This window comes from Corvus moneduloides, chromosome 6 (genome assembly GCF_009650955.1).
Source record: "Corvus moneduloides isolate bCorMon1 chromosome 6, bCorMon1.pri, whole genome shotgun sequence".
Lineage (NCBI taxonomy): Eukaryota > Metazoa > Chordata > Aves > Passeriformes > Corvidae > Corvus > Corvus moneduloides.
In genome coordinates, this window is record NC_045481.1 from 47776474 (window position 1) to 47898369 (window position 121896).

The 121896-nt window shown below is 48.7% G+C and overlaps 3 protein-coding genes across 5 annotated transcripts; 2 read left to right on the forward strand and 1 right to left on the reverse strand.

Annotated features, from left to right (window-relative positions):
* Positions 1 to 38336: 38336 nt before the first annotated feature.
* On the reverse strand, positions 38337 to 40022 carry ASCL2 (achaete-scute family bHLH transcription factor 2). Its single transcript, XM_032113218.1, has 2 exons — positions 39258 to 40022; positions 38337 to 39158 (listed from the first exon to the last, which is right to left on the reverse strand). Exon 1 carries the CDS (start codon positions 39791 to 39793, stop codon positions 39269 to 39271), a length of 525 nt encoding a protein of 174 aa, XP_031969109.1. The 5' UTR covers positions 39794 to 40022; the 3' UTR covers positions 38337 to 39158; positions 39258 to 39268.
* A 276-nt stretch (positions 40023 to 40298) lies between these two features.
* On the forward strand, positions 40299 to 85267 carry TSPAN32 (tetraspanin 32). Of its 3 annotated transcripts, XR_004240941.1 has the most exons (12): positions 40299 to 40401; positions 41959 to 42312; positions 47228 to 47515; positions 49550 to 49664; positions 50943 to 51040; positions 57691 to 57765; positions 70397 to 70498; positions 71988 to 72080; positions 74186 to 74269; positions 76438 to 76621; positions 79755 to 81227; positions 85041 to 85267. XR_004240941.1 is itself a non-coding variant. In XM_032113087.1 (10 exons), the coding sequence occupies exons 3-10, from the start codon at positions 47450 to 47452 to the stop codon at positions 76531 to 76533; spliced, it is 729 nt and encodes a 242-aa protein (XP_031968978.1). In that variant the 5' UTR covers positions 40299 to 40401; positions 41959 to 42312; positions 47228 to 47449; the 3' UTR covers positions 76534 to 77409. The 3 variants fall into 3 exon arrangements, 2 of the variants coding, with proteins under 2 accessions (XP_031968978.1, XP_031968979.1); XM_032113087.1 differs by lacking the exons at positions 79755 to 81227; positions 85041 to 85267 and having other exon boundaries at positions 76438 to 77409; XM_032113088.1 differs by lacking the exons at positions 79755 to 81227; positions 85041 to 85267 and having other exon boundaries at positions 41959 to 42308; positions 76438 to 77409.
* A 1888-nt stretch (positions 85268 to 87155) lies between these two features.
* CD81 (CD81 molecule) lies at positions 87156 to 120426 on the forward strand. The gene is made up of 8 exons (XM_032111043.1): positions 87156 to 87292; positions 97547 to 97661; positions 109562 to 109659; positions 112422 to 112496; positions 115117 to 115224; positions 115802 to 115897; positions 116229 to 116318; positions 117008 to 120426. The coding sequence occupies exons 1-8, from the start codon at positions 87227 to 87229 to the stop codon at positions 117068 to 117070; spliced, it is 711 nt and encodes a 236-aa protein (XP_031966934.1). The 5' UTR covers positions 87156 to 87226; the 3' UTR covers positions 117071 to 120426.
* Positions 120427 to 121896: the final 1470 nt, after the last annotated feature.

Genomic DNA, 121896 nt, shown 5'->3' on the forward strand with positions numbered 1-121896 from the left:
AGATGCATGTGCATCTTGCAGAGCTGGAGGCTGGGATCTGCCATGGGACAAATTCCTGTCCCGTGAGGGAAAACATCATTAATCTAACTATCAACCTTGCAAACTCATCCTGGATCTCACAGGAGTTTTTACAGGCAATTGCTTGTAGCAGGTATCCCGCAGCACCCGCACAGCACCTTTCTGATCACCTCCTGCTGCTGTTTATACCTGAGCAATGTGCTTGTCCTCACCATCTGTCCCTGCCTACAGTAATGTGAGCCCACTGCTCAATCCATGTGGCAGACTGAATCCCAAAGGTGTTGTCTTTGCAAGGGAGCATTAAATGTCACTGCTACCACAGCCAGTGAAGGGGACTTTGACAGCCAGGTGCAGCAAGACCTCTCGTTTCAGAGGTGTCCCTTGGGCAGAGACCACTCTGCAGAGGAAACCCACAGCTGAATGAAGGGCAGGGTGAGAGCAGGGGGAAGGTGAGGAAGGTACAAATCCCACCAAAACCCTCCCAGGCACTGCAGCAGCTCCCCTAAAGTCCCTGAGAGCCCTCTTTCTGCAGCATATAAATGGTGACCGTGGGCATCGCTGATGTTGGAAGCTCTGCTTTCCACCAGCTTCAGATGTGCTTTTCCTGCTTCTATTCAGGCAGAAGGGTCCCTGTGGATATACAAAGCAGGGGGTTTGGGGGTCCTCTGATGCCCTGCCAGCCACTAACTTGCACAAATATGAGGGCAGCAGGGCCACCTCCTTACCTACTTTCCATCTGTAAAGCGGCAATTCTTCCTCCATTTAAAAATATCTCTTTGGTGGGTTTTCCCTGGCACTTGCAAAGTTGCCAGGGAAGCTGAGTGCCACTTCTGGAGATTGCTCAAGCAGATGCTGCGTGTAAAAGTGTCTTCTGGGTTAAAAGAGCATCCTGCTTCCTTCCCTCCAGGCTTGTTGGGAAGGGCTCAGGCTTCCAGGTGATCTGGCAGACTTTTGGGCTTCAAGAATTTCTGCTGGTAATGTGCAAGCTTGCACCAGAGCAAACCCAACCAGAGGAGCACAGGGATACCAGGGGCTGGGTACCTCTTCTCAGGGCTCCTGGTAAGTACTGCCTGCCAAAAAGAAAATTGCATTACTGAACCCATATTAGCTTTATCTTCCACACCATCTTTTCAGCCCTTTGGCCCCCTTCAGAGAGCTGCTGTGAACAGCAAATAGTTAAGAATATTTAGTTTTTACTTCCCTTGGACCTAGATATGAGCTGAACCAGTCACAAGGGGGTTTCCTTGAGGACTGCCACTTTTTTCTTCTCCAAACGCTCTCCCTGCTCCTTCACAGGGATCTTACTGCAAATTAACTGCGACTGTAGCACCAGCTCCAGCAGCCGCTGCAAGGAAGGCAAAAGGGGGGATGGATTCATCCTCCAGAAAAGAGAAAAACATCTCTGTATGTCTTTCAGGCTGTAAATGGTTAAGCATTGGGAGAGCTAGGAAGCAGCTCAAAGACTCGCCTAGAGAGCAGCACAGGCACAAAATATGATTAAAAGAGCAAAATGACAGCTTGTCACTGGAGGGCTTCACAAGCTAGAAGAAATAATTTTAAAAAAAATTAGTATGTGGATCCATGAGGAAGTTCCCACAACGGCTGGGAGTGAAACCTTGACCCTCTGGCAGATGGGGGGGGGGTGGTTCCTGACTGTTTTCATCTGCATTCCGCTGCCTCCCCCTGTTTTTCTCCCTCCTGCTGGATGCAGTGACTGCAGCGGGTGCCCTCCAAAACACCGCGGGGGACAGAGAGCTTGTCTGTGCTGAGAAATGACACTTGGAGACAGAAGGAGAAGGGGAAATGTCTGCATGTCACTCTCACAGGGTCTGGGGAGCCATCAGCCATGGGGGAGCACAGGCAGTGGGGGGAGCTCAAGCGACGTGGAGCCTTCTCTGTGTTTGCTCTTTCCACTGCAGTGGTCGAAGAGCAGCTGGGATGCTCAGCCACTGCATCCCTCACACGAGGATGGCCGAGGGACACGCACATACAGCACCTCCCTCTGTGCCACACCATCTCTTAGTCAGGAAAGAGCATTGAAGGGGACTTCATGGATTTGTGCTGGGACTGGGAGGGAGCCCAGGTCAATAGTCAACCTCTGGAGCTCCTGTTAGGAGTCCTGAGGGGTTTCCCACTCAGCTGCCCTTGCCCTGAACACCAAACAGCCCTGGGACCAGGCACACCAGTTACTTCCCTGATGCTGTTCACCTTTGCACTGTAAGTGGATGGACAAATCTTGTTCTCTTGTAAAATTGTATATTGAGTCCCGTGGGAGGGCTCCTAGCAGTTTTAAGGAAACCAAGGACAGTGTGGATGCTGCTGGAGTATAACAAATATTTCGCGTTCGTACTTAGTGGTAACTCCTGTCCCAAAATCTGCTTTTTCTCCTTCTCCCTCGCAGGCAGCACAGGCATTTCCCGAGCCCCAGGACCTGTGCTAACACCAGCTGGCTGCTTGGACACCACTATTCCTGGCATGACCCTTAGAGGGTGTTTTGGACCCCAAAGAGATCCTTCCCACTACAGCAACTTTAAGGTACATTGCCCAACCTGCAGTTCAGTTAATAGCTCACAAGCAGCTTTTCCAAGTCCTCCAAGGCTTTTCTCATCTTTTGGCAAGAGTTTGCTTCTTTTGCAGATTGCTCTGGGGCTGCTGGGGTAGGCACAGTGATGGACCCTGCACAGAAGTGCTTTGACACCCAACTTCTGCTCACTGACCCCACCAGGGCAGCTCTGCACCATGATGGTGGGTGCTGCAGCCTAATTTTGGGGCTTCAGCACTCATGGTAAGGAGGCAAGGGCACAACACTGGGGCTCCCCAGGCCGTGGGGCAGCCAAAAAGGAGTTTTTTCTTTTCACCCTCCATAAACTGCTGGTTGTGCAGGGAACTCAGGGCCATGGCAGGGAAGAGATCTTATGCCCAGGGACAAGGGCTTTCCTCCCTGCCTCCCAGGGCAAGTTTTCCCCTTGATCCTGTTAAAATCCTGCATCTCACAGTCCTACAGGTCACCCACAGCATTCCCATGCCAACATGCCAGTTAGAGTAATAAACCCAAGACCCATTTATGTCTTTTTTCTTCCAGCCTCAATTCCACCATGGTGGTGGGAATGGGACAGAGACCTCACCAGCAACATCTCCACAGGCTCTGGGTTTGAGGCTACTGATCTTTGATTATGGCTGGGCTGTTTCAGATTGGTGTTTAGGCAGGGGAGTGCAGTATTCCCCTTCAGCTGGTTGGCAGCTGGATGCTCAGGAGTTCTCCAGCCAGTGCATAGATCCTGGCCCTGGGCTGCTCTGATCAGGGTGAGATACAGCCTTGCCTGGGGCAATGTGTTTTTTCGAGCCTCTGCCTGCCAAGGTACAGGCTTCACGGAGCTCCTTGAGGAGAGACGTGGGAGGGGAGAGTGAGTTTGGTTTTCTTCTGAGCCAGCTCCAATTTTGGAAAAGTTGTGTCTGCCTTTCAAGCCTGAAAGCATCCCCTCCCCTTCTCCAGGGGCCTCGAGTGCCCCTGCATTAACCTCTCCCATGTGAGGTAGCCCCCTAGGTTTTGAAACTTTAATGTCGTAACCTGTTTGTCCTGTTTACAGCACAGGGCTGGGGAGCTGACAGACCCTGAGCAAGCTGCACCTCCAGCTACCCTGCATCCTCATGGCTCAGCAGGTGAGAAAGAGGGGGGAAATAACTCCTAGAGCCTCTACATTTTTCCGTCTCATGTTGGGTTTTTCCTCCTTCAAAAATAGCACCAAGATGGCATTTGGATACAGGTCTCAGCTCTGAGAGGGCTCAGTGGTGTGCTTAGCAGTGTGCTCATCTGAGGGCTTTGCCCCCAGACCTCAGGCCATGTGTGAAAGCTGCTCACAGTGACCCCTGAGATGAAAAGGCTCCTTCCCTGTCTCCAGAATAAGGCTGGCATCTGTCATCCTGACCCACGTCAGCAGCCTGTGCACACAAAGGGTTGCAAGTGCTCTGGCGTAGCTGCAGCCCAGCTGCTCGGCACCAGCCCACCTGGCTGGGCACAGGCACAGGCCAGCAGCCAGGGCTGGATATCAAAAGTGCCCTTCTTGCTTCATCATTTGTCTTTGCACGCCCCTGCCACCGCTCACCCTCAGGCAGACCCCAGTGAAGACCTTACGGCAGACGGCCATCGATGGCAACACAGCAGGTGCATGCACATTGTTTCTTTGCTGGAAGGATGCTGAGCATTGCTGCTCATCCGAACATACCCTGGAAACACTCACTGTGTTCATAAACCCTGTATTTACACCTCAATGCAGTCGTGGCATGTCTAATGAGGGAGGTGGGCTATGATTCTCTTGGCATCCATAAGATAAACATTCAAAAGAGAGAGAAATCACATTTTTCATGTCAGCAGTGCCATGTCCAGAACATGTCTTTTCTGGGATTTCTGTTACTCAGGATCTCCGAGATGTCTGATGCAACTTGTCACTTGACAAAAGGATGGGGCTTCAAAACTTTCTTGATAGAACAGAATTTTCATCTTGACATAGTCAAGATTACTTTCAAATACTTCAGGTCCTACATATTTGTAATACATTTGCAGAAATAGGGGATTTATGTTTTGTTCTGTTCTTTAATGGCAAAGATAGTGGCTGTGTATTGGTTTGTGCCTGAATGTGATTAAGCCTGTGCCAGGCTCCAAGATTAATGCAGTCGGGAATGGGCCAGCACTGAAGCTGGATGGTGTCCGGACTCCCAGGCTGCAGGATTTGGTAAGGCCACAGGTGAGATCAGGTGTAATTCTCTGCCTGTTTGCTGGTCAAGACTGGACCCGAACCTGGTATGAGTAAGATGTCTGAGCAGTTGGCCAGAAAATACTTTAAAACCCACTTGAAGTGGCAGTGGGCAGTTACCCATTACCACACCTTGTTTTCTGCAGCGAGTCCCTATGACTCCCTTTGGAAACGTGCTTTTAGCCCAAGAACAGATATGAAAGTCCTTTGGCACAGATGCAGGCACGTAGAGACGTGAAGCCCTCGGACCTGGCACCTCCTGGGGAGGCAGCTTGTATGGCTTGGTGGCTCACCACGTGCTCCAAATGGTGCCAAGTGCCTTCGCCTTTTGGAAGTGACAAACAGAAAGCTGAGCACCGTGGCCACCCAAAAGGAAACATCTGCAATCAGTGAATCATAAAGCAAGCCGGTCATGTTTTATCCCTTTTCTTTTTTCTTTTTTTTATGACAAAAATAAAGTGATAAGTTCACTTTGAAACTCGCTCTTGACTTTAGTGCCTAGGAACTTAAAACAAACTGGTTTATGCCCTCCCCCCCCTCTGATATCTCTGCTTGCAGGTGGCAGAGGCAGGCTCAGCCTGATAAGATTACTGATAGGGGGGCAATTCGGCACAGAGCAAATGTGCTCATTAAGCAGGAATCTTAAGAAGCTGGGGATATTTACCTAATGCCCTCCTCCTCTTCCCCATTGTCTCAGTGGCCAGGCAGTGGCTGGTGGTACAAGAGAGGGAGCAGAGGGGCTGGGGGCAGAGCCAGGCTGCTCAGGCATGGCCAGAACTCAAGCAGGCACAAAGGGTAGCAGGATTCAACCGGTCCCTTGCCATCGAGATTGCAGCCCAGGTTGGATGTGGGTCCCTAAAGGTACTTAGGGCTGTCCAGTGAGCCTAAGGTGAGCAGCTACACCAGACTGGCTTTGGCACAGCACGTCTGAGGACACCACTGCAGAACAGCTCCAGACTTAGTGTCACTGTTGCTTGTGCAGTGCAATAACTTGTCCTGGTTTAGCACATGATAAACGTCTTAGTCATGGGCAGCAAAGATAGGGAACAGGACTGCAACAAGCACAGCTCTGTTCCACCTTTATTTGAAGACCAATTGTTAAGCAACCCATTTTTGTTGGCCTTTTTAGTGGTTTAGTGGTTACACCAGACATGTTTCACTCTTGCCTTTTTCTTTTCAGGAGAGGATAAAACTGTCATGGTGACATGAAATAAGTTCCTCAAACGGATTTCTCTCTGTTTTCTGGGTTTTTTTGGCCAAGCATTTCCATATGCCTGAATTCAGAACTTCCTTCATCCTTATTTATTGTTAATTAAAATAAAAGCAACAGCTGTTTGCCATGGTGGAAATAAGAGGGGGAAGCACAAAATTATGCCCATCATGGATGGGTCCTATCCCTCCTTGCTCTGCTCCTTCCCTCACTGATGGAGCAGGTGAGACAGCCAGGGACACCAGGGCTCAGAGGCTGCTCCACCTTCTTCAGTTTGAAGTTTTACATGTCATTGGTGACATATAGCCCTAAAGAGCATAAATGTGGAATGCTTCAGCCAAGGTCAAAGGATCACAGGGAGAACAGCACCATGTTAGAAAGGGCACAGATCTGGGAAACTCAGAGTCCCTCATGTCTACATGAGTATTTGCTACTCAGCAGCAGTAACACCACCAAGAAAGAAATATCTGGAAACTCAAAGTGGGATTGCTATAGTTTGTTATATTTATAACTTGGCTTGATTACACTTCTAAGCTTGACTCTAAATTTCCTTTGGGAACTTACCAAGAGGTAAGGATACATCCCAATCTCCATGGCCTCATCCCTCTCCATGCAGTGTGTCCTCTCTCTGGTACAGCCTTCTCTCACCACATCTCATCCATCAGCTCTAGGGCAATTACATAGGGCAAAAGATAACATGCAAACACCTAATTAGTATTCAAAGTGCCCCAAATATCAGCTCATATAAGCACTATATAACAAAGCACAGAGACCACAGATCACAGCCCATTGCCCAGCCCTGTGGCTTGCCCAGGGAAGCGATACCAGATGTAAACACGAAAGGTGCATGATCTTTTTTGCATGTTAACCATGCAGCCTGGGTAATCACGGACATAGGAACACTGCCTTGGTTTCACTGAGCCTCCTGATTTGCTCCTGTGGCCCATACTGGGACATGTTTCACCTCTGTCTCCTCCAGGCTTATCCTTATAGTGGTTCAGGTACTTCTTCACCTGCACAATCAGAACTACCAATGTTTTCCCCATCACTGATCCCTCACTGAAATGCACTGCTTGGTGCTTTGCAAAACCCACCTCCAGTAGCAAGACATGGCCTGAGTGGACAGGAGGGGTATTTCACAAAATCTCTTACCAAGAAAAGAGCAGCACCTCTTTATATGCCATGCTGAGGACTGCACAGCTGAGTTGCAAGGCAAAAAGGAAAGGTGTCATGTAACACGATAAAGCACAGCCCTGCAAAGCTATGGAGCAAACACGGAGGGATGTATGGAAACAGAGAGTGCGAGTGAAGGATGGGAAAAGGGGTTGGTGTGGCCAAGAGAGACGAAGGACAGGATTGAGGTGGGCAGGGAAGCACAGGGCATAGGAAGTTCAGGGAGGGATGAATGGGGCTGACTCCTTCCCGTGTTAGAACCTTGATTTCTGCGTTCACACACCCGGGCTGCTGAGGGAAGTGGTGTATCTCCCGCAGCAGCACAGATGTGGCAAAGAGCCCTGCAGAAATAAACCCTTTTTGCTTAAAAGAGCACAGTGCGCTGGCCATAAACAGGGTATCAGTCTGGCCCTTCTAGAAAACAAACAAAAAACCACCCCAAGTGAAACTCACTGACATTCCAGAAATAACAAATCTGCATCCCTCAGTGTCTAAATCACACAGGCGGGAGCTCAAGCTGGAACACGCTGGCTGGTTTCTGCCCCATGCCGCGTTTTAGCCAACTCTCCAAAGCAAACTGAAAGCCTCGGCTCCTCCTCCCGGGGAGCTGAACAGCCAGCAATAAAGAAAGACACCCTAAATTACTGCAAGCAGAAGAAGTCTTGCTCAAGGCTGTGCGGTGCCTCAGCGGGGATCCATGTAAAGCAGCCGGCGTGAGAGGACGTGACATGACCTGCCGCAGGAATTGTACTGAAACTCGGAGCATGTCAGAGCAGGAGAGCATCAGGGCAATGGCTGATGAAGATTAGCCTAGATAGCGAGGAGGAATGGTATGTCAAAGAAGGAGGGGGGAAGCGATATGGCTACAGGGAAGGGAAGGCAGGGTGGAGCCAGCGATTCGGGCTGGTGCCCTGCCAAGGTACATATATGTTAATTGAGCAATCCTGTTCCTCCGCTTCCCTGGCAGGCAACAAAAGGCATGCACACCTCTGTGGAAAGGGTGCATGAGGAATGCTCCACCGGCAGCATGGAGCTGGTCCCCAGCAAAGCCCTCACCAGACAGGTGCCCCCTGCCCTAGGATGGGCCAGGGTTCACTGCAAGTGCTGCCAAACCATCAGGGAGCTACCTGGAATAAAATGTAAAATAAAATAAAATAAAATAAAATAACAAAAAAAGGCTGGCAAGCCAATGGCAGCTGTATATGAGAAGGATTCTCAACCAGTTATGGCAAAAGAGAGGTGGAGGGGCCCACAGGGGTTTTGGGGTTGCTGAGGATGAGGAAGCTGGCCAAAGGAAGCTGCAGCAAGGAGAAGCTGGCTGCTGCCTCAGCAAGGGCCACTGCTTCACCCAGATGCCTTTACACCCACGAGGGCAGAGCTGTGTGGCCACTGTCCCCATCACCACTGTGCAGTAGAACCCTGCCATCCTCTTCCCTGGTGGCCTTCAGCCCTGGGGCTGCTGCCTCTGCTTATTAGCAGTCTGCACCAAGCAATGGGTATAACTGGGATTCCACGGCACAGAGGGGAGCTCAGGAACCTGCCCTCTCTAAAGAGCTGTGGTCTGCTGCACCAGAGGAATATTGGCAGATATTGAGGAATATTGCCACTCCATTGCAGCTTAGCTCACCAGGCTGCAGTGCTCCTCTTGTGTAGCCTTCCCTGTGGGTTTGCTGCTGACATGTAGGAGTAGAGCAAAGAGGAAAGGAAAGGAAAGGAAAGGAAAGGAAAGGAAAGGAAAGGAAAGGAAAGGAAAGGAAAGGAAAGGAAAGGAAAGGAAAGGAAAGGAAAGGAAAGGAAAGGAAAGGAAAGGAAAGGAAAGGAAAGGAAAGGAAAGGAAAGGAAAGGAAAGGAAAGGAAAGGAAAGGAAAGGAAAGGAAAGGAAAGGAAAGGAAAGGAAAGGAAAGGAAAGGAAAAAGGAAAGGAAAAGAAAGGAAAAAGGAAAGGAAGAAGAACTTTACTGTGTGGGTGACTGCACAGTGGAACAGATTACCCACAGAATTTGTGGAGTCTCCCACACTGGAGATTTTTGAGAACTGTCTGGACACAATCCTGTGCCATGTGCTCTGGGATGGACCAGCTTGAACAGGGAGATTGGATCAGATGACGCCCTGTCATCCCTTCCACTCTGACCTGTCCTGCGATTCTGTGAAAGCCTAGGCAAGGACAGAGACTCCTGATCTAAAGTTAGTGATTTATCAAGACCAGCAGCAGCCACTGCAATCACTGATGTTCTCCCCCTACAAATCACCTCAACAGCCACCCAGACTAATAAGCCAGCACAAAAAAGGTAGTGAAGAAACCCTTTCTTGCCTTCATAACTTCTGTGTCCTTCCACATACTCAAATCTTTCTTTGAAGGTCTTTTTTCCTAGTTGTCATGGTTTGAGCAGGTCTTTGCATGGCCACTAAAGGTACTGAGTGCCTGGCAGGAGGGTTTCAAAGCAGCCCAGCACCTCTCTATCACCAAGCTGCAGTGCTGGTGCCCTTTGGTACCCAGGCTGTTCTCCCAGAAGGACGACCATGAATGTCCCCAGAGATGGTTGAGGTCTAGGGCTGTCCTTGAGAGCTGTCATGACACATGAGCCTTGTTGTTGGGTCTCCTTTACATGTGCACTGGCTTTTGTTGCTGTTGGTATTATTAGTTTTGTTTTCTTGTAGCAAATGCTGATGGCACGATTCGGATGGCAGGAAACTCTCCCTCCTCCGAGCCAGTGAAGAAAAGGGTATTAATTTTCTGTGTTGCCTGCCTGCAGCTCACACATCACAGATGATCCTTTCTGATGGAAACCCAGGGCTGGGGGCCATGGAGCAACCTGGGGCAAGACCTTCTGTCGAGAAGCAGTGCTGCCTGCAGGAGGAGTGGGGCTGGGGCCAGCCAGTGGGTTGGTTAGCACAGGATTAATCCCTGGGGCCACTGCTGCTCCATCAGGGAAACATGCTGCGAAGCACAAATTAATCCCAAGTAGAAGGGGTTCGGGTGGCAGCTCCCTTTCCTTGCTCCCAGGGATTTCTGCTGGTGTCTGCAAGCTGTAAACAGCTCTTAAGAGCACTTACCAAATAGGAAGCACTTGTACCTCTCCACACAAGTGTATATTCCAGACAGGAGGTGCACAGGGCTCTGGTAGCCTTGCTGGATTTCCGTGCTGCTGGGAAGCAGTGGGACAGCTTTCAAGGAGAGACGCTGCATCAGGCTCAGTTCCAGCTCTGTTGTTTGCTCTTGCCTAAGGGGGGCTAAAATACAAATAGGGCCCTCAGAAATAAGGCATCTGTAGGTTTACACTCCTCCATTCCTAGAAACAGCACCAATCTTTGCTGCTGCCTGGCACGTGGAAGGTGAAATGCATAACAAATGGCAGCTATCTGAGAGCTATCTGAGACAAAGGCTATCCTGAGCTAGAAGGCCTCTGACTGCAGTGAGAGTGATGGGTCTCTAGCCCTATCTCTCCAGCCAGACAATACACGAACAACCAGTATGTGACATTGCTGGGTATCAAGCACAGGCTGCACAGGGCCACTGGCACCTTCTCAGCTAGTCCAGGTCCACCCAGAGCAATGTCAGTCATGACTCACATGCAGGACTCCTGTTGTCCTTTCATCAAAGCACTGAGATCTGTGACATCCAGGCAATCCAAAAGACACCTTTTGCACATCCATTGCAATTTGTGGGGCTGTCAGCAGGTCATCCATAGGTTACAACAGACAGGTGATGTCACGGGTTTCAGGGAACACTACCTTGTCCTTCTCTGAAACAGCCACCATTAGACATCGCTGACATCCAGCATTTGCATGGATTTGGTTATGTGGCAGAGTAGACTGGAGCCTTTCTGTTAAGAAGCCAGCAGCAGAACCTCTCATTTGCCTCTCCTCTCATTCACTTCCTGCCTGTGTGCAAACTAAATTTGAGTGATGGTGCAGCAAAAGATGCCCTTGGCAAAGCATAGTCAGGGAAATCACAGGTTTACCATTTCTTCACAGCAGTGTGCTGTGTTCAGGCTCCTTGGTGGGGTGTGCAAGGCAGCAGGCAGGCCAGGTTCACAGGATCTCTGCCCAGCCACCAGCATTTCTACACCCTCCTGACCCAAAAGCAAAAGGGTAGTGATGACTTGCCAAGAAATAATTGCATGAATTTTCATGAGCCCAGTTTTCTTTCCACTCTCGCCTATGTCCACTGTTTGACCCTTGGGGAAAAGGCATAAATGAAGATCCCTCAGACAGTTCTGTCACACTGATGGATCTATTTTGCCATTTGAATGCACAAGGGAATTGATGCTTTCACATTAATGGGGTGAAATATGCTCTGTTCCTTGAAGTCTGAGGCAAGAGCAGAGCCTCTGAGCTTTCTCCTTTCAATAGCTACAAAATGCCAAAAGAAAGTGGAACTGACCCTCGATGCAAATTATGTGGTACTGCTAAAACAGGAACACTTCCACCAGGAAGGTTTTAGCTCTAAGCAGCACAGAAGCTTGTTTGCTGTGAGGAAAGAATGAATATGAGAAATCAGGTGTAGTGCTTAGCACTCTGCTGTGACACCAGCTCTGCTCTCACTGAACCTCTGATTTCACACACACACGTCTTTTCTCACTCTTTTGTGTTCAGCTGAGATGAGCAGCAACAAATGGTCATAAACCAGCAAGATAGGAAGGGAGAAGGAGGGAGGACATACACACTCCTGGTGGTGAAACAGTGTTAGCATGAAAGAAGGTGCAAAAGGCACTGCTGTAAGCCTGATAAGAGGGAGCTCACATGCTGGGACCTGTTTAGGCTTAGAGAGTTGTTTGTAGCATCCGTGTCATTATTAGCCCTACACATCCCATAAACAGAGGAACAGCCTGGAGCAGAATGCTAGCAGGTCACAGTTGCAGGGTGGCAGGGAATGCCAGCAGGACAAATGACAATCATCCTCATCCAGGGACCAAACACATGCATCATGCATACAGCAAGTGCAGAGGAGACACAGACACAGTGAGTGAGCCACCGGATTCCTCAGTAAAGTAAAATTCAGCAAAACTACACAAAGCTGGACTTCGAAGGATAGCTGTAAGTGGCACCAGACTTGGGCAGCTGAAACATGTACTGTTCAAGAAACACGGGTAGAGTGTGCACAGGGCCCAGTGTTTGCTGCACAGCTCTCCTTAGGGATGTGCATGTTTTGGACCCACATTTGAGGCACCTGCTTCTGAAGACATAGCCCCAGGGCTTTATTTTATAGCTACCTTCAGTGATAAACAGTACATCTAGCCAGTCAAAGAATGCAGTTACACACGTGGCCAGCTGCAAGCAGAGCAATAGCTCATGAAATCTTTCATACTTTGCAAACAGAGACCAACCTTATCACCTCTGTTGGTATATAAAAAAAAAAGCCAAGGCAAGGCAAGGTGGATTGAAGTTCCATAGGCTGTGCAGAAATCAGTGGTGTGCAGTGGCACCCTGGCTGCAGCCTTTGGGTACTCCAGTGACCTGTGCACAAAAGAGGTCTCAGGAGTCACCCAGAGGACTGGATTTTTCCCTGGGCACCTGTTGTGGTTTAAGCTCAGCTGGGATATGAGCACTACAGAGCTGCTTGCTTACTCCCCCACCCAGTGGGATGAGAGAAAGAGAACTGGAAGGGTAAAGTGAGAAAACTCATGGGTTAGAATAAGAACAGTTTAACAATTGAGCCAAAATATAACAATAATAATACTAAATTGTAATAAAAGGAAAATAATAATAATAGTGAGAAACAAGTCAAGCATTGATGGGTGCCTAAAGACACAAACAAGTCGGTATCTAAATTTGCAGACTCTAATCCAGAGGGCTTCTAAAAAGCTCAGTAGGTGCTTAGGTGCTTCATGGGCCTGAATCATCTACAAACCCCAGCCCTCAGCCAGCATTGCTAACACATTCTTGGCCAATATAACATGTCTGAAGAAACAGTTTCATGCCTGTTACACAAAGTAAAATGTTACAGCACCAGTGTAGCTCCTTTGAAGAGATCATTTAAGGACACAAGTAGCCTGGGAAGCAGAAAACATACCTGCTATTGCAGGAAAGATTACTGCAGAAGAAAAAAAAATGACAGATTATTGTTACCAGTCCTCTGCTGTGACAATGACCTGCAGTTGGGGGTGAAAATTTTTCTTTTCCTGGGTCACGTTTGCGAAGATCTCAAATCAGAGAAACAAAACCTCAGCCCATGGTGAGCTTCCTCCTGTTTCCTTGATTTGCTTTATTCACACAAGCTTTCACAATCAAAACTTTCAGCTTCTGCTCAGCAATGCTCTGAAGAGGTGGGCAGGGAGAGCTGTGTGCTCTGCTTTCAAGTGTTTCTTGTGACAAAGCTTTATCCACTTTGGCAGTGGGGTGAAAATCATGCTTTTTCTGGTCTTGGTGTAGTTTAAACTGAATAATAATTTTGCAGAGCAGCTATGAGGATAAATTTGTAAATGCAGTGAACAGAGGTGTTTTGAATTAGTAGATTATGGTATGCATGCTGTCAGTAGGGCTTTCCTCTCTGTTTCCAAAGAAAGCCTTCCAAATAGGTCAAGGTCTGGACATTTTGGGGATTCAGCCTTTGTCCCTTCTTGCAGAGGTCGGCACCAGGCTTGCACCAAGGCTCATTTGTCAGCAAATGACAAATATCTTTGCTGACAATTGGTGGGACCGTGGTGGTGCAGCATCACTCCAGCAGGACAAGGCCTGAAGGAAGGAAGACCACTGGGATGGCAGGACAGGGTTTAGCCTTCCCACTCCGAAGTGGAGTCCATTATGTGGCTCAGTCCATTATGTGATAAGTGGCACATCCCCAAGGGACAGCTTCCACTACCACGTGCCAACATTGCAACCCATCCACAGAAGGAAACTCAGGGGAGCGCTGAGGGACACGGGCACACCAAAGGCCACATCCCCCTTGCCTGGGCCAGAGAGGATGAATGGCTGGGAGGGCCGGTGGTCGAGCAGGCCAGTCAAATAGGTTAAAACCACACATGCTCTCTCCAGTCTGACTCTTGTTTCCTGGAAGAAGTTTTATTGCCACTGAAATGCTTCATGCTCTGTGAAGCCCTTGCCAGCTGGAATCATCTCTTTGCACCTGTCTTTTTGTTTACACAAATCCCTTCTCTAATAGAGCTAATCACTCTGCTTTGATAAATCTGCCAGGCCCCCGATATGAGCTGCCCCCATGCTAAACAAACAGACCATTGTCTCGGCAGGGCCAGCCAGCCTGTTAATGGTTAAACTGGGAGAGGGCAGGATGGGGGAAAAGAGGCATTGGCCACAGGCAGCCTCTTTCTTTTTCCTCCCCCCAAACCTGCAGGTTTCCCCGTCCTTTGTGGGGGCTTGAAACTCTGCATGGGTTCCTGATGTCAGCTGGGGACACCGAGCATGGTTTTACTGCTTGGGGATGTGCAATTCACTGGGAGCATCCAGAGCCAGGATCTAAGGTAGGATGGACATCCCCAAAAGAGGAGTGATGGGGCAGAAAGGCACTTTAAGGATGTACCAAGGAGGACATTAGGCAGGACAGAAAAAAGTTAAGTCAGTCTGAAGCCATAACAGGGAGGTTTAAGAGTGTCCCAAGTAAGGATGGTTGACTATCAAGAGGAGAAAACTGGAGACAGAAAAATGAAAGCTTGGGCATCAAATAACAAAACCTAGTTACAGCAAGGAACACGAGGTTTTTGACTTCACTGGTGCTTTCCTCCAACAGATCTCCTCCAGCTTTGGAAACATGATCAATGCCAAAACCTTGGGGTAGTACAGCACCAACAGAACACCACATTGTTCCCAGTGCTCTGCTGCACCGACATAACCCTCATTTAAAGTGGGTGATGCTACAAAAAACACAATTTTGCTGCAGATTTCTCTCCCTTGAGGAAGCACTGTAAGAACTGCTCCCCATCCCAGAGCCTTGGCTGGTCATTTTCCAGCTTGTGTTGCTGAACTGGACAGTCACCTCCTGTGACACTGCTATCCAGACTCTTCTGCATGCATAAGGTGAGCAAATGCAGAAGTTTTGACATGCTGTTTCATGGTAATTGAGCAATGCCAGCAAAATTTGGTCATGCCATCTAGCTCCAAGGCAGAGCAACAAACAAACATTAGCCATCGACCCTTTGCTGATATTAGCTGCATCTGTAGGAAGATCTTTGTATGCAACAGCCAGGAAAGCTCTTTAGCAAGTTGTAATCAGCCTTGCGGTGTTCAGATGAAACCAGTATACCCTTTACACCAGCTAACAAATCCATCAGCACAGGCGGATGATTTCTGGATTGCTTTGCTTGGGCCTGCTCTGTGCCTCAGGCAAGAGTTATTTGTTTAAGCAGGGAGACAGGAGGTGCCCCGGAGGCAGCTCTGGCAGCCTCAGTTACACTCCAAGCACCAAACAAGGATTCAGCCTTGTGTCCCATCTGCATTTGCATTGCGTCCAGCCCACCCACATCCCCAGCACCATCGAATAACCCTGTGTGTCTCGATGTCCTTCACGGCTGCAAGGGAAGAAGCAGATCCCAGGTTATTGTTTGGAGATGCTGCGTGTAAGGGGTACCCTTAGGATCTCAACCTAAAATGTGTGTTCTAGTGTGTCAATGCTTTAGGTCCTTGGAGCGGTGCTCACGAGAGGCAGAGAGCTCTTCAGCCAAGGCTGGCACAGGTTGCAGGCTGGAAAGGGATAGAGGGAAATGGCACCAGAGCTGCCACAGCATCATCCTCCCCTGAACCCCTGCAAGCACTGATGCTGCTTGCCGGAGGTGCCACACACTTGAGACCGGGAGATTAACTGCCGGCCGGGAGGGGTGAGGCGGCTTACCGGGAGATTGCCAAACGGTAGGATTAGGGACTTGTTCGTGCACGGTCTAATCCTTCTCCACTGCTTGTGTGGGTGCAGGAGCCTTCCAGCTCCTCTATACCCGCCCCCAGAACAGGACAAAACTTGCGCCGGAGGAACTCGGCGATGCAGGGGAGCTGCAAGGTCAGAGCCCGGCAGCGCCCGGCAAGGGATTACACACGGTACAGGGAGAGAAAACAATAGCAGGAACCAAGGGTGACATAAGACACTAAGAGGTTTAAACCACCAAGAGCTTTAGCAAGCATTCGGATCCTCGGGCATCACCCAGGAATGAAGCGGTAGAGGAAGGCAGAGCAGCTGCGGGGCAGGCACCCGACAGGTTTGGGTGCAAGAGCTGAATTGCTGCAGCACCCACCCCTGCCAGGCATCACCCACCACCAGGCATCACCCACCACCAGGCAGCACCCACCGCCTCCCCAGCCGCTGGGCACGGGCACACAACGAGCACACGCGCGGCAAGACCAGGGGTTTTTTCCCCCTTCTTCCCCAAACAATTAATGTCAATGCGGAGAGGCAGGTGCTCCTGGCGCCCTGCCCTTCGTTCTGTTTACAGAACACTCCTTGAAGATTATTTGTGTTGAAATCTCTCAGCTTTTCTCTCTCTGTGTCTTTTTCCCCCCCCCTCCCCCCACCTTGTTAGCATTCTTCCAGCCAGTTTTCGTGCCCCGCGGGCCCTGGGCGAGCAGCCCGGCTGCGCCCGAGTGGCGGCGGAAGCCCCGCCAGGGCCGCCCCTCGCTCTGCCCCGGGCCAGGGGGAGCGGAGCGGGGCTCCCCCGGCAGCGTCCTCCCGCTTCTTTGTGCCCGCGGGGAGCGGAGCGAAGGGGGCCATTGTCCAAGGGCTGCTGCTGACCCCGCCATTTCCATCTGAAAAGCCGCTTTCAAGGGAAAGGGGCAGCTCTCGTCCCCTCGCCTCGCCCCGAACCCCCCCCTTCCACCTTTCTCCTCTCCCTCGCGGTGTGCTCAGGCTGCCTGTCCCTCCTCGCCCTTCCTCCTTCCTCCTCTCCTCTTCTTCCTGCTCCCCCTCACCCTGTGCCCAGCGTCCTGATTCTCTCCCCCTTCTCCTTCAGCCCGGGGAGCGCCCGTGCAGGTTGTCCCGGGTGAAAGAGAGGGGAAAGAGGTGGGAACAATTGTGGCAGCTTCAGCCAAAGGCCTCGGTGGGTTGCAAGATGCTCGTCTCTCCTTGGAGCATGAAAAATCCCAGCTGTGGCTCTGCACAGCCTTTTGTTACCCATCTCAGCCATAGAAATCCTTCAGCCATGTTTATAAAGAGATAGCATGGGGTCAATGGAATAAGCACGGCCTCTTTTCTTCCAGCCCTCTTGAAAGCATGCCTTTTTAATGGTAAAATGCATGAAAAATTAGATAGCTGGCTGTATCACCTTCCTGAGGGATAGGTGTAGCAAACCCAGGGATTTATAAACAAAGACTCACACAAGTTCCTGCATTAAACGTCTTCATTGCCTTTCAAATCCACTCACTTGGGTGCACATTTGTACTCATCACTCCCACCAGGCTCCAGGCAGATGGAGGTGATGCTTCAGCAGCACCCCATGCTCCCATCCACCCTTGGCTGGTCCTCCCTCTAAACCCCACTCAGGGAGCGCAGCCACTGTCATGGACCTGTGGCATTTTGGAGTGAGTCACCCCGGTGAGACAGACAGGCTACAGAGAGCTTTATGGTCATCTTCTCACCATTTCAAAACAGAAAGCAGCTGGAACAGGTTTGAGGCAGCCTTTCAAGGTTGCAGAAGATTGAGACAAAAGTACACTCATTTTTTAATTTTTTTTTTTTTTGAAAGGAAAACTGACACACAAATCTGTCATAAAAATTCCCACTGATTTCATCCCCATCAAAAATTTTGCTCCACATGCTGGGGATTGGTCTGCTCAGCAGCAGCCTGGGATCCTCCCTGCAGTGCAGAGGGGTGCTTCCAGCAGCTCCCCATCTGAAGGAGTCCATCACTAAACGCTGAGTGAGCATCCCTAACATTCACTCAGAGGAAGAAGGTGACCTTGAATGGCACCTGCATCCACTCAGCACCTCCTTTGGGCTCCCAAGCAGCAGTGGTCAGGTTGAACTCTTCTTCTACCCAGTCACTGAATTTTGGTAAACAGTGATGAATGCTCTGGGTAAACTGTTGCAGCAGTATAGCTTGGCCAAATACTTCTCTGCCTGTAAAATAAGCAAACAACCAACCGTTTAAGTTGATTGGTGGCAGGAGAAAATGGCATATTGCAGAATAAACTCCCGAGGCATCAAGAAACCATGTGGAGAAACTGTCCAGCACAAAATGAGACATGCAAGCTTTTACGCTTTGCAGTGTACAGCCAACACATGAGTGGGACAGCTGAGTGTGGCAGGAGAGAAGAGATTTAATACAGACTGGTGTAATATTTCCAGCTGGTTCCTTAGTAAGAGAGATGTTTAAATCTTCATCTTGAAATGACAGGCCAAATGACTTTCTGTCACTTCGTTATCATCATGTTGTTTTCTCTGCTGCTGCTGCTGCTGCTGCTGCTGCTGGTCCTCACACAGCAGTCAGCATTTCTGCTGACATAAATAGGTCTAACTGTGTTGATTTTGATAGTTCTTTTGTCCCATTCATCCTACTGGACTGGGATCAACATCTCTGGCAGATTTATCATGGCATAGATACTCCAAACAGCCAGGCAGTGAGGGCAAATGCCCAGTGAGCCCCAAATGCCCCATGGCAGCTGCCAAGCAGCCAATGCAGCCAGTAAAGAGCTGCCCAGGAAACTGCAAAGGGCTCCTCTGCTTGGCTGAGGCTCTCAGCCGGGCTTGCAGGCAGTGAAGGAGCTCCAAAGCAACCATCAGGTTCCTGGAGCTGCAGTTCTTCCCTGCCAACACCAACAGCACCTGAATGTGCAATTTCACAGATCTGATAATTTTAGCTTTTATTTTTAGCTTTAAGTTTCATTTCTTACCCATCGGAGAGCACTCCAGGCTCTGCCTTTGTGGGGGATGGCTGCACAGCTCAGATGCTCCTAGTCACCCCCTCCAGAGAGCCCAATGCCCCCAAAGGTCCCCGTGGCAGGGCCAAGTCCCCAGCAGCAGCATGCTACTTGTCAGGTCGTGTTGCTCACACAAAGCACCCAGAGCTTGTCCCCACTGCCACCACATTTCCCCTGGCAGGAAGAGCATCACTCCAACACACTGTGCAGAGGCACAGCATCCCTCCCTGTGCCAGAGCCAGTGTTGTCCACACACACACAGAGGAAAATGAGACCCGGCCTCCTCCATACCCTGTGTGAGAGTGCAACAGCGCAACAGCGACAGGGACCATGTCCACAACATGGGATCTGCCATCCTGCATCTTCTTCAGGCATCTCCATGCCAGTGTCAGGATGGGGCAAGAGAGGTGCCCATTACAAGGCTCTCCATGATGAGGCAAGCAACTGAAGTGTTCCAAAAGCGGCTTCCTTTTGAAACCGGAATAAAAGCCAGCGAGCAGTTTCAGCTAATCCTTTCCTCATCATGTATGTTGTTTGTGTACACGGCTGGTTGGCTCTCCATTTGTGCACAGGGCAATGTTAAACCCCTCCAAAAAAGAAGAAAGCAGGTCAGAAAACCAATCCCCCAAGGAGCATTGGAAATCAGTGAATGGGTTTTAGCTGTGCATTTTGTTACCCAAGAAAGGCAGCTTTGCAAAAGGACTTTCTAACTCATCGTCTGGGCCCAAGACTTCCTTGTAAAAGGCTGTTGGGCTTGTTGCAACATATTCCAGGTGTGTAAGTGATGCCCTGCCTTGTGCCTTTCACAGTGCAGAGCCTGGGGCCTTGAAGTGAGCAGGGAGGAGAAGGGAGGGAGAGGTGCGTGTGTTCAAATTAAATGAAGCAGAAAGAGAAAGCTGGAACCCACAGCGCCTGGGGCACCACTAACTGAACAGGTTGAACCTGATAGCAGTGCAAAGGAGGCAGCAGGAGGGATCCTCAAGCTCCTGGCTGGTAGTGTAGAGCCAGAGCCAGCCGTGGTTCAGGAAGCCATGCTTGGAAAGCTCAGGTGGTGGGAGAGGGGGGACAAGGTGATGAGGCAGCTTATTTAGGGCTGGAGGAGGGAGAGTTCAAAAGAAAAAAGTAAATCTTCATAAGCACAACAAAGGGAGGCAAATGAAAGAGAGGACAGGCATACTCTTACTCTGCTCGTTACTGGGGTCCCCAGCTTCAGATCTCAGTGGGTGCCCCTCTCTGGGATCAGCTCTGTCTCACAGGGGCACATGGGGATGCAGAGATGAGCAATGAATGAGCACAGAGATGCTCAGCAGCCCTGTGCCAGGGAACCTGGGGGCTCCTGACTGGCCTCCTCCTCTAGAGATACCAGATAACATTACATGCAGCATCCATTCCATCCTCAGCAGTGCACCAGTTGCAGGGATGTTGTCCAAAAGCCAGAGCACAGGGACACCAGCATGTATTCTCCTTCCTAATTGCAGAAGAAACAAAAAGTGTCAAAACCCAGGAGAATTCCCATTTTCAGGCTTTTTTTTCAAGATAGCCTCACTAGACAGCTGCCCAAGGCTTGCCAGCTCAAGCTGCAGGGTGGTAACCTTTTCCTTTAAAGAGTCAGGTGAAGCGGGTGGAGAGACCCTGTGGAACAGAGAGGTCCTGGGGCAGGAGGGCTTGCCCTGGGAGAGAGGGGGAAGGTGGCAAGCGTCCAGGCAGCCCCCCAGGGAGGGCAAAGGCAGCAGGGCTTGCAGGTGCCTGCACAGCCCCAGTGCTGTGGCCATCGCTCTCTGTTTCCCCCCCGCTGTCCTGAGCACACCACAAAGACTGCGGTCTGCCTTTCAAGTAGTGGCAGCCCATTGGGAAGCTGTGAGACATGTGACGAGGTGGTCAGAAAGGCAGGAGCTTTAGTTCTCCATCACTGCTCAAGGGTCCCAGACATGGACTTGCCTTCCTCTGCAGCAGTGATGGATGGCAGCTGGAAGAAACAGCCCTTCTTTAATCAGTGATGCCCAGGAAGTTAGAGAGCAGCAGGAGCTTTGGCCTCTGCCACTTCCCAAGCTCTGGGATTGCTATTCAACCCCCAGAGACTGCAGGAGCCATCACCTGCTGTCACTGCCCAGGGCTACAAGCCACAGGCTGTGGGGCTCCCCTTGCTGCCTCCTACCCTGCAAGGGACCCACATCACCACTTGCTCACCTGTGAGTACTCCCTGGCACTCGGTCCTGTGTGGGAACCAGGGGTGATGGGGTGCTGCAGAGGACCATCCTCACACTGCTGTGATGCCCTCACAACCATTCTCACTTTCTACTCCTGTCTTGGCCCTGTTTGGAAAGAGAAAAGGATCCCTTGGTAGGAGAGAACTGTCTCCTGGACTGTGCAAAGATTTCAGGGCCTAGAAGATCATGCTTGCTTCTTTCTTTCTTTCTTTCTTTCTTTCTCTTCTTCTTTCTTTCTTTTTCTCTTTCTTTCTTTCTTTCTTTTTCTCTTTCTTTCTTTCTTTCTTTTTCTCTTTCTTTCTTTCTTTTTCCCTTCCTCCCTTCCTCCCTTCCTTCCTTCCTTCCTTCCTTCCTTCCTTCCTTCCTTCCTTCCTTCCTTCCTTCCTTCCTTCCTTCCTTCCTTCCTTCCTTCCTTCCTTCCTTCCTTCCTTCCTTCCTTCCTTCCTTCCTTCCTTCCTTCCTTCCTTCCTTCCTTCCTTCCTTCCTTCCTTCCTTCCTTCCTTCCTTCCTTCCTTCCTTCCTTCCTTCCTTCCTTCCTTCCTTCCTTCCTTCCTTCCTTCCTTCCTTCCTTCCTTCCTTCCTTCCTTCCTTCCTTCCTTCCTTCCTTCCTTCCTTCCTTCCTTCCTTCCTTCCTTCCTTCCTTCCTTCCTTCCTTCCTTCCTTCCTTCCTTCCTTCCTTCCTTCCTTCCTTCCTTCCTTCCTTCCTTCCTTCCTTCCTTCCTTCCTTCCTTCCTTCCTTCCTTCCTTCCTTCCTTCCTTCCTTCCTTCCTTCCTTCCTTCCTTCCCTCCGTTTGTTCTCTCTTTCTTTCATTCTTTCCTTCTTTCTTTCTTTCATTCTTCTTCCTGTCTGTGAACACTGCAACACAGAACAATGAAAAATAGCCTGAATGGAGAAAACATTGCATTGAGGAGACCTCTGTTACTGACTGCAACAAAAACAGTGATGTGGCAACCCAGTGTCCTTTCTGGACCTGGTTCCCAGCCACTTTGTGAGCTCTGCAGGTCTCCCCACTGGTGACCACGTGGCAGAAGTGGTCCAGCATGGTCCTCAGGACACACTTCTGATCCCGGCTGCTTAAAACAGTGCAGCTCAGTGCCCCTCAAGGAGAAAAGCACAGTTTTGTTGGGATGAAAAGCTAGCTTAAGCTCCTGCTGTTTTTGTGGGTAAGGTTTCAGGGCCTGGCCTCTGCCCACCTGGATGCTTGCTCTCTGGACAGTAGTGACTCCAGGCTGCTAATTCAGACCTGTAGGCATCCCTGCAATATAAACTGCAAATAGTCATAATAATAATTAATAAACATGCCGAAACAAAAACATTCTCTGTTTAATTAACATCAGTCTTCAGCAGCTTTATCTTGGGGTGAGTGGCTACTTTGTTGGCACCCTGCCCTCACACCATGCCTTGCCCTCTCTGGCTGGGGCAGGCAAGTCTTCACTGCGCAATTGGGAAAGTGTCTTTTTTGCTCAAGCTCCTACCAAATAACTCTGAACCAGCATCTTGCAGAGTGCCTCTCGCCTGAAAGTAAGGCTACAGCCAAAGAAATAGCAGCCAGAGAAGCCCGGTAGCTATTTTTACCTTGCTGTGAAGAGTCTTGAGTACATCCAGGGACAAACATTACAGCCAAAGGAAAACAAGGAGTGGAAAAGTTCTGAGTGATCAGGCTCATAAAATAGTACATGGCTTGAAGTAAGGAGCTGGCAGCCCCCTGGGACAAGGGACAATGTGCCCTGAAGGAGCCCAGCAGGATCAGGAGCAGGGCTGCAGAGCCTCTTCAGAATAAACCAGGCACTGGCTGCCGACATCCAAAAAACTTCAGGTGCAGCTGGGGAGCCACAAGCAATAGATGCTGAGTACCCACCTGTGTCCCCTAGGTGACAGCCAGGTTTCAGAAGGGTGCTGAGCAGCACTTGGGTAAAGTCTCTGGAGCAGGAGCTCTGTGACTCAGCCACCCCATGCATGTGTATTCCCAGCCAGGGACATGGCACTGGCCACACTGACCGCCAAGCTGAGGCAGCTGGAAGCCAGCAATGAGCTCCAGCCTTGCTCATGGCTCCCTCCCACCCCACTTATCGTGCTCAGCCCTTGATCTCTCCCAGGCAGATGGGGAGGAAAGGCATCCTCACGGGCTCCCATGGCCCTGGTGGGAGCAGGGTGGGCATTCGCCTGTCCCATACTCCAGTGTCTGTTGCTTTGAAGAAGTGCGTCTGTAATCTTTACAAGGCCTTGGAGACAGGAGCATTCTGGGTGCATGTTAAACCACACAGGCCATCTGCTGCCCTATCTCTCTGCTTTACCCCAAATCCCTCCCCAATGAACCCAATCCAAGCTGCAGCCATTGCTGTCTCAGTGAAGATTTATAGGGGTGTACCTGCCAACAGCGAGCCAGGTAAATTCAAGGTCCTAGGCTCCTTCCTAAGGCAATTGGGAAGGAGGTAAAGGAGGGGAGAACAGTGGACGGATGCCTGTGCTGGGAGCCTGGACAGCATCTGCAGCCAAAAGGATGGCAGGACAAACAGACGAGCAAGGCTGGCACTTGAGTGTCTCCTGCATGGCTTCAATCTGCCGCCATCTGCTTTGTGCCTCCAAGAAATCCCCTGCTCTGCTGCAGGGATTCTGGGGAAGAGTGGACCAGAGAGGCCATCAGAGCTGGTACCTGGATCGGTGTGAGTGTGTACTTTCAGGGCTCTTGTTGCTGCCGGTTCTGAAATGGATGTAAAACACACACAGCCTACATCATGGAGGGCAAAATGGGGAGTAAAAGTGAAAACTGAGGGCTCTCGACATCTGAGCTGCCTGGCCTCACTGGGCTCTTGGTCCAAGCTGGACACTGGTGGCTGCAGGGTCATGTTCCAGCAGAACTCAACCTGGGCAGCACAAAGGGTTTGGGCTTGCCAAAACGTGGCCAGGACAGGGGTGCTGTGGCAGCCTGGTGTGGGCAGGCTCCACCGTGGGCCAGCCATGCCCTCTCCCTCCGTTGAGATGCAGGAGATAAAGCTGCTCCCACCTATGCACACCAGGGATGAAGAACTACAAGCAGGCTCTTGCAGGATCAGGCTTCCTGATGGGGATCTGCTGCCCTCCTGGCTTTTTAATGAGCACTCCGTGTAGTCAGCCCTGTAAAACTCAGGGTGGGGAGCTGTTACTGATTAACGTCCGTTGTATCCAGGGAGAGTGGAGCAGGGGATCTGCTGGCAAAATCAGCATCAAATGAGTGGCAGCACAGCATAGTATGGCAGATGTACACACCCCACACGTGTGTGTACCCACACACGTCCTCTGGCTGGCTGGTGTGAGGTGCCATCACCAACCTGCCTGTGCCCCGATGTCCTTTGGTCTCTGCAGGTTCTCAAAGTTCTCTGCAGCCGCCTACAAAGCAAGAACGATAGCAGAGGTGCAAAAGTCCTTTCTGGTGATTAATACATCATGTGTACAAAGAAGGTCTGTGGTAAACGGAGGCTGGAGCCGGGATTAATTGCATACCTTGAAGTGGAGAGATTTATGTAAGGAAACAGACTTGGCAGGCTGCCCTGCTCTGGGCTGTGTTTACCTGCCTGTGCCTCCACACCTGTTGTGCTGCAGCAGCAAAACATTATTTAATAACATTTGAAGGGAGATCTTAATAGTCATGTGCCCTCTCTGCGTTGCCCCACCTCCCCGAGTGCTGTGGTGAAGCTCAGCCTTGCTTTGTCAGGCTCCTGGGCAGCCAGTCCGTCCACTCCCCACCAGAGCTGTCCTGCAAGGGGCAGCCCTGTGGCACCCTTCAAGCACCCACAATCTGGGGTGAGGAGAGATGGGATGGCTGGAGAAACAGCATGAAACAGGCTAATGCTGGAGGTCAGCCCCTGAACTGATGCAACCCAAGTAGCTTGCCCCCAATCCATGACCAAAGCAGGGTTTCTTCCTCCTCAGCTTGAAAACACTGGCTGGACACACAAACATTTGCATGCACGCAGGACTGCAAGTACATAAATGCACGAACAACAGAGTTCAAAATGCTCATTATGTCCATTCAAATAAGAGACAAATATTGGGTAAAACCCTGTTCAGAAATGCCTGATTATGAGGCTGTTACTTCAAAGAGATTTGGCTATTAATTGAAGTTCGTTTGTTAATTTGCATCCTTATCTGCAAGGGACAAGAGTAAAAAGGGCCCCATGGGCCTCTAAATGGGAGCACGTGCAGCTTTATTTCTTACCAACAAAGCCTCTTGGTGATTATAAGCAAATGAGGGAGCACTAAGGACTTTTGGAAGAGCGAAAGCAGAAATGTATCCCACCTGCTAGAGAATGACCTCACTCACCAGAGCTTCCCTCCTGGACTGGTCTCTAGCTGTCTCTACTGAAAGTGTTTCACCTCCTCCCCTGCTGTCACAGCCGGTGTGTGACCCATGGGATACTCACCCCGAGCTGACAGCATTGCCTGCCTGAGAAATGCCAATCCCAGCAATGAGCCGCCACCATGAGCAAACCCTCTCACCCAGAGGTGTAGACTTTGGCCTTGAACACCTCCAAATCAAAACCACCCAGCATCAACACGCACCGTGGCAGCACGTTAAGTGCAGGTGTAGTTCAGACAGTGTCATCGGCTTTTCCTCCTCAGCCTGCTGCAGTGTGCCAAACCTCAGCACGAGGTGCACCCTGCTGCACTGGGGCGAGCCACACTGGTGTTTGCAAGGATGTCAGTCTGGTCCAGCCAAACAAGCCCAAATGTAAGCACTCGGCACAGGCAGAAATGGGAGCATCTTCCCTTTTCACCCTCCTCCAGTGGCAGGGATGAACAATTTGAATCCCAGTTGAAGCTATTAAAATGCATTACAAGAAACCAAGAAATCATTGCCCTCACTTCTTGAAAGCAAGAACTATATTCCATCCCCTGCGGGTACAGCACCAGCAAAGCCAGGGTTTGCTACACAGACAGGAGAGAAAACAGGGGCAGGTCAAGTGAAACTCTGTCCCCTGTGGGTAACTGCCCCATGGTTTTACACTTCCTCTTCTCCCAGAAGGCAGGCGAACCAACTCCTTTTGGCATTGGCACCGCTGTTGTCATTAACCCTGACTGTCCCAATTCTGGTTCTCCTCTGCGTTATTGAAGGAAAACTCCGGGGTTTGGGTTTCTTTTTACCCCTGCAAACAAAGTTCAAAGAGGAGATTGAGACCTCTCAATTTCAATATGAAAAGAGCAGGGGACCTGTTCGCCAGGGCCCACCCGGTACATACTCATCCCGCCTCATTTCACCCGATAATCTCAGCGGGGGGCTCTGGAGCGGGATGGCCGGGGACAGGGGGACAAGGTTCTCCAAGGTTAATCGCAAACTGCTGCCGCATTCATCGCAGCCGTGCCTGATTGATGGGCACCATTAATCACTGCCCAGAGAGGCTGGAGGTAAGGCAGAAAGGGGGGGGAAAGAGGAGGGGGTGGGGTGGTGGAGCTGTGGGGACAGGGACACTGTGCCAGGACAGGAGCAGTGACACCAGACCAACACGGGTTGGGAGACATAGAATGGCCACATCTGTTCACCTACAGAAAGTACACATGGTAGGGCTTCTTTCCAGGAACAGAAGTGTATCTGCCCCCTCACTCGCCATGTCATACATACGTGCCCTCCTGCAGAGCAAAGGGCAGGAGCGGAGGCAGAGAGATCTCTCCAGCCTTTCAAAGTGCCTGTGGCTTTCAGTGGGGGGTCAGGATTGGGGATTCTGGCAAGGAGGAGGGCTCAGGGCAAGGTAGGGGTGGGCTTGTCTTGCAGCCATAAGGCAATTAATAGATTTTCCGTCTTCTTTATGGACTGAAATGCCTCTGGCATTTTTATAGGAACAATGAAGGCAGTAAAAGCCATCCAAGTGAGGTCAGATGAGGAGCTTGTGTGGGCGAGTGACTCCCTTTGGAGACAAGATACTGGCATATGCATTTTCTATCATTCCTGACAATTTAATATACTCTTGCTTTCATACTGACCCAAGATGTTGCTCACATTTCTAGGCAGGCTGAGGCTCTGTCTGTAGCAATGAAATTTGCAGCAGTGTTACCTACCTGGCTGCAAATGATAGCTGGGACTGGCAGCAGGGCTTGACACTGCAGTGGGACCTGTTGCCTTACAGAAGCTTCTTGTGCTTTCCACTGCAGACATATGAGCCTGGCTTGGGCAGCTGTGCCAGGAGGCTTGCGATGATTTGCTTATCCCACTGCAATTGCTTCTGACATGGAATAACTATCAAACAACTCATGTTACTAAACAAGGTGACATTTCTATGTTATCTTCTTCATCCCACCTTCTGCTGCCTCTTGCTTTGAACACAGGAGTCAGTGCCTTGAGAACATGTGCACACACCAGTCCTTCTCCTAAACCTCTTGTCCAAAGCAACAAGAAGGGAAGTGTGGTTTCTAACAGGAATATCCTGCAAGTATACTTTATTAATTTTTTCCCTTTAAACAGCTGGTGTGACATTTTCAATTTTGCTCTTGCAATGTCAAAGGCAGTGTAACATTTGAAACTCTTATGACTGCTAGGACACAAGAAATATATCACCCAGATTTTGTTGGAAGCATTTACTGTCATTTCAAGACGAAGGGTTGATGCCCAGTGCATAAACCCAGTATGGGCTTTTTTTCAGTCTGTCTTTCATGCTGTAGATCAGGTGTGGTGACCACCAGCAGGGAACTGGGATGTCTTTCTGATACTGCCTCAGAGGATACAGATGTGATGCAAACACCACTGGAAGCTACAGCAACCTGGATTTCAGTGAACTTTGGGGCGAACAGGTGTTATTTCAGAGATGACTTCTGGGATGGGAGGAAGTGCTTCAGCCTCCATGAGCACCCAGGTATATAGGGCAAGAGGCAACTCCTCTACCCATGACCACCTAAAGTTCCGACTGACGCATCTCCTCACCACAGACCCACCTATGGATGTAGGGAGGGCCAGGCATCAGCCAGGGGCGGCTAATCTCATGTCAAACAGTCATCCTACAGCCAGCAGAATGAATTGCTCTCAGAAAATGCCTCTGTCTTCGTGGGCTGCTAAAGTAGATGAGTAGTCAAATGACTAACTTAAAGTAGACACCACACTCCTAGATGGCCGAAGGGGAGATATTTGAGCTGGATTTTTATCCTTTCCCATTATATCCAAGAGTGACTCTTTCACCCGAGGCTGTTGACTTTCAAACAAACTTTCTTCAATATGCACCAACAAATAAGAAGAAATCGTCAGAAAATGTGGTTTTATTCGATTGTACATTATTCTCTCCATAACTAAGGCTGTCACGCTTGTGGACAGGGTCGTTTTTTTAAGTATGGCCACCTCTGATCCTCCAGCAGAGCTCTGCAAATCCAGGATTATGCTGAATTAATTTACTCTCTGACAGCTATCTCCTCCCAGCAACACATCTTCCTTTCTCTGCTGCTGGCCATGACTGCATTTAGTTCTTTCACAAAGAGCACCTCTCAGCATAAGAGTTTCCCCCCAGAGAGTTTATCACTGACAACTACACTACTTTAAATATTTGGTTTAATCTGAATTACGTTCCCTGTGTTGACCAGCATTCCAAGAGATGTAAATCCCAGTTAAAGAAAGAGCCATCATTTCTCAGTTGCAGCGATTCTGGGCACTTTCAGTAGGGTCCACAGCTCTTGGGGATCTACCGAAAAATTCAGCTCCCATCAGGAACCTGTGCTTAGGTAGCCTGTGTGAATACACATCCTTTGTCATCTCCACCCAACTTTTACTTCGGGATCTTACTGCTGCCTAATGAAACCTGCCTGTTGATCTGCATAAACAGGGATGAGGGTGTGCTGGGCATCTCGGAGTGGGCGGCTTCTTTGTGTGAAGGGAGGCATGGTCCTTGGGTCTGGAAACATCTTTAAGTTGTTTTGCCATCCTTGGTGCATGTTTCAACGGCAACATTATTGTAAAACAGCTTTGTGTTCACTTTGTGTACAGAAAAGATAAAATCAGCATTTATATGCAAACATGAACCAACAAGGAATTTCAAAATCCTGCCATTTCACTCCTCTGAGAAGAAGAGCCAGAGTTATTGTGTAACCAGAAACATCTGAAAGCTGGGGATTTTCTGGGTCTAAATTCAATTTAGATTATAAGGGACTAATTTAGGATCTGACTGTATCACCTTGGGCAGCCAAAATAGGATCTGAAACACATGGAGACTAGGGCTTTAGGATGGAGAGTTCTCCATTTCGGACAACCTGGGGCACTGCGTGGATCTGAGCTCTCCCTTTACAAATAAAGCTGGTGAAGTAACACAAGCCAGATTCTCAGTCAGGGTGAGCCACCTGAGCCCACTCTGATATCCCTGCCTGCCCCGGGGAATAGGGGGTGTTCATGTGTCCATCTGAGTTCCTCCAGTGTGCACAGCTGGAGCAGAACTCGGCACAGGCACATCTGCCTGAGTGTCAAGGCCTGAAAGGATCAGACATGCAGAATAAAGGCTTTTACTGGGATTTTATAGCTGGAGCACTGTATCGAGCCTCAGTGCATTTATGATTGCTCAGGAAGATGTGCCGGGCTGGGGGCACTGGAAAATACGGCATTCATAGCAGAGAGCTGCTCATGGTTTTCTAAAAGAAAATGTCCACTGTAAAAACTTCAGGGCACAGGTGCTTTCCTTCTCCTGGAGGTCTTGATTCCTGTTATATATCCCTGCCTCGCTGGGGCTAGTGGGGCTGCAAAAGGAAGCACCTGCCCCAGGGCCAGCACTCCCCCTCCCAGCTTCTACCCACCCCTCGCCTCGGGGTTTATGTACCCGGGGGCGCAGGGATAAATGGGGATAAGAAGGTGGAAAAGGTCATCTGGGTGGTGGCCACAAAGGGGGACATTGTGCCTCCAGGGAGGGGGTGGAAACGCCCGAGGAGCCGGAGCCACGGGGGCACTTTGATGCAGTCTGGATGAAAGCGGGGAGGGGAGGGAAGAGAGGAGGGGGGGCAAAACAGGGGGAGGGGACGACACCAAAACCCAAAAGGCAACAAAACTCTCCCAGCTGGGACACAAGTCAGGATGGTCCCTTTATTTAGATGGATAGAGCCAAGCACAATGTGTGGCAGCCGGGGGCCAGCCTGCCCCTGTTTCTCACCAGCCCTTTCAAGCCCTTCCTCCCTGCTCCTCCCCTCCCTCCTCAGCCTCTCACTTTCTTCCATATTTTCCATTTTCTTTTTTTCCTTTGCTCCCCGTGCTCCACTTCCCACTTGCAGCTTTCTCCCACGGTGAAAGCACTGAGAAAGAAAGTGGGGTAATGTCTGATGCAAAGTCAATTTTAAGTAAAGATGGGGAGGGGCAGACCAAAGGCACTGGAGAAAAATGGGCATGGGGAGGACCCTGTGAGGAGAACCCCTCCCGACACATAAACCATGACGTCTGTGTCTCAGCAGGTCCCCGAGCTGTATGCTGCAAATCCTACAGCAGGGCTGAATCTCGGGCAGAGAGCACTCAGGTTGTTAATGCCACACAGATCCTGCCCTCTGAGATGTTTTAGGGGCATATTTTGAAAATAAAGGCTGGAGGAGTTTGGGGACAAGCTGTCACACACATCTGCACCTCTGTTTTTTCCAACCTGCTGTTTTCCAGCTGACCACCTGACTTTTTCTCATGCACACTTTCTATTACTTCGTTAAGGAAGAAACAGAGCCCAGAATTTTTCTGGTAGCTCAAATGTCATCACTGTACTTTAATATATCTATAGTTCAGAGGTACCTCAAAATTTCCAGTAAAATGAAATTTTAACCTAAGTTGGCCCAGAGTGAAGTCTTTTCTTCAGCAAACTGTCTGCTGTACATGTTAACCACTAAGAGCTTTGGCAATCTCAATAAAATTCATTCAACATTTTGGAATGAAAAATCATTGCATTCAACAACCCCCAGAATGGATCATTTTCTAATGCAAATGCTCCACTTCTAGACTCCTTCTTATTCACTGCATCTACTTTTTTACTAAAAAAAACCAAACCAAACCTATATGGAAAAAAAAAAATCTCAATTCACACAATAAATTATCAGGGGAAAGAAACCAGAAAAAATTTCTCCTCTTAATTTATTTTCAATAAATGACTTCTTCAGTGCTGGCAAAGTAATGTCTTCTGTAATGCTCAGCTCAGAACTTACTGGAAATATGTTACTTGCTTAGCAAGCATTGCTTCAAGGGAATTATTTTAACTCCACAACAGAACTTTCAACTCACTTCTCTTATTATAATAGAACATGACAAATCTAAATGGGCACAAATAAATTAACACAGGAACTTCACTTTAGACTTAACTCCTCTGGTTGATAACAATTTGCTAGAGAAGGGCTGTACAGCTGTTCAGATTGCTGCAGTGGCTGAAGGCAGCAGCTGCAAATCCTGGATATTCTATCCAGTACCAGGATGCAATAATGCAGTGGTGCACCACGTGGTGAGAATGCCACTTTACGGAGTCAGGGCTGACAGTGGGGAGAAGCTGGGATGGGAAGGCAGCAGCACAATGTGGGTGGCTGTTCAGTTTACTCGCAAAGAATGGTCCCAAATCATGTCCCCTCAAACACAGCAGAAGAAAACATCTTGCAGGCAGCCTGTGGGGCCTCCTGCCCCAGTCTGTGTCCCCAGGAGCCCTCTTCCTCTGTGCCCTCTCCAGCTTTCTGCTCCTTTCCCTGCATGATTTCTGCAGTGTGAACACTAAATGCAGCCTGTGTCCAATATCCCACCAAGGAACATGACACTGCGCTTGCTTTCTCCAGCAGGTTTTACTGCACAGAGTGGGTTGGTTATGACTTCTGCTAGGCCTGAAAGAGTGCCCAGAGGTCCCTTTAACAAGTTCTGTGTTTCTCTTCAACAGCAAGACTTGCCTGCCGGCAACCATTAGCTCTCCTCAGCATCATAAACAGTCAAATTCAGCTTACACCACGTCTGAACTTGGCTTAAGCACTAGTTTTTCTGCCAGTACATCACTGTTTTCAACTCCAGTCAGCATTGTTTTGAAGTTATTACTGTCTGGTGGCTGGGGTTTTTTTGGTGGTGTATGCATCCTAAATGAGCTTTGTGGTCTCCCCACTTCAAAAGCTTCTCTGCTCCCAGCTCCCTTTACTGACTGTCCTCTAGCAAGACCAAAGACCAAAGGGTATAAACTACCTCCGCAGCACTCCAGGTCCATGCAGTATGCAGGGATGCAGCCTGTGGGACAGTCCTGGGGCCTGCTGGAGAGAGGGTTTGGGGGAATCAGGCGAGGAGACGGTGCAGAGCTGTGCCAGGGTGCACCCAGACCTGGTCCCCATCCTTGCCTCTGTTCAAATCAGGCCCAAATACAGCGTGCACTGCAAACTTCAAGCTGCTTGAAGCGCATTCACCCTCTCCATTGCCCAGCTTGCTCAGGTGTCTCCTGGGCGAGGAGAAGGAGACACAGAAGCACCCTTGGCACTGAATCAGGTGCAGGTGTTTCACTGAGGGGACCAGTTGCTTCCACTGTCACCAGCTGGCTTCCCTTTGATAAAAACAAGCCCATGGTGAAAGCAGGCTGGGGCCAGGAAAACCGGAGTTAGCAGCCTGTGCAGAGGGCTTTGTAGGTACTCTGCTGGCAAGGGGATGATGGTATTTACTAATACTTCTAAGCTAGGCTTTTATTTACCCAGTGGGTTTCACCTGCTTTTTCTGTGGCTGGTTCTGCTAAAGTGACTGTGGCTCCTTTGTGGAGCCTTGAAGGAATTGTATCTGGGAAACAGAGTGAAAGGGAAAATGTGTTATAGTATTGCAACACTTCCTACTAGTATTTAACATCCTGACAAAATTCATCTTTTCCACAAAAAAAAATCTTGAAGTGCTTCATTCAAGGGAAAGATATTTGCTGTGTTATTAGAGTGTCAACATTTCACTTACAAATTGGTCATTCTTTTGGCAGTGACTTTAACAGAAAATTCCCCTTGGGGCTATCATGCCGCTTTGTTGGTTTTTTTTTCCCTTAAGAAAAGAAAAAAGCCAAAACCAAACAACTTAAAAAGCAAGCACGATTTACTGGATCTGGTGACTGGATAACTGTTGCACTGCAGGCTTTAAGTGCTGGGGCTGAGGCCAGGAGATGAAAGGAGAGAACTGAGGCTTCTCCAGCAGCAAAGTGGATGCTCGCAGGTCAAAGCCTGAAGCACTGCCCTGGGTCCCTGCAGCCAAACGATTGCCTTACCACAAGTTTCTTCTTTTCTGATGTTTATGCTTCTGCTGTTATTAACATCTACCCATAAACAAAAGCATTAATGGAAGGGGAGTGAAGGGTGTCACAGACCAATACTTGAAATCATTTCTCTGTGCTTCTTGCTCTGATTTAATGCACTATGCTCTCCACTGCTGACCACTTTCTTACCCTTGCTTCTCCTTTCCATTTCTATGTTTCTCTATGTGACTGTTTATTTCTCCTCTCTTGTACAACAATGCTGACGGCTTTGGCAGATTACAAATGTCTGTCTAGTCTTGGGTTTTTCCTGCTCACCATGTGTGGATGCTGGTGTTGGAGCCTACCATCTGGCTGGGGTTCCTCTGAGGATCTCTCTCCTGCCTCACCTGTAGAACAGACATGATAGGACTTGTGGGTGCTACTTCATTTATTCTTTTGCCACCTTGTTGTGCCCGGGGACAAAAGAGAGGTGACAGAAGGAGTAAGGAGGCAGGCAGTGATCTGCAGAAAATGACGGTTTAGTCATCCTGATCTGAACATGATCTCCATCTGATTGTAGGCTCTCAAGAACAAGAGAGACTTTCAATTTAATTTACAGCAGAAATCTCAGTCTCTGATGTTTTTGCAACACTTTCCCTAAGCTAAGGATGCTGATGTTCTCGTTCAAATTTCCCTTCTTGAAGATGGTGACAGCAGAGGTGCAAATCAGCCTCTCCTACTGGGAAGTGCCTTACCATGCCACCTCTCTCTTTTTTGTACTAGCTTTACCATTATTCTGAGTAGACCTTTATTATGGGAAAATAATGGGTGGAAGAATATAATATACTCAGATATAATAAAAAGAGTGAGAATCTGTAAGTGTAAAACCCCTCAGTGTTCTCGGAGTCAGCCACGGGAGCATCCACTCACTTCTTCAAAGAGCAAGCCCCAGGGACTGGCTTGAGAAGACCTGCAGTGAGTGCCAGGGGTGCTCTGAAAGCACCTGGCAGAGCTCCTGTGTGCCAGAGTGTGCACAAAGCTCCAAAGGAGCTGGGCGTTGATGGTGTCCCCAGAATTCTAGGCCACTTGTTACACTGCCCAATAGCCTCCTTGGGGTGCGACATTAACTTGTGATTACACCTGGTGCTGCTTTAATAGTGTTAGTCCCCTTATTCCCAGGTATGCCTTTGGCTAGTGCTTTGTTGATGGCAGTTTCTGGGAAGCAAATCGAACCCTCGTTGGCCAATGCCCAAGCTGGGCAAAGCCAGGCCAGCTCTGCCTGCTGTCAGCTGTGCAAGGGGCTGCCTTTCACTCCTAATTCCGCCCCCTCCCAGACTCCTGGCCCACAGCCAATCCAGATAAGAAATGACTGAAAATTGTTGCTGTTAGCCATCTATTCTGTGACCTGCATGAAAAGAGTGGAATGACCTCGGGACTAGTCCCGGCACACAGCCGTCTGCCCACAAGCCGTGGCAGCCGAAAAGCCTTGGTAGGCAAACCAAAGGCTGGCAGGACAAATATTTTCTTGGCGGCTGCTCCTCACGGATGGGAGGGGAGGCAGCAACAAGCTGATACGCAGGAGGTCGCCTCGCTGCCTGCTGTCCGTAACAAGATCTTTATGAGGTGTTAATGTAAATGTGAGTTGTTTTACATTGAAACCAACCGTGGGCTATTTTCTGCACGATGATCTGTGGTGAAAAGGGTATTTGCTGGTGGTATCTTGTGGTGGTAGGAATAGGAGGAAGCCCTTTCCCTCTGGACTCTTATCTCCTAATGTTCTCTCCTGAAGTCCCCTGTGGTGCTGGGGCTCTGCTGAAGCCACTCTCCCTGCAAGGAGGACCAGAAATGCCATTCTGCCATGGAGATGCTGCAGGGCATCCTCCTGCCTGCTGCCTAGGTCTTCTTGGGCTGTACAAGCCTTCAAGCAGGCTGCATAGGCCTTTCCTTCAACATTATTTTTAGTAGTATGTGAAGAAATTTGGAAGGAGCGTAGCCATGGAACTGAAACTGAGGTTGCCCATGAGGGACAACATCATCATTTAAACACTACTGGGCAATAATGCATGGAACTATTTTTACCCTGTGCTGGGCTTTAAGTGCTTTGGGTAACAAGAAAAGCTTCAGTCCGAGCAACAAAAAAATGCCAAGGAGGGGACCATGGTTGAAAATTGAAGGGTTTTTCAGCCTGGGGATGGGGGCAGCTAATCCTGACACCAACCTGCAACTTGTTTCTTCTTCATTAGACATTAATGTGTCATTAGACATTTCTGTGACCTGTGAAATGCTGCTCGGGAAAATGGGCAAACATCGATGGATGGAGACGTGAGATGTTTACAGAAGTGTGCTTTTATCTGCACATTGACAAGTGTGTGCCCCCCTGGCGTCCTCAGCCTTTTGTTTTTTTCTTAGTTCTCAGAATTCCTTAGCTTATTTTCTTCTTCCTGAATCTATCAGACTCTCCTGCAGCCCTGTACCTTAGGGCTGGGTTTGTGTCTTGCTGGGAGCTGGGGTTTCCATTTTAGGCACTGAGTTTCTAGTTGTACATCTAAAGAGTAATGATGTTCTCATCAGAGGCGTTCCCCATTCCGGCCACAAGTGTTCCGTGTAGCAGCTTAGGCAGGCACCCAGACTTCCTGGAACCCCTCATGGCAGCTCGTGGTTGATGGCAGCTAACCCAAACACTGAGGGTCTCATCATCAAGTGTAGCTGGCTCGTGCAGGCAGGGGAAGTACCTGGCTGAGAAGACAGGTCTGCTGTTACTCTTGCTGCTGACAGGTGACTCTCACGGTCAGAGGGCTTTCATCAAGTCTTTGAACTGGCACTATTTTGCATAAACGGAGCAGAGTTCTGGGTCTGAGTTTTTAGGGTCAGAAGCCTTCTCAACAGGCTCCAAGCAGTCTTCAGGTGGTGCTGAAGATGAGTGAGCTTGGCTGGCTAAAGGTACCCACTGCAACTGCCAAAGAACCTATCTTGCATCCTCCCTAATGCTTTCTTTAAAGGGTGCAATGATTCAGTACCCTTCTCTCTAGTGTAGCAGAGCTCTCTTCAGATCTGCCATGGCCACGGTCAGACAAAGGAGTCCCTCTGTTCATCCTGTATTTCTAAAACACACATACATCCTTTTCCCTGCACCTTCTTCTCCCTCAACTGTTTGGAAGACTCGTGACCACTGTGGGGTTTTTTAAAGTAAATTGTACGTTCTTGATTTCCCTCTAGTTTCGACTGAAACTCTGACTGACAGCATTAAGGTAACTTGTGATGCTGACTAAGCTCCTTTTTTTCCCCCTAATATTAATATTGCTTAAGTGAAAACTGCTTACAGCTGATTTCTTGCCAATACAGTTACAGTTGATACTGCTTCAAAGTTGCTGCAACAGTATCTTGGGTGATCAGATGAATGCGGTAACAATGCTGGGAGTTACTTGACTAAGAGCCAAAAATTGCTTTTGGAAATACTGAAATGATCAGTGCACCTAAGGAAGGAAAACAAACACCCTGCCAAGCAGTGGTAACATGCTTTAAACAAATGCATTCTGCCATAATGGGACACTTGTGCAGACCAATGCAGCAGTCCCGATTTCTAAACCGCTTGGAAAAGATGACGTGATGTTGGTTTAGGCTGAGAATAAATATGTGTATCTCTATGAGTTTATGTCTGGCTAAATTTTTGGAGGTCATCTGTGAGGATGAAGCCTTTAAACCCTCTCTGGGGAAAGGTACCACATTACTCGCCCCTCTCCACCAGCCCTTCCTGCTGCTGCCAAGCACAGCCGATCACTTAACACCCAGGTCAGCTCACAGCTCTGGCTCCTACCTGGGGGACTGTTCAAGAGCCATAAAGGGTAAAACCTTTGCAAGACATTTACTAATTTGAATTCCCTGTGCCTTTCAAAGGGAGTGTTTATTACAGCAACTTTGATTAGGGACTGAACTTGTAGCAAAATAATAATAATGCTCTCGATTGCAGGCTCCTAAATACTGCTTCCTGTTAAGGGCCTTCATTTTCCCATGGCTTGTTTTGGGGATTTTTTTTTTCCTCTCCAAATGGAATCATGTATGTGGGATACTCTTACAGATCCAGATGACAGAGCATCCACTGCAATTACTGAATCTGGAATTGCTAAGTGACACTCCTGAAAAATTTTACCTTCCCAGTACTAAAGCAGCAGAGACTATACACACAGTCCCTCTAAAGTAGGTCAATTTTAATAACCATTTCTGCTTTGTGTTCATTCAGCATATTCCACAGGCCAGCCCATTTTAATCCATTCAACTCCTAACATTCACCAGAGGTCTTTAAGGGAATTAACAGTCTCTGCCATACTTTTTTTGTGCCATCAGCCCTGTGTTTTGTTTCACAGCAGTCTTACCTTAAAGACACAGTTTTTACCTCTGGCTCACCTCCCTTGAAGCAGGTCTGCAGCATGAGCCCAAAAGTAATGGACAGAGCTTATTAATATCTGACTACAGTTTCCATGGAGCAATTCACATTTGCTTATTGCCTTTAGATAAAGACTATGTACATGCAGCCCAAGTTAGAGTAGCACAAGGTGGGACACTGTGGGTTAGTCTGTGTGGTTTTTAAAGGACAACACTGTTCTCAGAGGTGCTGCTCCCCTGAATAAAGGCACCCCAACCTACCTCCTGAGACCTGCTGCCAGGACAAACAAACTTCAGATACCCACTTCCTCTTAACCTTCCTATGACTCTCCCATCATCCCAGGCAGGGGCAACACAGCCTCCTGCAAATGCACCTTCTGCACGTTCAGGAAAGGGGTTACCAGCCCCAAACCCGCCTTGTCTCCTACACACATCTGCAGCTCCCCACACATCACCCCGGCAGTACCTGCTCCAAGTGCTGAGTTTATAAAACTTGAATGGGGGAAAAAAAGTAAGCCTGGCGATTGTGCTATGCTGCTCCTTATCCCCTTCTGCACGTGAAGCCTGGTCCAGGGAAAACTGCCTCTCTGCTGTATTGGTCATTACTCCCCTCTCCCACCCCTCCAGGCAACAGTTAAGTAACCTTGCACATTTCTGGCAAACATACATATCTTACAGCCCTGAAGCCATTTATAAATATATTTTTATTTATAAAGTCAATTTACATAAAATATGATACTCTCTTAAAAACTGCATATGTACAACTTAAGAAATCCTAGCAAGTGCATACAAAAATGCCTTCAATACATTTTTTTTTAATAAAACTTCAGTTTTCAGAGAGGTGGACCTTCACACCAGGCAAACTCAGACACCACGTTAAAACACCACATAACTTTACAGTCTTTTACTGAAGTGTTTGGAGAGAATAATTTAAAAAAACCCAAACAAACACCTTTTCATCTATACTGTGTATGTTCCCAAAACATTTCAGCTGGTAGTGTTCAAGAACAAGTGGATAGGACCTGCTAAAAATAGAACCATCTCATCCCTTTTCTCTAAGGTTTCTTGTACAAAAATAAGTCTTCATACACCAGTGTCCCTATAGGCAGTTCAAGTTACATATAAAATAGAGTCTGACATGATAAAAAATTCCCTCCCCCTCCAGAAACAAGGAAGCATCAAGTGTTTTTAATTTCTTTTTTTTTTTTTTTCCTTTCCACCCGTCCAAAGCAACACCAGACAGCAGCGGCGGGGGGAAGCAGGTTCGCTCGGGCATCCTCGTCGTGGGTCGGCAGCTCGCAGCGGGCAGGCGGAGCCGCTGGCCCCGCGCAAGGAGCGGGACCCCGCAATCAGCTACACCATTGCACTTTCCACAGCCAGAAGACGACGGCTGAACCCGGTGAGAAAAGCAGCCAGCGGGGCCCCGCCGGGGTGGAGGTCAGTACTTTCGGGGGGATGCTGCTGCCGCCGAGACCGGGGGCGCCGACGTGCTGCGGACTGAGCGCGGCTGCGGAGAGACGTGAGAAGAGCCCCGGTGGGTTCGTGTCCCTCTCCCCCGAGCCCCGGGGGGCAAGCGGCGCCCCCTCCCATCCGGCTGCCCCCTCACCTCCCGCCGGGTCAGTAGCTCCCCAGCCAGCTGGTGAAGTCCAGCAGCTCCCGCTCCTCGGGGCTGAGCGCCGCGTCGTAGCCGCTCTCCTCGGAGGAGCACGGTGAGCCGGGCGCGGAGGAGGCGAAGGAGGGCGAAGCGGAGGAGTAGCCGCCGCCGCCGCCGCCAACTTCCCCGACAGCCACCCGCCCGCGGCCGTCGGGGAAAGAGGCGGCGGCGTCGTGCTCGTCGAGGAGCCGCTGCAGGGCGCGGATGTACTCGACGGCGGAGCGGAGGGTCTCCACCTTGCTCATCTTCTTGCTGGCGGCGCCGTGGGGGACGTGCTGGCGGAGGGCGGCGAAGCCCAGGTTGACGAGCCGCACGCGGTTGCGCTCCCGCTCGTTCCGACGGGCCACGGCGGCTGCCGCCGCCGCCCCGGTGCCCGGCAGGGCGGCGAAGGCCAGGCGGCGCTTGCAGCGCAGCAGCTCGGGGGAAGCGGGCCGCCGGCGGCCGCGGGGTGCGGCGGGGGGTAGCGGCGGCAGAGCCCCGCCGTTCATCGCCGGGCGGCCACGGCGGCGGAAAAAAAAAACACACCCCAAAACTTAAAAAAAAAAAAAAAAAGCCAAAACTAAATTTAAAGCGAGACAAAGGAGGCGGGGGTGGGCAGCGCGGGGCAGTTGATCCCCATGCCCGTGCTCTCCCGCCGCCGCTCCGCGCCTCTGCGGCGGGTCCCGCCGCCGGCCGGCCCCTTATCAACGCGCGGCGGCTCGCGAGCCCCCGCCGGCCGCACGCGCCGCGCACGCCGCGCCACGCGCGCCCGCCGCCGCCGCGCCCCCGCCCGCGCCCTCCCCCGCGCGCGCCCCCGCCCCCGCGCGCGCCCGGCGCGTGGCGCCGCCGGCCCCGGCAACCGCCCCCCCCCCGGCCTCACACACACCCCGCGCACCCCGCCGCCCGCGTCCCGGCCCCGGCCCTGCCCCTCGGGGTGCGCTCCCTGCCCCCCCGCTCCAACCTGCCCTCAAATCACCGCCCCTGCCCTGGCAATTTTTGACGTTTTAGTGTAATTTAGTTATTATTATTACTCGGGGGAGGGGCCTCCCTCTCGCCCCGCCTCCTCCGCACCTCAGACCGGGCGCGCACGAACTGCCGGGACTCGCCGGTGCCCTCGGTGTGTGGAAGCCCTGGGTTCTGTCCCTTCAAATGTGCCACCAGCCCGGCCCCTGCCGAAACCGGGTACCTCGCGGGTGACGGTGTGGGGAAGGCGGCGGCCCGGCAGCGCGGCTGCTCCCAGGGCTTTCCCTGCGGAGCGGGAAGTGCCGGCGCCTGGCTCCCGGTCGGTGCTTGCCTGGCAGAGTGACGGGACACGCCGGGGCTCTGCTTTGTTACATCCACCGAAAGAGTATAATAACAAAGATTTATAGCAGTGGCGTGAATCATGTTGCCAACGCCGGCTTTTTGGGCTTCAGTGGGAGATTCAGGGATAAAGGTATGGAGACAAGAAGGAAAATGCGAAGGTTTTGTAGCTCGGGGGTTGCAGCCCGGCTTCCCTCTGCCATGCCAAGCAGTCCTCCTTGGCTTGCCATCAAGCAAGCCTTGCTTCCAGCTCCGGTGGGAAGAGCAGCAGCGTAAGGTGCGTTCAGATAGCTGGATGGAGTGGGGAGGACAAAGGAGCTTCCTCCTGGAGTCCCGGGAGCTTGTGGGAAGAAATAACTTGCATGGTTTTTGCTAAATAAACAGGATGGATGGAAGGGGAGCTACATGAACGCACTGCCCTGGAGCTGTGTCCACTCTTGGCTTCAGCACAGCTTCAGGATGTGCTATCCTGGCTTTGATCCTACCCAGCCTTTAAAAAAAAAAAAAATCCAGTAGTGTGGGGCAGTTCAGTCACAGGGCTTCACTTTTTGGGGGGGAAACATAACCCCATCTCAGGAAAGTGCTCCAAGTGGGTGTCTTTGGCACCAACATGGACAGGTGCCAGCAAGACTCTGCAGCTCGATTTGGATATCAAAGGGTCTGTATTCCCCTGGCTGCCCTGAACCACTGTGGTGCTGGTCCTTGGGTGTATCTAAGCCAAAATGGTAGTTCAAAGAGCTATCATTTCTTGATGTGACACAGAGGGGGCTTTTCTAGTTTCTGTGTGGGTTATTTAGGGAGCAGCAAGGCTCCATTATGTTGCAAGAGAAATATTGCCCCTGGGGATCAGTTGCAATGGCAATGGCTTGAAGGAACCAGCCCCACTGCAGTGTCCCAGGCAGCCGAGCTGAAATTCCTGTATGGAGCCTGCGAGCACTTTGATTTTCTGGTAATCAAACACGCAGAAGGCTTAACGCCCAAATTCAGCGGCTCCTGAGACATTCTTGGCTGTGCTGTAGACCTGGGGGCAAACCAATGAGCAGCCCTACAACTTCTCTGAAGGACTTGACCCCAAAGGAGTGGCTCATGGCATGGGGCACAGGTGGAGCATTTTTCCTGGTGGGTTCCGGGCAGCACCAGGGAGCTGCTTGTGCCTTGAACATATTTGGGAGTGCACAGACTGCTTGCTCAGCTCAGGCCATGTCATGCACTTGTCTCCAGCATCTGCAAAGCTGCCCTGGCTGGTACAGGGGGCTTCCCTTGTGCTCACTGTCAGATGTAGCTTAGTCAGTAGGGGCATTACTGCAGTGGAGTAATACTGATGTTCTTTTATTACCTCGTCTCTAATTTCTGCTGAAAACCTTTTTCACAGGAAAGGGGAAGCTGCTGCCCTTGAAACCTTTCAAGAGAAAGCTTTCTGTATCGAAGTGCCACACTCAAGAGTAATAACTGATTTTTATCATACAAAAATAGCTACACGGAATTTTTTCATTAATAACGCACACCAGTAAACCCGGTCTCAAGGGAGAGCGCGCAGCCTCCAGCCACAGAGATTCCACGCTCAGCTCAGGGATGAGCTTGACTTGTCCAAATTGGGTTCAGGACTGCTGATCACGACGTGTGTTTCCAGCCAGATGTGGCCATCGGATCTGATATTCAACACACAGCAAGTGCTTACACTTTCCTAGCAGTGCAGCTGGCTCCCCAACAGTCTGCAGGAAGGTAGGTAGGTACATCTTGTACTCAGAGAAATGCAATCTCACTTGAAATCTCTTTATAAAGTTAATGACTATGTAAGATCCAGTAGAACAAGACATCATTAAACACTGTCTGTGCTCATAATCAACTTCCTGATCATAATCTGGGGAGAGAGAGCATCCAGCAATGTGCTACCCATCCCCAGAGAGTAGGGAGAAGAAATTCTCCTCTCCTGGAGCAGGTAAGGCAAAAATGGTAACTGTGTGGTTGGTGTGGACACCTTGCAGCCCCATGTGGCTTCAGCCAGTGTGCTGCAAGGTGGCCAAACGATGCTCAGGGAGAAGGAAAAAGGGCCTCTGGAAAGGGCCTCTGACACTACATTTAGTTCTTGCACCTGCCAAAGGTGAGAGCAAAGTGCTGCCCCTGACTTGGCACATGTGTCAGCAGGAAGGGTGGGGTGCTGGGTCAGCCCTGGTGTCACCCCATGCATTACAGGCAGCTGACATGGGCTTTTTAGAGTATTTTACCAAAACTTTCTGGACTCCAGTGGAAAGCAATAGAGGTCCTGTTGCAATAAAGCTTGAGAGGATGTATGTCAGAAATAAAAAGCAATGGGCAGTTGAGCAGCCCTGTTCTTGGTGAGCCCACTTGCCAGACTGGGCTGTGCTCACACTGGTTTCACCAGGAGCAGGGCTAGATGGAGCAGGGCTTGCATTGTGTTTTCAGGTCTATCACCTGCACAGCTGGCTCCTGGGCAGTTATGGTTTGCAATTAGCATGTGAAAAAGCAAAAATAATTTTGTTTGAGTAGGGCGGTGTGCCTTAGAGCTATGAGTATGGTTCTTTCAGTGGAGAAAGATGTTCATTTGGGTTTATTCTTTGAAGGGATCTTCAGCTTATGCTCTTTTCCAATGTAATCTTTCTCTGGCTTGATGAACTATTTTTAATAACTCTTCTGACATTTTATTTGCTCACCTATAATAATTTCAAATTGCCTGGGAATCACTAGAGGATTTCTGGGACACACATTGAAAATAGTAATAAGTAAAAAAGTGCTTTGGAGATACTATGATTTCTCTCTGGTTTTGTGTCTTCCAAGCCTCCAGCCAGCCTTGTTTCCATTCACAGTGGAGTTGTATGGTGCATCTGAAGCTTGGCAAAGCCCAGCACCTCCCCCTTTTCTCCTGTCATTCCTTTCTTGAAAAGAGATGGCCCCAGGTTTAAAAGTTGGTTTTTAGCTTTGATTGTGTGTATGTGCTAGATGAATGCTAAGCAGCCTTTACAATGCATCCTTGTGATGTGCCCGGGAAGGCAGACGCAGGCTCTGAGGTCTCCCCGGCTTCCCATCACCCCTATGGCTGCGCTGCGGTTTGATACGGACATGTTTTATTTACGAGCAAGCTTTAGGGTGAATCCAGCCGTGCTATGGGCAGTAGCTGAAGGACTGAATGAGCTGAGCCACTGACACTTGTAAATCTGACACATTTGGAGCTGCTTTCTGCTGTGGAGGAGAGGTATTTTCCCTAATGGTGCTGTGCGCTGGAAAAGGAGGAGGCTTGCCGAGAGGCAGCAGGGACCTGGCGCAGGAGTATCCTGACTGGATGATGGGTGTATTTTTAGCTCCTGGGTGACATCCTCCTTTTTGCTTCCAGCCCATCCTTTCTCAGGAGCATGAGTAGCAGTGCCCCAAAGCCCAGGGGGAGGTTTCTCTTCCCTGCTGCATTGACAGAGTTCAAGCAGCTGAGGCTGGAGTGCTGCTGTTCCATTACTGGTGGCTGCACTGATGGAGTGAGAAGGCACCAGCTTGAATTCAGCCTCTTCTTCTCCATTTGTGTTTAGTGTCCCAAGTTCACCCCATGCAGCATTAACACATCAAATCCCCCAGCTCTTTTAGAACATCCCTCTGACAGAGCGGGCATTGTTTCCCTCCAGCTCAGAAGAGTGTTGGGAGTTTATAGCTTTGCAAAAAAATATGATCTGGCTTTGTTCCCTTTTTAAAATCAATCCTTCCCTTCTGGATGAGGTGGCACATCCTTCCGAGACCCATGCAGCTGTGGATGCTGGTGTATATTTTCATAACAGACGTCTGCAAGCTGCTGCAAGGCTAGAAAGAGAGCACCTGTGCTCCCTGGGGTATTTTCAGACTCACTACCATCTTTCCATGCTCCAGATGATAACCAGAGATAAGGGAGGAAGCCACAGGCAGGAGCTGTGGTCACTTGTGGTTTTGCACCGCTTCTGGGAGCGATAAGTTGTGCTCTTGCAAAGGGGACTGATCAATAAAACCTGCCCAGGTGGGCAGGAAGCCGAGTCTTGCTGGAAAAGCCGTGCTGCCATCCAGCCCACATGCTGGTTGTGAGGGTGGTTCTCTGGCATGCCACCAGCCCTGCCTCTCTTCCCAGTAGGATGAGGTTGAGGGGACACCCTGTTTCTCACCAATGCTTCCTGGACAGAGAGGTAGGCGTGTGCCAGCAACAGAGCACCCAGGGGAAGTTTAATCCCTTAGAAAGTAAAGTGTTGCAGATTGCCTTTTCCATGGGCACAGGTAAGATGAGCACACAGACTCCCCCTGTGCTCCCTTCAGCAGTGCCCTTCCATGTGCCAAATTTGCCTCCTTCAATCACAGCCCAACCTCTTAATATCTCAGCTCTACTCTACTGATTTCTTTTGGGTGAGGGAGTGACTTTCTTTTGGCTGTTTTTTGGGGGGAGGGGTGAGGAAGCAACTCCTTTTGCTCTTGTTAATTTTTTGATGTTAGAAATCCACATATGCTCTGTCCCAAACAGGAAACTTTCAAGGCATACCTGTATGGGATAGAAGGTAAGAGAGAGGAAAGAGAAACAGCAAAAAATCCCTCCACCCCTGAGCCCAGCAGGCAGAGCAGTTAGTAGAGGGAATGGGTATTAAGCAAGAGCACCAAGCACTGCTGGTGGGAGAAGCATCAGAAGACACGGGCAAGCTACTCAGAAATCGGCATTTTTCTACCAAAACAGAGGAAGCAGCTGTTTAAACCCAGGTGTTTAAAGTTGCAGACCTGCTTTCAGAGCTCCGTGAGTCAGTGAAGGTACCCGTTTTTATGGCTGGAGATAAAAGGAGGCAGAACATATTTTGTGGGAAGACCAGGAGCCCTTGCAAAGTGGGTAGGTGGCGATTTTGGGACCTCTCAGGTGGACCTGAGGTGAGGTGCAAGGCTCCTGCAGGAACTGAGGAGACCGTTATAGAACTGGGGAGGGAATTGCCCTTCAGAAAGCCCACGTCGATCATCCTGCCCTTCGGGAAAGGGTTGTGCTGGCCTGTGGGGACCTCTAGTGTGAGACTTGGCTTCTCACAGGTCTCTCTGCGGTGGCAGTCGTTTTGGACCGGGGAAGGAACTGGGGTCTAGCGGGAAACGAAGATGGGTTCCATGTTTTTTTCCCTCTCCGTCACTGTGAAACAGGTTCTGGGTGTGCTCAGGGCAGGTGACACGGCTTGGTGACTGTCGCTCGTGGCTGGGCTGATGTGGCTTGGTGTTACACACAGAGCTGTGCTTATGCCTTCTTGCAGCCCTTCCAGATTTAACCTGTAACTCCATGGGTGGACCAGCTCTGCTGCCTTTGTACTAGGGATCCTTCACCTTGGAAATGCAGGTGACAACACCCCTGTCTGTCCTCTAGTATCAGAAGAAATGATGGGTGCCCACAGTTCTGCATTCAGATGCAATCCTAACTCTGACAGTGTCTTATAAGGCATTTTCCCTGTCTGGTCTGTTCCCGGGCATGCTGCTCCTGAAGGCTTGGCATCAGCTGCCTTACCAGCTTGTTGTCCTCTCCCCACTGCCCTCCTGCCCTGTTGTCTAGCCATTGGTTTTCCTCAGATGGTCTCCAGATAGTAGCCAGAGGAGGAAGGTCTCTGTCTGCACACGGTACATAAGTATCTCCTCCTGGGCATCAGGGCAGGGACCTGTGACCCATGGGGACACCTGTTTTTGGCACTGGCTGTGGCAGTTCTCATTGGCATCTTGGAAGGCTGCAACCAAGATGATCTGCAGGAAAGCTTGCAAGAAAGCTAGTGATGTAGTCAGAAAATCACAACATGCTTTTTCCTGTGCTCATGGCTTTGTGCAACTTGCTTTCTCTTCGCTTTACAAAATGCATCTTCCTTCCTTTTTTCACTCCTCTCCTCCTCCTTCTTTGTCATCTTCCTGCAGTTACTGTTGTGGGATGGTTTTACTTTTTTACTCCCTTTGTTTGCCACCTGGAGGGAGTGCAATTATTTTTCATTACTCTGTTTCACCTGTTCTCCACCAGCCTGGTTCCAAAACTAAGGATGATTAAGGCACTCAGTTATTCAGGCTGACTTTGGCCAGATCATTCTTGAGGCTTCTTTGCGATTTACTTTTGAGAAATACGTGTCCTGGAGACAGCTGGTTTTGAAGACAAGAAATCTTCTGCAGCTGTGGGTCCATGGAGTCTTCAGTGCTAGGAGAGGGGAAAGGACAGAGTTAAAATGTCCACGGACAGTGAGCATCTCTGGGGAAGGGGGTTATATTTCCATATAGCCATTTTCCTGAATAAAATACTACCAAAATGTGTTTTTTTCCCATATCTGCAAATGCAAGTTCTAATAGAGACTCAGCCAAAGGTTTTTGCCCTGTGGTAGTTTTACATGGGGAGAGAAGACTCTTACACAGATCTGTTTGGGGGGGTTTAATCCCTTCTTTAAACAACAGGTTATTTTTTTTTTAATAATTTTTTCCTAGACTTTTTCCCAAAATACTATTTATGCAGATTATAAAAAAAATGTTACCGACAATGTTTATTAAGCAAAATTGCATTCCAGTGAAAGTCAAAGCCAGGATATTTTGACACTGACTTTTCATTGCACAGTTTAAATTTTTTTTTAAGGGAGCTTTGCTCCAAACTCCATGAAAGGTTGTTTTTCTGTGTGTTCTTCCTTCTTTCCCAGCTGGCTGTGTGTGGGAGCGGACAGCAGCTGACTGAGAGCATGTTCAGAAGGTGACTGCCCTAAACAGGATTTAATAATCAGGCAGGAGGAGGTGCATCGGCACGTGGTGGGGACTCCACTTCCTGAGAGGCCCTGCTGTGGCCATGCCTCCTTTGGTGGAAACCCAGGCTTTATCAAGAGCTGGAGGGACCAACTGCCAGCTCTCTCTGGGGACAAGCTGCCATGGGACTGAGGTGCGGGATGAGGACCACCAAGTGCCAGCTGCTGGTGACCAGCCTCTGTGTCATGGTGAGCAGGCAGGTTTGGGGGGATCTCTGCAGAACCGAGGTGAACCATTGCCTTTGCCATTCCCGCTCCGAGAGGGGATGGTTTTCCCACGTTCTGTTTTTGGCGGGCGGAGGGCAAGCACAGCCAACTGCCTGAGTTATCATTGCACCATGGGCGGTTATCGCTGGCCACCAGCATCGCCCCCCCTCCTCTGATAGACTTCTGGTTTCTCAGGGATGTCACACCACTGCTGCTCTTTCACAACTCAGCAGCTGCCTCCAAGGAGAAAGAAAAGGTCGCTGCTGGCAGAACGGGTGGTTCTCAGCAAAAAGATATTTGCTCCTGTCTCCTTGGAGCAAAAGAGAGAGGACAGACCTGCTGCAGTCACACTTGCTGCTGGGAGGGTGGTTGACTGCAGGTGGGATCAGTGAGAATGTGAAACCACAAGGCTTTGGTGGAAGTGTGTGTGAGAAACCTGTGGATCAGCACCGCAAAGCGAAAGCAATTCCAGGGACTCTTTTTATCAGCTTTTGAAGCAAATTCAAGGGGAGTTTCTGGATATCTGCTGTAAGAGCTGATGGGAAATGGTGGATACTGGAGAACACTTCTCCTGGATGCTTTGACTTGTATGTTATTGTTGCCTTTTCACTTCATCAAAACTTGCCAGTTTAATAATAGTAAAAATAATAACAATACCAACAGCAATAATAATAATCTGTATTTAGTTCAAAGAGGGTTGGTGGCTTTTTAAGAGTGTAATTAAAAGTAATACCTTATTTTGGGCCACAAATGAAGTTTGTAGTTTGACTGTACGATGGTTCTCTCTTCCAAATAACAGAATACACCATTTGGAGGAAATGAAAGGAGGATTGGTACCAAGCATGTTTAGAGGAGGCATTAAGGCACAGCCGCTGTGGATGGTTAGAATCTTGTTATTGCTGTTAGGAGGATTTTAGACTGGTGTTTCTCAGAAATCTGAGCTAACTGGTGTTGCACTTAATATTTTGCTGGGCGTGGGTCAAGATACACAGTAATGCACAGTCTGAAGGATCTGAAGGTGCCACGAATTAGGTTAGACAAAATGCTATGGTTTGGATGGATTTAGTCTCTGAGACCGTAAGCCTCCAGCAAAAGCTATTAGAAAATGTCACACAGTGGGGATTATGTTGAGATTGCACTGTCACATTTGACACAGGTATAGCTGCCTCATTTTTCTGTATTGTGAAAGCACAGAATGATGAAGCCTTATCTTCAGAGCTAGGAGTGGCCTTGCATTTTGCAGGTTCATTACACTAGATTTGGAGCTGGTTTTGCTTTTGGTGCCTTTGTCCCAGCTCTGCCACCAGTCATGCTGCAAGGAGCCCTGCCCTAGAGCCATCTCCCACAGAAAAGTACCATCAGAAATGTTCTTTCTCCGTCACCTGGATTCAGTCTGGGCAACATGGAGGGTGATGTGCAAGTAGTTACCCTGTGCCTTAGGCATACGAGTGCTCTCAGGGCTGGGACAGAAACAGGCCAGCAACACCTTGCAGAGACAGAAACCAGCACAGACAACTTAGAGTAGTACAGGACTCAGCTCTTTGCCCTCTTCTGTAGGAAACAGAGCCAACAGCAGGCAGCGAGACTGGCTTTGCAAACAGCAAAGCAGAGAACATCACCCCTGCCTAAAACCACTTTTGAAGCTGGCAGCCCTCACAGCCACATGTGTGCAGTCTGCAGAGTGGGGTGGCACCACCCAGGTGCTGCCAGGGCATCAATCCTCTCAGTTTTCTTCATATGGTGGGAATTTAATCCACGGGCACTGGCCAAGAGACTGTGGGCTGCACAGTGTCACATGCACTCATTATGCAGGAGAGAAGAACAGCTTTAGTATTTTTAAGTGTCTGGGGTTTGTCCTTTTATGTGCATTTTGGGGTACATATGGTGGCCTCTGGATGATCAGGCTGTCTGCATTTGCATGGGGCTCAGGAGTATTCAGATACACCTCAAACCTTTGTGTGCACCCAGAAAGAGCTGCTGCCTTGTAAATCCCTTCCTGAAACCCTTCTTTTCCAGCTCCTGGGGCTATCCATTGCCACGCTGAGCACAGTCACCCACTATGGGCTCCGTTTCACCCTCATCAGCAACGTCTCCCTGGACAGCAACTCCTACAGGGTCATCCACCACAGAGGTATGTTGCGGTCACATCCCAGCGAGAACTTTGGTCATACCAGGAGCTACAAAATTCCCTAAAGCAGTTGAAGGAAATATCTCAAGAGGAGGAAGGAGCTGGATTTTGGAGGATGCATTAGGACTAACACAGTCCTACAGGCACTTACTTTCCCATATCAAACCTGCATGCCTGTAACCAAAGCATGCTGTGGGAGCATGGGGTGCTCAGGTGCTTCTGTGTTTGCACCTGTTCCTCTATTCACCATGTCCCCATCCTGCCCCTGTGCTGCAGTAAGAGCTCAGGAGGAGCTCCTCAGTCACTAAAAGTGCACTGGGGCTGGCAGGAGACTGGGAGCATGGGGAGAGGAGCTACAGGAGTTGAAGCAGAACATAGAAAATTGAGGCTGGGAGGGGAAATGCATGGCAACACCTAGAGTTTGTTTTAGGAAATGTGGGGTATATTTGCTTTCACAAGGGAGAAGTCTCAGGTACAAGGCTAGAGCAGAGATAGCCCAGGTACTAAAATACCCTGCTCGCCTCTGCTGCACTTGCATCTGCTGCTTCTCCCAAGCTGTACTCTGGGCTTAAACACGCTCATACCCTCTCGAGATCCTGGTTCTCAATTTCAGTTTAACAAGGCAGGTGTAAAAACTATGTTAGTCCAAAGCTAAGGTACATTCCTTCCCTGTTCCTACACATATAAGGGTTATATATTGGCGCTGACTGTAGCCTTGCAGGCTCTCCCACCCCAGTCACCCTCTCCAGCAACGCTTCCACTTGCCTTGTTTGCAAGTATTATCTCAGCATGGTTGGGGTAGCAAAGCCCTTTGCCGAGCCGTGGTCCCTGAGCCCTGCCCTGGGGCACCGGCTGTGATCCTGCCTGAGCCAGGAGGAAACCAGAGGGTGAGTGTTGCACCAGATTAGCAGTGCCTGGAGTCCCGATAGGGGCTGTGGGACAGCTGCTGCACACCAGCACCCCCCATTTGGGGGGGATCCTTATCAGAATGCTGAAATAATTGGCAGCTTGTGGTCTGTTGGGTGGACCGACACCATTTTAAGCTGCTTCACTTTGCTGGAGCTGTGGGAACCACTCAGAGGTTTACAGCCCTGCCAGACATACACAGCAAAGCATACACAGATAGTGGGTATTGAATAAATTACAGACAAAATTCCGTTCTGCAGCCTGGACATTTGGGGCCAGCTCCTCAAAATGCACTTTTTGGCCTTTCTGTGGATGAAAGCATCAGACTAGGCCTCTGGCATCTGACCACAACTCCCATGTCTGACTTCCTTCCAGCTTTCTACTTTGGGATCTGCCTGAGCATGACCCTGATCCTGGCAGCTCTGCTGAGCTCCGCCGCCACGGTGCGGGAATCGCAGTGTCTCACCGCCATGGTGCGTATCCGTACCCACAGGAACTGGCTGGGAGGGGCTTTTTGTCACCTGGGGCTGGCCCCCTTAATGTGTGGTGCTGGGAGCTGTGTTGCCTTATGCCTGGAAGCATGTGTGCCTGGGGAAGGAGGTCCTGTTGTTCTACCTTGTGCTGCAAGGGGACGTTTTTGTAGAAGCATGACCTTGCAGAGCTCTTCAGGCTGAGGATTGCATCCTTCTGTGCCTAGTTTCCTTTGCCAAGGCCCTGTGTATGCAGCTTTCAGAGGCAAGGTGCTTATCTGCCAAGGAACTATGGAGATGACAATTCCCAGGGTATTTTTTTTCCCCTCATCAAGTGAACACATGGTTTGTGTGGGGAAACCTTAGCAGCATGATTTTGAGTCTCACATGCTTCCCCTGACTTGTGACAGCAAACTAGCCACTATTTTTCACCCCATCACTGCAAATATCCACCACAGTGGTGGTGTGAGGCATACAAACCAAGGCAGAAGGCATGGGGGATTTGGGCTGGACCCTGAGTTTTGGCCTACAAGGAGAGGTAGCATAAGAGCTGAAATTCCCCCTTTCTCCTCTCCATCATCCACAGCGAAGTGCCTGTTTGGGCCTGGACCATGTTGACAGTAGTAAACTGGACTGTGAGCTAAGCTCCATTTAAAAACAGAGCCTGCATGTGGGGCTTCGGCTGCACAGAGCAGCTTCCAGCCTTGGGGCTGGAGGGATGAGTGGTAAAGTGCTGCTCACTGCATGTTTTCCCATGTGAAGGGCAGGAGTCAGCAGGTAGGTTGTTGAGCATGAAATCGTGTTTAATATAAAATAATTGCATTGCTGTCATACAGTAACTTTAAAGAGATTTATCTAATGTGTGTAATTGGGGGAAATGATACTGATGGCAGAAATGAGAGGCTGACACCTTAAAATTCAGTGCAAAGCAGCCCCTGAGATTAATGTTTTCACCTTCTGAATATGCCATCTTCCTTTCTCTGTTTGAGATGCCCAAAGGGGCCTGAGTTCCTATGAATAACTCTAACAGAATAGGTGTAACTTCCCACCCTTTTGCTGAAGTGTTTTTAATGTGTGCCTGCAACTACCACATCTAAACCAATGGGTATGTACAGATTAGTGGAGAAAGTAATGGCTGCCTGAAGATGCAGCCAAACTTCTCTATAATGTTTATTTGTTGCCTTACTCTCTGGTATGTGGTTGGGGCATGCCACTCCATAGAACAGGCTGTTAAAATCACAGCCATTTCCGGATGCGATAGTTAAAGATGGCAAACACATACTGAGCGAACTCCAGAGCTGCTGTCCAAAGGCACTGTCCACACGGTGCTGCTCTCCCTTCCCGTTGTAACGTGGGTGATCCTTTCCCCCAGCCACCCATCATCTCCACCAGCCCAGCTGGTTTGAGCTATCACAGCCAAGCTCTGCCCACCAAAAAAACCTCTGTCTGGCAGAACCCTCAATGTGGCTATTTTTGTGGCTCCTAGTGCATCCTGTTGGCTTGTCTTTAGCTTCCACAGTTTTGAGGGGCGGGGGGGGGAGGGGAGCGGGATGTGGCCGTCTTCATTTTGGACCCCTGATGGCACCTTTGCAGGGAGGTCACGGTATCGCTGCCTGGCGGGAAGCAGAGGAAGGGTGCGAGGTGCCGCACGAGGCGTCACGCCACGCTGCTCTGAGCAGGGATAACGGGATGCCTCTCGGCTGCCCTTAAGCCCTGTTTCCGCCGCCTCCGTGCCGAGCCGTGGGGCAGGAGGCGAGAGGGCCGCTGGCAGCCGGGCGGGGCCGGTCCAGCGCCGCGCTCCGCCGCTGGAGGGGGCCGCGGGCCCGCCGGCCGCCCGCTGCCGCTCCCGCTCCCTGCCCGCTGCCGCTCCCCGCGCGCTCCGGGAGATGCTGCGGAACGCGCCGGGAACGGGAGCAGCCCCCGTGACCCCTGCGGGCTGCTGGCACGTCCCCAGCCCTCAGGAATTAACGGGAACCCTGGCAGACACCCAAGAGCTGGCCACCAGCAACAGTATTCTCGGCTCCAAGTGTTCAAGGAGCTCATCGGCGTCTTAAATCACACAGGGGGGCCTTTACCTATTCCTAAAAATCGCCCCCTCTCCTCCCAACTGTATCTTCCACCAAAGCCCAGCTCGCTGCTTGTTTTCACCCCAGTTCCCACTCCCAGGGCACACTTGTAATCTCTGATCTGCCAGCAAGAAGCAAAGGCAGGGAGAGCCAGCCCTGACGGCTGCAGCGAGGTGTAACCGCAGGCAGGAGTGGGGTTTGGCCCTGTGGGGCTCCAAAACTTGTCAGAGTGTTGTCCAGCTCTGCTGATCCCTGCTGGGCTGTAGCTCACAGGAGGGATCAGCCCTGGTGCTTGGAGTTTTTTTCCTCCTTCTGCAATAGAGAGAATCTTTCATCTTCCCCTGCTATTGATTTTAAAGGACTTTTCCTCCCTGCATTGAGTGTGTCTTATTTAGAAGACCATTTAATTCATTCTTTAATCAAAGAGGGAAGACATCAGAGTATTTGCCTCACATCTGTGGCTGTCCAGGAAACCGAGCCATGCTTGGGGGATGTCTGCATCAGTGTGGCTAGTTTACCACAATGCCACTTGGTAAACGGGCCACCCTGGGGAAAAGCTGACCAGGATGCAAACGGGCTTACGGGAGCACTTTTTTGTCTGTTTTGGTTTTATATGCTCATGCTGCCTGGCTGTCTGGAGGTTTGTGTGCCTACAGAGGAGGGGTCTCTGGTCTTTGTAGGCCTTACTGGTGCTGTTCTAATACCAGTAATGGGTGCACAGTGCTTAGAAACCAGAACAGGACAAACTGGTTTAGGCACACACATCTCAGGAGATTGTCTTGTAGCTGCATTAGCAGTATGATGAGACCAGACAGATGCTACTGTGCATCCACTGCTGCTTGTGAGGAAGCTGGTTCCAAGAAAGTAATTGAGAACTTAAGGATAACAAGTTATGTTCTAAATTCCGGGAATATTACCCCTGAAGCTCCTCTTAAACAGGGAGAATAGCAACAGGCTTATTGACTGTTTTCCAGCTGAGGCAAACCCTGCTTTCTGGTGATCCATGGCCATCGTGAATGTTAATATCCTGCAGCTCTCACAGCCCCTGGAGGTCATGTCGCTATTGAAGGGCAGGAAAAGGAAGGAAAACAGCAGTTTTCCTAGTGCTGTTTGTACAAAGGAAAGACTCCAGCATCGGTGAGGTTTAAAGCATCATGTGTTGTTATCTGGTCAGACAGAGAAAGAGAAAGAAAAGAAAAAACAGGGAGCAACATTCCAACTATAATATCCCAGCTGAAATTCTTACAGCCTAAAACCTGACTTGTATAGAGGAAAATTTGTGTTCAGGATAGAGCAGATGTTCCAAAAAAATTCAGTGGAAAAAGCCTCAGTGCATGCCCGGTATAACCCAGTTTTTCATCAAGATTGATGAGCTAGTAGGGCTAGCACACAGCACAGGCTGTTTGCTTTATTATACCCAGGTGTAGGCTAGTGTGTAGAGGGTCCTTAATATAACTGCAGCACACGTCAGCATCTTTCTTTCTAATTTAATCTGTCTCCTGTGCTCTCCCTCATGAAGCAAGACTTCTGAGTGAGGCATCTGTGTGCCAGTGGCAGAGCTGGTGCCGAGGACAGATTCCTCTTTCTGATGTCACTGACTCGTGTTTGCTCTGTGCAAGGGCAAAAACAGTGCGTGCTTTTAGATGAACTCGGTCAGGCAGGGAGGGACACAACCTGATGGATGCAATCTGAAGTTTGCTTCCCCTTTCCCTGCCCCCGGGCTCTGCAGTCTGGCAGGGAGCTGGCCCTTGCCATGACCACAGCAGCACCAAAAAGCAGCTGGAGCAGAGCAGGGCAGAGGTCAGCTCCTTCCCTGGAAGTGTGGGAGTTTGGCAGAGCTACAGAACCCAGTCTGATCTAAAGGATCCCTCCCTCATCCAAAGCTGACCCCCTTCACCAAAGGAGAAGCATCAGAAAGGTGAATTAAAAGAAACACCAGCCAACAGACAGGGTGCTGTTCCTGCAGACTCTGCCAAGTCTTTGGAAGAGAAATTGTTCCTTGCAGCAAGCATGGAAACAAGGTCATTCATAAAAGAGTAATTGATGTCTGCCTGGTGACAGCCTTCCACAGGGCTGATGTGGCTGTCTCTTGCAAAGGGAGCAGGCAGCAGCCTGTGGCTGGCTCCAAGGAACTCCAAGGGTCTGGGAGATGGTGAACCAGCCTCGACCCTTCCATATTTTGTATGCAAACTGCACATTGCCTTTTTCTTTTTTCCTCCAAATGTCTTCTAATGTAATTAGAAAGTTGCTCTTCCAAAAGCCTTTTGGCTGGGGAGTGAAAAAGCAGGCTATAATTAATTTATAAGATGTTCTCGGAGCCGTGTAATTTCTGTGCACCAGCTGGGTGGATGGGGAGCTTCCCAAGGGGTTGCATTTTGGTATTCCCAGAAAAACCAGACAGAAATAAAGGGAGAGTTGATGCTGAACATGAAGGACTGAGAGGTGGCGTGGAGATGAGGAAGGGAAGATGAGAAGGAGGATTTTAATCTGCTGGGGGTTCTGGCCCCAGAGAGATGTTGTAAGTGCTGGAGCTGGTGGGGGAAGGAAGGGAGATCACAGAGGAAGAAATCTGGTTTGTCACTGGCACCCTGTTGTTCACACTCTCTGGGTTCATGGTGGGTCCCCACAATTGTAACTTTAATGGAATGATATGCAGAAGAATGCTAACATTGCTCTCAGTGCTGGTTTTTCCATCTGACTAATTTTCTTTTTTTTAAATTTTCCTGTCTTTGAACTTGATTTTGGTGAAAATGCCATTTGTTTGGTGAGGAAGTTGCTGGAGGCAGTGCAAAATGCAGGGTCTGGTCCTACTGAAGAACAACTTAACATGCCTGTGTAACCTCACCTCCTCCCTCCACTCTGTGCTGTACCTGCAGGAGTTGAACCCCCCACTCCAGCGGAGTTTTGGTCTGTGATATCTTGCCCTGCTAACTCTTCCACATCTTCACGACTTGTAACCCCCTTGTCATGTCAGTGTTTGATCAGACCTTTCCTCTCATCTCCTTTAGGGTCCTCTGTAATCTCATTTCAGCTCCTAGCAAGGCAACGAGTGATCTCATCAGCTGTATGGCCAGGCAGCTGCCAAAAAATAAATGAAAGGAGAGACTGGACATACATAATTTAATATTTTTCGTAAGAGCTGTACCAGGGTTTTCCCCAGTGTCCGATGCAGAGCGTGAAACAAGGCAGCCCCAAAAAAGTGGTGAAATACCAATGGCAGTTTTGTTCCAGGAGCAAAGTCCCCGGAAAGTGCAGAGAAACAGAGCAGATGGACAACAGCCAGAAAAAGGAGTTTACTGGCACATTCACTTTCATTTCCAGGATTTGAAGTAACACGTTTTCCTTTCTTTCTGCTTATGCATGAGTTTGGAGCTTTTTTTTATTAACTATATCTTTTAAGCAAATTTTTTTTGTGAAGCAGAACTGGTAGAAGCAATGTTCTTCTTCCTCTCTTAAGCTTGAATTTGGTAAAATTTCATGAAAGATTTAAACTTTTTCAAGTTATTACAGTTATACAACAAAAACAGTCATAGAAAAAATTAGAAATCAAAATAATATGCAGTCAGCTGGCTAAGTTTCCCACATACTGTTGTGTTGAAAGAGGCACAGTTTCATGGAAAAACTTTTAAGGGTATTAATTTTCAACTGATGCTTATTCATCATCTTTTGTCATTCCAAGACTAAGCCATGGATTCATATTTGATGAGCCCAGTTAGCTTTCAAACACTTTACAGGCACTTCTTCCTTCCTTTTTTTTTTTTTTTTTAATGTGAACAAGATCATTTGGTCCAGCTGTCACAGCAGGCGAGTGCTTTTTATATCAGGGTGTGTGGGTTCTTTGGTCCAGATTTGTTCAAATAAAAATAAAAGCATGTAACTTCCAGCTCTGCAAGCCTAGGGAAGAAGACAAAAGTCAAGCCACGTCCTGCATCATTGCTGTTATTGTTTAGACACTTCAGGGTCAGTTTCTGGCCTTGATTGTATTTCTGTCATCCTGTTGTCTAACTAGAATGGTGCTGATCTAAAGAAGGCAGCTTGGCCGTGGAGCTGCCGCCTTGGTCACAGAGTAAGTCCAGCTCCTCTTCCACAGCAGGTTGATTTCTCTCTATCCCAATTATTTGCTTCTTTCTGGACTATTTGTGTGGGGTTTGCCCTCTTTGAAGCCAATAGCCAAGTTTTAAATCCAGGGGATTGTATTCCATGAGTAAGGAGATGCTATTCTGGAGCACAGTCCTGCAGCAGAAGGGGAGCATACTGTAAATATCATGTTTTTATACCTTATTTTCTTTGTCCAGTAGGAATTTGGGCAGAATAGAATAACTGCTCTGCAGGAAGCTGCCTGGTTTTTTGGTCAAACTTTTCAATTGGTCACAGTGTAATTACAGGACTCCTGATGGAGAACCACATTATTGTCCATGTAATTTCTTTTAAGTAACTGACATTATGAGGGATATTAAAAGAAGGTGATGCTTAAACTTTAATGAAACTTGCTCAAACAAGCATATTAAATATGTCCTGATTGTGTTTGCAAATGGTTATTTTTCTCCCCAGGCTGTAACTGTTGGTATTTTTCGTCTTTATCCTCAGGGATTTTTCTGTTTTGCTCTGGCCTTTTGTGGACTGATCCCAGCTGCCTGCTGGAGATACACACACAGCACGGAGGTAAGTGTTGGCTGCTAGAAAATACCACCAGCATCTCGTCAGAGGTTTTTTTTGTAGCAACTATTTCTCCCATGAAAGAGACATCTGGTGTTAATTAAGACATCCAAATTGAGGTCTATCAGATCCATGCTCTGTTGCATCCATCCCTTGGAAGAACAGGGTCACCTTCATCAGCTGCCTCTTCAATGGGATCATCTGAAGGGAGAAGCCATGGAAAACCTCATGCAGGGCAAATACTTTGTGCTGAAGGCAAAACGAAATGCAAGTCTCATTAGCTTTGGGATTTTTTTTTTTTTTTTTACAGGGGATGTTTGCTTTGCTTTGTTTTGTTTTAAATGAGATGCTTGACTTTTGAAAAGTCATTTCCAGCTGGTTCTATTTCCTGCTAATGTCAATTGGGAGCCTCTATTCGAAGGCAGTGGCAGGTTGTTCGGGTTGTCTCTGGCAGTGGCCAGGAGAAACACCCAGGAGATGTGTTTATTAACATGCAGCAGTGGTACAGGAAAAACACAAGAGTGAAAAATGGTGTTTTGGGTCACTATCATGCTGGACCAGAAAGAGAAGATTGTAGGAGGTTGAATTTGGAAGAAAGTTGGGTTTTGAATTGTTAATCCAGAGCTTGCTGGTGCTGTCGTAGAGGGTGGTGTGGGAGATGCGAGGTGCCGGGGAAGTTGGTCTTTATTCCCCTTTTTGCATCCCTGCACTTAAAAATACAAAATTTAGGAGACTCAGAAGTGTAAAAAAATCATGACATCTTTCTTTTGAAAGCAGAACACTGATATTTTAGGCAAGTACCTAAATAATTCAGAGATAGATGTTTCATGCAGTGGCTCAGTCCCTGTCTCTATTTTGCTCCTCCCCGGCCGCAGGCACATGCCATAACCTGCAACGTTCTGGGCAGCTATGAGGATCTGAATAACGTGAAACATCATCCCAGTGGATTAGAGATTGATGCTGCCAGCTCATCATTTTAGGGTTACAGATACTGTGAGGGATCAAAGACCAGTGTGTCAGAAGGCTGGTCTTGAGATTTCCTTCTGTGATGGAGGAGCACAGCTCCATCAAAATCCCAGAGACTGTGGCAATTGCTTTTGCTGGGCACAAGGAGCCCTGTCCCCAAATGGTTCAGTGTCCTGTGCATAAATTAAAACCCAGTCCTTCTGAAAGCAGAAGTCAAGGTTAAGGTGAGGGATAAGGTCCTGCTTCTCTAGAAAGTTTTCCCAGAGCTGGCCAGTGCCCGCAGTAGTTGAAAATCCTTTGAAATGTGCAGGTGGCTACACTGGACCAGGCTAAAGTTGTTGGCCAAGGAGATTTTTGGCTGACCTGCTGTTGGCCAAGCTAACAGCATAAAAACCCAGCAAGCACAAAACAATGCTTTTTCAGATGCCAGCAGCTTGTGGCCCAGGTGTCTGCTGGTGACACCTGCTGGTGCCTTTGCCTTCAATGTTCTCCCTGGGCTTTTCTCTGTGAATTTGTCCAACTGCTTTGGAAACGTTAGGGTTGAGTGCTGATGGCAGAACAGCATCTTTTATCTGTACACTTAACTGGCTGAAGTGGATTCAATCAGGGCTGAGACATCCATGAAAAAATATCTTTCCACAGCCTCTTTATTTTTTTTTTCTTATTGTTTCAGGCAAAACTATCAACATTTATTACATTCACACTAAGAATGTAATATGGAAATAATTTTGTTCTCATGACCAACACAGAAGGGAGCACACTTCCCTCCTTCTTCTGCTGAATTTAAATTGTAGATTGAAGCAAAGGTGTTAGTAAAGGAGAAATGGCACCAGAAACTGTGTCTGGTTGGCATTGTGAAACTGTGTTTTCCAAATAGACTATTTAGTTTTACTTTTAATCCACATACATGGTGCAGGGCATAAAAAGTTCACAAGAAAAATGTTGTTTGTTGGATTAATACAGGGATGTGCCCTTCAAAAAATATTGTGCTGAAAAATTTTTAAGGAGAATTACTTTGTATATCTCTTAATCACTACATCTGGTTTTACTTCAAATTATTTTCATGGGGTTTTTTTTCTTTGAGTGCCCTGCCCACAAATGCACCCATGGTTATGGTTAGCTTTAGCAATTGGTTGGGTTTCTGTAAGCAAAACAGCTTCCACTAGGCAAAATTATGGGCTTTTGTAAAAGGTTTACTTTCTGGGCAAAGAAAACCAGCACTGTTTCTGACAACAGAAAAAAAGAATACCATTAGAGACCATCTTGTGTTTCTCTGTTTCCTAAAATGCAAGGAGAAGCAGGGAATACAAATGAGGAAGATTTAATTAGAAGTGTCACTTACAGAACACATGGAAATTTAGTTTGGACTGAAAAGTAACCTGTCTCACTAGAGAGAGAAATGCAGATGTGAGAGAGAAATGTGGGTGACAGAAAGAAATGCAGGTGTGTCTGCCCCTCCAGGACAAGAGCACAGTGATATAGAAAATTGAATGAAGCAGGGGGAAGACTTCTGAAGTCTCGTTATAGAGCTGTTTGTTGGCTTGACTTTCTCAAAATAAAGAACCAAATTCAAGCAGGTGTCCTCTGCTGCCTACTGCATGTCAGTACTCTCAAAAATAGTTAATTGTGGTAATCTGAGGGGGGGGGAAACTCAAACCCAGCCAAGTGGGTGGGTGTCTTGTAAGCTTGACGGGATGTACACAGCTATCAAGAAAGGAACGGAACTGAGGATGTAAAACTGAATATGGATGAATATGGCCATTACACGTGCCTGAATCACTAAGAGCACCGAGGGGGTACTGCCCCCACGTTCATGGCTAGAACAGAAATTTCAATTTTTCCCATGAAAAATACACTGACTTTCCAGTGGAATGCCAGACAGAAAATTAGGCTGTTCATTTTGGAAATGCCAGCTGGGAGCTGGTGTCAGTAGCTCCTGTCCTCTCCCTCCCTACTGGCAAGGTGCCGAACACAGGCAGCACTGAAAACAGAGTCCTCCCCTTCATTTGCAAGCTGGGAATGGGAGGTCTCCCCTGCACTAATCCATGGCAGATGCTTCAGTGGTTTACTCCTGTTGGTAAGAAAAATATTAAAAAAAAATCTACATTTTCTTCAGAAAGCAGACCCCTCTTACAGAAAATCATCTGAAAAAGTAAAGCCCAATAGTCAGTTGAAAAATTGTTCTGATGGTTATTATCAAGAGACAATAGATAGAAATGTTGTTTGAACATGACGAAAACGAAGTGCCCTTTTTGCCTGTGTGGCTGTTCCAGAGCCGTGTTTACAGTACTTCCTACAGAGAAGCTGGGCAGGGAGAAAGGAAGAGTTATTTGTAAATATTTGATATTCTCAGACCTGGGCACTGTAAACAAAATGAATCTTCTCATTTCCCATTCTTTTCTGCTTTCCTGACCTTCTGTAGCTACTGGACAAATTCTTTCAGACAGATGTCAAATGTTTTAATTTCAAGTTATCCGCATTCCAGATGGACTCAATGTCACCATAGTCTGTTTTCTTAAAGTGATGTATGCCAGACATGCAGCAGTCATGAACCTGAAATTTATTGTGCTTTCTCCTAAAAGGTTGCATCACAATTGTTCCTCCTCGGTCTTGGTAGGGAAGTGTTGCAAACCTGTCTGAGGAAGGACAGTGGCGCAATCAAAGTGAACAAGAGGCTGACATGCATGGGAGGACAGAGGAGATGGGATGACCCCTACGCAAGCGTCTTTGCTGGAACTGCTGTGGTAACCACAGAAATCATGAGATTTTCGGATGGTTTTCAGTCACGTTAGGAAGTCCTGGTCCCTGAAGCTGAAGAGCTGAATCTTGTTTTCTGAAGTTATTTTTATGGCAGTTCCTTTCCCCCAAACTGCTGTCTGTTTAAGTGAGGTCCCTCTGTCGTTCACAGCGTGGCCAAAAAGAGCAGGGATGTGGAATGCAGAGAGGGATGCAGGAGAGACATGCCACATCCAGCATAGCTGGTGGGGAGGGCTGCTGCTTCCTCCTCCTCCTCCCCAGCTTCCCTTCTCTTCTCACCCATTAACTGCTGCTTTACAAACCTGTCTGCAGAGGCTGGAGCAAAGCTGTACTTGCAGCTGCCGTATAGAATACTTGGTAGACTTACTAACCAACACAAAAATAGAATCATAGAATCATTAAGGTTGGAAAAGACCTTCATGATCATCGAGTCCCGCCTGTAAATGATCAACTAGACCTTGTCAACTAGACCAGACCACTAAGTGCCACATCCAGTTATTTCTTGAACACTTCCAGGGATGGTGACTCCACCACCTCCCTGGGCAGCCCATTCCAATGCCTGACCACTCCTTCAGGGAAGAAATTCTTTCTGATGTCCAACCTGAAACTGGAACAGCTTGAGGCTTTTGTCCTGTCACTTGTTGCCTAAGAGATGAGACCAACCCCCACCTGGCTACGAGCTCCTTTCAGGTAGTTGCAAAGAGCAATAAGGTCTCCCTCCCCTGAGCTTCCTTTACTCCAGGCTAAACACCCCAGCTCCCTATCACTGGGTTTCCCCTCCAGACCCTTCACCAGCTCCATTGCCCTTCTCTGGACACGCCCCAGCACCTCAATGTCTTTCTTGTAGTGATGGGCCCAGAAGTGGACACCGGAATCGAGGTGTGGCCTTGCCTCACCAGTGGCCAGTACAGAGGGACAATCAGTGCCCTGGTCCTCCTGGCCAAGCTATTTTTGATACAAGCCAGGATGCTTTGGCCTTCTTGGCTACTTGGGCACATGCTGGCTCATTGTCAGCTCTTACCCAGGTCCTTTTCAACTGGGTCCCTTTCCAGGCACTGTTACCCAAGCCTGTGGCACTGCATGAGGTTGTTGACCTCACTTGACCAAAGTGCAGATCCCGGCACTTTGCCTTGTTGAACCTGAGGTTTGGGGTTATTTTCTGGGCCCTGCTGTGAAAGAGGCCAGAGGAGTTTCTATTCCACATCGCCTTCTGCTGTTCCCTTTCTCTGCAGCAGCTGAGCTGGTCCTTCCAGCAACCCTGTGGCCCTGGCCCCATAAGCCAGGACAGTAGGGTGGGTCAGTGACACTAAAATTGCTGCAACATAAAAGGAGTTTCGCAACAGAATGAGCATTTTAATTACAGAGATTTGTTCGCAGGTAAAAGCGTAAAATGGATTAAATTACGATTTCCCAACTCAGGAATTTGAAACTGGTGCAAATAGTTGTCCATATTTCTGTAAAGGCCTGATTCCCCATGGCCTCTGAATAAAGAGGTTGCTTGGATTTGCACTAGCTGCAATGATATGGTGATCTCTTAATTATCAAGCAGTTTCTCAGGTTGCTGGGTGATTTCAAAATGAGTTTCACCTGTGGCTTTTGGCTCCACATAAGTGGAAAGGCATTAGCCCCTCTGTGCTGCACTGCTTGTACTTGAAGAATAAATGTGAGGATTTAGCTTTTTATTGGCAGGGAATACAAGCCATTTGTCTACACCCTGATTCTCCTGCAGCCTTGCTCTGCTTTCTCCAGAGGAACTTGTCTGCTCTCCCCTCCTCATGCTGGGAAGTGGAAATGGAGTCTTCCATGCTTTTTTAGCAAGCAAGGGGGTACCTTTTGAAATGGTGATTTTCTAACAGCCGTGGTGTACATGGCTGGAATTAACAGTTGCAGTTGTTAAATAACAAACATTGGTTGTTGATCTCAAGACATGGGTCTTGTTCTTGAGCAAAGCAGCTTCCCTCCTCCCTTCTCTGCATATGGAACCAGTGCTTCTGTCTGTGGGTCTCCCTCCCAAGCAGCACCTTTGCAAAACCAGCGTCAGCATTGCCTGGGGCTCCAGGAGGGAAATCTTCTCTTAGTGACCATAAAACCAGCACATGCATCTTGTTTCTGCAGGTATGTAAGGAACAACCTAGCACTTCCTAGATAATTACTTAAGTGGGACTGTAGAGGTCCTTCCTCTGTGGATTTCCTAGGATGTATGTGTGTCCAGTGTGTGTCAGGGCAAAGTCTTGCAGGGTCTGGTTGGTCTCATCTGTGGGTAATGCTTAAATGCAGGCTGAAATCCTAGAGATTTTAGTGGGACTTAAACACGAGCTGAAGGTGTGCTCAGGTGCTTTCTGAAGCCAGCCCTGAAGCATACAGGGAGTTTCCTTTTGGGTTTTGATTCAGTGGGGCTGGATCAGGATTGTAGCCCCTCACAGGGGTCTTCCAAGTGCGTTTACAAAAATCACTGATGTGAATGCTGTGAACAATCTGATGTGCTCCTTGGTCTTGCTGTTAATCTAGCAGGCACAATCAATTTAAAAGCACCAAGCTTTTCCAAGTCTCTGAGCTCCATGGGAAAAACAAAAAAGGGGGAAACCCCTCCCTCTTCCTTAGTGTTTTTAAATATTGTGCCTCTTTCCCAGTGTTTATGTTCTCACAACCCAGCAATGGCCCACTCCCCCCAGCGAGACACTGCTCTCCTTTGTCTGAGCCTCCACACATTTGCACTCACGGGTTCTATAATTTATGGCTGCCCCAGCACTGAACCCACATGGCCCTGTTTCTGCTGCTTTCTGTGGCAGAGCCGGAGCTGGAGCTCCCATCTCCAGCAGTGTCAGCTGTGGCACCTGAGGCCACTTGGATGGTTGCCATCGCTGTGGCACCTCCAACCTTCATGCACCTATAGGATGCTCACCCCAGCAGGACAGCCACCACCCAGTCAGAGGTGACAGGGCTGTCCTGGGGTTGGCTCTATTGCTGATACCACTGGTTTTTAAACTAAAACTGTTTTCAATGTTGTTCAGTGCTTTCTGTTGGGAAGCAGTCTTGCCTGGCACTGGTTTCAAGTGCTACAGGTAAGGGTGCGGGGATGGCTGAGATAATTTGACCACAGTTTTGGGGGGGAGGGGTGGTTCATAAATTGCCAGGCTGTGTGTTTTGAAAGACAGTAACACAGAACGTCAGTGTGGGCCCTTGGCAGCTTGTTGGCTTTGCAGTTCTGTTATAAAATGGATGGAAAATTTTAAGTTTTTTTGAAAACAAAAAAAGCAAAAAGCAAAGATAAAAAAGCTAGTCCAAAAAACCCCCAAGAGGACCTTGATAATCTGAGGCTGGTGACACTGGCAGGTGTGCAGCCACAGAACTGAAGGGTTTATGGAAAAAAATCTTTGTTGATATTGATTAACTGCCTGCCTGTGTTTTTTGCACTTCCTTATAAAGCATCTGGTGCTCTGTCACAGACACAGAGCAATGTTGCATCTGAGTAGCACAGAGGTGGCCTCTGGGTTTTATGGCTTGGCTGAGTATGAGGCTCTGATGTCCCCCTGCCCACTGGCCAAGAGGGATGTAAAGCACCCACGCAGCAAGAATTTTGCTGTTCTTTTGGGGATATGGAGATAGGAAATGAGGAGGAGGTGAGCAGTATAACAGCTCAGCACTTTATCATGTTTTAAGTGTTTTGTGCAAGGACTGGATGGAAGTGCTGAGGCTGGAGAGAAAGAGGTTTTCCGTTTTCTGAGTTCTTTGTTCCACATCGGTTTTTGGTCTGTCTCCTTCTGTGTATTTCCTCAGCAATGTTCCAAAGTATGGTCAGGGTTTGCCTGGTTCCCTGGCAATACCAGAAAGTAGAGGGAAGTCCATATGGTTTGGTTTGGGGCTTTTTTTATGTATGTATAGATAGATAGATAGATAGATACAAAATCTGTATGTATATACAGATTTGGGGGGAAAAAGGGTGAAAACTATTTGGCTAAAAGCCTCATCTCGATCTTCTGGCATCAGTGGTCTCCAGTGAGCACTGTCAGTCAGAGGGGGAGCAGCACCTTCTTATCTTGTGCCGTTTTTCCATGGGAGACATCAAAGGCTGCTCTGATTTGCAGCACTGGCTGGATTTCTGCATCTGGGAATGGCTGGCTAGAGGAAGGCTGGGGAGCTGACATGAAATGAAGGAAATACAAACCTTCAGCCAGCTGCAGTGACTGTGTTAGAGAGGGCTTAATCAAGCATGGATGGGGGAAGCTTGTCTTACCATGTGCTCGATCCATGTGATGGGAGTTGCTCTGCAACCAGGCTAAAGCCCCCAGAGTGGCTTTCTCTCCTGTTTCACTGCAGTTGCATCATTGCTTTGCCCAAACCCAAGCTGTTGCATCTGCCCCCACCCCTGTTTCTGACATGCTGTGAACACATGCGTTTCTGCACACTGGGGAGGAAAGGGAAGACAGAGACAGCAAAATGAAGAAGTGTTTTTCTTGCTGGAGCAAGGAAGATTTTTGAGTGAGTTAACTACTTTATTCCAGTTTCACTTCTTAACTGCCTAGCTTGCAGTTCATGGCCGAGTGGGGGAGTCTGTGGTAGCCACCTCTGAAGGGACATATCTGCGTGAGGCTGGTGAGTGCATCCTTCTTGGTGACGCTGAAAGATCATGAAGTGCTGAGGTTGCAGTTTCTTCTGAATCTGCACTGCATGTTCTCGGTTTGGTTCCTCAAAGGAACAAAGACCCACAGGAGATGAGCATCCTCCTCCTGCTTCCCATGCTTGTCTTCCTCCTCTGCCATGTCAAGAGTGTTCCTGTTTATTGAAAAGGAGGAAGGTGGGCTTGTCTTTGAGACAATCCTGCATCTCCTTTCACTTTATTCTCCTTGAGCTTCAGCTTTGCAGTTGGGATTTTTGCCCAGCAGCAGTTGCAAAGATGGTTCACTAAGACTCAGACCATTGCTCTTGGTACAAGTCTACAGTGGTTTCCACCTAATTGACACTTCCAGGTTGCCTAGGCACAGGTATTCACTGGCAGCTGGATTGGGACTCGTTGGCACCTTTTGCTTGCAAAGAGATCAGGAACAAGGCAGACCTTGTCTCATCTTTCTGTTCCAAATCCATTTACAGGTAAAAATTATCCTGATAAATAACCTAAGTCAGAAATGTCAATTTTCCTCTTGAAGAAGGTAAGGTGGAAATTTGCTTTGGTTTCAATAGCCAAGGGCAAGAACTCTAATTGCTTGGAGTACATGTCTTCCTGCAGTCATACATTCTGCTTCTTGGGGGTAAAGGATTTAGGGGATGATAAACAATCTCAGAATTCCTCTTTTCTTTTACTTTAGGTGAAAAATGGTACTTACTAAGTCAGTTGGAGTCAGCTGCATCAATTTCAGTGGTGATTGTCCATTTGTTGTATCCAGCAGCCCATCAATATCATTCCTAAATGAATATTTCATTAAGGAAAGCAGAAAGAAGTGGGAGGCAGCAATTGTTTACCTGATTTAGAGCTGGAACATTTCACCCAGCTTCTTCCAAGAAAAGAATTTCTGTAAGGTGTAACCTCCATATCACTCAAGCTGGAGATTTTTCTTAACCGGAGTCCAGCTGAGGCTTTATCTTCAGCTCTTGGTGTTTCTTACTGACAAGCACTGCAGGTACAGTCCCCTTCCAAGGGAGAGCTTTGTCCAGCAGAACTCCTCCAGCAGTGGATCACAGCAGGTCACCAGGAACAGGAAAATCCACTTGACCATAATGATGCTTGTGTGTGGGAGGAGTGTAAGACCTTTCAAAAAGCAGATGGACTTTCTCTTCTCCGGCTGTATCAGCCCATTGCATGCTAAGTACTGTTGAAGTGATGGAGTGCAGCTCTTTATCTTAAAGCTCATTATTAACAGTATCAGTGTAAGCACTCAAACTCAAAAGGCATCCTCTTGCTTAACCATGACCAAAAGCACCCTGATTATTTTGAATATTTTTTCCCCCAGCAACTGGTGTAAGACACAGAAAAAGAATTATATCGAGGGAATGGACCTGAAGTTGCCCATCAACTTCAAGTTGAAGAGTGTGATGGGAATCTGTTGAGGATGGCAATTGAGTACAAAGCAGTGCTGCAGTCTAGATCTTTACTGTGTTAGGAGCTGGATCAAAGGAAAATACGGGGCTGAACTTCTGCTGGATGTAGCAATGTTGCAGTTAAGTCATGAAACCACCTGGTGACTGTCTCACACTTTCAGGTTTTAATTCTTACATCATCAGGCATGCATGAGCGAGCACGACATTTTGGGCTGGATAGATGCTGCCGTGCATGACCGGTGCTTCAGAGCTTGGCTGCAGCTCTGAGTATAAACATAACCCCATCCCAGGCAGCAAAGTGTGATGTTTTGCTCTCCTATGTCTTCTCTTATTAAACCAGACCTCTTGTATGCTCTGTGGCACAGTCTTCTGCACAGAAGGAAACAGCCAGTGATAAATACTGAGATATTTTACTATATATCCACCTCTGAAATATTTAAATGAGAAAGCTGTCTGCAGTAGTCTTTGAAAACAGGCTGCTGTATTTTATGAAAACAGCAGTTTTTCCCTCCAGAATCAAATGATCCTAGCAAAAATCAGAAAGATGATGTGGAGGAACTACAAGCAATTCCCTCTCTAAAAAATGGATTTAGAGTTTGATATTCCCTTACTAGGATCTGAATAGCCTGTTCAGATGATGTCTGGATATAAATGCTAGATATAATTGCTAGATAGAAATGCTGAGAATGACTAATCAGCAAATTGTACTCTTAGGCTTGCCCAGACACATATTCTAAAAGGAAATTATTGCTATTAAACATTTTCCATTTAGTGCCTCGTGTTTTTAGCTCTTGGAGGCTGCTTGACAAAATGAAAATTAAAAAATCAGGAGGTAACTGAGAAGTCAGCTCACAAGCAAGCTCAGAAATGGTGCAGTTGAAGTCTTTAGCAGTCATTTTGTACCTGGAGATTACCATCATCATCTCCATCACTGTAGCTGAGCTGGCTGTGAAATGATGACTGCTTGTGGTTTCTTCCATTATTGTTTCCAACAGCTAGAATAATTTTCAGCCATAATTTTGCTATGGGCTTCTTGTTCGTTCAGTCCTTTCCTATCCACTCTTATCCTTCAAACAGCTCTCCCAATATTTCCTGGCCCAGCGTTCAGGAGACCTTTAGAAGTAGTTAAATTTCTGGATTGCTTTTAACCCTTGAACCCTTGTTTGAACATAGCCACTTGCTTGAACCTTTTTTTCTTTTTTTTTTCTTTTTTAAGTCATCCAAATTGAGGTCTTTTGGGCGAAAGCTCAGCATCCTGACCCTCACGGTAAATGTGAAAAGACAAAAAATGCACAGGCAGCACTGTTCCCTTACCAAAACACATATGTATGTTGTCACAGCACAAAATAGTTTTTATTCCTGCATGTTAAACTGGGATCAGGATATTTAAAAGGTAATAATCTCTTACATTAAGAAGCCCACTGCTCTGTTGTTCCTTTCTCCACAAGAGGAGCTCAAAAGATTATTCTTTTTTCATTATTCTTAATCCAATTCTTCAGTGGAAATGGACGTTCTTTTTATTGGATCCATTTATTTAATTGCTGCTTCTGGAAAGCTATTTCATGGCCCACAAGAAGTTAGAAAAGCTTGGATGTTTTCCTTTTTATTGGGTTTTAAGGTTTGCTGTGGGGAAGGTTGGTGCAGAAGTCATCTAGAAATCTGGTCTTACTGCTGCACCCACCCCACTTTATGCACTCTGATACACCAGGGGGACAAAAGGAGCATCCTCCTTCCTCACCTGTGTGGGACAGCTCAGTGTCACACATTTTGCTGTGGAGTATTTTTTTCGTATTTGGAGTATTTAGCCTCTAATATCTGAGCCCTGTCTGTGACTGAGTACTCTTACTTTTATGCCATGTTGGTAGCCATGGAAAATCTTCTGATGTGTGCCTTCAAACTCTATTCCTGGAGGCACAGAGCCAATCTGGACACAAGTAATCTTCTCAACCCCTCTCTCCCTGATTATCACCCTCTGTTTGTTGCTTGCAGTTTGGAGAGCTGGGCAGGACAAAGCAATATTGCAGTAATAGATGTAACCACCATGAATGATCCTGGTTTCACCCCTATGCAGGAAGTGCTGGGGTTTTATTCCTTAGAGTAATTTCTAAGTGTGTACCCTTAGACTGAGCTGCAAAGGCTTGCTGAGAGATGGCTCTGTTCCCAGAGACTTCCCTGTGTGGCCACCCGCTCTGCCTGTCTCTCCCATTGATTTTCCCTCTCGAAAGACAAGCACTGCCTGCAGGCCCACTCAGAGTGGTGCTGCTAAGGAAGCAAGGGAATATGAAAGGAAGAAATAAGGTTTTGACTCCAGGCACTGAAGGCAACTGTCATATTTTTTTTTCCTCTGACACCCGAGCAGGAGTTGGCTGGGATCTGTCAAGCTTCAAGTTCTCACACATTTGGTAAATATTTAGGGTCTGACTCACCACTGAATCACTCCTGTTATTTTTTTGACTGTTCAGAGAAATGGCTCTGCAACTCAGATAATACTAACCCTGTGAGGTCCTCTCACCTTTGTATTTTAGCATCTCATGGTCACGTGGGCCTGTCCTCCCAGTACCACCTTCAGGATGGGGAGATGGCATCAGCCCTGCCTGGCAGAGGGACTCAGAGGCACACTGGTCGCAGGCACCCAAGTTCTTCTCTGACACTAAATCCAAAATGGACAAAAGCTCCAGCCATCAGCTGGTGAGACCCCGGCTCCTTAGTGTATGGTGGGTCACATACCAGTTCCTGCTGCTGCCTGGGAGTCATTTAGTAGATGCACTGCTTGTATTGCTATACCTGGGAGAACTTCTGTGGAAATCAGGCAGAGCACAATTCCCTCCAAAGACGACTGCAATCAATGTTTTGTATGTACAGACCTCTGCTTTCATTGCAGGTGGAAGACAGCATGATGGATGTGTACGATTTTGTGTACGAGGAGGTGAGGAGGAACACCTCCAGTTTCAGGAGGAGCGAGCTGACTGCCATCCATGAAGCAGTAAGTTGTCTTTCACCTGCAGCAGAAAACCTTGCCCTGGGGTATCTTCCCAAGGGTTTTGGCAGGCTGGGGCTGACACCTGTGTTCTGCCTTGTGAATGCTGCAATGCCATTTTTCCTCAAGAACCGAGTCTTCCAGCCTGCTGTGGAGTCTGCTCCTCCCTTCCCATTCTTTCTTTCCCAGGTCTGACCAACCAGATTATTAACAGGAAGAAAGGGTCACCTCTCTGAGCATCACTGTGGTGCAACATCTACAAAGCTGCCGCACTGCAGCTGCCATAGTATCTTCTGTCTCAGGAGCCCCTGTGCCCTGCTCCCTATCTGTGCTGCGAGACTGTGTACAAGCAGTCAAGTAGAGAGGGCAGGATTTCCACATACTCCAGCAGTAATATTTGCATATGGTTATTCCTATTTACCCTCAAGCCTGTGTCTGAGGAGTACTGGAGGCTATGTGGCCTCTTACAGAGCTGGAGACTGCTTTCAGGCTCCCAAAAACCACCACCCAGGATGCCTTTGGCATAGAGGACTTCTCTGTAGCTCAGCAGGTGAGCAAGGGTGGTTACTCAGAGCACAGGGAGGACACTTGCCCCTGAAGCCACAGGAGATGAGTGAGGATGTCTCCCATAGTGAGAAACTCCCGAGTCCCTGCTGAGTAAAGGAGATGCCATTCCCTCACGCAGCAGGGCTTGTTTGGGGAGTGAGTTCATGGCACACAGCAAGGCTGGATGGGAAGGTCAGCTCTGCTCAGCTGTTTCCAGACACCTCCCACGCAACTCCCTGTATCCTTCTGTGTTTTCTTAAATCATCACAACAAGTACTTTTCAAAGTTGTTTCTATCCGTGCTTCTCAAAACACGGAAGAGGGCAAATGTTCCTCTGCAGTGGTGGTGGTGGTAGCCCTCAGAGCCATGGCCAAGCATGGAAGTGCTTGCTCTTAGGGTTGTGGAGCAGCACTCCCAGGGTCCCATTTGACAAGGAGAACCAGGCACAATGCCTGGCTTCACCAGTTGCTTGTTTTAGCCACTTGAATTAGTGGAGAAGCAGTCCTTCTTCTCCTATTTTTTTTCCCTTCTGCCAGAGCTCCAAACTGTCCAGTGCACCACAGCTACAGGAAACCAGCTCCATGGTGGGTGTGGCTGGGGATCCCCCCAGCCCATAACAATCACTGGAAACATGAGTCTCTGCATTCCTGGGTTTTCCAGAGCAGCCACAGTGAGCATTAGTATGACCACAAAGGGAGGGCTTGGCCCCAGTCCCAGGCAGCAGCCCTGGGGGAGCCTGAGCAAGTTGGAGGCCAGATCCATCCACCTCCCCTGACTTTAGCCTGCATTGCTGCAGTTGTGGACTCCTGCATGCTTTGCTCCTTGCTACCCTGGTTGGGTGGCTCTGCCTGGGGCATCAGGGGCCCATTGCCAGCACCTCCTACTGCAGCAGCTGGTAGCAAGGGGAGAGCCCTGGCAAGCAGCTGGCAAACTTCTCCCTCTCTTCCAGTTCCTGTGCTGTGGGAAGCACTCTACTTTTGGGGACACAACCAATGTTGAGCACAAAACGTGCCCACCCAGCCAGGTGCACGATGAAGGAAAGGTAAGGGAAAGGTTTCTCCCACGCCATAGTGGGGTTGTGCCTCTGCTTCCTAGCTGTCAAAACCTCACTGGTGCTAAAGTGTTAATGAGAATTGTGGCTTTTTCATGGTTTGGGGTTGAAACGGGTTGGGGTTTGTTTTGTTGGGGTTTTGTTGTTTCAATAACACTGAACACAGTACAGGACTAGTGCACAGCTCTGGGGTCCAGCACAGGAAGGACATCAAGCTGGTGGAGCAAGTCCAGAGGAGGCCACCAATATAAGCAGAGGGATGGAGCATCTCTCCTGTGAGGAAAGGCTGAGAGGATTGTTTTTGTTCAGCCTGAAAAAGAGACAGCATGGGGGTGACCTAATTGTGTCCTTCCAGTACCTGAAGGGAGAAAGGTGCAAGAAAGATGGAGAGGGACTTTTTGCAGGAGGGCATAGTGACAGGACAAGGGGGAATGTCTTGAACCTGTCAGTAGTTTTATATTAAATATTAGGAAAAATTTCTTTATTGTGAGGGTGGTGAGGCACTGGAACAGGTTGCCCAGAGAATTTGTGGATTTCCCATCCCGGCAGTGTTTAAGGCCGCCCAGGATGGAGCTCTTGAGCAACCTTGTCTAAGGAAAGATGTCCGTGCCCATGGCTGGGGGGTTGGAACTAGATGAGATCTTTAAGGTCCCTTCCAATGCAAACCATTCTATGATTCTGTGAATTAGGAGGAGGAGCCCTGGTGGATCAGCAGCTCTCAGACCTACAGATGCAGTTTCCTTCAGTGCTTTAGAAAGCTTTCAAAATGCTTCTGCAGCCTGTCATTTCCCTCCAGCTTCCTGTTCATCTCCTGTGCATGCAGAGTGTGAGATATCACAGGCATGTATCAGAGCACAAAAAAATTGTTTGACTTTTCCATGTGACACGTTTCTGACACTTAAAATGTGTTCCACTAACAGCAAACGTGGAATTTGATGTAATTCCTTTTTTCACGGGGCATTAAATAGGTATTAAAATGAGAAACTCACGAAGCAGGGTGATGATGCCCAGCAGTAGCTTCCTCAAGCATGCTTCATTCCTCCTCTTTCAAGTACCTCAGTGAGGCTGCTGGAGAAGCCACCAGTATTAGACTGTTGTGCACTGAAACTACAACTTCATACTCTCCGAGCAAATCTATGCACGATTATTTTTCTTCCACCAGAGTAGCTAAAGCCACCAGCATCAATATAGGGTGTTTCTAGGAAAAACAAAACCACACTGCTACAGTGCTACAAACACTCCCAGGGTCCCATCGTTGTCAGGTGAAGATGTCAAGTGCTAACAGCACCCGTGATGCACAGGCACACGTCAGCCCACAGGGCAGCATTTCAAAGCACAGCCTCCAGGAATGTCTCATCCCAGGGCAGGGCCGAACTCGGCTCAAAAAGCAGGAAGGGAGAGCGGAACAAAGCTGGGCACCGTATGGCGACTCCATCGCTCCCACTTAGTGGTCTGCGTTTCCCTCACTGGGGAAGTGGGTGGGAGGATGTGCTTTGTGTAAAACAGGAAACTGCAGGCTTTGGTGGCTGCGCTGCGTTCACTCCTGGCTTTGAGCGCTCTTTCCTCGCTCTGCAAATCCCTTCATCAAGGGCATGCTCTTGCGTTTCTGAAATGGCTCTCTTGGCTAACAGCGCTGGGATTTCTGTGGGGCCATTGGCATGCTTAAGGCTAATGTATATTAATACTTGCAGCACCTCGCAAAATCGAGCTGTTCATTAGTAACCTTGGGGAATGCATTTGGCATCACGGTGTGCTCTGCTTTTCTATCTTTTCATTTCCTTCTTCCCGTTTTTCAGTGGGTGGAAAGAAAAAAGCTTTTGCATGACCACTCTTAAGCACACATCCCCCACAGTCCAAAAGGCATCGCACCAGTAAAATCATTGGCGTGTTGTAGTAACAGAAAAGCCACCACAGGTGTTTGTCTTCCCAAGCTGCAGCAGCAGCAGCAGAAAAAGGGAGAACTGCCCAGCTGCACAATGCTGCACCCCTTTCTTGCCTCCTTTCCTCTCTGAGGCTGCAGAAGTGCTGTTGTGGGGATAAAGCCCCCCACCAAGCTGCTGCTGTGCTGCAAGGAGTGTTTGTTTCTCTCCTCCCAGGACTGCCTGCGAGAGATGCAGGACTTTCTGAAGAAGCACATGGACTTTGTCTTCTCGCTCCTGGGCATCGCCATTGGCTTCACGGTAACAGTGTCTGTCCTTTCACATTTTGGCTCTGAAAGGCAGGATCCAGTGAGGGAAAAGTATCCTAAATTAGCCCCCAGAAGCTAGGATTTGGGGTGATTTTGGAGGCTGGCAGCAGAGAAACAAGCAGTGGTGGATTCCAACATGGAAATCAGGAAAGGGTCAGCAACCTGGCCAGGCTGATAGGTGGAGGGGTTTTCCTGCAGGAATAGCCTCGATGCATGGTTTTTGTGCCCAAGCAAGGCATGGCAACTGGGAGCAGGGAGCAGGATGCACCAGCACTTGCATTTCATCCACTCAGGCTTGCCTACATGACTTCATCTGTTAGTGAGAGGTCATGTCACCTCGCTGGGGGCTTGTGGATTATGTAGGAAGCCAGCAGCAATGGTAGAAAAGGAGATGCAGTAAAGCCTCCATATTTTAGGAAACTTGCTGCCTCCTAGATCAACCTGGGAAGTCGCTTGTGCAGCCAGAGCTGGAAGGTCTTGAAAACTACTGAGCACCAGCAGTGGAGATGGAGAGCTGTGCAGAAAGGGATGGTCTCATCCTATTAATGACCACTAATGAAGCTGATAAGATTCATCTCAGGCAATGGGTGCGTCAATCACAGGCTCATAAAGAGCAAGCTGCAAAAGAGAGGGGAAGAGTGTGTTGTCTGGGCCCCCAGGTTCTGTCTTTGAAGGAGTAACATGCAGAGGAGGGGTGAAATCGTCTTCAGAGTATGGCTTGTGTAGAAAGGCTCTGAACTTAATTTGATTCCTATTTGGGGGGCAACAAAAGAAAAAATTAAATGCTGCAAGAGGAGCGTGTCTTTCAATGGTGAGGGACTCAGGGGCTGCATGGGCGTGGTCTCTTTGGAGCTGGAGAGGGCCACTAATTAAAATCAGCCTTCTCGTTTGCCCACCCACTGCTTGGCAGAGGTGTATCACTGTAATTACCTGTACACAGGGACTCTGCACATGTGGTGATGCACACCAGAAAAGAGCATGTGCCAGGAGACTCCTTTCTCCACCATGAAGGCAGGTTTGATCTGCTGTGATATCTCCATGCTGCTCCCCAGCTGGGATGACCCTTCTTGACTAAAAGTGTGTTTGGAGATCATTTTATGCCTTGTGTTCACCTTGGCACCATTATGGATTAGAAGATTATTCTCCATCTAAATAAAACCCAGAGGAACAAAAAATTTGTATTTTATACTGCTAGCAGTAATTTAGGAAAACCATCAGGCATTGCTATGGAGCTGTAAATGTAAAGTCATGTGTGAATACTTGGTGTCACTTTCCAATTTTTCTCAAGCACAGGGAGAATTTCACTGCAGCTATATTTAGATAGAAGCGGGAGCATTTTTATAATAGATATACTTTTTTCACAGCTTGATGCTATAGCCAGATAAGGCAGCTGTCTTTGAAGGCTGTGCTAGAGGAAATCTCACTGCACGGTTCACTATTATGATGGCAGGATGCAAGGGAAGCACGTAAAGAGGGCTATAGCTGCTGTGATGTCGCTGTCCCTCAGCCAACAGTGCACACACATCCCCAGATCAAGCTGCAAGCAAAGGCACTAGCACATTAGGGCATGCTTTAGGAAAGAGCACATTGTTACAGCCCTCATTATCCTTCCCACAGCAGCCTTACCTTGGATACGTTGCCTGTGTTAATCCTGATGTGTGATACACTAGGCAGAGTATCACAATAGACAGGAAGCACACTGTCCTCTGCATTCATAACTGTTTGGGGTTGGCTTAGGGCTCTGTTTGTTTGTTTGTTTTGTTGGGGTTTTTACTTCAAACAATACATGGGTGTTGTGGTTTTTTCTCCCTATGGTACCTTTACAAAAGGCTATTATTATGAGAGAGAGATGTTTGTTTGCATAGGGGAATGTTCTGTGGCAGGAACTGAAATCTGAGTTTCCTGGTTTCGTCTTATTTCTTGGTATTTTTAGGGCCAGGTTTGAGCTATGCCGTGCTAATTCCAATCAGATGTTTTAACCGTGTGTTGCTTTTTTTTTAACTCCCATGTCAGAAATGGTGTTCACCACTTCACTGAAAACCAGCTCTCTTCAGAAAAATGTGACAACAGGCAATATTTATGACCACTTATTTGCACAGATGGAGCATCATAATCAGTTACAAACTTAATTGTATGCCTGTCCCCTTTATTTCCCTTTAGGTTTATGGGATGATCCTAACTTCATTCCTCTGCTTCTCCATCCACTTCAGCAGCAACCTATACCGGAAAGGCAAATACATCCTGCGAGAGAGGTAGAAACCTGATGCCTGGGCATCACTACCAGGCAGAGCCAGCTCTTGGCACAGGAAGATGTCTGGAGTCACCCACAAAATCCCCTGGGAAGGTATTGCCTGGGGTCAGGTGGTGGGATGTGTGTCACATATTTCCCTTTCCTGCACTACTACTGGGCTCGGAGATGCAGATTCCCTTGCCGGGAGACATGTGGGCTGTGGCTCCACAAGAAGAACACAAAGAGCCCCTTACAACAAAATGGGGAGAAAAGCCCAGCAAAAATCACAGCGTTAAACCAAACTTCTCTCGTGCTGTCATCTGAGCAGTTCCCTGTGACCCCCAAAGGTGCAATGTTTCTAGGAAGATGGCTTTGGATCGCAGCCCAGGATCAATGTTGCACTATCAGTAAATAAATGACAGGAAGTGTGTCGCTGCTGATGGGAAGCGTGCTCTGCCAGCCCGAACGCTTGCAATGATTAACTTTGGGCATGTTTCTGATCATGCTGGGGTACATAGGCATCCAATTCAGCTGGTTTTCCCATTTTCAAACATTGCCAGATTTATATAACTTTTGGTAGAGATGAGGACAAAAAGTCAGAAAATAGTGAATGAGCTTTGAAACAACTGACCAACAGAAGGACATATTTCTCTGTTATTCCTCCTTGCTAATGCAATACAACATTTTTTTTTAATTCTTAGGATTTAGTCAGCCTCCTAAATCTTGATACCACACTGATTTCACAGGGGCTTGTTAGGCCGCCCCTTGAGTGCTGTGTCCAGTTCTGGGCCCCTCAATTTAGGAAGTGTGTTGAGATGCTTGAATGGATCCAGAGAAGGGCAAGAAGGCTGGTGAAGGGTCTAGAACCCAAACCCTGCGAAGGTCGGCTGAGGGAGCCGGGGTTATTTAGCCTGGAATAAAGGAGGCTCAGAGGAGACCTTATCACTCTCTACAACTGCCTGAAAGGAGGTTGTAGCTAGGTGGGGGTCAGTCTCTTCTCCCAGGCAACCATCAACAAGATGAGATGACACAGTCTTAAACTGTGCCAGGGGAAGTTTAGGCTAGACATTAGAGAAAAATTCTTTACAGAAAGAGTGGTTGAGCATTGGAATGGGCTCCCAGGGAGGTAGGTGGTGGAGTCACCATCCCTGGAGGTGTTTAAAAGAAGACTGGACATGGCACACAGTGCCATGTTTTAGTTGATAGGGTGTTGTTAGGTCATAGGTTGACCCTGATGATCTCCAAAGTCTTTTCCAACCTAGCTGATTGTGTGATTCTGTAAGTTCTGGCCCCAGCTCTGTGTTTATCTGGCTTCACTAACCCACTGTGCTCCTGTGGTAAAAGGACTTTGATATTACACACACAAACAGAAGTTTAAATCTTTAAGAGAACAGGACTGATCTCCAGCCAGGTCAAACAATGCAATGTCCAACTCCACGTCTTTTTTACATCACCTTATCAATAATAAACAGAATTTGTAAAAGGCTGTCAGTCTAGTTGAAACAACAGCTCCCTGGTGTGCTTTGCCCTCGTGGCAAGGAGGCAGAGCCACTTCTGAGCTGAAACCCATCATTGCAATGGATGTAGCACCTGCTGTAAATTATATGGCCGTGTGAAATGTCTGTTGAACCAGCAACAGCTTTCACTCCTCTCATACATAGTGGCTTTTAGGCATGAAAAACTTTAAGTAGCAATTGTTTACTGAGATGAATATGGAAAACTCCGTGTTGATGTTCAGGACAGGTCCTGGCCCTCAGGCAGGGGCTGCTGCATGTGCACAGCAGTACACGAAGAACAAGAACAGCAGTACAGCCTACAGCACCTGGCTGGTGTTTTAACATGGGCTGCAAATACCTTGCATTGGAAAGAGTTGCGGAGGGCTCAGAGAGGGCTGTCACTTCTCATTCCACTCCCCTGGAACCAGCAGAGCTTCACTGTTGACTTCACTGGAAGCAGGATGAAGTTCAAACTGCCCCAGTGTAATACTCAAGCTACCTCCTGGCAATCACCAACACACCTCAGTCTGGCAGGGATTCGGGTGCGATATGCACTTCCCAGCATACGCACTTTTTAGTGGTGGGGAAATACTCACTTATACGTGTATATGTATTATCACATATATTCTTCTCTGGAAAGAGACAATCTCCCTTGTGAGCTCCAGCTGCTACTGTCAGGCCCCTGCTATTGTTATTCCTCAGGCCAGCTGGCAGCTCCTGTGACTCATGATTGCTTCAATAAAGATTAATTTCTTGCAAAAGGCCACCATTCCTCCTCTTTTTTCTGCCGTGCCTGAAGCTGCCTGCATTGCTTGGGGGTTTGCATCATGGGGGCACTCAGTAATTCTTTCAGTGCTGGGAAGAGATGCTCCCCAGGGAGCTGGTGCTCGCCTGTCCCATCAGTGTGCTGGAGGGAGAGGATGGCATTGGTCCTTTGGAGGAAAGGAAGCAGCTCATCAGCCTCATCCCACCCTCAGCCAGCTGATGGGACAGCAGGCAGGTACTTCTCAGGGACTAATGGGAGCTGAGGCAGGAAAAACACTTAAGGACATGGTTAAGCTGTAAAGACCAGAGTATTTGTAATGAAGAACTCTCTATGGTTTCACTTTTTAAAGAATTAGGTAGTCAGGTTTTGCCCACTTCTCTGCATTGGCTGGTTAACTGCTGCTATTCTGCCATATCAAAAAACATCATGGACAAACAAATTGGTGGAGTCAATGTTACCCGTGTGGGTTACCTGCTCAAGCCTCATCAATGTGTACAAAACATCTCTGTTAAAGCATCACCACCAGGACTGCTCAAGCTTTAGGTGCTCCACCTTCCCAGGTCAGTTTTTAGTGTAAAGGCATAGTTATGGACAGGAGTAGCATACACATGATGAAGATATCTGCTTTTCTGCTCCTGAAAATTACGGCAGGATTTCATTGCAGGGCAGCAGGAGCTACACACAACACAAGCTCTGGGAGAAGAGTATGTCTAGTCACTGGCCATCTCATGAGCTTTATTCCCATTTCACTGGTTGCTGGAGTTCCCTTGCAGGGAGCAGCACCTTCAATGGGCAGGTGACAGAACCATGCCCAGAGGGACACACTCTTCTCCCAGAGTATGTGTTGTGTGTAGCAGCAGGGGCTCCTGCCACCCTGTGATAGCATCCCACTGTGATTTTCAGCAGCAGAAAAGTGGATACCTTCAGCTCCTTGATCTTTAGAAACCTGTTACAGAAATGTGCAGTGTTAACATTTTGTTCACAGTTGTAGAAGTGGCAGCACCGAGGGATGGCTGGACGGAACCTGGAGGGTGGGTGAGTGTTACACAGTGTTTTTACACCTCTGCCAACAAAAAATCCCTGTACTACAATGAATGTTTTTGCACTTACTAGTCCCTGATTTTCTGCTGGCTAGGGGCAAATTACAGCTCTTGTGCAACCAGAGCAAAACCCCAGGAACTTGTTGATAAGTGGTGCCAAGATTTACACAGTGTTGAGAAGAGCAAGAGAGAGATTTTTCTGGGAGAAGAGCATGGAGCTGATCATTGGGGATGCAAGCCGGCAGCCAGACTAGGAAACACCTGCAGAGCAGTGAGCCTCCCTGGGGCTTGCTCTAGAGGAAGCTGTTTGTTATAAGCATGTCAACACTCACACTCTGCTAGGAAAGAAATCCTATTTATGTAGGCATATACAGGAGGAAAAAAAAATAGAATTTACAGACTGAAGGTGCAAAGTTAAATATTTAATTGTGAATTGGCTCCAGCTAATTGTCAATTAAGCTGCAGCAATTATCACTTATTTCCACTAAGGTTACCTGGGCACTTGCAGTTTGGCCTCTCTCTGAGCATGCGTTAGTTTGTGCTCATGAGTTACCTTTTTCCTTTTACTTTAGACAAACCCCCAGCCCTATCTGAGGACACAGGAAGTGGAAGCAACATAAGGTGAGGTTGCTCTGGCCTGTGTGGCCACCTATAAACCTTTGGGGCTACCTATAAACCTGTGGGGCTGGGGAGCATCAGCCCATGGCAGCAGCAAGCATTTTTTGTGCTGCTCTCCACCCTTCACTGCCCATGCGCTGCTCAGGTACTGTTCTACCAACAGGGACATTCAATTCCACAGAGACCCTACATGGGGCTCATCATGACCATAGCTTGCTTATGAGCCAGAGGAGCTTTCCCAGGCCTGCTCTGATGGCAGTGAATGATGCTCAGAGCACTTGTGGAAAGCACAGGTTAAATAATACAGTAACTCTCTACAGGGATTTGGTGGCGAGGAGAGTGAGAATCTTTCAGCTTTGTGCTGTGCTGTCTTGACTCCAAACTGGTTTGCTATTTCCTGCCCTTTTGACCGTGTGTTTGCGAGTTCCCACTGTCCTTGAAATACAACTTCCTCGTGCAGCAACCCCTTCACTATGCAGCTTGGATTCGTGCCTGCAGCATGCTCCTAGAGAAGACACTGCTGAGCAAGTCCTTCCAAAGCCTTAGAAGCTGGCAAATTTGGGTGGACCCTTGCAGTGCTGGGGTGGTAAGGAAGCCATCTCCTGCCAAGGTAAAGCTGTGTTTATGAGCTGCAGACGCACAAAATATATTTGGAAGTAATAGTTGATAGACACATGTTTTTCTAACCAGGTGCAGAAGCAATGCATTTGGCAAAGCAGCTGGCTATAATTCTCTTCTAGAAATGCAGCCAGAGGTGGAAGATGCCCCACATAGATCTCTGCCAGCACAGCTGAAAGCAGGTAAGGTCAGAAGCTGCTGTGAATACACAGTTAGATCACAAACATCCTGCAACTTTCACATGAAGTGTCATTGCAGCTCTCTCTGTTAGTAAAACGCAACTGAGGTGAGAAGTGATTTATTTCTTAACTGTGTAGCTCCTCTTCTGGGAGAATGAGCAACTGGCAGCAAGAACCACACCTGTGCACTGAGAGATGTAACAATGTGTGGGACAGTGGGGAAGAGCATGGGAGTGAAGAGGGAGAGCTCTGGAGAAGTCTTGGAGGCTGTTTTGGAAAAACACAGGCTATGCATTCTTTGCAGTTTTTGGCTGGAGCTGCCAAACCCATGACTGATTGCAGGCCTGCTGGCGAAGCCACTCCACTCCCCACCATGCCATGCCTCTCACGCCCAGCACAAAGCTGCTGCTACCTTCCTCACCTGGCATTTGGGGGTCCATCAAACAGATTTATACCTGGAGGCAAATTCCCCTGCCAGGAGGGTCAAGGGGAAAAAACCCACCTCTTTATCTAGAAGGGAAATATGTGGTGGTTGTTCAGCTTGCAAGGAAGTGGCACACCTTGGGAGAAATAATTTCAGATGAGCCTGGAAGTGCCCACCAAGAGCTAAAGCCCTGCTGTCTTCTAGTTGCTATTCTCTTAGATTCCAGCAAGCAAAAAAGAAAGATCCTTCCCAGCATTTTTTGCCAGGAAGATGCATATTCCTGCATTGCTCACCCTGGAGTCACTGGCAGTCAGCTAGCCGGGTTGTTTATATTATCCCAAGACAAAATCCCCTGTCTCCCCTCAGGATCACTGAGTGCTATTGTTTAACCCCTGCATGCAGCAGCTTGCTCACGGACATGCTCGGTCTCTTTTTAGCCCTGTTACATTAGCAATAAACGATACCTACTAATGAATTATACATTGATTATACAATAACAGCTCTCTGCATCTATGGGCTGGACTCTTGCTCTCCCACATGGCACCTCCCAAAGTGCAGCTCAGCCCAGCTGTGGCTCAGCCCTCTCTGATGCCCTGAGAAAAATGAATGTTCACTTTCTGGGCCAATGAGCTGAGAAGAGAGAGTGTCTGCTTGGATGGGAAATCCGCTCGGGTTTTTACTCCCTCGGCTGTAGCTCCAGCAGGAGCTGATGCTGTCCTTCCCCCCCTGCTTATATAACCTGACCTATCACCATAGATACATTGATATAAATATTTAAAGATGGCAGGGAGACAGCCCCGGCAGATGGGAACCATTTGTTGAGTTTATTAGAAACAGAAACTTCAGGCTCAGCTACAGGTCTCTGCTTGCTGCATCCGTCTCCCCTGAGGCAGCAAGGCAAGTGCAACCCCCAGGACTGTCACGGCTTAACTTGCAGAGGTGGGCATGGGGATTTTTGGATGAGCAGGCACCAGCCACTCCTGCTGGGGCACAGAAAAGGCATTCTGAAAATATCCCCTTAGATATGGGGATAAAATTCCTCATATTGTTTTTTTTCTACTCAAAATGAAGGCTTTGGCTGGCTCCCCAGGGGTGTCGACACATCTCTCCTGAGGTGATGGAGCTCCACCTTCCCATTGCCATCGGCCAGTAGGTACACTGCAGTTTACCCTTGCTCAAGTCCCTTCCTTGAAAAACAATATTGTGGGGTGTTGGCTGCCCAGGAAGTTACCCCTGTGTGCTCTGGGACTATTAGCCTCCCACAGAAAGAATTTCTGAGTTTCTTATCATGCATCTCCAAAATGTCCTGTTTAAAGATCTTTGGTGATGCTGTTGTTGTTTGTTTTTTTTACCACCAGAGGTAAATTGGAATTTCAGGCTATTTCTGTTGTACTTTGCATTAAAAATAAGAAGTAGTGGTTAAAAACTGACTACGACCTCACCAGCAAGATGACGTGCATGTTATTCCCATGGTTTATCTGTCAGTTTTGTGCTGGCTGAGGAGGGCAGGGGGATTGCCATGCAAGCCCAGGGCATGCAGCCGGAGTACCGCATCAGCATCCTGTGATCCCCAGTGGATGAGGGATTCTAATCTGCTCTCCCAAATCTCTCAGGGAGACCCTGGTCAGTAGGTGTTTAGAGCCTGCCTTGATGGTAAACAAGTCATGCCCTGGTGGCCTGCTCTTCAGGCCCGTGTAAGAGGTGGGGAGGATGTGTGTCTGTCCTCTCCCCTCATCCCCCTCCCTTACTTTTTATAAAACAAAAGAGGTTTTAAGGGGAAGATGCTGGAAGGCAGGTGGCCATCTCTCTGGGATAAGCAGGCTCAAATTCCCAGGGGTTGTGTTTGCTGAGTCCCTCTGGTAAAGGATGTCCTGTTAAACTTAGACTGGGAGGCAGCATCTGCTCTAACAGACCCTGGTGAGTCATACCCAGAGGTGCCGAAACCCACAAGCATGACACTGACTTATATAAGCAGGTTCACAAAAAGCCCCAACAACCCAAGCCCAACAGACAGAAACGACCACTGCAAGCGCCTCCGCTCTCGGCTGCTTCACTCTGCCTGCAAACCCAGTTGCAGAAGCACATTCAAATGGCTGCTTCGGGATGGGTTTATTTTTTTAATTTGGGGCTTGGAGGCCTTTTTAAAAAACATTTTCAGAGTTTATTTTTCTTCTTTGAGTGATGAAAGGCCTGGGGGGAGGTAGGTAGCTTCCTCACAGCCCTGTCTGCAGCTGGCTGCTCTGGGAACAACTGCGTGCCCTGAGCACTCGAACCAGCTTTTCCTCCTGAAGAGGGAAGTCATCAGCCCTATTCATAGCAGTCACACTCGATACTGGCATGTGACACCCAGACACGAACTGAATTTTTGCAAATTAGCTTTACTTATTTATAAAGAGGTGGTAACACCACTGAGAGCTTGGGAAGGCAGTTGTGGTACTTTATGGGCTGTACAGCAAGTAATGCAGTGTGAGAAATGTGTCTGAAACACGACAAGTGAATGTACAACCCCTGAAATCACACATAGTCCTGGGAAACAGCATGTATTATCTTGTCACTGTGCTATGGGGATGGGTTTTTTTCTTCCTGTACCTAAAGGCCAAAGTTTTCAAATGTACCCAGCTGAGCTGCTTAAAATAACAACAACAACAAAAGGACAAAGCTCAAAATCCTTTTCCACTTCCAACTTTTGAAGAAAACTTTGTTGGCATGGCCAGTTTAAACCCAGTAGGCTTTAGGCTGTGAGTGGGAGCTTCTTGATGCAGGAGATGGTGGGACTGCGCCCCTGTTGCCCCTGCCAGGGCCACAGCTGTCCCTGAGCAACACGTGCTCCAACAGAACCTGAGGGAAGGTCCCAGCAACAGGACTGTGTTGGCTCCAAACCAAATTGTTGGCTGATACAATTTTTGGAGAATACAAAAAGGTTTATTTCTTGTTTTCCTTTTCCTTCACTCCTAAACATAGGAGGAAAAAGGGCAGAAGAAAAGAAAAGCAAAACAACCGGGGGGGGGGGCGGGGAACAAAAAAGCAATCCTAAACTCCCTGGAAGCAGTTTCTATGCCAACCTTGTGGCAGTGACTGCAGCTGGGGTTGCCTGCTCTCCAGTGCACAAAAGTTGATTTGAGAGTCATTTTCCTTCATAGGCAGTGGGGCTACTGCTGCTGAAGGCCTTACTGCTGCTGGTTCCTTTCTCTCCCACTCACAGACTCTCCAAGCAGCATCTCCAAGAGTTTTTCTGGGAACAGCTGCCTAAGTGCACAAGAGGCTTCTTGTTTCATATAGTCTCCTGTCTTCGACCTATACTTAGGTTCTTTTTTTCTTTTTTTCCTTTTTCTTTTTCCTTTTTTTCTCTTTTTCTTTTTTTTTTTTTTTTTTTTTTTTTTTTTTGGTGGCAGTGTGTTTTTGTTTTACTATTTATAGCTGTAAAGGGTGGAGGTGCAGAATGAAGGCTATCATGGGATGCTCTGATGTGGCAAGTGAGCAGCTTCAGGATCCTGCTGTTATCGTTTGGAGCAATGAGCAGGAGGCACACAGGATTAGAGCTATTGCCGTAACCAGATGGGTGATGCTGATAATTTGGGACAGCAGTTACATGCACAAATAGCCTGGTGAACCTCCAGCTTTGTTGGTAAGTCTGGATGAGTGAATATGGCTTAGAGACAAAGGGGTTATGAATCCATGGCAAGCCCACAATCGGGGACATACTCAGCATAAGTAATTAGGGAACGGGGCCAACTTCTATTCATTCCTGATCCCTGCTGCCGTGTAGTGCATGGGCTGTTACTGAGGGGCAAGGAAAGTTTTGATGAACATGACAAAGCCCTGGACCAACTCATCCCTGAGGGCAATGGGATGATTTTGGAGGAAGCTGACTTGTTTCCAACATATGTGTGTAGGAAATGTGTGATAGGTAACAGCTCATTCCTGACTATGGGATGCATGGCTGGGAAGACTCTATCAGAGTGTGAAAATACTTGGCTCAGAAGCTGCTCCCTGAAATCCTTCACTGGAGGAAAGTGCCCAGGCTGGAAGAGGGCAGGTTTCCACGTACGACGCTGTGGGCGGGTGCCAGGTTCATATTTAGCTCGGTGAGGTGCTGACCTTGGCTGGAGCTGCTCGCTGATGCCTTTTCCAGGCATCCTCTTATGCTCTGCTTGTGTGACTTACTACTCTGCCCCTGGAGAAGTGAATGAGCTTCCTGGAAGCATGACATGGGGTGAGAACAATTTATATTTCTGGGGATCAGCAAGTGGGCCAAAGTGGATCTCCGCCAAAAGCTTGGGAAATTTCATCGTGCTTCTACTGCATAGCTTTGGGAGGGGAGGGGGTTAACTAAAATTCCCAAGCCTGTTGATATGTGTGACCCACATCTCTTTGGTGTGCAGCCCTGAAGCCCCCCTGATGCTCTTGTTACCCAGTAACCAAGGGAAAACATCCTTAGTGGTTCTACTGAACTTGATGCAATTGCTTGCAGTACCGAAGCCACAAGCTTAGACAAAAACTGTTCATCAGAGCAAATTTAGAGATAAAATTAGAAGGGGAAATGAGGAAACGCTTCTCTGAATTTCAAACTGAGAGTATTAATGCAAAAGTCCTTTGTTCTTTCTTTTGGTGGGGGAGGTGGGATCCCCTCATGAGTGCACCCTTAAACTTTTCTGTACAGTATTAATGCAAAAGTCCTTTGTTCTTTCTTTTGGTGGGGGAGGTGGGATCCCCTCATGAGTGCACCCTCAAACTTTTCTGTACAGAAATACAAAACCTCCTGCACCCTGCATCTATTCACAGAGGTTTCTTCCTGCACCTCAGGCTGCCTGGTGATGTTTAAGAGGAGGCAGTGAGTTTTAAGGGATGGTGGTCAGGTTTGGGAGGTAGTGCTCCTACAGCCCCCCAACACTTGCCCCCGTGGTTCCTACTTGTGTGTAGGAAACTTTGTTGTGAGCTGTCCCTGGAAGGCGAGAAAAAGGGGAAAACAAAGAAACAAGTAAGAGAACACATAAAGAAGGGGAAAAAAGAAAAGCGAGGGGAAGAGATGAGAAAAAAATGAGTGGAGATAAAAGAAAGAAGGGAAAAAAGAAAAAGAGAGGAAAGGAAAAAAGGGGAAGGGGAAGGGGAAGGGGAAGGGGAAGAGGAAGAGGAAGGGGAAGAGAAGAGAAGAGAAGAGAAGAGAAGAGAAGAGAAGAGAAGAGAAGAGAAGAGAAGAGAAGAGAAGAGAGTGAAAATAGAAAAAGGGAGGGAAAAGCAAAAAGGAAAAGAGAAGTTAGGGGCAAAATGTAAATTGGATAAGTGGGGAAGAAAAAAGTAAAAAAAGAAAAGAAAAAAAAAGAAGAAAAAAGGGGGGAAACAGGAACCGACCGCCAGTCACAGGAAGGCGAGGGGGGTGCGTGCACCAGCCCCGCGCCCCTGGGGCGTGTCCAGGGGCGTGTCCAGGGGCGTGTCCAGGGGCGTGTCCAGGGCGTGTCCAGGGCGTGTCCAGGGCGTGTCCAGGGGCGTGTCCGGGGCGGGGAGCGGGGCGGGTTTTCTGCGCCCGCTGCTGCCGCCGCCCCGGTCAGCCTGGCAGCACAGATTTGGGAGAGCCGCCGCCATGGGAGTGGAAGGCTGCACCAAGTGCATCAAATACCTCCTTTTCGTCTTCAACTTCATCTTCTGGGTGAGCACGGGGGCGGCGGGGAGCGGGGGCTGAGCCCCCCAGCCTTTAAATAAGGAGGCTGCAATATGGCTCGTCTGCCTGCGCCTGGGTTTAGCCTCCTTCTTGCCCCCCAGCATTGAGACTTGCTGTCTGGGATGTGCCTTAGGGGTTTTTTTGTTTGGTTTTTTTTTTCCTTTTTTTTTTTTAATTTTCAAGGACGGAGAGGGTGATTATCCTTTGCTTTTTTATTTTAATGCATGCGTATGTATGTAATCGTACGTGTATATCTATTTATGTCTATTTTTTCAATAGATATGCAGAGGGGGAGGTAGAACCGTAGGATGGTTGGAGAACACCTTTAAGATGCTCGCCTCCCGCCGCCACAGATGTTTACGGGCGCCTTTCGGAGCGGAAGGGCGGGGGGCAGAGCCGGGGCGGGGAGGCTCCCGCAGCCCCTCTTGCCGCGGGTCTGCGCTGTGGAAAGCGGCGCTCCCCAGCCGGGGAGGGAAGGAGGGAGGGATGCAGGGATGCTGCCAGGCGGAGGGAGCGGAGGGGAGGCGTCGGCCCTGCCGGCGAGGGGGCGTTCAGCAAATACGGGCGGTTTGGGGCTGGCTCCGCGCCCCCCGCCCCGCCGCTGGCGGCAGAGCCGGGCCCCGGCCGCCCTGGCCCCGCGCCGGGGACCGCTGCCCCCGCCGCCCGGGAAGTTATTTTAGGATGCAAATTCTATCCAGGCTGAAGAGGCTGCCTTTCCTGAGAAAGTTTCTCATGAAATAATCCATCTAGACATGCGGCTAATTTAGCAAACAGGCGGCGTATCCCGGTTTCCCTGCAAACCAGGTTTGTCCCGATTAGAAACAGCCTCCGGCAGCGCGAGGTTGGCTGGCAAGAGTCGCTCTCTCCCTTCTCCTGCGCTCGGGGGCAACGAGATGTGCCCGAGCAGGCTGCTGGTTTCGTGTTTTAAGTACACTGGTTTCCATTCCAAGAAATGCTTTTTTGTCTTGGAAGTGAGTCCAGCCCCACCCTGCCAGGCAAGGCACCGCTCGGATGCCCCTTGTCCAATACCCTGTGCCCGTTGTCTGACACCCTGCTCTGTTGTTGAGGATTTGGGATTCTTTTTTCTTAATGCTCGTTTACAGCAGCAAACATAGCAAGGGGGGGCTAGAGAGGTGGGAAGGGGACCGATGCCTTCCAGGGTAAACCCTGCTTGGGCACCTGGAGTTGCACTGCCTGACTGGAGTCTCTGCCTGCTGACTCCTCCCTGGGGGTGCCTGGGGAAGCTCTTTGCGGGGGTCCCCACCTCTGGGAGGTGTAGGGTTTAACCAAGTGGGTGCTCACTTCAGGCCTCTTCGCCTTGTTTCTGGGTATAACGCTGGCCAAGGGGGAGATAACAAGCTCTGACGACAACGGTGTTAATTGCTGATCTGTTGCCAGCTGCATGAACGTGGGACAGTTCTGGGTTGGTTTTGTTTTAACCTTTTCTTCCACTCTTAAAATGGCAGGATGGAGGCGGATAGGATTGTCTGTGAAGTGTTGTTCCTTCCGAGTTATCGTGCTTATCCCAGGGCTTTTTCTTCCCTTCTGGTCCTGATTTCCTGCCATTCATGTCAAAGAAGCTGCCGGCTGTGCTTGCGAGGGAGGAAGGGTCTCCTGGGTGGCAGGAAGGATGCTGGGGACTCTGCACAGCCACGACTCCTCAGTGAGATCACTTGGTCATCTCAAAGTCTTGCAAAAGAGCTGATCTCTTATAAATGGATGTTTTGATTCCACGAGGAGTAGCCAATCTGTATAATTTCCCTGTTATGACTTCTGGAATAGGTGCCTTGCCCTGCCCTATTTGAGAGTGCTCCCTGTGAGTAGGGGTAGACGCTTCAGTTCCTCCCAAGGAGGGGTGCCTGTGACCTACTGGTTCCCCAAAACAGCTCCCAGTACTGGACTTGCTGGTCCCCTCGTACTGTCTCCTGTGCAGATTGGGAGCCTGGACTCCATTAGAATTAACGATGCTGTCTGTGAGGCTGGCCAGCTGAATGGTGGTTGAATACCAGATCTTGGAGTTTTCAAGCCCTTTTGTGTTGTTTTTTAAATTAGTAGTTGAGAGGAATTTTAGGTTTACCACAAAGGCAGGTTAGCTGCCAACCTTGCACCCCCCAGGTGGGGAGGGATACCTTTGTTGCCACCAAAGTGCGACGGTCCTTTTCATGGGGTGGCATTTAAGGACAGAACGTGGTGCTGAGCACCCTTGCTGTAGGCTGGCTGTGTTGGGACACCACCTCTAACTACAGGGGAGGTGTGAGACAGGGCACTTGCAGCCCTTTAGTTCTGATAGCTGGTTATTATGCAAGGGCTGATGGGCTCCTCGTGCTTATTTGCTTATGATTTGCCTTGTGCACAGCTGACGCTGGGTGCTGTTGATGAAAACAAGCCAGAGGCAGAACCCAAAGTTTGGCAGGCACCATGCTGTGCTGCACAGGAGCTTGTTCAAGTGCCCAAGAGGAAGAAAGGAAGCAATTCTCAGCCTTAGTTACTTCGATAACTTTTTAATGTAGCCCTGCTATCCTGCTGGAGTGTAAATAAACTGACACCTCTCTGGCTTCCTCCCCCTTCCTTCCCCTGGCAGCTCTGGGGGAATTTCACAAAGCTGCTGTGTTGAAAAAGCAAAGGGTAAAGGTGACCCACTGCCAGCTCCTCATTCATTGTACCTGAAATGTTTCAATTTTATTTGATTTTTTGGGATTGCTTTCCCTTTGTGCACACATTCTTGAGAAGATGCCAAGGTTGTGCTTGGTCCGAGGTGGCTCTTGAGGGAGCAGCAGCTGCTACATGGACCACATGTACAAACGGGTGCCTGTCCCAGGAGAGAGGGTCCCCACGTGTTTAACAGTGGCATCCACCTAATGAAGTGGTGGAGGAGGCCATGGTCAGCACCTGGGGGCTTCACCTGGTTAGCAAAACATGGGGCTGGAAAGACAGAAGTTTTTCTGTGCTGCCAAGTTGTCCTGAAACCTTGGGGTGGCTGGTGGCAAGTGGCACTCTGCCCTGTGAGAGGGAGCAGTAGCTGTTACTGGGTAGTTTGGCTGGTGTGATGGGCAGCCCTGAGCAGGGCTGGGCTGGGCATCTGGAGCTGCTTCTCTATCCCATCCCTATAAGATGGCTGGACTTTGACTGCTCTCCTGAATTATCCAAACCCAACAGCAGAGCTCAGTGCGTGGGGCTGAACTGACCACCACTGCAAAGAGTCCCTGGGGAGGCTGAAGGAAGTCAGCGAGCTATTTTAAAATATAATTAAACATAACCAAGGAGGAATTGACTTGCTTGGAGAAGAATTGCTCAAGCTTATTAGCTAATACAGCCCATGGCAGCCTTCCAGGTTGAGAGCACCACTGACTGCCCTACCAGAGAGGTGTCTAATTAAAAGGAAGAGCTTGCTCCTAATGCCATTTTCCAGTCAGTGTGTAACTCTTCTCTTCCGTGTGTGAGGGGGTGTGTTAACAGTCTGTGTGCAGAGGGAACGAAGGGCAAAATCAGAGGAAAGGTGGAAGTGAAAGTCTGAGTTGACAGGGGTGATTGAAAGGGAAGGGGTAGAGGAGCTGCCTATTTTCTTGTGCTACACTGGAAGATCTGTCAGTTGTACCCTGGAGTCTGCAAAGCCTGCACAGAGATACTTGGTGTTGGTGATGAGGGGTGACAGTGTGGGGAGGTGGCAGCTCTCTATGGTGGTTGTTCCATGGTAAGGCTTTTGCTGAGTGGCACATGACCGTCCCATTGTGGTGAGGAGGGTGCCTGTGTACCACTGCTCACAGGTTTAAATGAAGAAACACAGGTTTGAAGTAACTCTGTGGACTAACAAGCTAGCTTGCATCTTGTTGTGGGTGCATGCTTGGGCTGAGCACTGCTGCAGTGCTCCCTGTGGTAGTGCCTGGCTGGTTGGGCTGTTGGTCTCCCTGGGAATCGCAGAGAGCCTGGCGAGCAGCAAGGACCTGATGCTGGCCCAGCATCTTCTTCCACAGATTTTGGGTTTGGTATCCTGGGACGATGTACAGGCCAGCTTTTTTCCGTGTGTGTTTCACCCTGCAGCTACTTAACACCTGCCTTTGAAGGGCAAGGGAGAGGTTTCCTTAGGAGGCTCAGTGCCTGGACTCAAGTTTTGTTGCTGATGTCTCTCTGGGATGTGTTTTAGGGCTTTCTGTCTCTGTCCTTCCATCATCTACAAAACCTCTTCTGAAGTCTCTGCGTGCGGAAGGTTTTTTGAAGAGATGGGTGCACCCTGCCCCATGGGGGTACCTGATTGCACTTTATGGGCTGGGCTGCAGCCAAAATGAGGGAGCGCTGCTGGCTGGAATGGCAATTGCTCTGTTTTCCTGAGATTATTCTCCTGTCAGCCACTGTAATGCTTATCTCCTGCAAGAGCATTAACAGTGAGAAACCCTTTGATCCTGTACTGTGGAAGTGCCTTTCACTGTACTATTAAGAAGAGAAAGCAGTTGTATCACCATTGTAGTTAAATGCTTATGTATGGGGCCAAATTAATTTTAAAGCAATATCTCAAATTGTTTTCCTCTCTCCTGAGGGCAGTTAACCCTGGGAAGTGCTACTTCTGTCTGCAACAGGGATCAGGCTGGGGCACGGTGCTCCCCATCATAGGACCCCACTCCTGGGTTTTGGTGCTGGATTCCCATCCTCCTCCCATCCATCAAGCTTTATTTGGCCTCTGGCATGCTGCTCCTCCGGGAGTGTTCCTCTGGAGGTTGTTTTGAAAAGCTCTGCAGTGTTGTAGGGCTGGTAACTATAGGCACCAGTGGAGAATTTCGCTCCGGCTGGCAGCTCTATTAATAGCCGCTGCTGGAAGGTGTGCTGCTGGGAGCAGAGCAGGGCTGCAGGCTGCTCTCCTCCTCCTGCCTGCAGGGCACGGCGCTCTTCCCAAAAGCCTTTTCTGCAATTCCTGGGCAGGCCTTGCCTGCAAACTTTCAGCCTGATGTTTGGTGCCCTGGAGCGCGATGGCTGTGGAAGGCAGCAGAAGGACCTCGCTTGTGCTGTCACAGAGTCCTGTCTGCCACTCCTGCCTGTGAGTGCCTGTGCCAAGATCAGCTTTTGCATTGTGTGGCTGTCCAACTGCAGCTGCGTGTCTGATTGAAGTCTCTTCCCCTGCTTACACCCTCCCAAGGGGCTCCAGGGCATCCCACAGTGCATCCCAACAAGCAGCACAGGGGTGATCTCTAGTGCTTCTCACCTTAAAACTTCAAGTGACTTTTTGGTGTGAAGACTTGACATCATAGCATGGAGATGGTCGCAGCATCGAGCCCAAGTTCCCGGGTTCCTGGCCACCATTCAGCTGTCAGCCCTTTGCTGTACCCCATGCCCTTTCAGCAGTTCCATGAGGTGCAGCTGTTGCAGTAGAAAAGAAATTCATCTGCTTTCCAGGAGGCGAGGTGCAGGCTGTGGGAAGGCGCAGTGCTACCTGGGCACATTCCATGTGTCCCTCTCTTGCCTGCCTCAGGCTGATAGTGCAGGACCTGTAAGGTGCGAGCACAGATCTTGCAAGGGCTTGTACTGCCCTTCCAAAGGTTATTTCCATCAAGTTACAAGTCTATCTCCTTGCTTTTTCCCCCGCTCATGCTGGGTGCATGTATGATGAACACCAGAATGATGTTTCATTATGTACTTTGCACATATTGGAGAGTATGATTCCTGCTGCTTCCCCTAGAGACCCACAAATTACCTGAGAGCAAAGCATTCAGCCCCAAATTAGGGGTTTGTTCCTGGCTGTATGAGGGGCTTCTTGCATGAAAAGATACTTCAACCTTGGCAAGCCACTTTGTTTTTCTGCATCCCCCCGCACCTGAGAGGAGGAGGATTCGTTGTTACTCCATCTCAGCTGCTTTCCAGGTTGTGTTGGAGAGGAGCCCTAGGACCCCCCTGGGGTGGGGTCTGGGTGCTGCCCTCACAAAGGGTTCTGCTTCCAGCTGGTGTAAGGGAAGCTGCAAACCTCTGCAGCATGAAAACCTGTTAAAAATCTCCAGTCATCTACCTTAATCATAAACCAGCTAAGATTCATTAAGCTTTCTTGGCAGCATCCTGCTTCTTGTTAGTAATTTAGAAATAGGTATTATTAATAATAATTAATTACTGTTAATTACTAATTAATAGTAATTAGCAACAGGTATTTCCCAGGTATGGTTGTGTGACCTCTGCTGGCAGCATTTTTGCAGCAAGGTGAGAGCCTCTCCTGGCCCTTGGGCTCACCCAGGTTGGGAAGCACGACCGGGGGGGCAGGACCAGCCGTGGCTGTGGGAAGTGGCACTGCTAAAATACAGCATTGGGAAACTGCTGGCACCTCCACTTCCCTCCTTTGCTGACTTGAGGCATAGGATGTCTGTCTGCTTTGCTTTGGCATGCCCAGCAAGCTGCTCTGTAGCCAGAACTTCTTTCTTCTCCTCCTCCCATCCAGGAAATCTATTTCTGAGAAGGGTGGAGGGAAGGGAGCAGGAGGAAAAAGGCTGGGGGCAGCGGAAGGGACTGGGGCGGTGATGCACATCCTGGCATATGTGAGTTTTAGGGAGCAACAGGCTAAGGTGGGGGCAGGTCAGAAGTGGGGTACACCACATTAAGAGGGGAATGGGGTCATTCCTTGCTCCCCTAATTCATAAGAATTTCTTGTGGAGAGGAGGAGTGACTAAGCTGTGAAAAATGGGCTTGTTCCCTTGCCCCACAGCTAGATCTGGAAATTTTAGGGTGAACAGCATGTCCATTGGTGAGGCTTAGTCCAGGAAGGAGCCTCACTACATGCACCGTGGATTGGGCAGCAAACCAGGACTGCACACCTGCCTTCTTCGTGTTGCTCATCTGGTGATACCTCCTCTCATGGGGTACCATCCCATCACCTCTTGGGGACATGAGCCCTGCCTTTTGCCTCCCCTAGGCAGCATTCGATGGGGACTGTCCCCGCTGTGTCAACCAGGAACAGCATTCCTGAAGAAGCAAGCCTTGGGCAGGCAGGATCCAGCTGGAAAAGTCCAGCTTTCTGTGGAAGAAGCAATAAATCTCTGGAAGCTGGAAAATAGCAGTAAAGAGGAAACGTAGGAGCCTGCAACATCACCTCTGCTGTGCCAGGAAGCTGCTCCGGGCGTGAGCTCTGGGGCCAGCCCCATCCTGGGGAACACCAGTGATGTGCCTTCCACAAGTGCTATGGTGCTGGCAGGAGAACAGCAGGCTGGGGAGGTCAGCTTTTGGAAAGCAGATCAAAGTCTGACACACTGCTGGCATTGCTGAAGTTGCAGCTTTTAGATTATTGCAGTCCCCAAAAACTGAAATGGAGAGCTGTGCTGGGCGCTTGGAGTGTATCACGACAAGCGATGGCTCCAGACTCTGCGACATTGCTGTCTGACAAGCTGGGAACACAAAGATCAGTGGGATAACCTGTGTGAGATTACAGATATCCACAGCAGAAAAAAACGGTGATACCTATGAGGATGTGCAGCCTAAAGATGAGTGTCACGCTGCCATCAGTGGTTGGAGCTCTTTAGGCTCTTATGTTGGCAAACAGCAGTTGTAGGATGGAAGGGGAAGCAAATATCAAGCTTTTATCTGGAACAAATTGTTCTATTAAAAATGAGATTATCCCAAGCAAGGTACAGCAGAAGGCAGAGTTACTGTGGCAAGCTGACAATGTTTTCTCCCTCTTGTTTTCTTTGCTTTGAGAAGAAAGAGCCTTAACTCTGTTTTGGACTTCTTGGTGGTGGGAGGATGTATGGTTTTCATGGAAAAAGTTACTCATCGTAGCCCAAACCCTGTTTTCATTAGTAAGGGAATGTCATTTTCTCTTAGGAAATCCAGCTGCTATTGGATTAAAGCTTCCATTCAGAGGTCTTCCATGCTCTGTAAAAAATGCAAATGGAGTCAGGCGGTGCGGGAGGGATGTGCGATGTTCCCGGGGCGCATTCAGGATGAAACCAGGAACATCTGGAGTTGGTTCAGCTGGCTGTCTTAGGCAGACCTCGCTGCTGGGGTGGGTTTGATGCATGAGAAGAGGCTCCACCCCTTTAGCTGATGTTCCCACATGATTAAAAAGTATCTCAAGGATAGCTTGCAGTCTGCTTTCAGCTCTCTTGGGTGTTTTAAGGCAAATTGGATTGGAAAGGAGCTGCTGGTGTCATCCCAACCTCGCCATGGGTGGCAGGGCGTGCTGGGGATGGGTACTGCTGAGTGTGGAGGGCAGCACGTCAGGGCAGAGCAATGTGTCCTTGCAGGGAGAAAACCAAAACAAATAGGGCTGCAGCCATTTTTCTTTACCTCTTCCAGCCAGCACAGAAATCCAGACCTTCCTCAGGATCTTCTCTCTCCTAGCAGCTACCAGGAGAGCTTTACTTTGAGTGGCATGGATTAATCTGGGGACATATTCTTTCCTCTGAGAGTCAAAACACACACTTTGTTATGCCCTCAGACAATGAACGAGCCACGCCAGGCTGGATTTGGGTAACTTTGTGCGAAGCCACAACCTGCCTTATTTGGAGCTGGACTTGAGCACAGAGCGGCTTTCGTGACTTTTCTGCATTGCCAGCGTTTGGAGAACCTCAGGCTGGCCCTAGTGCAGGAGGGATGAGGGACTGTGCCAGTGGGGAAGTTGCATTGGTTGTTGTGGGAGAAGTGTTAAAAGCTGACTACTTTGGTGGCAGACTGGGGAAAAGCAAAGATTTCCCTTCCTCTCCAGGAGCTGATGGGGATTTTCTCCGTCTGATAGTGGAAAAACCCCAAGAGCAGCTTGTCCTGTGAGTTTGGAACAAATGGTGTGGGTTTACCCCAGCTTTGATGGAACTCCTGTAAAAGTCTTGTGGCTGGGATTTATAGAAATGAGCAAGGAGGAAACCACCAGCAGAGCTCCCAAGAGGGAAAGCCAGGCTCCCATCAGAAGCCTGTCTTGCAGATCCCAGTCCTCCTGTGTTCCTTTTTGTGCTTGCACAACTGGAGACTTCGCACTTTTACTGAAAAAGTCTTGCCTTGTTTTTGTTTTGTTTGTTTGTTTTTTTTTAATGTGACCTTCATGGTGCCTTACATGCCTGTAGCTGACCTGATTCAGACCTTTTTAGAAAAAGCATGTTTCTACTTCTGTGCCCTTTTGTAGTTATCTTCCCTTTTTTAAGATGAATGGCTTCAAGGATTTAGGACACTCAAAATTAAATTAGCATTTGAACAGGTACTTTCAGCTTTTCACAGCAGTGATATTGAATTCTTAAGGGTGTGGATTTTTTTCCAGGTGTTTATAATTTTTCCCCTCTCTCTTATGCTTTTAAATGGACAGGGGATGTCACAAAGAACACAATGAGTCCTGCAGGAAATGCTCTACCTCAAGGTCCTCTCAGTGACACCTTCCCTGCTGTAGTGCCCCATATCTGCTCCCATCTTCCGCTGCCATTCCCAGCCCCTCTGTGAAAGAGAAAACAGTGAGGAAGTCAGTCATAAAACTTCCCATTGTTTGTACATAAATATCCCAGTGGCTGAGTTGACGTCCCATGCGCAGAACATCTCCTCCCACATCTGGAGTGTGTTTTTGTCCCTGCCCTGGTCAGTCCTACGTCTCAGTGTGCACCCATGTATGTGGCTACGCTGCTCTTCTGCTGTTGGACAGCATGGCCAAGGCAGCAGTCTTGGCCTGGAGGCCCCCAAAAGTGGTGTGATGGTGCCTTGGCCCGAACCCATGCCTTGCTCTGCTTCAATTCCTGTATTAGGACATTAAGGAAAGCCCTGTGTGCCAGGGGAACACTAGGTGTGTTTGACTGGAAGCCTGGATGGGAAGTCGTGTGCATGCAAGACTTGGGGGCAGAGAGGAAAAATTCCCGCACTTTCTGTTTGTACCTCACAGAGAAATGGAATGGGATGATAACAGCCCATTGGAAAAAGGGAGTAATTGGGGCTGATCCTGACTTCTGTTGAAAAGCTCTCCTAAAAATCTTAGTGGCATGTCTCCTTCTTCTTGGGTAAGGCCGAGCCTTCCATTTAAGTGGCATAATAAAATACCTCTTGGGAAAGAAATCTCCCGCAAGAACTGGAAAGGGCTTTGCACATCCCCAGAATGAGGGGTCTTCTCATAAAGCAGGGAAGGTGATACGGCCTATGATCTGTGGGGCACAAAGCATGTTGCAGGGGTGGGATGATGGTTAGAAAGGATGTTCTTGTATATTTGTGGGAAGATGAAAAGCAAGTCTGCTCCCACCAAAAAACTGCGAGTCTGGGTCCGATGTGGCTGGAACAGTGGGTAACCCTTGCTTCCCTCTGTTTTCTCCCCAGCTGGCTGGAGGCATCATCCTGGGAGTGGCCCTGTGGCTCCGCCATGACTCGCAGACAACAAATATCCTGTACCTGCAGCTGGGGGACAAGCAGGCCCCCAACACCTTCTACGTTGGTGAGTAGCTGTGGGGGTGCTGGTGGTGCTGCTTCGGTGTTGTGCCCCAGGGTGGGCTGCAGTGTACCCAAAAGCAGGGCGGAAAGCTCCAGGTGAGCATCAAGGAGGTCACAGTAAAAATACCTCCTGCTGCCCTCGTACTCTCCAAAATATCCCCTGCTGTGCCAGCCAAAGCCTTCGATAAATGTTGGCCGTGGCCCGAGCGCAGAGTCCAAATCCACATCAGCTGAAAACGCAAAAAGACGTGTTGTGGTGTAATGGGTTTTCTCCAGAGCACATTTGGGAAGAGGGGGGACTTCTTGGAAGCGTGTCTCGTTTCCTATCCAAAGGGATGTAAAAGCAGCCGACAGAGTGCCTGGCAGTAGAAAGTGAAGCTTGGTGAGCATGTGACTCATGTTCTCCAGGAGGGGCAGGTGGAGCCTCTGTGCGCTACGATTAAGCTTAGCATGATTTTTGTTAATTTGACAGCATGCTGGCATGCTGGAAGCTGAAACCCCCGGTTTTTCCCCTGTTCTCCAATGATCCCTCACAGACAAGGGGGAGCAGCTTGCAGGAGGGGCTGGCTGCCAGTCAGGAGCTGGCTTGGAGCACAGGCTGACGGGGCTGGGAACATCATCTGATCCAATGTCCTGTTCTCACCTGTAGCTAAAATTACTTTCTGGAAAGGGTTTTCCTTTGCGTTTCCCTGCTTGCCCATGAAACAGCATGCCTGAGCCCTCTCCCTGCCCGTCCCTGGTTACAGAAGGTGTTCCTGCTGTAAATAGCTGTGAGTTTTTCTGTCTTGCTGTCTCTCCTGCCTCACACCCAGAGCTCTATTTGCAGCATTTCCCCTTTGTAGATCTCATAAGAAGTTAAATTCTCTCCTTTCCAGGAGCCAGTCCAAACCTCTCCTTCTTTTGGGGGGGCTAACAACTGATATCTCCCTAGGTAACACTTTCTCCCTAAACCTGGGGGACCTGGAGTGTGGGGCACAGTCCTTCCCTCCTGCCTGTTGAGTATCTTTTACTCTTCCACTCCTTTTTATTTTGTCTTTGTCCTCGGCCTTCGCTGTTTAGAAGGAGTTGGGGAAGGACTGTGGGTCACACCACCGCACTGACTTTCCAACACCCGTGAGCAGCCCATGATTTGAGACTGGCTGTCTTTTTAAAGTTCTATTCAGCAACAGATTGGCCTGGATTCCTTCTGGCAGCTGTAATTTCCATGCAGTAATAACAGCAGAGCATTTCTTTCAGTTGCTGCCTTTCCCTGCCAGACCTCTGGAGTCTGAAGGCTGGGATTTCTTTTTGCTTCCCCCCCAACCCTGCTCCACTCCCCCACCCCCCCTTTTTCCTCTCTCCTACAAGTGATATTCCTTCCTTTTTCTCCTCTGGTGTGCAATATACACATGTACACAATGTTCCTGCTTTTGGGAATGGGAACTTCTCTGGGCTTGGCCTCCAGAGCTCTGTTGTTTTCTTTTTCCTTTGCAAACCACTTTTTGGTGTCTGGCACAGGGCGCTGGTCCCGGGATTTGTCAGGAGGCTTTTAAAGGCCAGCCAGGCTTTGCTGCAGTGCTGCAGGAACACGGGGAAGCAATAAACACTGTCCAAGGAGGAAAACTTCTATCATAGGGTGTGTACTGAGTGAGAAAGGGAAGTAGGAAAGCAGAGACTTGGCATCTCTTGGTTTCTTTTTGTGTCCTTTCCCCTGCCCCAAAGTTGGAGCTGTTTCTTAAAGGCTATTTTTCCAGTGTGTCTGTGTGTTATGGGAGAGTAAAAATAATGGATTTGAGGGTGATGGGGAAATGGGAGAAAGAGGCTGTGGCGAGCAGGGAAGTTACAGAGTACCAGGCATGACACTTGAGGCTCCAGCAGGAGCAGGAGTAGAGGAGCAGTCCTTGCCCTCAACTCCCAGACAGGACCATCTCAGCAGTCACCCTGTTAGCCCCTAGGGCACAGGCAGCGGTTCCCCTGCTCGCCTTTCCAGCCACAGGGAAGGGGCTCTGCGGGCTGGGGTTTCCCACAAGCACTACCCCTCCTCCCCAGCACTTTGGCATTGCATGCAGCGAGTTGTCTTGTGGGCTGGCTTGGGAGGTTATTAAACAGGCCCTTGTTCACAGGCTTTTCCTCAGCACGGCGTGCAAACCATCTGATCCCCTAACCACTTGTTGCAGTCTTGGCTTTTGACACTTCCATTTTGGCTGTGGATCCAGTGCTCCAGCAAATGCTTTAACTCCTTCAGGACTGTAAATAAATCCCAGTGCCAGGGATGAGGATAGCTGGAGCACCTTAGTTCCATGCTTTCATAACTGTAAAGGAAAATACTTGTTCTTCATCTGAGCTTGGCTTATGGTCTGATACGCACTTACTTGCTTTATTTGAAATTCAGAAACCAAAATCCTTCTTGCTCTTGGATAACACTGTGTCTGGAATGCTTTGTCTGTCTGGAGGCTGGGAAGGTGTTAGTCACAAGGCCGAAAACATCCTTCAGGATAGCTAGAGGCATTGATAAGTTGCTAACAACTGGTTAACCGCTTCTCAGATATTTACTGATCCTATACATTAAAGTACCATTGAAAAAAACCCAAACAAACAACAAAACTGTGATTCAGTGTCTTAGGAGAGCCCATAGAAGAAGGCTGAGCTGGTCTCTCTCTGCAGACACCGGTACAAATTGGAGCAGTTCTGAACTCTCCACAATAAGTTAGTGCTGTGGTGTCGCTGGTTTTAAGAGCACCTGGGGATCTTGAAGAGGCAAGTGACTCTGGACTTACTGCTTTTGCCCTTTCTTGGTGGGATGACAAGTGGGAGGAAAAAGCTAGGTTCCCTGTCCTTCAAACATTTGGTTATGTGATGCCTGGAGATGGCTGTTGTGGGTGAAATGCTTTGAGGAGGGCAGGAATAAAAACCTCAGCTCTTGTTTGCCTTAGACCCACACCCCACGGTTTCCCACTTCCCCCTTGCTGGGCTGCCTGTGTGCTGGGAGCATCACTGGGTTCTCGTCCCTGCTGCTGCCCTTCCTGTGCTTTCCCTCAAGCTGCCTAGCGAGGAATGGAGCACAGCAGCTGGATGGTCTCGGCTCCACTCTCTCCTGCCAGATCCAAAATAGGAAATCTGCCTCCAGCTGCTCACAGCAAGTGACAGGGCAACACGACCTGTGGCTCTAATTAGCTCGGCCCTGGGAGTGTGGCCAGCCACGATGAGGAGTGCAAAAGTGTCCTGAGCTGGGCTGTGGTTTCCTACTTAGCTTTTGGGGTGAGGAAGGGGTTAGTTTTGCTTCCATCTAGGTCTTTTGTGTTTTATTAGTAAATCCTCTGCTGGGTAGTGTCTCCTCCCTGGAGCATGGTGGCACAGGGGAGGGGTGTGAGGTTTCAGACAGGCCTACAGCAGTGGGCTAAGCTTGGCCATTGAGCCTGCTGCCACCGCTGCCTCTCCCTGTCATCCTGCTGGGTGTCACTGTCCCAACAGAAAGGCAAGAGAGGTTTTTTTTTTTGGTGGGGGAGTTCCCTAGGTAATGTTGATCCAGCTCCCAAGCCAGTCAGGCAGCAAAGCCTGAGGGAGGCAGGTGGGGCACAGCTGAGAGCAGCAGTGGCCTGGGACTAAGGTGGTGAATGTGCCTGTGAGCGCTACTGAGGCGTGGAAGGGACACCGGCTAATGGGAACACAGGCTCTCTCAGGAGGTGAATCAGACTGTCTTCACCATCCTCCTCGGAACAAATACAATCCAGGATAATGATTTCTGCCCTGGAAACAAGTTCAAGCTGCTTTTCATGCAGACTGGTCTAGAATCAATGGGCCAGAAAGCACAGGGAGGCTTTGAAGTCTTTCTTACAAGTGAGTACTTATCTGAGTTGAACTGAAGCTTTCATGGTTGTCTTCAGGATTTTGGAAGTCCTGTCATGAGGTTTTGCTGGGCTCAGGGAAATCTGACCCTTGCAGAGAGGAGGGTCTGCTAAGTGGCAGTGCATAGGGTAGGGATGGGGACAGCTCTCAGAGCTCTTTCCCCAGGTGTGCCCATTGTCCTTACAGCGCATGAGGATGCCTTGGCCACTCTTGCCATGGGTCCCAGACATGCCCAGCAGTGCAGAGCATTCCAGCTTATCACTGAGACAGACTTGTGTTGGCTAAATGGTTGTGGAGGAGCTGTCCCTTCTATCCATAACTTAATTAGCCTTTTTAGCTAATTTAGCTTAATTAGCCTTTTCAGTGGTGTAGGCTGGAGCAGCAGAGAGTGGGCCAGAAAAGCAGTGATTTCTGGGGTTTCAGGGAGATTTTCATTGCAGAGGGGGCTCAGCAGAGCTCCAGTGTGTTGAAAAGGCTCTAGAGGTCCACAGTGCTCCAGTGGCTGTGCACCTGCCATGAGCAATGAGAAGGTCTTGGTTTCTGTTCCTGCTCCAATCCTTGTCCCCATCCCTCTGGAAACGATAGGCATCTTTTAGAGATGGTGCCAACTTCCGTACGTGATGGGGTTAGACTCAACAGCACATCTTTTGCTGAACTCTTTGTGAAAGGACTAGAGAAGAGCCTGAGGCTCCTGGTTTGTAGGTTCTGTAATAAACACCAGGGAAAAACCACCTTCAGCTCTGGCATGAGGCACTGCAGGGATCCCTGTGGATGCACACAGCTGGTTCAGGACTGGTTTCTTCTCTCACCCATTTGTGCTCTACTTTTTCAAGGCCCCCTGTGTTGGAGATTTTCCACCAGACACATGAGCTGTCGCCAGGCTTGCGTGCTTGGCAGTGGAGACCAAGGTCTGCATTTGGCCTTGAACCACATGAGCAAAATGGATTATTTAAAAAATAATATATGTGTGGATTTTTAGAAGTACATGCATTTTTCTGTCTTGGAAATAAACTTACTTACAGTTGAGGACAATTTAATTATTTAGTCCCTTAAAGAAAAAAAAACCAAAAGCTGAGATTTACTTGTTCTAGATTTTCCTCTAATCACCGTCTGATCAACTCCTTCAATAACACTGGAATTCTTTTTAAAATAGTAGTTTTAAGGCAAAACACTTTTTTAGTACTTTCCTTTCTGGCTTACATCATGTAACTGAGAGTACAATTTTTGGTTTTTTTTGTATTCTTATCACAGAATTCAATTTCTATTAAGAAAGCAACATGTTATTTCATTGCATTTCCATTTGATTTCCATTTAATTGTAATTCATTCTACCTTTGTTGTGATCAAGTCAACTCTGCAGACTAAAACTGGTTATGACTTTAAAAATACATTAGTACCATCAGGTTATTTTGGGTTCAGATCTATCCAACTACAGCTAATGTAGTTGTTCTTCTCCTTTGTCCCCTCCCATTGGCTTTGCTGCCCTGGACCTGTGCCAGAGGTGGCTCCTTGCTCTGCAGAGCTGTTTAAACCTGTAGCTTTGGCAGTTTTCCTTAGAAAACCTCCACCATGTTTAAAGCATGCAAAGCCTACAAGGAACCCTCCAGTGGGATTTGTGCTCTCTTAGTGGGTGGGACCCCAGGGCACATTGAAATGTCCAGAAGCGCTCTAGGCTGGGGCAGCAGAGGATGGGCCAGTGTATTCCAGCCTGGCTCTCCTGTGCTGTGCCACCTTTGTCCATGCCAGTCCTGGAGATGTGCCATGGACTTCCTCCCAGCTTTTGTAGGTATGCTGACTTTACAAAACTTAAATCTCCTTCCTGGGAGGTTTCCTGGGTAGGCAGAGGAGAAGAAACGTGACTGTGGACCTCTGTGGAGGGGATTTGGGTATAAGTGTGCGCACACGAGGACATTCTTTGGGGCTTTCCCCACCATCCCTTTGTTTTTCTGACAGAGAGGTGCCCATGGCTTCTTCTTGCCTTGTTCTTGCAGATGAGGGCAGCATGTCCAGGCTTTCATCTCCCCATGAGAGCTCTCCATGCTTTGTGATCCTATTGCTCCATCTGGAAGTCATTAGCAGCTACAGAGCAGCAATGTTTTCCTTGGGAAAGGGGGTGGAGGGGAATGGAGGGGCTTCCCACTTGTCATCTTCCAGCAAACCCTCTCTTTTTCCAGCCCCCCTCTCTCTCACCCCACTTTCAAGAAAGCGCTGCCAGCTCTGCTGGGCCAATTCCACTGGGCAACTGGACAAAAATGCCTAGGATATCCTCCTCTGCTGGCTGGCTCGCGCAGCCATCTTTTTCCTGCCTCAACCCTGCCCTGGAGGGACTTTCCACTCCCTGCCTGTATCGTGCCCCCGAGCTGCAAGGAAGAACATCATGGTCATTTCTTTGGCTACAGGGAAGAGTGTTCTTCCACGATGGATGGTGTGGAGTAGGAGGGAGTCTCCCTGCCGTTGTCTGATGGTCCCACCCTTCCCTGCAGCTGCAGTGGTGATGAGCCCAGTGATGTTCAGCATCTCCAGGCCAGGAGCAACAGCAGGGTGGCACTGAAGCCTCCCTCCTTTCCTCAGAGGCTTGCAAAACTCTTGGATGAGCAGAGTCTCCCCGCAGGAGCCTGCTGGGAGAATAAACATCTCTCTTTCCTCTGCTCTCAGCCCCTTTTTAAAGCCCATCCCATGGGGAGGGCAGGCACAGCTTGAAGAGCTGCCTGGCTTTCCCAGGAAGCATTGTGTCATGCTGAGGGGGGATTTCTTATTTGATTTCTTTTTTGTCTTTTGGAAATATTGCCACGGTGACCTGGGGGCAGTGACTGGCTTCCATTAGACTAGTGAGTTAAAGATGCTGGGAGAGGATTGAAATGAGGGGAGAAGTAGGGTGCTGTCCAGGAATGCCCATGCCTGGAGCTGCCCAGCATCTCTGACAGGGATGGCGGGGCATGGGAGGAGAGCTGGCCAGGGCTGGCCTGCTCCCTGCTTGTTTTAGAGGGATGCTCCTGTGCTTGTTCCTCCTTTTATTTGTTTTTTTATCGTGTCCTTTTTTTAAGACTGTTTATTTCTTCTTGTTTTCTTTACTTCTCAGCAGGGACAGGACGTGGTTTTACAACCCTGCAGGCACCAGCTATGCTGCTTTAATGCCAAAGCAAGTACTGACACTGAATAGTACCTTTTTCTCTCGCTTCCCTGCTGCCACACTGAGCATCCTGCTTCCTACCTGGCCTGCAGGTAAAGGGCCCTCCATGGAAGCATCATCTGCTTGAGCTGGGAGCTAAGCTGGCCTCTTGGCTGCTTTTTATCCCTTTCCCACCTAGGACTAAACCAAGAGAAGTGCTCAATTACTGTCAGTTCCCTGGCTCTGATGTTTGGGGGCTTTCCTAAAGCTTTATGAGATCCCTGCAGCCCGAAGCAGCACATGCCCTGTTGTACTGGGGAAAGGGGGATAGTGTTTGGTCCACTGCTGCTGCTTTTTCTCATCATGTCCTGATGCTCTTGAGTGAAGAGATCATATCATGGTTCCTGTGTTCCTGCTTTGAATTCAGATGAGGAGGTGAAGCTAAGAGTGGTTGAACTCTCTCCTAAAGCTTTCTGCTCAAAGGCTTCATCTCAAAAGGAGAAGAGGACTCCAGGCAGTATTGACACCACTCCTCTGACTTCCCCAACTCCAAGATACTGGTCCTGAGGCTCACAGCTTGCTTTGGTGTGTGGCTGGGTATGTGTGGCGGTCGTAGCAATGTTTCTTGTTTGTCATGGAGGTGCCTTGGTACCATGAACACCTGTACATGATTTGCTCTCTGTACCTGCTGCTGCAGCTCCAGCTGTTCCCAGGGTTATGTACTGCTGCTGTGTGAGGGGGCAGCATGGCTGTGGGCACTGCAGCTTGCAGTTTATTCCTCTCTCATTTTACTTTTTGTTTACGGCAAACAGCGCTGCTTCTTGTAAAACCCCTGAGAAAGGTGCAATAAAAATGAGCTGGGAAGTGGCGTGTGAAAGGCAGATGGAGCCTTGCTCACGCCAAATTGTGCCAGTTTGGGTGGAGCCCTGAAGGAGCAAATAGCGTTTTAGTCATGAGTTCCTCACCCGGGAGAGGATTTTAGAGGTTAACCAGTCTCTGATGCTTACACAGAGGAGGGGAAGGCTTGTGAGGAGTTTCCTCTGACTTTGAGGAGGATAATGTGCTGTTCAGGATAGGGATGACAGGTGCCTTGCTCACAGACACGGAGCCTAAAACCACACTAGGCGTCATCGTCCTGTGTGCCAAGAATGAAAGCAAAGATGTGTCAGGCTGCTTTCTGGGAAAAGGGCTTGGTCGTTCCAGTCTGTGCCGTGATTGCTGTGAAATAGTCCCCCAGCTGCCTGGTACCCAGTCTGGAAGTGGAGACCTCCCCACCAGCCCCATTCCTTGAGGGGAGGGATGGGTGTGGAAAGCAAACACCATTCAAGCATGTGGTTGGGCACTTGGATTGCCTTCCTTTGCTTTCTCAGCCTTCAGCATGGCATTTTTGTGGAGAAACACCACTGGCATTCCTCATACAAGATGCTATTGTTGCAGTAAATATTTTGTGCTTGTTTTTAAATAAACTCTGGAGCAGAGTCCTGCCCTGCTGCCTCCCAGGAGAGGCTGTTGTGCTGTGGCCCTTGGTAACAAAAGGCGACTCCATAATGGCTGCTTGTTTGTGCCTGGGAATGAAGCTGGCCTTTATTCCAGAAACCTTCCAGGGTTTCCTTGTGGTTTGCCAAGATCAGACCGCTCATCGCTGCCCTCTCCCCCGCCTGGCTGCGCGTTCCTGCCGCTCCCACCGCACTGCTCGCATCCGCTGGGCTCCGGTCAGGAAGCTGCACGTGGTGCACATCTTCCCTCCCCTCCTTTCCTTCTTGCTGTTTCCTCACTTCACAGCGGTGCTGGCTCTGATGAGGAGCTGCTGAAGTGAGAGCAGGGAGAGAAGCGGGAAGCTTCACTTGACAGTCCAAGGTCTGCACAGCCTGCCTGGGGTGGGAGTTCAGCAGGTCAGGATTGGTCTTGTTTTTTTGAAGCTGCCAGAAATCTCAGGAGGAAGCAAGTACAGAGGTCACTGGAAAACTTCTCTGAAACAGCAACTGTCTGTGTTTCTTCTTAGTTTTCTCCATCAGTTGAGGTTCTCACTGGGCCTTCATTTCCTAGTTTTCAGAGCAAAACTTTCCTAGCCACCAGTGGGTCCTGTGTTCTCCTGATGATCTCAATATCAGGAAAACATTTTTTACAGTGAGAACAATCATTCACTGGAAAAACCTCCCCAGGGACATGATAAGAGTCCCTATCACTGGAGGTTTTCAAGATACAATCGGGCAGGATTCTGGATAGTGCCACCTAAGGTTCCCATTCTCTTGAAAGGTTGGACCAAGTGATCATTTGAGGTCCCTTCAACCTGGGTTGCTCTATAACTGTGATCTCCTGGCAATATTTGTTCAGCCTAGAAGGTGCCTTCAGTGTTTATTTTTAAAAAATTGAGAATAAAACCTTCTGTCTGTGGTGACTTGGTTGTTGGGGTCCCAGCATCATGCTGCTTGGTCTTCAAATGTGGTGCATCTACTTGTTACCCATCTATTGGGCTAATCAGCTTGAATAGTGACTTCTCAGATGTGGAAATGACTTGTCCCCAGCTCAGCTTTGTCTTCTCTCTATTCTCCTAGTCGGAGAAGTCAGAAACTGCTGCAGTCAGGGATAAGGAAAGTTGATTTTCTGACTTGTGATGAAGACTCTTCAGTTGAACTACCCAGGGCTTAAAAAAGAAAAATCTGCCATGGTTTGGGTTGAAAACCCAAGCCAGCAGCCTCTCTGGTACAAGCTGGAGTGGCAAGGGCTGGTTCTTGGGCATTAGCAGCTTCTGGTGACAGTGAGCAGACTGTTTTTTGGGACACCACTCCTGGTATGTTGTTCTTTGTGAGACAGCAGTTATGCAGTGTCTGACAATCTCCATCAGTGTCTCTGTGGCTTGGCAGGTGTCCAGCAGATGGCCTTCATTGTACAGGATTTATTAATGCCTTCCCACCCCCACCAGGCCCTTTGGGGGCCCTCTGTCCCCCACACAGCCCGGCCCACTGCTTGCCACGCTGTCTCCTTGCCCAGCTGCCACAGCTGCTCCACCTCATGTCATCTCCAGCCACTGGGACAAAACCACCTCCTTCCACTTCAGCCGGGCCTGCAAAACTTTATCTGCTGGCCTGTCCTTTCCAAGAAACTCTCCTGGGAGGTTTCTTCTGCTTGTTTTTCCTTTCTTTGCACACCTTCACCTAAGGAGGTGTCTCATGCCCGCTTGGGGACCTTTTTGCCTGTATGGTTTTCATGGCTCCTGAAACCCCTTCAGAACACATCAGGAGGTGCAGCTTGTCCCTCCGGCCCCCTTTGCTGACAGTGTTGTCACAAGGATGTTGGTGTCTCCGGCCACAGCTCCCATCAGGTTTTGGGAAGAGGGGCTTCCTGCAGGGTCAGTGTGCTCCATTGTGGCACTTCCCCTGCTGCTGGCTTCCTCCCTCCTGCAGTACCTAAAAATAGAGTGAGCACGGTGCTGCTGAGAAACACCGGAGAGTCCCAGCGCGGGAGCCACTGGGGTGGCGCTTCCGTCGCTGCCTCTCGCCAAGTCAGCTCTTGCATCGGCGCTTGTGCTTTTGGCATGCTGGTGATTTTTGTTTCGAAGAGGGAAGAAGGGGGAGCCAAAGTCCAGCCTGTCCCAAGTTTGAAGAATATGTAAGGGAATGTTAAACAAGTGGAGACCGTTATTGTGTATCTGGTGTTTTAGAGAAGGGTTGACTTGATTTGACTCTGCTCTCAGTGCATGGCCTTTAGACTTTGCACTTTAATTATCAGAAGACTGTTTAAAAGCTACAGAGATAAGAAAAACCTTAAACATCGCGAGCATGTACAAACAGTTTTAATCTTGAGCTCTGTTTATGTTAGAGCTGTTCCTAAAGGAGAGCTGACAGTCTGATTAATAACTATAAAACATTCTCACTCATAACAGAAGAAAACATTTCATTGAAGGGATGTGTCTCCCAACCACTAGTAAGAATCACTGTGTTGCTGGTACCTCTGAGATGCCCCATGTTTTTTTATCCTCAAGATGATTCTTTTTTTCCCCTCACTGTCCATTAGAAATAGTGACTGCAGTCTTACCTTGTTTGTAATTTTTTGCATGTATCAAATTGCTTTTGAATGAGAAATAAGATTCACTTAGAGAGTAGTATAACCACAATAGTTGAGAATATTAGTTAACCAAAAATGCACTAAATATAAGGGATACACCAGGAGAGAGCTGTGTCAAATTTAACTGAGCTGGTAGTGTTTGGCTGAGTAATCTTCTGAGCTTCACCAGTCTCGTGGTTGGTGAGACCATGGTGATTACTCATGGCAGCAGACTTGAGTCTTGAGTTAAGCTCTTGTTCCTGAATGAATAAACTCTTATTCCTCTGTTTTCTGAACCACTCCCAATGCCTCATTTCAAGCTTTGAACTAGTTATGGTGCAAGTTGCCTGTGGAAATTCAATAAGTTAAAGTAAAAAATGTTGTCTTCACTGTGGAAGAACCTATAACAAAAAAGTGCCGGATTTTATTAAGTGAGATGCTTAAGCAGTACTTTCCCCTTGGTTTTGTGGTTCGTCTGCCTTTAAAATGTTAGCCAGATAAATATTTGTAGGATGTTTAATATAAATAAACCATGTGCCTTAGTGTTTATTTTACAAGATATGCTAACTAATCATTTTCATCTCTGCTTGAATATTTAAAACAGCATGCCAGGGGAACTCCGTGCTACAGCTCTGAGGATGCTGTAGAGCCCTTGTCTTGCCTCCTACATCCTCTGCCTAGTGCTACTCTCAGCATTTCTTCTGATTTTGGAGGTGATGGAGATATTAAAGCTTCGGTGCTTGCAGCTTCAAACACTTTGAGACCCAACTCATGTATTTAGTGTTCTACTATGTCTGCCGTCACCTCAGCCTTAATTCTGCACATCCACAATTATCCACACCAGGAGCCAGAATGTCCAGCCAGGCATGAGGATGCTGCTGGACAAAGCTCTGCAGTAACGCGTCTGCCTCTCGCTCTGCCTTGCAGGAATCTACATCCTGATCGCAGTCGGAGCTGTCATGATGTTCGTGGGATTCCTGGGATGCTACGGCGCTATTCAGGAGTCTCAGTGTCTTCTGGGAACGGTAAGAGACACACAGCTTTGGAAGTCACTTGGCACCCAGATTTCCCTGCTGGACAGCACATGGCTGTGCTTCCCTTGCTGGGGTCTTTTCCAACAAGCAGGGCTGGGAGGATGTGTGAGCACGTAGGTGGAACTAGGTGAGATCAGCAGGATTCTTAAGAGACTCTTCCTCCGTTATATGTGAACCCCCGCCTTGCTTTTATCCCTCCCCATGGTCTGGCTGTCTTACCAAGCACCCACTAAACCCTCTTTCTTACCTGGTGTCCCCTACAGCATCCCCTATGACTCCGTTTCCAGGCTGCCTCTAGCAATTCTAGTTCTTTTAAGGAATCATCTACTATTTTTATCTGTTTGGACATGGAAACAGCAAAGACTTTCCATAATTTCTTAGTGAGAACATCTTGGTACATCCTGGAAAATCCATTACTGAAGTGAGGCAGCAGCTCAGGATTCCTGGCACAGGATGAGTTTAATTGGATAAACTGTAGCCACACCAAAAGCCTTTACCTTGGGAGCAAGGGAGACCCATTTATTTAAAGCAAGTTCTCACATGTGGTTCAGTTTAAACTTGATGCATAAAAAATAAACTGGAAGAGTAAAACTTTTTTTTTTTAAATTCGAATGACTTTCCAGCACTTGGCTTCATTGGGCTGGAGGATTCTTGGTGGCAGTGTAGCAACTCATGGGTGTGGGCTCAGCTGGGACAGAGGGAAACAGAGCTGCTTTCCCTCAGTCCTGCAGATGATTTCACCTCTGGTTGCTGCCGATTCCCAGTAATCTGGGGATATTTTTCCATAGTATTGATAAAGCACTTCTGAATGTCTGATGGGAGCTGCAGTAGGAGTTTGCAGGCATTATCTTGGCTGCTGGGAATACTAGGAGCCTGCACACAAATCTGACAGGGGTTGTTGTAGCACAGCTTGGCAGCTTTGGATTTTCATTTTGTTTTATTAATGCAAGTGATTACAGACCCTGAATTACCCCTCACTCCCTCCTGAAGTTAGAGGATTAGAAGGGCAGATGGTACAACGTAGCTGAGGCCTGACAGGGAAACCGGCTGCTCTGGCTGAAATTAGCAGCTCTAGCTGCTGTGCACTGCCTGTATTTGCTCACACCTTGTCTTGCCAAGAAAAGTCTGGAGACGCCCCATGAGGACGCTTTCAGCCGGCCAAGGCTCCCACTGTGTTCCAAGGACAATTCCAGGCAGCGTCCTCAGCGTGTTTCAGGGAAGCAGCCGTGCTCCCCTTTCCTGCACCTAGCTGAGGGAGTGACTCTGGGCTTACTGCAAAAGGGAAAAGTACCAGGAAGCTCCATGCTATCAAAATCCTGTGCCAAAGGCGGTATGGAAGCTGAGCAGCAAGACCTGAGGAAGACAGGAGGGAGCCACTTGGCATGGAGCAGGCTCTGCTCCCTGGAAAGGGGCTGGGACACAGCCAGCTGCCTGGCTGGGAACACCACTATGTTCCCATAGCATCAAGCTGCATCTCCTGGTGTTCTGCAGCCAACTTGAACTGAATCTGCAGGAAGTTGTACCTCCAAATCTGGGATAAACGAACCATCTTTCACTGGAGGGTAGCCACTGCAAGAATGAGCCCTAGTGCTTAACCAGACTTACAGTGCATTGCACCCACAATTTAGGGTGATGTGAGTCCTCAGGGGAATTGTGGGACCTAGTCCTCCAAAGATGTTCCTACAGAATCAGGGATAGATAGATGTTTACACAGGAGTTGATTGTTCAGGAACTAGACAAGGATGCTGGAAGTCCTTTCCTGCTGTCAGGTTAATAGTCTTGTTTCCATTTTGCTGATAACCCTTTGCTTTTACATATGAGAGCCTGGTCATGGCATCATTCTGGGAACTCCTGTTTCCTCTGTTCTTGGAGAAAATGTCCTGAATGTGTTTTGAGCAGAGACCACTCAGGAGCCAGGGGCTGTTTTCCCACCCTCTACTGCAATTTTGTCTTTCCTTGACTGCATTCACATCTTTTGCTTCTTGACTCCCATGGCAACTCTCCCACTTTGGGGCTTTTCCCAGGAAGAAGTCACTGAGTGGTGTTGTCACAGAGGCAATGCTGGCTGCATATGGAGCGTGCCTCTCTCTGCCTTCTCATGTGACCCTGATGTATGAGTTTACAGCTTCCCATTCCCAGTCCAGCAGACCAACCACCACAACGCGTTCCCGCCATCTGAACAAAAAGATGGAGAAGTCTTCGGGGGGATGGCAGGAAGGACTTCGGGAATTGCACAAATGGGGTGGGACTGTGGGAAAACGTCAGCATTAGTATTTATGCAAAAAAATGCAGTAGCCTTGCAGGGCTGTGGATGCCAGAGAGCTGGCCATAAATCACACCCTGACACCACCAGCTCCTCAGCAGCTGAAATGTGCTTTTAACCCTGCAATGGCAACTCCAGTCCTCGGAGCATTTGTGGCAGAGCAGAAACCTTGTCTGGATGGTCCTGCAGGTACATGAAGAGGAGCAATGTATTTTGTTGTACACAGGGCATCTTCACCCCTGTCAGTCCCTTTGTGGGAAAGGTTTTGCTAATCCCTGCTCAGCAATCCTAGCGGGAAGTCTGGACATGGGGTGGCATGTGATGAGTTACAGGATAATGTGTTTGGGCTCAGTGCATGTATGAGAGATAAAATGGTTTGAAGCCAGATGACTCCTTGCTCTGATTTGTCAGTAGAAGTGCTGCTCCACACCTCTCCCCACCTAATTGCTGCAGATACGCTAAGGATCCCTCTCTTGATTTGTCTTTGCAGTTCTTCACTTGCCTGGTGATCCTGTTTGCCTGTGAAGTTGCGGCTGGAATTTGGGGTTTTGTCAACAAAGACCAAGTAAGACGATTCTTAAAACCTTTGTTTGTGGGGCTGGGAGGCTGGGGCAGAACCACAGCAGGTCCCAGCATGAGCTGTTTTGTTCCCAGTCTGAGTAACAGGGGCTTGGATTAGCGGTGTGACCTGGGCAGGCCACCTCACTCCTCTTGGCCGGGCTGATGAACTTTAAATGTGAGCATTTCACGGTAGCAGCTGCCCCTTAGGGTATGTAGTGCAATGTCTCAAATAAAAATAGCCTGTCTCGATTGGGTCTCCTCTGTGCTGCCACACTGTCAGTCACAGAGGGAGTCGATTCATGCATGAAGTTGTGAAGGAAAGCCATCTGCACCTCCTCGGTGCCAAAGGGAGGGCGTACCGTACAGGGAGAGCCTGCATTAATGGGATTGCTTGGTACTTCCTGCTCTTCTCCAGTATCATATAACCTGCTTCAGGCCATTTGTCTGCCAGCACTGGGCTTGCTGTGATCCGTATGCTGTGCACACGTGAGGGGTACAAGTCCTGTGTCTGTCCCAGGCACCCTGCTAGGGACTGCTCAGATAAAGTTTCCTGACTGGAGGAGCTGAACTGAAGGGTAGAACTGAAAATTGCAGCTTTTCAGCTTCTGTTTCTGCTCACCTTCCCTTCACTATGGTCACATGTGCTCACACACACACAGGTTTGGTCTCGAAATGCAGAACTGCCCAGGTATGGGAACCAAGGCTGTGCTGCAGCAAGCAGCAGGCTGGGTGTTGGTCACTGGGCCTCAGGGGTTTGGAGGAGGGAAGGGGACTGCTTGTGCTCAAAGCCAAGGTTAGACTCTCTGGCAGAGTAGGAAATGTGTTTACTTTACTAAGAGACGTAAGCCAGCTGTGTAAGTAGGTGCTGGCCTGCTCAGCTCTCACATGCATATGGGCAATGGCTCACAGGCCTGAATGGGAACACCCTTGTAGTCGTTCAGCAGGAGAGAGCATGACTTCACCGGAATAAACTCTTCTGTGGCTAAACATATTATTATGCAGGCAGGGTGCTGTCTCCTAGCAACTTTAGTGAACTAATTAACCTCTGCAAGAGGGGCTGTGCCTCCTGCAGATGTTAGTTTGTGAATCCTGACGATTCCAAGATGTGCAACTACAACTGACAGCAAAAAAAAGTGAAGGCTGAGTAAGGAGGGACCCCATGGCTGTTGTGTCCCATCGTGGGGAGAAAGCGCTTGGCCATCAGAGCATAAAGCTGAGAAATGTAGGATTTCTCAGTACAGCAGTGATGACCTCAGCCCCTAAAATTAATTTTGCAGCTTAAAATTAAGGGTGGCAGTCTCTTGGCATCAGCTGGTTTTGCAGCCTTGATGATGAATGGGCTATTTGAAATCTCTGCTCACAAGGCAGGCTTGCTTCTCCTTGCCTTGGTTGGGAGCAATGCAGGCTGGGAGGGAAGCACTGAATGATCCCAGCCACAGAGAGGTGCTTCCAGAAGGGACACTTTTCCACGGAGCTGGAGACATTCTCTCCCTCAGCCTGCCTTCTTGGAGATGATTTAGATTCAGAATAGAGAGGTAATAAATAGGACTTTTAAAGTTTTTTATTTTTATGTACCAGAATCAAATGGTTTGATTGGAGAATATCATCCTCCAAAGCAAACTTTTTTGAGCAGTGATGAAGGAATTCTGGGATAATTGATTGAAATCATGCATCATCTTGCTGCAGTTTCTTTTTTCGTATGCTAATCCAGCCTGTGCTGCCAAGAGCAGATGTTCTAGAAAAGCATTCTCCCTTTCTTGCTTTTATGTTTTTCTTTTGCTTCTATTGCATGGCCTTCTTTCATATCTCTCTCTCAAGTTATTGAAGGATGTTAGAGGAGAAGTCACAAGGCCGGTTCCCCTGAAAGTTAGGAGATTTTTGCACTGTGAAGCAACCCTCATAGGTGGCTGCAGTTCATCAGCCAGGTGGCAGGGTTGGAGTATGGATAAGGTGTCTCACATAACCACTTGCAGGACAGCGATGTCTGTAGGGACCCAGCCAGGATTTTACATCCATCTGAATGCACCTAAGCTCCTGACCCAAAGGAGCTGCCTCACTAGCCCTTGATGTGCAATCTCTCCCAAATTCCTGCAATCCCCTCTGAGCCATTCAATAAGCTGAGGTACCCATATTTCCAGACAGCCTTGCCTGTGCACCCCACCTCCTCCTGACTTTTCCAGTGAGTCTCGCTTCTGTGGGAAATGTGTTACCTGCCTGCTTTGTCTATGTGTGGTTCAGAATGAGCTGGTTTTGCATTCCTGAGCACAGCAGCACATCCACGTGGGCTGAAGGCTATCTCAAATCTTGTGGCTCACCCTCCAGGCCTTGGCTGTCTTTATCTGCTAGACAGAGCCCGTGGAGCCCTTGGATAGTGTTGGCTGGAGTCTGCTGGCTGGTAGATGGGGTTCTTAATATTTGCTACAGCTGGAGGGGCTTGAGCCCTATGAAAGACAGGCCTTCTTTCATGTGCCTGTGCAAACAAATGGGGTCCAAATCTATTTAAAAACTGCTTATCTTACTGCAAGTGCCATTAGAGAGAATCCAGCCTTCAAGCACATCTGCTGGATAGGTCTCCTCCTCCCCCTCCTCTGGCTGAAAGGGAGTTTTTTCTGTGTCTTTCCTAGATAGCCAAAGACGTGAAGCAGTTCTATGATCAAGCGCTTCAACAAGCGCTCATGGGAGAACCAGATGCAAACAATGCCAAAGCTGTAGTGAAGACTTTTCATGAAACGGTAAGATGGTGGTGGTCATGCTGGAGAATTCATAATGGAGGTCAGGAAAATGGATGGGAAAAGCAGAGTCTAAAGCAGATGATGCTACGTGCAGGCCTTAGCCTATCAAGTTTGCTGTTCTTGCATGTTAAGAAGCAGAGTTGTGCTCTCTTCAGTATTCTCTTCATCACATGGTACTGGGAATTCTGGACCAAACTCTGATTAAGTTGCCTTCCTTTTACCTTAGTACCGCTGATTTAAGCAAAATTCAATGGAAGAAGAATGTAGCTCTGAGGAATTAATCCTGATACTTGGTCCATTCAGCAGGAAACAATATCTGTGGAGAGAGCTGGTTTCACTCTCATCCAGGATATCTATGCCAGATCTGTCTGGAACTATTGTAGGAAGCAACTGCATTGCATGGAAAGAAAAAAGTTCGTTTGGGGACTTAACTCCCCACCCTTGTTTTCCCCTCCAAGATGCTTCCTCAATCTTGGGTGGCTTCAAGAATGTGTAATGGTGGGGAGAACACTGCATAAGTGTTTGCTGTCTGCTAATGTTGGCTCTCCATTGTTTCTTTTTTCCTCTCTCCATGTAGCTGGACTGCTGTGGTTCTGATATTGTAACAGCGACTTTCACTCCTGTGTGGAGGGACGACCTCTGCCGAAAGGACTCCCTGAAAAGCTTTTTTGAGGTAGGCACAGCTGCTCTTCAGCCAGCACAGCTACTGCAGGAAACCTTGGCTGCTAAGGAAATTTAGGGATTTATTGGGAAATAGATAAAGAGTAGAGATTTCATTTATCTGGGGATGGTGTAGGATGTTGAAGGTTCCCATTTGGTTCTTCATTTGCTGGTTCTGCTTGAGGCCACTGACAGGTGCAGAGGAATGAAGTCTGGTTGGAAGCCCTGGAGCCAGGATATGGGGACATAAGCAGGAATGGGGGGGAAGCTGACCTGCCTTTCTGGGTGCCAGGGGTGTATGAGGGGAAAGCAGGCTGTCTGACTGGTGTGCTTCTCTACCTCAGAACACAAACTGCCACAAAAAAATCGATGAGCTCTTCTCCGGGAAGCTCTACCTGATCGGTATTGCTGCGGTTGTGGTTGCTGTGATCATGGTAAGTGTGACAGCCTGGTGGGACAGGGAGAAGCCACCTTGGGGCACCCCGGTCCTCTTCCAGCTGGGCTGGATCTGTCCCTCTCCTCTGGATGCCCCTGCAGCTCCACATGCAGTACCAGCCCTGTGTACCCCAGAGCTCTGGAACATGGCGAGACCAAGGGCTTCGTCATCCCTCTGGGGAGTTGGGGTGTTAGGGGTGGCACCTGGCAAGCTCAGTGGAGCAGGAGCCACCTGCAAGACCAGCCAGGAGGGCAGAGCACCACTGAAACCTCCTCCAAAACCATTTGTTCTGCAGGCTGCCATGTTTTGTCACTGGGCTCTGCAGTGGGAAGTGATTTGCTTGCTTTGCCACATTGGGTTTGCTCTCCCTAGTGAGGGGTAGGTGCTGTGGGGGTGTAACACAGGATCTGTGCAAAGCCTTGGCTATAGTGCTGGAGGGATCATGAGGCATTTGCTGTGTAGCTGGCAGCCAAAAAGCCAAAAACCACCACTGCTGCCAGTGAGAGATGGGAGAACAGCATCTTACCTCAAATGGGCCAACTTCATATGAAAACAGCAACAAAGAGTAGCATCCCTGCCCTTACCTCTGGCATGAGAGTGTTAATATGGAGCAGGGGACCTTGGGATGGGGGAGCTCTTGCATCGTGCTGGTTGTTGCCTCACTGGTGCCCCTGTGTCCCTTGACAGATCTTCGAGATGATCCTGAGCATGGTGCTGTGCTGTGGCATAAGGAACAGCTCTGTCTACTGAGCCGTGAGAGCCGGGCAGGGGAAGGGGGGAGCAGGGCGGATGGCGCTAGAGGGGACCCCAAGTGCCACCGAGTGACCAGGAGACATTTCAACAACAGACAAAGAAAATTATGTATATAAATGCTTCCAGTATTACCATACAGTACTTATCATTTTTATTTTGAAGTACTTTTTTTTTGTTTGTTTTAAATAAATAAAACTTGCCCGTATCTTTGTGGCTGAGTTAGTTACACATCAGTTTTGTGTGATGGGAAAGCTGCTGTAGCAGGAGATCAGGTCCTTCCTCCCCCTTCCCCACCCCCAGTAACTCAGAAGTAACGTTGGTGGAAGATGTACGGAGGAGAAGGCTGCAGCCCGGTCTCAGAAAACTTTGCCTTGGTTTTACCAACTTTTTAAATTGGATGCTGAAGCAGAATTTAGCATTTTTGTTAATTCGTACTCATCTTTTCCAGCCATCACCGCAGCTCCCTGGCATTTCCAAGCTGTCCATAGGGAAGCCTGGCTGACTGCCCAAAGCCTGGGAGAGAGGAGGGGAGAGGATACAACCTCCATCGCCGGGGTGCAATGTATCCCAGGGGAAACACAGGCATTGTTCCTCTCGAGCCTGTTTCCATCAGTAGGTCACTCCTTAACAGAAGTCATGCTGAAACTTTTTTACTCTCTAGAGTAAAAATGTTTTTCAGTTTTGTGTTGTTTTTTGTTTTTTTATTGGGGCTATAACTTTATAAATTGGCTCATTTCCATTGATTCATTACATTAAAAGGTCAGTGGCTGGGGGTGAATTTTAGTCCCAGTTTTTCAAATACAAAAAACTGAAAATTAAATTACTTTTTTAATGTCCTTCAGTTTAACGTCCTTTCATTATAGACATATGTTTCAAGGAGAATCTAGTTCTATACCAAGTTTCCACTGTTAAGCTAATGCTCACACAGAAATGATATTGAAAATAGAAGAAAACATAAAATGTCCTTGACTTTAGAAATCCTGCTTTTATGTACTGTAGGATGATGCTTGGGTGTTCCCAACCATCTGCATACATGCTTAAAATTTCATCTTTGCATCACTCTCTTGTTCAGTGAAATTATTCTTAATTATAGCATGTTGTCACACACTGTAATATTGCTGAGAAATTGTAATAATCTGATTATGAAAAAAAAAGGTTATTTTTAAGACCTTCCAGTTATATTAACAGCAGATCACCTTATAAAATCAAGGTAATTTAGCATGTTAGATCGCACCAGTTGAAACACATTCTTGTGATCTGTTAACTTCAGTTATCACTTTAATGTATGTGGCTTCTTTTATATGCCACTCTGTTACCATGTAGATAGAGGGGGAGAATGACCCAGGAGCTATGTAATAAAATCAGAGTGTCACGAAAAAGATGATCTATATGTATAGTTCTATAGATATATATTTTTAAGCAAAGCCTTTTCCTTAGCCGTGTGGGCACTTGAGCTGGAAATTATAGTATCTCTCAGCTCTTTTGCCACCTTGAAAGCAGGTAAGGGGAGGAGTTTAAATTAGTGATCACTTTCCCCACTTCAGGAGTATTTCTGTTTCTTAAAGTATTTCACTCTCCCCCTTTGTCACAACAAAGAGCTTCAGGTCTGATAGGGAGGGAGACCTGTGATCATCAATCATTTTAAACTAGTACTTTGTCCACTGCACGTGGCTGTCATGGCTGTTGCCACTACAGGATAGAAGATTCCTGCATTGGGGCAAACTGATCCATTCAGAAGTTTTTCTTCCCTTCTACTCCCCCCTTTCCTCTTCCTGCCTTTTAGTATATAGGGCCTTTAAAAAGTATATAGGTAAATATATAAATATATATATATCAAGTTGTGCTGGGTAAAGAGGAGGAAGTGCTTCAACAGATCTTCATATTGTGGGGTTGGACAAGAAAAGGTTCAGCCTTAGAAATAGCCTTAAAGCAACACTGCCCTGAATGTCCATGTTGTGCACATTGAGAATGAGACGAGGTTCTGCAGTAGGTAACCCCTTCCCCTGCTCCCCAGCGTAGCTCCTTCAGGTCATCTGCTCTGTTATGTGGCCATATGTATATGCATCATCCAAGCATGTGTGTTTACATCTATGTGCATCAGGATTGTCAGCATACAGAATGGATGTGTAACTTGCCACCTTTTTTGTTGACTGTTGGTAAATGTGTATAAATATGCCATTAAGCATTTCAATTCTGTTTTCTTTTCCTTATACCGTATTTTTGATATTGTTCAGTATTCAGTTGATGCTGTGTACATAACTGGAGCTCTGTTTGAAGACAGACTGGGTGTCGATGCAGGTCAGCTGTGTCCTCAGACATTGTACTTTTAACGGTTTGAGTTGTCCCAGGCAGGAGCAATTGGGAGAAAGTGGTACTTGGAGAGGGAATCTGAGAGCTGTGAGAGGGAGAAGAGCAGGAAGTTTGCTCAGGCTGTGTCCCATAGGGGCTGCAATTCACCCTCTGGCTCATTTCAGAGGTGGCTTGCCATTGTGGAGAGCTCCAGAGGCAGCTTCCTGGGCCATCTCCTGTTTCTGTGGCTGCTGCAGGAAAGGTGCTCGAGAAAGGGAACAGCTAGACAAGGGTTGTGGGAGTGGGGACAGAAGGATGTTTGCAGGGAGAGGACAATGCTTTCTTTAGTTACCAGCTGAGTCCCCACCCTTGATGGAATGGTCCCCAGCTGGAGGGGTCAGCCCTGGGACAACAGGGACAGAGAGGAACCATCAGGCTTAGGAACAATGAAGTAGTTGAGAAACCCTCTCTGAAGAAAACTACCCACTTGGGTCTCCTGTGAAGCTGGACCTGAGTTTACACAAACTAGAAGGGGAGCTGTGAAGGGCTGAGGGGACTCACCCCATTGCAAGCCCTCAGGATCCAAAAGCCACAGGGCTCTTCTGCCAGTTGATCAGTCCCAAAGCTGGCTGAGGTGAAGGGGGAAAACCCACTAGGTAGGACCCCTGCTCTGCCCCAGCACCTCTCCTGCATACCTGCACCTTTGTGTGTGCAACATGGCACCCTGTACTGCTCCTCTCCACACCCTGCAAGCAAGGAAAGGATGAAACTGTAGGCTGTAAATACAAACCTCTCCCTCTCCATGGAAGCATCCCTCCTGGAGCTAGTGGCAGCTGAGAAAATGTCTGTGAGCTGAGGTGGGGATGAGGAATGTCAACTGTCCAGGTCTGAGTTCAAAGACCGCATCGAAAGGTCAAACAGAGCCGCTGACAGCTTAACTGAATGCTTGGGATTTTTTCATACTGTGGAGCATGCCACAAAGCAGTGTGTTTAACTTCTTTCTGCCTTTTTTTTTAAAGAAATGAAACAAAAATCAATTTAATAAACATTTCTCATAGTGTGCATAGTGTGATGAACTGCTGCAATTTTACAACCAGTTAACCTTACACCAGGATGCTTTGTGAACCAGGCTTCAACAGCATGGGTTTTTACAGCCTCTGGGAGGGGGGCCTGCAGGCAGGCTGAGGATGCATCTGGACTGGTGCTGAGGGAAGGCAAAAAGGCTGCTTGCCAGAAGTGGTGGCTGCTGCAATTATGCCCCCCCTCAAGGGGGCTAATGTGGATTCCAAAAAAGAGTGACTGTGCTGAAATTTGGCAGGTGGGGGTGGGTGTGGTGGCCATACTGCACACACTCGAGGGGGTCCTCCTAAAATGATCAAAAATGGCCCAAACTGCCCTGTGCTGCCATCTGGACAGGGACTGGGCTGGTTTGCTTTTTGTGGATGGTCTGGTAATGCCTCCGTTGCTGCCCCTGCCTGCCCCTCCGCACCATCGGGGCAAGCCTTGCTGAGAGTGGGGTGGGAGGCCGGGTGCTGTGATCCCTCAGCTGCCTGCCTTCCTCTGTCCTGTCTTGGGCTTTGCGCTGTGTTCGAAGCAGGAATGTCCTGCCAGCCATAGCCCACACCGGTACAGAGAGGGAGGGGATGCGGGTGAGGGAGAGCAAGGAGGAAGCACAAGGCTGAGCTGCTGCAAAGAAAGGCAAGCCCTGCTCCCAGCGGCTCTGCCTGTGCTACAAGATCATGCCCATCTGTTGTTCTTTCACTTGTTTACCTGAATGTTAATGGAGTCGGATATAATGACTTCTGCAAAGGAAAAAAAAAGTGATATTTAAAAACAATAAAAAAAAAGAAACAAAGCAATTCCCCCTTGTTAGTGGATTTTTAATGATGTGTTGTCAGATCTTGTTTCCTTCCATTGCGTACCAATTTCTGCCACATCTTCCAAGGGAACAGGCTTGTCTCATTCTTGTATTCAAGCAAAATTTGGGCTGCAGGGAATACCATCCTCAGCTGGCTCTCTAGGTGCTTTCCCATGAATGTGATGCTGTTTGCTTCATGCCTTAAAACATTTGGATTGTGACACTGCATTGTTGCTCCAGATGGGGATAAAATTCTTCCTGCCTCTGGAGCTAGGATTAAGCTGATGTGACTCACTGTCAGCCCCAGGCTGGTGTACGAGGGGGAGAAACAATAGTAGAGACTAACTGGCAAAGCACAGCATGTATTTGGCATCCAGGGTGTGTGCCTTGGGACCTCAGCCTGGAATTACAGCTGGGATCTTAAACCTTCCCTGGCTAAATGCAGTCCCCTTTGTTTGCACTTCAGGTTTGAGTATGGGCATTGATGTGCTTGAAACAGATGAGCTGAATATGATACTGGGAGAGGACTGAGTAAAGCAGGCCCCTTTAAGGTTGTGTGGAGATATGGGTTATCCTTGGAAAACAGCAGTCCTGCCATGTCGGAGCATGTGAGGCCACGTGGATAACCGACTGTGAGGGGAAGGGCGGATGGAGTGCTTGCAGCTTGTTTGTGCTC

What these genes read in the sequence shown, in the direction of transcription:
- ASCL2 (XM_032113218.1), bottom strand. Translation starts at nt 39,793, where the DNA reads ATGAACGGCGGGGCTCTGCCGCCGCTACCCCCCGCCGCACCCCGCGGC.
- TSPAN32 (XM_032113087.1), top strand. Translation starts at nt 47,450, where the DNA reads ATGGGACTGAGGTGCGGGATGAGGACCACCAAGTGCCAGCTGCTGGTG. An exon ending in TGACCAGCCTCTGTGTCATG is followed by an intron (nt 47,516 to 49,549) that starts GTGAGCAGGCAG and finishes CTTCTTTTCCAG; the next exon opens with CTCCTGGGGCTATCCATTGC. An exon ending in TGACTGCCATCCATGAAGCA is followed by an intron (nt 70,499 to 71,987) that starts GTAAGTTGTCTT and finishes CCTCTCTTCCAG; the next exon opens with TTCCTGTGCTGTGGGAAGCA.
- CD81 (XM_032111043.1), top strand. Translation starts at nt 87,227, where the DNA reads ATGGGAGTGGAAGGCTGCACCAAGTGCATCAAATACCTCCTTTTCGTC. An exon ending in CCCCAACACCTTCTACGTTG is followed by an intron (nt 97,662 to 109,561) that starts GTGAGTAGCTGT and finishes TCTGCCTTGCAG; the next exon opens with GAATCTACATCCTGATCGCA. An exon ending in GTTTTGTCAACAAAGACCAA is followed by an intron (nt 112,497 to 115,116) that starts GTAAGACGATTC and finishes TGTCTTTCCTAG; the next exon opens with ATAGCCAAAGACGTGAAGCA.